The sequence below is a fragment of the Atractosteus spatula genome, unplaced genomic scaffold (assembly GCF_055471065.1).
Source record: "Atractosteus spatula isolate fAtrSpa1 unplaced genomic scaffold, fAtrSpa1.hap1 Scaffold_87, whole genome shotgun sequence".
NCBI classification, from domain to species: domain Eukaryota; kingdom Metazoa; phylum Chordata; class Actinopteri; order Semionotiformes; family Lepisosteidae; genus Atractosteus; species Atractosteus spatula.
The window spans coordinates 26,076-170,254 of NW_028296920.1; the positions used below are offsets into that span (position 1 = coordinate 26,076).

Below are 144,179 nucleotides of genomic sequence, written 5' to 3' on the forward strand. Positions count from 1 at the left end.
TACCCTTGGTACCCTTCATTGGTGAATCATTTAGAAACAGCCAATGGATAGCTTTGGTAGCCATACCCATCTCAAGATTTGGAACCAAATTCAATCTTGGATTGCTTTCTGGGTGAGCTATGAGCGATGGGGTGGTTAATGTCACATACTCTTCTACTGAGAAGAGTGGAATCAAGTGGGTTGGGATTTGTGCCATGGCTAGACTGGCTACAGTGGCACTGAACTCCCTTAACAGATCTTGTGTCAACATTCTGGCCTGTTGCACACAAGCATAAATTCACTGTATAACACCGGCAATCATGTCCACTGGTTGGGGGATAAGGTTTAACCCTGTTGCATAGGAAATTGCCTGTAGGGTTTTCCCTAGGCTTTCCAACTTTTGCTGCTGTTGATACAGTCTGTCACTACCCTCCGGCATCTCTGACACCTGCCTTCTTGGGGCAGTCAGGGTAAGAGTGCCAGAAGCAAACAAACCTACTATAGCAAATGCACAACAGTGGCGGCAGCAATCAGTCCTCCCAAAAGTCTTTTAGGGTGGCTGATCCCAGTCATCTCCTTCTGAGTGACTGTTGCCTTTCTAAGCTGGCGCAGCGTGTACATGGTGTCTTTCTCAGTATGCCATGTGGCATCTTGGGCACCAACATCCTGGAAATCTGGGGAGATCTGATGCAGCTGCTGATGCTGCTCCTCCATTTCCAGGGCATCTGATTTTTCGATTTGTTCATGTCTGTGCTCTAGGAACCCTGCAGGGGGTGGTGCAGCGGTGGAGCATGCCTGACCCCCGGTTGAGTGGTCATCTGGAGCACCTGAGTTATCTGGAATTGTTACCCCATTCTCACTGTTCAGGTCCACCCTGCACACTTCCTGATTGAGGAATCCCTCTATCGGCATGTTTACAGTCGTTTGCTGGGGGCCGGTGTAGGACACCTGCTTGCTCCCCCCTTCCCTCGCTAGGGGTTCAGGGAGCTGCCCCAGCACTGGGATAGCCAGTTCACAGTCTTCGAACTCGCTATCACCCACCAGGCCCATGTCAGTGCAGGCGGGGATTCTGACACCCCACTTTTCTGTGTTCTGCACTGGCAGGCGGGTGGCTTGACCATCCAGCTCCAGTCTGGCTGAACCACTGTTGGTCAGCCTCAGACTGACAGACTGAGCTGGTGGCTGTAGGAAAACTGGCTTGGCTTTCATTCCTTGTCCCTTCTTGGGGACTGGGTGTGTTGGAAACCCTGCCGTTGAGGCAGGAAAATCAGGTCGGTCTCACTCACTACCTGGTAGTTGTGAGAAATAATGTTACCTGACTGCAGGTTCCCTGGGTCACAGCAGAGGGAATCGGCATCTGGGATCAGGTGTGTCCACAGCGCAGTAGTCTCAGCGTCCAGCTGGACCTCCTGTCTAACCTGTGAATGTTGCACCAGGGGCACCTGGTGGTGGCCCTGTGACAGCTGCTCAAGCAGATCCTCACTGATAGAGGACCTCTCAGGGCTAAGGGTGAGGGCTACATCACCAACCTGCTCTCCTGCCATCTGGATCCCTTTCACCACTGCAGGGTGGTGGTCCTGACCCCTCTTGGGTGCCAGGGTGCACAGGTAAAGCTCCTTTTCATCGCCAGGTGGGGAGATCTGCTCCTCTTTAGGGATGTAAAAGGGGTGTGCTTTACCTGGTGGATCAGGCGGCTGCCTGGAGCACCGCTCCTGTGGCATGGAGGCTGTTGTGACCTCAGCCGGGACATGACTTCCCTATATTTCCGGGAACAAGAAAATATTTTTATTTCTTGTCCAGAGGGAACAGAAGGAATCTCCACATAGGCTTCTGTGTTCGGTGGGCACTGTGTGAGCACATTCTGCCTCTTGGCCCCCCTTTCCCTCTGTACAGAAGGCTTAGGAGCCTTGACCTGTTTCCACACCTTGCCTTTCTGGTGATCCACCAAAGGTTCATCTCTGAGTCGCATGCCCTTTTCTTTTTCTACCCGTTTGAGCTTGCTGTATGACATCAAACACCTTTCAACCTCAGTGTCAATCAATGTCTCACTGTGTAAGACATCTCCCATGGCAGCCTTGAGGTAAAAGCTTCCTGCTTTTCCTCTCTGTTTTACTGCCTGCTCTGTGACTTCAGGGGTGGAGTCAGCACTCGCTTGCGAGTAGCTGACCTCATCCAGGCAGGAACCCTTCCACTCAATCAGATAGACTGAGGGAGGGAGAGGGGGCGGGTCTCCGCCTCCTCCAGTGGAGAGTATCAGCTCATTCACGCTTCCGGCAGCCTTGGGGAGCGGTTGTCTCTGTCCTAATAAAACTTGTTCAAGCCTGGCCAGGCGGGCGGCTACTGAATCCTTTTGTTCAGCTTTATCTAGCCCTTTCCCTTCCCCGGTGTTCTCATGGCACTTAGGACGCTGGGTGCGGTCCTGTGTGCCTGCTTTGGAACGGGGCTTAGCCAGCTCAGGAGCCTGTGCTCCTTCGAGCAGGGGGGAATTAACCCTGCTGGCTCTGACGGCGAACACAGTCGCATAAACAGCTTTTCGCTCAGAGCGACTTTGGACATCATACTCCCAGGCTTTCTGCACGAATCTCTTAATATCAGTCATTTTCATGGTCTGTGCATCTGTATGCATTAAGATCATCTTTCTGACTGACGGGTGGAGATTCGCAATGAATAAACCCTTGAAATGTGTGTTCTCTTCGCAACCCTCATCATTTCACCCTGCAAAATAAGTTCGTCTAAGTCTCTCGTAATATTCGCGAGGGGACTCGGCTCTCTCGTGCTTAATGTTAAGGGCGGCGGCTATCGCGGCAGTCGGGTCAATAAACGCACTGTATTCTCGGATAAGTGCTTGACACAGCTCTTCAAAGTCATCACAGACTTTCTTCATCTGCCTAGCCATCCACTCATGTACAGCTCTGCTGCTAGTTTTCCTGACCAGAAACACTTTCTCCTGTTCTGTGGCGTTTGGCAGGTACTGCAGGGTATACCTGAGGTCTTGAATATAACTCTCGATATTATTCTCTGACACTGCAGGGTCAAATCTCTCCATCTCCTTCACTAGCTCTCTCAGAGGATGGAGGTTTATTCTCCTAGCTTCTCCGCTGACGGAGATATGACGGAGATCGTGGTCAGACCTGTCGCTGCTAGAGAGAGTGCTTAATAGCGACTCGAATTCAGACCTTTTAGCAACCATCGTGAAAATTAAAGAGTATTACTTTTAAGTACGAAATCACAGTTATACCACAGAAAACCACAAGATCAAGTATGCAATCAACCCGGTAGATCGCAAAAGATCACAAAACAATCAAGCACTGCTTAAAGACCAAGGGGAACTTTTTTCCTTTCGGCTTTCAGCACACTGTATTGTCGCGTATGAAACCCGCGGCGTTTTATATTGAATTATTCCGCTTGGTTGACTCATTTCAGTCTTACCATTGCCCAGGTATGACTGAAATGAGTCCAGGGACGCCAATAAATGTAGTGTGCTCTCTGAAGGCACCAGTTCTGTAGGGTTTGGGCATTTACGGGGACATTTATTAATTGTAGCCGTAAATCACAAAATGATTCTTTTGATGGCCTTAGAATCCAACCATGCGATATAACTCAAACAACGCACACACACACGGGTACTAATACACGAAGATACATTTATTAATACATAAAATATGCATATAAACCTAACAGATCTTATTGAGAGGGTTATCAGAATACAAAAGGTATATATACAATCAGTTACAAAGAGTTACATATATCAAGAGGACATACGTTCAGTATATCATTCATTTAGACCGTTTCATAAAGTGAACTTGGTTACAACTTCTACATTAGAAACTAAAAAACAAGTACATAACTCTTAGGAATAAAATTGATATCAACTGGTTGGGATAACAATTGAATTCTCAAGCTGTAATACATTGAAGTTGAATACTCATCCAATCTCTGGGGATTCAGATCTCCTGCGGGCTCTTTGGCTCCGTGCCAGGCTGTGCTGTGCTGCAGATGCTCACTGACCGGCTAGTTAGTGTTGGCTTTAACTAGCAAAGTTTGTGCACAGGAGAAAAGATGACTGTGGGTCCCAGCAAGTCAGGAAGAGGACCGGTTCATTCCTGATGAAGCGCTAGTTCTGAATAGTGATTCAGCTGTCCACAGTTCCGACCTGTTCACGAGGCTTGCTGCTGGTGCTTACCTCAGGGGGATCCTCTGGTTACTCTGTGGCAACCTCCGCTCTAGACTCTTAGAACAAAGGAAAGTTCTGGCACTCGGACACACTGGCCGTTCCGTGGTTGTCCGGGCTGAGTCTTAGGATGGTCAGGAGGCGCGCTGCGAGAATGTCCTGCCCTTGGGAGCCTATTGCTCCTGGGCCGTCCTGCCCTGGAATTCTCCTTTGAATTCCCTTTAGAAAAGTCCAGGAAATAGTCTCTCAGGCCCTCTGTGTTGCCTGTTTTTACCTGGAGGAACTTCAGCTCGTTCATTGGCTGAAAGTTCCATGGGCATCAGAGTCCCACGTGGGTTACTCGGCCCTACCAGTCCCTGATTGGTTGATCAAGGTGAGATGTGAGTCACTTACTCCTGACACTTAGGAATGCAGTCCAGATGTCCATCTGGCACACCCCAGACAGATAGGCGCCAATGGATGACCACTGATCATGATAGCTAAGCTTAGCTAAGTGCATCCCCATTTGGGAGCTGTCCCTTATCAAAAGAAAACATCTTTAAATCAGCCTGCATGAATAGTTTCTCTGTGGCTGCACCACAGAGATGAACAGAGAGATGGGGCCTCATTTGAAAAAGCACAGCAACACTTAATTCTGTCTTATTAACAACCATTGCCGCGACAAGTGAAAGGCTGAAGTGAAATAGAGCGGGGACGAAGGCAGTGAAGAGAGAGAACATGGGAAGAAGAGAAAAACGCAAGGGAAAAAAAGCAGCGTCGTAAAAGAGGTGACGGAGCTGTCCTCTCTAATAGAAGGGTGCCAGTGAGCCCTGCTGTCCCTTATGGCCACACCCCCTTGAGCACGCCTGATCTCGTCTGATTGTGGAAGATAAGCAGGAAGGGGCCTGGTTAGTACTTGGATGGGAGACCGCCTGGGAATACCAGGTGTTGTAAGCTTCTAAGCGCAGGAGGCGCTCGCTCACTCATTCCCCTGTTCACACGTGCGGTGCAGCTTTTCCGTCTGTTTATTTGTCACAGCGCTTCGGCTGTGGAGACTTTTTCGGCTGGCGTTCGGGGAGTCGCGTTTTTCAGAATTGTATTGAGATCGTTTTCCACAGAGCTCAGATGTCAAAGCACAGCAGCAGCTCTCCACAGCGATCCTCTATAGCGCCCTTTCTCCCGCAGCTCCGTCCTCATTGGAAGGAAGCAAGAGTGAAAGGCTGAAGTGAAATAGAGCGGGACGAAGGCAGTGAAGAGAGAGAACGTGGGAAGAAGAGAAAAACGCAAGGGAAAAAAAGCAGCGTCGTAAAAGAGGTGACGGAGCTGTCCTCTCTATAAGAAGGGTGCCAGCGAGCCTTGCTCTTGCTTACAGCCACACCCCCTTGAGCACGCCTGATCTTGTCTGATCTCGGAAGCTAAACAGGGATGGGCCTGGTTAGTACTTGGATGGGAGACCGCCTGGGAATACCAGGTGCTGTAAGCCTTTAATTGCAGGAGGCACCCTATCTTTGTTCACTCGCTCATTCTCATGTTAACACGTGCAGTGTGGCTTTTTGGCTTTTTATTTGTCAGCTTTGGTGAGACACAGGTGCTTGTGTATTAGCATGAGCGTTTTTTATTCTCATCATGAACCTTATATACTGTATCTCTACATCCCATAACCTTTAACGGCAGGTGCCTGGGTGTGGACATGTTCTGATGTAATATTTAATTTTTAATTTATTTAATAAGTAAACATTTTAGTAAAGTCTGTTATATTGTTAAAATCTATAAGCGTTATAAATATCAATTTTTGCTCGTGCTTATAATTTATCGCTGCTAAATGTGTCTTATTCAATTATTTTAACACTTTTATGACCTATCCACTAAAATATAAAAACCTGCCCTACAACGCTCTTCTCAAAAGATAAAATAAGTTTTACATTTTTTGATTCAATGTAATTTCTTTTCTAGAGAAACACATCATTTGAGGCTTGGGTTGCATGTTAATATTTTTAAGGTTTAAAGACTTTACGTTCACGGTACGTGGAAAATCATTTCAAACTTTTGAAAAGTTGTTGAGAATTTGTCATTGAAATAAGCTTACATATTTTAATTCAAAGTGATTACTTTTCACTCTCGATAAAACACGTGTGATTTTGGGGCGGAGGGATATGGTGGGGCGTTCTAAAACATCACAACCATTTGAAAAATGTCTTGAGCTGTGTAGGCATGGTTACAAATTTGGAGTTTATGCTTAAATTAGCCGACTTGCCGGTTTTGAAGTGTGACACCTGAGCTGTCAGGCCCCGATATTGACTGCTGCAAAGATGGTTTCTTTGAGTAGTGAATCATCGGATTCCTCTGCTATGCAAACTGAAGAAGTAGGTTGCTAAAATATTTTTTCTGATAGTGGAATTGTCGTTTCAATCTGCGTTTAGCGTATTTCGTTTTCAACACTTTGTCTTCTTTTTAGCAAAAGCTGACCCAGCACTCAGTGGTGTGTGACAGTGGCTGTCATGTGAACTCTGACGGTGATTCAGGTGTTGGGGGTCCGTCAACGACTGATGAAGAGTTGCTACAAATGGTAAATATTAAACCACAGCAAGTTCGAAGCAAACGAAAAACTCTAACACAAAAGAGGCATTACAATTGTAAATATTTTAGGTAAAAAGCATGCCTATTTATTTTGTTAAGCCTTCCTTTTCTTTTTTCCTTTAATAGAATAACGAAGAGGTCGACGCATCAATCTTCAAACTACCATCAAGCTTGAATGTTTCGTGTCTGTTCATGTGTGTTCGCCAAAATGTGATTAATGATGATGTTCAACCTAGTTTAGCTATCGATGGCTCTAATGAGCCCGATGCTATGGATCAGATTGTAAAGTCGGTGGTATGTTGCACCTTCAACCATTGTTTAAAGGGGGTTGTGGTTGATGAATGCGCGGCCCGTTTGATTAATCATCCAGGTCAACGGGGTCACACATGCCTAGTTGTCGGGTGCGCGGATGGGTACTGTGGTGTCTCCGGGGGAAAGTTTATGTAAATGAAAGTAGTACTCACACCACACTTTTCTTTCCTGAGTTTCGTGGCTTTTCTTCCTCCAACTATCTTCCAAATACAGTCCGTAATCCGTTCCCTTAATCCTGATCCGATCCGAGTTCCATAAATCCGTAATAAAGCCAATCCGCGATGTATCCTTATCCAGTGTCCGTAATCCAAAAACCATAAACCTTTTCTCCTTTCAGTAGTCCGTTATTCTTTAGCCCGATCTTTAACATACACCTCTTTCCTCTCTTTTCCTCCAAACCGCATTCACCTTATCGGCTTCCGCCCTGTTCACTGCCTCCGGGGCACTTATATTTCGGTTCCTGATGCGACTCAGCTGTGTCTCATTGTTTCTCAGGGTAGACCCTTTCCATGTACCGGTCAGCTGATTCTTTTTGGCAGCCATTTTGCTAAGGTCCATATCTAGTATTTTAAGTAGGTCATTCCGAAAATACCTGTTATGAATGACCCTTCCCCTGGTCATGTTACAGTACAAAGATATGTTGTTTGCCGCATTAGAAATTTATAAGTGTCTCAGTTTAGCCCGAATTTTATCGGCTGTTCTGTACATCGCCAGTGGCCTGGGTGCCTATACTTTTACAGATGATACTGAGCGGAGTATAAAGCACTTGCTGAGAAAAATAATTGACGACCGCTCGCCATATGAGTATGTACGCTCCTTACTTGTAAAGGTAGATGGAAAAATACTACACGTGACTTTTGGTGCGTTGCAAAACTTATTTTATACTTATTTATACATATTTTTACAGAAAAGAAAAAAGATCTATGTAAAACCAGGGCTGTGAAATACTCGCAATGTGAATAGAGCTTTCACTCTGTTTTACAGACACAGGTGTGCCATCGTGAGAAGAATGAAAAATTTCGAATGTATATGTAAGAATTCTTACAAAAAGTGCTTTACACTCTTCTTTCTGCAAAGCTTGAAATGAAAATCAATTAACTGAATGCTAATGTCCTTGAATTTTTTAAAGAGATAGATGTGCATGTAAAGAACATGAGTGAAATTACTGCGATTCTGATGTTTTCAGATCAGAAACTGAAGCCTGGCGGATTCAGCGGTGTGTATTCCAAAATACAACGTATTTTACATAGAACCTGTGGTAACACCGTCCCTCTGATCACTCAGGCTAATTTATTTGCTCTGTTAGGGTCGCCCAGTTCGGTGTTCACGGCTATAGAAATGGCGAGAGAAAGGGCGTTATGAATGCTTTTTCAGATGCTGCTGAGTTTCTGAACAATGTTGGGGCGATAGCTACAACTAATTTTCTGCACCAACATTTAATTGGTGATTGCAAGCAGTAGTCTGTAATGTGTGTGAAAAGTTTAAAAGTGTATACTGGGATGTTTCTGTAATTTAAAACCTACTGATGAAATAAAGTGGTTCACATTTCACATGCTATTTGTCCTGCGAGTTCTTTCTGTGACACTTTACTCAGTCAGTCAGTCAGTCAGTCAGTCAGTGTGTGTGTGTGTGTGTGTGTGTGTGTGTGTGTGTGTGTGTGTGTGTGTGCGCGCTCACATCCCGGAAACTCGCGGCCCTCACCAGACTTCCCACACCGCCGATTCCCTAGGGTTATAATAGATTGCATTCAAACCTGCAGCAGACATGATCACCTTCCATCCCTCATCGCTAATACGCGCTTTCACACACTTATTTATAAATCGAAGGGGATGCGGTGGTGGACATTTGGACCCTGAGGCCTGGGGCTGCTCGGGGTGGAAGGTGGGACAACAACACTCATTATGACACACCATTGGCTCTGGAGGGGGCGGGACATCCACCCATAACATTGCACCATTGGCCGATAAGGGGGCAGGACATCTGCCCATGGCGGCCTCCCATTGGCTGAAAAAGGGGGGGTGGTACCTGTCAAAAAGTTTGATGAAAGGTGTCGCTTTATTCTACTCCCGGGCCAAAAACAGCCCTCGGATCATCAACTCAATCAGGAACTCCCAGTCTCACAACTGCATTCCCTCGGTGCTTCCCTACCACCCTAACCCAATTTCTATCCCCAGGACCATCATTAACAATGACTACATTTTACAGGACGATCCCTCCATTGGTACTCTTTTTTCCGACCGCCCAATCATCTCTTATCGCTGACCACCACATAAGCTTCTTGTTCACAGCTCCCTCACACTCAGCACCTTCCCCTGCAATAGCACTCGCTGCATCACTGGCAAATACATATCTAACGACATTCAGGGCATCACAGGACAATTCCAGATAACCCTGACAACATCCTGTATCTCATTTACTGTATCTCTTGCAAAAAATGCCCAGCTATCTACATTTGGGAAACCGAAAGGAGACTAGGAGAATGCTTCAGAGAACATATTAGGGCTGGGAAGGTTAAAGATTTCTCCAAGCCCATAGTTTTTCTTTTTACCTCAAATAGCCAGGATCTCTCAATGACTGACTTATTTTAATGTAATCTTCTCTATTCTCTTGCAGGTTTTGACTTCACACCTTTCTTCACCTCTCTCCATTTTGCACTTCCTTTCTGGCCTCTCTGCTGCTCCTGCCTCCTCCCCTCTCCCAGCTTTTGTTCTTCTGTGCTATTTAATCTTTGTAATCTGCCTTGTCTTTCTCACACTTGAAGAAGGCTTCACAGCCGAAACATTGAGTTTTCTCTCTTCTCTTTTCAGTATGGAATAAACCTATTACTTGTTCCTTTGCAGACTACACATGCTGACATAGTTTAGTTCAGGTGGGTAGCTGCTTCAATATACATTTGTAAATGTCAATTTAAAACTGTAAAAATAGTAAGATTGTAACTCCACTTTAAAACGTGGCAAGAAATAGACACATGGGAGGCTACACCCTGGAAAGGACATCAGTCCATCCCAGGGCAAAGATATAAAAAATAAACATATAGGCAGCACATATCAAGCCTTACAAGAAATCATTAACAGCCTCAACACACACCACAGGTCCATTAAACTCAAATACACCAAGCATGGTAGCCTGATAGACTTCCTAGACACCACCACATACAAGGTTTCTTCCTTCAACAACACAGACAAACTGGACATCAAGGTATTTTTCAAAGACACATTCACACGGCTTACTGCACAAGGATAGCTTCCACCCAAAACATACTTTAAAAGGACTGGTAAAATCACAACTCCTACACTTCCACAAAATCTGTACACAACAACAAGACTTTGAGGAAGCCAAATACACACTCTTCCCAGCTTTATGCCAGAGAAGATACACACAAAGTTTCCTCAAAAATGTGGCACAAACATTTCTAAATAGAAAAACTCCAGATGACAGAAAAATACTCCTCAACACATCATATTCTCAACTCAGCATAAAAAACAACCAAAAACCATGATATTAGAAAACACAAACATACTAAGGGAGCACAAAATCATATCTGCACACAGAAAAAAACAAAAACCTTCAGCATTAATTAGTCCAAAGCAAGCTAAAACCTGTACAAAACAGATCATATACACCAAGAGCCAAACATTTCATAACAGAAAACAATGATCCAAAACAAAGAAACTAAAGAAATCTTCCAGTTGCAAAGGGCACTCTCAGAAAACATCAATAACGCCATCTACAGCATCCAGTGCAAAAAGTGCGGGGTGACCTATGTGGGGGGAACGGGTAACTCCATCCGAACCCAGCTGACACAACACAGGTACATCAGGAACCACGGGACTGGAAAGCAACCCCAACTGGACAGAGATAGAAACAAAGAAAAAGGAAAGGGAGTGGATCAAAAGACTTAATACTATCTTTACACAAGACCTGAACATCAGAAAAACCGGGAGGGTTTTAGTCGTTGGAAGGAGAGTGCTCTCCTTGTCCCAGATGGTCCCCTCTCGGATAAAATCTGGGAGAAGGAGCTTTGTTCCCCTCTCCTAACTAGCCAGATCCTACAGGGACTGGAACTCTTCACCATACTAACACGCAACAAACAGAAGAATAACTGAAACCAATCAGCTATGGAAACTCGCACAGCTTGCACAGTCCTACTAGGGAGGAAAACAAAAGACCCTGATTGCCTATTGAGATGTTAATGGTCCATGCATAATCCCCACCAGGGAAAGCAGAAACCCATTCACCAACTGAAACTGCACCTACTCATACAGAAACGTACAGAAGGAACACAGACCATAGGATACAAACTAGCCCCCTAGGAGGAACTACAACACACTGCCCCTTACAAAACAGGATAAAAACAGGCCAGCATGGACACAGTGTTCCAGAACAATGCCTGAAGAAGACCCAGGCAAAAACATAGCGACACACAGAAAGGCAAGATTGTCTTCCTATGGAGCCACAGATTCTACAGAGGTAAAGCTGCCTAACAGTGGAAACCTAACGGTGTCAACGAAGCTTTAGGCATTTAAATGGTAAGTATGGATCAATCCAGAGTTGACAACGCACGCAACCGTACGGTCACCCTCCACACTGCCTACACAACAAACATGTCAAACAGACATGATACCTTCCAACAAGGAACCAGGATCATCTACAAAATGATCCAAACAGTCCACCATTTACAAAACACAGCAGTTTTATTGGACGGGAGAACCGAGCACCCGCCAGCCTACGACGGAAGACCGAGGAACTCATAAAACCTGCCAAGCCACCCAAACTCACATATTTGAAGCTGGTAAGCAATGCCAAAAATTGGCTTCACACCACACTGCAGATCCTCGAAGAGCAAAATCTGTCATACAACTAGAGGATCTTGAGCTTCCCCACTGGGAGGAAGCTTTCACACTTGCTTCCAACTGATCAAAGAAACATTATGGGAGGAAATTGCAGAACACCACCTTTGGACCCTACAGTACACAAGCTATCAATACTGGGTTAGGGAAGGACACTCGGGCAGATCAAATTATCACAGCAGTTTTTAAATTCTACAACGACTTCTACTGGAAAGACTACGAACAAGACCAAGTAAGAGTTGAGTTGTTTTATAAAGTCATTAATTTAGAGCAAGGTATAATTCTGATAAAAATACAATAAACAATATGGTGAAGCTTTTGGAGAGAAAATTAAGGCTCGGTTAAGAAACTGAAACAGTCTTGACTTGTTCCTTTACACAAAAGTTATTTATTTTCAAAAGAGACCCATGAGGATACATCTGGTGTGCAAGACCTGCCTGAAGACATTTGACCAGTTTCCTCTTCACCTAAAGAGGGTGTGTATGAAATGAGCCTCAGCAGAGGAGATCAGCAAGGTCCTTCTCCAGGCCAGGAAGGACTTGTTGAATCACCTGAGGAATGGGCAGGTCGGGGATTACAAGAGCATAGGGCTCATGTGTGAGGGAGAATGTGAGACTGGCGGAGTCCATGGACTGTTTTATGTGGAATCCTGAAGACACATCAGCAAGGTAAGATATTTATAATTTATAAGGGTTCTTCTGTTTCATTTCTAACCTTTACCTTTATGTAAGGGTATGTGAAAATGATATACCAGTGGTCCAGATGCCCTGAGCAAGAGGCTGCTGTCCAGGAGGAAGAGATGCCAGAGACTGAAGTGGAAGAGGAAGGGGAAGATGTGAGTTCTGGAGAACTTTCTATTTTTTCCAAATGTATCTTTTGTTTTATACTTGTATTCTAGTTTGTCTTAGAAGTAAAAATGTTAAATGTGTATTTTGTATTCCTACTGTCCCCCAGTTCTTAAAAGCCATCAGCAGGCTCTCAGGAAGACGGTGACCCAGGCTGGACTGGACAGAACGCACTCCCTGGATGCTCCTCACCTGGCTGGGTTTAAACAGGACCTTACCAAGGATCTTGAAGTGGCAGATTGCTCTCAGGAGGTATTTATTTTTTAAAGGCATTTAAAATTGAGCAGTGATCTTTCCATAGCACATGTTTTTACTCCTTAGCTTAAAATTCACCCATGTGAAATCTCAGCCATAAACATAGTGACTCTACATTTGTCAGGTAGAAAATGTTTCCAGATTCCTGTTTTTATGGATCCATCTGCATCTTCCTTAAACTTTGTAAAGGGCCTATCCAAAACAACAATTATTGTAACCAAATGAAGACCACTGGACTGTCTCACCAAATCATTGCTAATTATATTAAGAACATAAACCATTTTCCGGGCTACATCCTAAATGATATCAGTGTGAAAGTAGAGGATCCCAGCCTGGCTAACCTCATCATCAACTTCCAAAGTATCCTAAAGGATATTCAGAAGAAGAACAGTAAGAATGTTGCCAAGAGATTACTAAAAATAGGTCATTTTCATTTTAAAACTTCTTTCAGTTGTACTTTTAATTTGAATACAAAAAAAGTTGATGAGTATTAATTTCTCCCACAGATATAGACAGTTGCAGAGTCCAGAACCAAGTACGAAGGATTGCTGGAAGGTGTTGATGGTTGCAAAGAGAGATGTGTTGCACAGACTGGGCAAGACATCACCTTGCCTGAGCAGCTTCTTGTACTGTATTACCTGCAGGCCTTTCTCCAGCTGAAGCACCTGTAGCATCCCAGGGTGGTAAAGAACATGACAGTAAGAATACTTTCATACAACAAAAGTAAGAAATTACATATATGGGATTTTTACAGTTTGGTGTATTCATTTTTATTTTCTCACTATTACAGGTTGAGGAATGGGTGCAAAGAAAGTGTTGTTTCAACAAGTGGGCACAAAAATGGTCATAATTCCTGTTAAAGAGCACAAAACCTCAAACAACAGCTGGCTTCCTTTGCATTGAGTGAAGAAGAGGAACATGCAAGTTGATGGCTACATTGATATACCCATCCACTCAATTCAGGGTTGTGGTAGAACTGGAACCATCCTGGCAAGCAGTGGATGCAAAGTACTGTATCACCCATAATGTGACACCAGTCCATCACAGGACTCACTCACACCATGGCCAATTTTCATAGAAGCCAATTAAAATCCATGTTAATACCGAACAAAAGACCTCCACCTGCATAGCTCCAATCATGTACGGTATTTAAGAAAATCTGGAATGTACCTTAATTGCATTTTATTTGTGTTTTATCAGCCGTTTCATCTTTACTTCACTAAACTGCGCTGTACTGCCCAGGTCAGCAGCTGTGAAAGGAGACGGAGAAGATGGACTGGTCAGCCAATGTATCAACAGTGTCTGAAGTGCTTGAGGAGTGGAAGCCCAACACAGGACTGCCACCAAATGGCATGCAAATTAAAAAGTTGATAAAGTATCAAATCTGGGAAGGCCTGAGCATCACTGACGATCCTGTGAAGGGGAAGAAGTTTGTGACTTCCAGGTGTTTCCAGAAGGGAGAGGTGGTGTGTGATTACAACGGCAAGGTCATCACAAAGACAACTGCTGAAGCTCACAGATGACAGAGGGAGATATGAGATGTCTTTTCTTTTCAGATGAACCTGCACAAAAACTGTGCATTGATGCTCGTGAAAAGCACTGAGCCTGCCTCCCGGATAAGGAGGCAAATCAGAAGATGGATAAATCCATCAAAGAGAAAAGACAATGTAAGGGCTGTAAGAAAGTCATTTATAATCAACGAACAGCCTGTCATAATTCTGTCTGTGACAAAAAGGGACATTGTTGAGGGGAGAAGAGCTCCTCTGTGATTACAGCATTTCCAGGAAATAATTTCAAGGTTGAAGGACAAGCTCTGGAGTGGTTGGTTCACTGACCATTTCCAAAAAAGAAACTAAGTAAGTATATTAAAGTGCATATTTTGAAGATATTCATTTTCTTGTACCTTGGAATTAATGTAAAAATTATATTCGTGTTAATGTCTTGAAAATAGCATTTCTCATTCTCATCAGCAAGGATATAAGGAAGGGATATGGGACTGCTAAAAAGATACATGATTTTCAGAAGAGTATAGAAGGCAGATAACTATCCCACTCAATTGTTACTGCAAAGAAATGCCACAGTGTAAACAAAAAGGTGAACCATTCTTGAAATTTATTGATAGAATCTGAATAGCACGGCATTCCCAAACCAGGCACTGGAGTTTCCTGCAGCGTTAGATGGGTAGTCTCTTGGTAAGAGAGAGATCGACAGAGTACTGGACTTCATGAACGACACCTTTCCAATTCATCGAGAACAGAGCCCACAAGATCTAGAGCCTAGAGAACAATTTCTTACAATATTAGTGGTAGTTTCTGAATAGGTTAAGGACAGCATAGTTGTAGAGCTATCTTGCAACTTCTTAAAAGTTGTAAAAGTGATTACCATATTGCCAGTGGTTTATATTTAAAACCTAAAGATTTTAAATTGAATCTTTCTTAAACAAAGGACATTTTTCACAGGAACAGCAGCCTAAATCAGTTGATGACTGTAAATATGACAAGCTTGTGATAAATTGTAAAGTGCAAAACAAAGTTGTATTGTTTTGGTTTTGTCTTCAACATCATACTAATAGGCATGTTATTTTTAGAGCAGCTGCCTGCCATTCACCACCAGCCAAGATGCCACGAGGTACATGAAATGACCCAGAAGTACTTAATGATACAGAGAAGAGCATATGGGGGGAAAAAAAAGAAGACAAGAAATATCCATTAACACGTGCATCTAGAAGCCAGAAGACGGGTGATGATCAGCATTTCAAAAGCAGACACTGGAGGTTGAATTCAAGTTTTAACAGTGATTGTCTATGTTTGGCTTCAACACAAATCATATTAATATGCTCACGTTATTAATTTGTACAAAGTCCCCAATATTCATTACAGGCGACGTTCCCAGGAGTACACACGACCCAGCCAGAACGTGGCTAGCTGACGTGCAGTGGACCTCAGGGAAAGAACTCTTGCCCACACGGATGTCTCTGCTCTGAAAACCACTGGATAAAGTTATATGGCGGTCTGTTCTCAGCTGTTGATTTTGTGAAAAATATTGAATATGAAAGATTGAAGTGTCACTATTCAATGAAGTTCAGACATAAGTATTATGTTGAGAAGCTAGATCTGTTCTACTAATAGCTTTAGTACCTTAATATTGTACTGTTTGCTCTGGTTTTCAGACATCAGTCCAAGATCATTGGTGTGTTAATTGATTTCTGGTAAGATTGGCCCCACGTTTGAGTGTGTGTTTACATTTCTATCTGGCATCCTCAAAAGATGGTTTTGTTTCCTTTTCTTAATTCCTCTTGATTACTAGAGTTTATTTGGCATGATACATTTGTGATAAATGCTTTTTCTTTGTGAATAGTCTTATTTTAATCTACATAATGTCAATGAGTTAGTACCTTAAAGAACAAGCAGTAAAAGAAATGACATTTCAGGTTTATTAGCTAAAGTTACTAAGATTCCTTTACAGTGCAGAGACCCATCTTTAATATGCTGTGTGTGCTCATAATGGACTTGAAATTTGTTTTTGTCACAATGTACAGATGCAGCCATTCAAAATGCGCGGGCGATACCGCATTATTTTCCGGTATGCTGTACGCAGTCTACCGCAAGTTACCGGTAAATACCGCAAGTTACCGGTAAATACCGCTAGCAAAATAATAGTATTCGGAATTTCCGCAAGGTGGAGCTAATAAAGCTCAACCTCTCATGTTTGAGCTGTAGCCATCAAAGTCTTTAACGAAGATATTAATAATAGTATTAATAATAAATGACCTTGGACAAGCTGTAAACTCAAAGTATTGCCCTGGTCCACATTCTTTTTTTCATTGACCGTCTTTGTAAAAGTAACACCACAGCATTTCGCAATCACGCATTTTTTTCCAATCATGCAAAGTACAGTAATTTTTGAGAATCGATTCACCATGCCTTACACATGCTCATAAAAGAGATTGATTTAGGAACATAAGCATATTACCGTATGCAAACTGTACTGTATACCGTATGTATATGTATATTAAATGTCTTGATTTTGATTCGTGTTTTGATTTAAATCGCAAACCTTACAGCGTACACAGATTTCTAAACTGATCAGGATCGTTATCTTTGTCTTATGCATAATAATGTTCACCGCTCTGTCCAGCAAATTAATAATAAACTTTATTTTATATAGCGTTTTAAACGAATAAGTAATTAGATTGCTCACAAACCTAATCACTTGCTTTTTCTTTTTATTTAGGCTCAGATTTCAACTATAGATCGTATTATTAATAACCATAATAACAACCAACCAACAAAAACAACCATATAAACATAATACCAACCAAAAACATAGATAACGACCACAATACAAAATCAAATATATCAAACCATTATACTCTCGCAAATTCCTACAATTATCATAATCCCGCCCCTTATGCAAAACCAAACCCTCCTCCCATCCCAGTTTCTCCTCTTTATCATAAACAAAATCCACTTCAATTTTCAACATAAAGCCTTACTGCTTGCTGGGTTTTTGAGGGGGGGTTGTCTTTCGCTGGAAATCTCACCTGCTTCTACTTTACGAGTACAACCCCCTCTCTGCAGGAGTGCTGGCTGTGACGAATTAAACCGGTTTCACAAGTATTGTAGGAAGTACAGTGTTAACTGGTAGATGGGCACCTCAATTAAGTCGCTTTAACATGCTAATGCATTGGTGTAACAGTCCGGGAGTGGCAAGCTTCTAATGTCAACTCGACTCGATTGGAAGACAATGAACGTATTTTAGCCCAAAATGAATTAATAGCAAACATGGTTTACATAAAAGACATTTTTCCAAGAAAGTTTATAATAATGCGATCTATAGTTGAAATCTGAGCCTAAATATAAAGGAAAAGCATTTTCAGAGAGCAATCACGCTGTGTTTATGTAGAAAAAGCGATTAGGTTTATGAGCAATCTAATTACCTATTCGCCTAAAACGCTATATAAAATAAAGTTTATTTAGAGATGAGTGATCCGTGTCGCAGTTTAAATAATTTTCGTAGGAGGGCTTGGACAGATTCCAAGTGCATTTTTGCAATTTACGTTGTAATACAGTTTAGAATACAGTTAGTCTAAGCTTTATCAGCTTTATTTATGGGTTGCAATTTAGAAAAAGTCAAAAACCGCACTCAAAATGCAATTTAGAGCTTTCTGGCAAGGGGAGACACCCAAATTATAATGTAACATGCCACTGTTTGTGCATTAACAAAGTTATACTGCAATTTTCCTTAGATACACGATTAAAAAAAATAAATTTTTTGAATCCCCGGCGGAACACACTCCATAAGAATCAGCGCTTTTATACAGTATATCGCCTTTAAACACATATATTTAAACACGAGTTTACGATTTAAATCAAAACGCAATTCAAATCAATATAAATGTTTATTTTGTAACGCATATGTGACTGTTCATTGTTATTAAAAAGACTTAAATTCGATCATGTTGTGATATTTAGAAATATAAATTTGTTTGGTGCGAGTGAGGTTTTATTTAATCTCTGACCAAGGGAAACGTTTCATTTTTTCAAAGAAATGTTTGTTAAAAAATAAAGTGATACACCAATGCATTAGCATGTTAAAGCGACTTAATTGAGGTGCCCAGCTACCAGTTAACACTGTACTTCCTACAATACTTGTGAAACCGGTTTAATTCGTCACAGCCAGCACTCCTGCAGAGAGGGGGTTGTACTCGTAAAGTAGAAGCAGGTGAGATTTCCAGCGAAAGACACCCCCCCTCAAAAACCCAGCAAGCAGTAAGGCTTTATGTTGAAAATTGAAGTGGATTTTGTTTATGATAAAGAGGAGAAACTGAGATGGGAGGAGGGTTTGGTTTTGCATAAGGGGCGGGATTATGATAATTGTAGGAATTGCGAGAGTATATTGGTTTGATATATTTGATTTTGTATTGTGGTCGTTATCTATGTTTTTGGTTGGTATTGTTTATATGGTTGTTTTTGTTGGTTGGTTGTTATTATGGTTATTAATAATACGATCTATAGTTGAAATCTGAGCCTAAATAAAAAGAAAAAGCAAGTGATTAGGTTTATGAGCAATCTAATTACTTATTCGTTTAAAACGCTATATAAAATAAAGTTTATTATTAATTTGCTGGACAGAGCGGTGAACATTATTATGCATAAGACAAAGATAACGATCCTGATCAGTTTAGAAATCTGTGTACGCTGTAAGGTTTTTACTTCTTAAACTTTTAAAATACACGTTTCGAATAGAAAGAAATCCTCTTCCTGGTACAGTTGCATGAAGTGAGAGGCGAAACAGCCCTACACAACCCTGTCGCAGTACACGGATATAATCACACCGTTATTAAATTCTTTAGATACGCGATTCCATATTATATTCCCTTTTAATCAAATTCTAAAAGTATGCTTGTTGACTTCGGTATCACGTTAGTTAAAGACTTCGAAGCTTAAAATGTTTAGGGAGAAATGGAATACTGGTGTGTATTTTTTTCTTTAAAGTACCAAGACCAGCTACTGTATATACTGTATGTTTATGTTCCAAAATTAATATAGTTTATTGCCTTCACACGCGTTACAGTATGCTCCTATTCTTTTTATGCTCAGCTACTAAGATTTCCCTTCAGTGGTAAAATTCAATATCTACAACGGGCACAGCAAAGACGTTTACTGTACAGTAAGTCTTTCTACGACAGACCAACGGACCACGAGTGCCCCTGTTGGTCAACCAATCACGTACTGCGGTGCCACGCGTCATCTTGCGTCACGCTGCGCGACGCCACCTGCGGTACGTGTCTGTAACGCGCACTTTGAATGGCTGCATCTGTAAAGGTATAATAAATAGATAATATACTCTATTTATCAAGACTCGACTATTTTAATTCCATACTTCCATTGACTGCTTTGGAATGCATTCCTTACAATTTTCCTAAATAATCATTGTCTCACAGTGTTGACCTGGGTGACATAACAGGGGTCAGGGCTGTGTTGACTGGAGGTTTGTGTAGACTGGCCATTGTCTATGTGAGACTGTGGGATCACTAGGGGTTCCCCCCCCCAACACCTGTAACATTGTCAAGTGGTATAATTACCTACAAAAGCTAAAGTTTCCTCCATTAAGGGGTCACTATTTGTTACATTCTGGCGGAACAAGAGACAAGATAAACCTCTCACTGTCACTGACGGAGCAGTCCGGGACACTCTATGCTAGATTGGACTGTTGTCTTTGGAAGATGGGGTCACAGGTGATGAAATAGACCACAGTGGAAGTCCTGCCTAGCTGTTATATCACTGAGAGACTCACCCACACATTGAGAAGAGAGCACTGGTTTCTGTGCAGAAAGCAGAACAACTCACTTTAACTGGTCAATTAGGTCTAATGAGTTTTATTGCCCTTGACATCTAACTTACTCCAGCCCCCCTTGTGGAAACAACCCCTAATTACTGCTCATGAGCTCCTGGCCACACTTGTTCCCAGTGGAACCAACCTGGAGCAGCAGAACACAGGTTTTCTTTTTCTTTAAGTTGTCTGCTGTTGTAAAACAAGTCATCCCTTGGGAATAAAAACTCTCCCTCTAGTCTGGTTGGTATCTCCTTTATTTGCCCCATATTCCCAGGGCAAAGCAGCTGAGTGATCAAAAGCTGAACTGCAATTTCACTGAATTTCACACTGGGTTACAACAGACCCTGGTGGGAGAATGGGCAGGAGAGGGCCGGTTGTGCTCCTGAACTAGTCCCCTCCTCTCCTACTCTCGTATTTGCATCACAGTCTATAAACTCCAGCCCTATTGCTTTTCTTCCAGTTCATTTTTTTTAATACAGCTCGTGAATTATGTATACTCTTGTGAAGTATCAAGAAAGCACTCTTATCTTTATTCCCGACGGTCTAGCACAGTAACCACAACTCCAATAACTTTAACTAGAGGAAGAAACCCAGCTTCTGCTCAAAAGGAAAAAAAACCATTGAAATCATAAATCTCCAGCACTGGCTGGAGACTCTGTGTGTCCGTGCTCAGCGGTTATATAGGACAGGACTCAGCGCGCAGCAGGTGCGTCTCATTGCTCTACGCTCCCCGTGCGGAATGCGCGTCTCCTCCTTCCAGACTCATAACACCGCTGCATACATCCCTCTTAAATCCCAGAAACACAGAAACTCCGGGGTGTTTCTGTGAGTCAGTACTGGGTTTCTCTGTTCGAGGTTACAAGCAGAAACCAAAAAAGCGCTGAAAGCAGGAAGTTATTTCTGCTTGTAGGCACAAACGTGTAAAAATAAATTTTCTGATTACTAAACCCCTAATAAAATCCATCTAAGTCTCCCTTTCGTTCCCAATGCACATAACTGAATATAAACCAGTCAAGTTCAGGTACTTTTCTGATGTACAGTATCTGAATAGTTCTGGCGCGGCTGTTGTAACAAAGATACTTACGAACTTTTTTTTCATACGAGCTCTTGCCGTTTTTAAAATGAATATTTTTTTGAATTCGCTAAATCACACGAAACACCAGCATCACTTATCGTAAGCATCTGACCAATTACATTCCTGAATGTTAAACCCATTTAGCATTTATTTTTAACTTGTTTTTTTTTAAATTACACACCTGTTAACTTAGTCCGGATCGCGGTCACCGAGGACCACTCCTGTCTCCCCAGATGACACTTATTATTTTTAAGATAAACGCGAGATAAACAACGTTTGTTTGAAACCGCTCCACAAATTTTCTCACATGCACGTATTCTCAAATATCACCACAACAAAATCATAAAGTTTGTTTCCACAGACATGACACTATTATGCAATAAACCAATAAATTAATGAACTAGCAGAATCCCAATAAAAACACCCGATCACCTGGCCAGCCCAGCATGTCAATATCATACATTTTTACCAACAAAACCGCAAAAGCAAAAACCAGCATATATATATCCCATGTTTTTACCTTATTCTGGAGCATGATATATATCCAAAATAACCCAGACTAGTTTATCTCAAGAGCTAGAGACTAGTAAACGTTACTGATTACGTAGTAAATGTTTGAAGAACGAGCGCCAGAAATAAGGCGATTTGATTGGTAAAAGCCGCTGTCATTCTTTGTATTTTCAGCCATTCAGAGCCCTTAGGGGGTGAGACTTCCTCTAGAAGCTTCAGGCTGCATTTTTAGCTGTCAATCATTGACTCAGAAGGGATAATCAATCAGTTTTTTATCAGTTTCTTATCAGTGCTCCTTTTTTTCACACCAGAAGGCAACTCTGAGGTTTTTTTTCATTGCATAACAGCAGGTAAAGGCTCTCTAGCAGTGTCTTAAGGTTTTTATAGCAATTGCAATGGTTTTTATTCTTATTATTTTCAATATTTTTACGATTTTTTATTATACTGTAGGTGTGAAATTTCATTCCAGGTCCAGTCTTCACAAAACATGATGTAGAATTTTTTCTAATTGATCAATTTGTCCCAAATTTTTATCCAAGCTAGTAACCACATAGAACAAGGTTTTCAAATCATTCCCAGGCCCTTGACATGCATATAGTTGAAAACTCTGACCTCTGAAGACCGAAAAAAAATGTTCGCCAGCTGTTTTTTTTGTTTTTTTTCATATGTTTGTCTGCTGAGTGGACACATTAAGAAATATAAGAAATTTGACTATTCACACTCAAAGCCAAGGGGGTTAGCTTCAATTTAAGACCTGAACCAGGCTCCTGCTATGTTCTGCTGCAGAGATATAACAAATGTTTAAGGGGGAGGAAATTCCAGGCGGACATTGGCTAAATATGTCACTGGTAGTAAAAAGTTAAGTATTCTTGCCATTTTTAGCATATTGTAAGTGGATTTTTTGCAAACATTTTATTTTTTAAATCACATGAAACACAAGCAACCCATTGTAACTTCACATTGATAATTTCTGAGCTTTATAACTGTGTATTATTTCTTTGTACCTTGTTTTAATATTTTTTTATTATTTTTGAATTTTACAGAGCTTTTTAATATATTGTGAGCATTTTAGTGTCATTTTAAAATAGGACTATCAATGCTCCTGACTTTTAAACCTGTATTTATTCTGACATTATTATCTCCACCTGCAGATGAGGGAGGTATTTGATCTTAAATTTGTTGATTTGGGGGGAAAATATACATTCATTTCCTTGTATGTATCACCAGTGGGAAAATTGGCATTTTTGGATGAATTGCAATCTTTACTGCAAGGCCTTCAGACTGATATAGAAATGACTGGAGATTTAAATGACACATTTGATAAATCAGACAGGAACAGCATAACATCTAAAATGGCAGAACCCTCTAAAGTACTGAAAAAATTCCGGCACATTCATAATAAATACAATTTATTTAATTTAAAGCATAAAATTTGCTTTAAAAAGAAAACCACAATTTGTACGATATCATATTTCAATATCGACGTTCAGATGAAGAATTTGAGAATTTGAATATCAATGGAGAGTACATTGATTTTGGGACAATGTTTGCATCTGAATAATCCTTCCTCTTGGAAAGAAGGAAAAAAAAGTTTTGAGTCTCAGTCTTCAGGATCCCCCCCCAAAAACGTGCAAATTTGTTTCCGATGTATTTTGGATAAAGATATAACTCTCATAGAAGATACATTTTATCAGTTGAATGCAGTCGATACTTTCGACTTTTTATATGATGATAGGACCTACATTTAGGGCTCAGTACTGATAACACTGCTGCTATTGATGGAGTAGAAATAAGTGATGTACTGGCAGTTTCTTTTTTCTGAGGCAAGAGGTCCTAGAACACCTCCTATAAAAATGTTAAGATTCAGAGCAAGAAATATTTTTCCACCTCACCTAATGCTATTGCATTAACGAGGCTGAAGTTCGCTTCTTATTCGCCAGCTGCTGCTTTGCGTTTTTCGTTCCATCTTAAATGCTGCTGCTGTGATGTTTTGTCGTCTTTCGCCTGTAGATGGCTCTCTACAGTCATTTTTAAAAATACTTATCCGGATGTATTACTGTACATTTCCTCAGTAAAGGGGAATATGTAAGTAGAGACTGTCCAAATTGCATTTTTGTATGAAACACATTTCAGAAACACAACTCACAATAAAACAAACTGGCATGTTATACCACGAGTAAATAAGACAAAGGCAAAACGTAAATTCACTGGCACTTTCTGCATATTTTCCAAGACCTTGCCTTCTGATCATAAAAAGTCTCAAACTCTTGCATTTTACAAGAAATTTTAATATAGCAGTTTTAAATGGGACATTTAGAACATGGCATATGAGACTATATGGTTAACTGAGGATGAGCAGAGGGTGATCGAACCTACCTTCTGGTTATAAAAATGTCTAAAAATGCTGACACAGATGTGTGAGAGACAATGGAAAAGACTATCAAAATCCTGAACTTCAGGACATTGTACTGTACCGTTTTTTAAATACGACCCTCTGAACATGGCATGAGAGAATACATTGTCAAATGGTAAATGCAATGTTTGCTATATTGCTAGGGCCCTCCCTCCTGATTTTAAAATTGTCTCATATTTCTGACATCAAGGTGTGAGACACAATATAACAGACTGTCAAAATCCTGAACTTCAGGACATTTTATGATACCATTTGAAAAATATGACCCTCTGAGCATGGCATGTGAGAAAATGGCATGTGAGAATGCATTGGGAAAAGGTGAATGCGATTTCTGCTGAATTGCTATGGCCCTCCCTCCTGATTACAAACTCGTCTCACAATTCTGACACTGAGGTGTGAGACACAATGTAACAGACACTATTAAATTGTGAAGTACAAGAGATTATACTGTTACGGTTTTTTTTAAAATTGACCCTCTGGCATGTGAGGACTTGTAGTCAACAAAATAGCACACATTCTGCCAATTTGCTTTGTCCCTCCTTCCTCGTTACCAAAACATCTTAGTATACCGACACTAAGGTAAATGTCTCTAAATCCAGAAGTTCAGTTGTCAAAGTATATCGGAGTCAACCGATATTGATCAGCTTCTGCTGATGCCGAGCCCGCAGCCTTCACCATAAGGTCCAATTCCCCAAGCCTACTGACCTTATATGTCCATCCCTTCTCGTCAAAATTCGTATTTTCACAGGTTACCCTTTAGAAATTGCAGTATAGAATGAAAAAACTCCAATAGATCTCTGCCGCTGTTGGCGATTTTCCTTTAAAAACAAATGATTCTCCAGAAATTTTACGGAGTGTATCACTTACACCGAGACCGAGAAGTGTTAAGCTGTACATGAGTCTTTGTGGCTCGGTTGTTAACCAAAAGGGTGGTGGTTTGAGACCATCCAGGGATGCTATGAGCCTTTTAATGAACACACCCTCTTCACTTCATTTCTCCACGGCCAGTCTTGTACCGCAATCAAATACAGAGCCCGTAGGGGGCAGTAAGCCCGCATATATAGATCACTGTGTATATAATGAAGAAGCAGAGGTTAGTTTCTCATATGCATGTTGCAGAGCCTTACGCAACTCGTACCAACAGCTGGGGTTTGATCCCTGCACAGGCTATTAGTTGAAAGACCATTGTAAATGACGTGTAACAGCTTTATCCAGTTGGCTTTTATGTTACATACTAAATTGCTATCTTGAAACCAAAATAATTAGAAATATGGAACACAACCGTTGTTCCCCAAGAAGGAAAGCTGTTTTACACTGACGTCACTCATTTTTATTTAATCCAGATTTTAAAGACAACTCCACCCTCAAAGGAAATCAAAGGAAAATGTTGTATTAGCACGAGCTGCACAGGCTCTGAATCAGACCATTTCAATTAGTCTGATCAATGCAGGACAATTTAATGTAGAATTATTGCTTTGTCTATCTCTTGTTTGTATATAAATGAATGTCTCTGAAAACTTAATGTTAGTTTTTAATTTAGTTTTAGTTTTACGATGTAGGTCATGCGTTGACATATGCACAAACACACGAAATGTCTCATTCCTGATTCAGCTCATGCTCCATAGGAGAGAAAAGATTCCTCCTATTTCTCGTACAATTCACTTCACTGATAAGCAAGATTTGTGTTTCATCTTTCGCAAGCTGTATAGATTTCTTTCAAAACAAGTTGTTCCAGAAAGGAAACGAACACTTGCATTCACCTGAATTAAAAGGCATGGGATTTGCCCGTAAGGATAAATTCTGTACAGTAAGACAGGAAGAAAGGCACCGCTGGGAATCGGACCCAGGATCTCCTGTTTACTAGACAGGCGCTTTAGCCAACTAAGCCACGGCGCCGGAAAGTGCCGTTCTTTGACAGCCACTTGGACACGTCTCAACTGCTCTGAGACATCTGCGTTCAGTGTGCACCGAGCCCGCTCGCCTTGCAAGTTGTCTCATTTACATGCGATAGCTCCACCACTAAGAGAAAGGATGAGAAATGGCTTTTATCTGGCACTTTTCATGTCAGAGGATCTCAATCTGCTTTCCGTGTACAAGAGGATGTCCAACTCATGTAGCTAAAGACGTAGACGACAGTGCTCCGCTGAAATCTTGATCTCACAACCCTCGGCATGACTCCGCTGTGTTCTGCTTTTGACAAAGGGGGGAAAAGACTTCTTTCATCACACGTTTTGCACTGTTTACGGTGTTTCCAGTGCTCTTTCTTAAATGAAAACCAGGAATCGGCACCATATGAGGTGTGACTAGATAATATTGGAACAAGTAGCCTCGCCACTCCATGCGTGACGTGAGCAAAGTGTAATTCCTGTCTTTATTGTGTGCTTGTTAGAGACTTAGCTGGCACCCAGAGCGCTTTAAATCCGGGAGTCAGCAGCCCAAGACAAGAGAGCTTCCTTCGTCTATGTTTTTTGCGTGAAGGTGGGAAACCATGCGTGTGCTGCAAACGATCTTAGTATCGAAGTGCCGTCCCACATAACCGATCCGAACAATCTGCTTTACAGAGGAGCACTGCCGGAGCTTATCGTTGGCAAACTGAAGACCAGGCCGACCTCTTCTGTGACTCTTGAACACTGAATCTCAAGGTTGTGAATTCAAGCTCCACGCTGGCGGGAAATTCCATAGGTAATGATCACATTTTCTTGCATGCTAATCAAAAGAAATATAAAGAAACTTTTCCCGATACCAGTTTTTTACAAAAGTAAAGGCACACGGCACATGTGTGCCACATCACGTCCGAGTTTAGTGACAACTACCTCAGAGATTGTAAGCTGGGTAGTTTCAGATCAGATCACTTTTTTTATCAAAGGTTCAAGCAAACCCGAATACTTTTGCAAGAGACATTTCAGAATCCCAGTCAAATCCAGTACGATTGCTGGATCCTTCGAATTCGACTGAACTATAGCACAGATCTGCAGTCCACCATTAGAATACTGTGGGTGTGTTGTATAAGCCACACGGCCGAAATAGTTCTAAAACAGGAGATGCATCCTCGTTTAGGAATGTGGTATAAAGTGAAATGGTCTGGGAAGAGTCCTACGTTTGAACAGTTCAAAATAGACGTAAAGGGGTATTTACGGACTCTTTCGAAATGTAAGAACAAGCTGTGCGGACCTTATCAATATTTACCTTGTGTAATCGTTTTTCATAAAGTGTAATTGTATTATAGCATGTGCCCCTGATGATTTTCTTGATACGTTATATGTGCTCTTGTTTGTATTGTATGTAGTTTTGTTGTTCAAATAAAACGTAAAAGACACAACTTTCCGGATGCGGCTGCTGTAAAAATAAAATGACATCAAGGGTGCTGTACGCAGAGGTCTGAAACCTGCTCCACAGAAGATCTTTATCCAGAGGTGTTAAAGAAGTCGAGATCTCGCCATGAGAGGGGAAGCATCTCAGAAAAAGCAGGTGCAGTCAGTTCCACGGTCATAACGCCACTAAGTCGGGCGACAAAAGCAAAACCCACCAGGCTTCCTCCGAGCAGGTAATGAGACAAAGAGACAGGGTACAGTGGGTAGTGTGGCCGAGCGGTCTAAGGCGCTGGATTAAGACTCCAGTCTCTTTGGGGGTGTGGGTTCGAATCCCACCGCTGCCAGGTGCTTCTGTTGCGACCCCCTTTCAACTGGCTTCAGACGAAAGGGAGGGAACTGCTTTTTGGCAGTCTCTCGAGAAACTTAGCAAAGTGTTTAAAGATGCTTTCTCAGCTTGACATCAAGGCACAAAACAAAAACCTTCTTGCGTCCTCTCTACCCAAAAGCGCTTTGCCACTTTTTGCGTTATGCAGGGAACGACGTCTGCCCAGATCACTTTTGTGTCAATGCAAATCGTAGTGTGCCCTCCGTTTTAATGTTGGCTGTGCTGGCGTGCCGCTTCTGTCTGTGAAACTTGAATGTTCTGCTTCTTCACACCGAATCGTTGGCGGGGGTTGAGCTTGTTAAATCTTTGCGCATAGTGCTCCTTTGGAAGTACTTTGTCCAAGTTCAAAAGCGATCGTGGGATTTACTTCATGCGTTCAAGAAGCATGCCTCGCACAACAGATTTAAATGGGGAATGGAGCCTGCTTCTTGCTGTTTTTCCTGTGGTTGCAGTTACAAAGTTGATCGTGCTTTCACATTCTGTTAACAGTATTCACTGGCTGAGCTTTATTAGTTGGTTCGTAAAGGAATCTCTGCTTCGGTTCCAGAAAAGTCATCTGTAGTGTGTTTTTTTCCATGCCCATGGCAGTCTTTTAAAGCTGGTAGTAATGGCGGCGAAGTTAATTTTTTATCCTCTTTAAAAGAATAAGGACGGGCTGGGGCGAGCTCCATTTACCACTCTTTCAGCTAACCGCCGAACTCGCGAACTGATTACACTGCAGAGCCACAGGCGCCTCGCTTTTCTCCATTCTCTGGGTTAGGGTGAAAAAAAAAAACTTTGCTGGTATTAGCTGGCCTGCTGGGAGTACCTCTTCTTCACTGATAAGCAAGATTTGTGTTTCATCTTTCGCAAGCTGTATAGATTTCTTTCAAAACAAGTTGTTCCAGAAAGGAAACGAACACTTGCATTCACCTGAATTAAAAGGCGTGGGATTTGCCTGTAAAGATAAATTCTGTACAGTAAGACAGGAAGAAAGGCACCGCTGGGAATCGGACCAAGGATTTCCTGTTTACTAGACAGGCGCTTTAGCCAACTAAGCCACGGCGGCGGCAAAGTGCTGTGCTTTGACAGCCACTTGGACACGTCTCAACTGCTCTGAGACATCTGCGTTCGGGGTGCACCGAGCCTGCTCGCCTTGCAAGTTGCCTCATTTACGTGCGATAGCTCCAGCACGAAGAGAAAGGATGAGAAATGGCTTTTATCTGGCACTTTTCATGTCAGAGGATCTCAATCTGCTTTCCGTGTACAAGAGGATGTCCAACTCATGTAGCTAAAGACGTAGACGACAGTGCTCCGCTGAAATCTTGATCTCACAACCCTCGGCATGACTCCGCTGTGTTCTGCTTTAGACAAAGGGGGGAAAAGACTTCTTTCATCACACGTTTTGCACTGTTTACGGTGTTTGCAGTGCTCTTTCTTAAATGAAAACCAGGAATCGGCGCCATATGAGGTGAGACTAGATAATATTGGAACAAGTAGCCTCGCCATTCCATGCGTGACGTGAGCAAAGTGTAATTCCTGTCTTTATAGTGTGCTTGTTAGAGACTTAGCTGGCACCCAGAGCGCTTTAAATCCGGAATTCAGCAGCCCAAGACAAGAGAGCTTCCTTCGTCTATGTTTTTTGCGTGAAGGGGGGAAACCATGCGTGTGCTGCAAACGATCTTAGTATCGAAGTGCCGTCCCACATAACCGATCCGAACAATCTGCTTTACAGAGGAGCACTGCCGGAGCTTATCGTTGGCAAACTGAAGACCAGGCCGACCTCTTCTGTGACTCTTGAACACTGAATCTCAAGGTTGTGAATTCAAGCTCCACGCTGGCGGGAAATTCCATAGGTAATGATCACATTTTCTTGCATGCTAATCAAAAGAAATATAAAGAAACTTTTCCCGATACCAGTTTTTTACAAAAGTAAAGGCACACGGCACATGTGTGCCACATCACGTCCGAGTTTAGTGACAACTACCTCAGAGATTGTAAGCTGGGTAGTTTCAGATCAGATCACTTTTTTTATCAAAGGTTTAAGCAAACCCGTGTAGCGGTAATGCTTGTTAATAAGACAGAATTAAGTGTTGCGGTGCTTTCCCAAATGAGGCCTCATCTCTCTGTTCATCTCTGTGGTGCAGCCACAGAGAAACTATTCATGTAGGCTGATTTAAAGATATTTTCTGTTGATAAGGGACAGCTCCCAAAGGGGGATGCACTTAGCTAAGCCTGGCTATCATGATCAATGGTCAACCATTGGTGCCTATCTGTCTAGGGAGTGCCAGATGGACATCTGGACTGCATTCCTAAGTGTCAGGAGTAAGTGACTCATATCTCACCTTGATCAACCAATCAGGGACTGGTAGGGCCGAGTAACGCACGTGGGACTCTGATGCCCATGGAACTTTCAGCCAATCAACGAGCTGAAGTTCCTCCAGGTAACAACAGGCAACACAGAGGGCCTGAGAGAATTCTGTGAACTTTTTCGGACAATTCAAAGGAGAATTCCAGGGCAGGACGACCCAGGAGCAGAAGGCTCCCAAGGGAAGGACATTCTCGCAGCGCGCCTCCTGACCATCCTGAGACTCAGCCCGGACAACCACGGAACGGCCAGTGGGTTCGAGTGCCAGAACTTTCCTTTGTTCTAAGAGTCTAGAGCGGAGGTTGCCAGAGAGTAACCAGAGGATCCACCCGAGGTTAGCATCAGCAGTAAGCCTCGTGAACAGGTCGGAACTGTGGACAGCTGAATCACTATTCAGAACTAGCGCTTCATCAGGAACGAACCGGTCCTCTTCCTGACTTGCTGGGACCCACAGTCATCTTTTCTCCTGTGCACAAACTTTGGTAGTTAAAGCCAACACTAACTAGCCGGTCAGTGAGCGTCAGCAGCGCACCATCGCAAGCCGCACAGCACAGCCTGGCACGGAGCCAGAGAGCCCGCAGGAGATCTGAATCCCCAGAGATTGGATGAGAATTCAACTTCAATGCATTACAGCTCGAGAATTCAATTGTTATCCCAACCAATTGATATCAATTTAATTCCTAAGAGTTATGTACTTGTTTTGAGTATCCAATGTAGAAGTTATAACCAAGTTCATTTACGAAACGGTCTAATTGAATGATATACTGAACGTATTTCCTCTTGATATATGTAACTCTTCGTAACTGATTGAATATATACCTTTTGTATTCTGTTAACCCTCTCGATAAGATCTGTTTGGTTTACATGCATATTCTATGTATTAATAAATGTATCCTCGTGTATTAGTACCTGTGTGTGTGTGTTGTTTGAGTTATAGCGCATGGTTGGATTCTAAAGCCATTAAAAGAATCATTTTGTGATTTACTGCTACAATTAATAATTGTCCCAGTAAATGCCAAAACCCTACAGAACTGGTGCCTTCAGAGAGCACACTAAATTTAATTTGGCGTCCCTGGGTGGGCGTGGCAAGACTTAAATGAGTCAACCAAGCGGAATAATTCATATAAAACACTGTGGGTTTCATACACGACAATACAGAGTGCTGAAAGCCGAAGACAAAAAGTTCCCCTTGCTCTTTAAGCAGTGCTTGAGTGTTTTGTGATCTTTTGCGATCTACCGGGTTGATTGCATACTTGATCTTGTGGTTTTCTGTGGTAAAACTGTGATTTCGTACTAGTTTAACGATGGTTGCTAAAACACACATTTCAAGGGTTTATTCATTGCGAATCTCCACCCGTCAGTCAGAAAGATGATCTTAATGCATACAGATGCACAGACCATGAAAATGACTGATATTAGGAGATTCGCGCAGAAAGCCTGGGAGTATGATGTCCAACGTCGCTCTGAGCAAAAAGCTGTTAAAGCGACTGTATTCGCCATCAGAGCCAGCAGGGTTAACTCCCTCCTGCTCGAAGGAGCACAGGCTCCTGAGCTGGCTAAGCCCCGTTACAAAGCAGGCACACAGGACCGCACCCAGCGTCCTAAGTGCCATGAGAACACCGGGGGAGGGAAAGGGCTAGATAAAGCTGAACAGAAGGATTCAGTAGCCGCCCGCCTGGCCAGGCTTGAACAAGTTTTATTAGGACAGAGACAACAGCTCCCCAAGGCTGCCGGAAGCGTGAATGAGCTGATACTCTCCACTGGAGGAGGCGGAGACCCGCCCCCTCTCCCTCCCTCAGTCTATCTGATTGAATGGAAGGGTTCCTGCCTGGATGAGGTCAGCCACTCCCAAGCGAGTGCTGACTCCACCCCTGAAGTCACAGAGCAGGCAGTAAAACAGAGAGGAAAAGCAGGAAGCTTTTACCTCAAGGCTGCCATGGGAGATGTCTTACACAGTGAGACATTGATTGACACTGAGGTTGAAAGGTGTTTGATGTCATACAGCAAGCTCAAACGGGTAGAAAAAGAAAAGGGCATGCGACTCAGAGTGGAACCTTTGGTGGATCACTAGAAAGGCAAAGTGTGGAAACAGGTCAAGGCTCCTAAGCCTTCTGTACAGAAGGAAAGGGAGGCCAAGAGGGAGACTGTACTCACACAGTGCCCACCAAACACAGAAGCCCATGTGAAGATTCCTTCTGTTCACTCTGGACAAGAAATAAAAATATTTTATAATAGACCTCTAAAGTTATCCGTATAATAGACCTCTAACCATATACGTATAATAGACCTCTAAAGTTATACGGAACTCCAACCATATATGTATAATAGTCCTCTAAATTTATCCGTATAATAGAACTCCAACCATTTATGTTTTATGAACATCTAATAATAGACATATAACTGACGTATTACAATAGACGTATATTAGAATTTCATTCTAGACGAATTGCGGACCACATTTAGACGTCTAAGGTATGCGTTTAATAGACGTATACTATACGTCTTTTGTTCACTGGGAATGGCAAGATCGTATTTGGAGTCCAGCATTTCTCATTTCTTATGCAGAGCCATCGACTCGGAAAGCACTGCCGAGCGCAATAAGGAATTGTGGCTTCAGATCGCTGTAACTTAGAGCTGCCTTGGTCTGTTCATGCTGCCTACAAGCTTTGAATTGCTGCCATTTTCTGCAAGCGTTCCATTCTGAGGTTTCATGAAATTCCTTACATTTGAGACAACACTAAAATATTTCATTTGGGTTACCTAATAAATAGTGCAAACTGTATCTGCATGGGAATCCTTTGGCTCATGAAGCCGTTTGTTATTCTGTTGTGAGGTGTGAGGGGCAGAATGCAAATCGAGTTGGTGAATAGAAAATGAAACAGGAGTCACTTCTTGAGCTACGAATTCCAAAAAGTATGAAAACCCATGGATTTTAATAGTGCAGAATACTCACAAATTGCACTGAGTTGCTTGCTTACTTCTGCTGCTTTTACAGTCATTCACTGTCAGCTAGCACTGGAACAATTCAAGAGAGGTAAAAATGGAAGCTGTTAGGAGTGGGATTTGAGCCCACCCCTCCATTTGGAGACCAGAACACCCAAGCTAGCTTGAAAGACACACATTCTTGAGTTTGGCACCTTAGACCACTCAGCCATCCTGACAAGCAAGAGCAAAAGCTGTGCTGAATGCACCAGTAGTTGACTAAACTGAATTTCTTCCCTGAAATGATTTGCTTGTGACGAGCCAAGTTGCCTTGAACGGATCTTGGAAATCAAATATACGGATGGATTCAGAGTGTGCTTTCCAAAGTTTGTGTAACATTTTCCTTTGCTAGGGCGCAGTTGTCTTCCCAATCTTGATTACCTAAAACCGGGTCCCATCAGTGTAAAACAGCTTTTCTTCCTGGGGAACAAAGGTTGTTTTCAATATTTCTAATTTTGGTTTCAAGATCGCAATTTAGTGTGATTTTAAGAAATTATTTAACATCATATGCGATCTAATTTTCTGGAGCAAATGCGTTTTTCTATTGTAATCTCTTGTGAATGTGTGCATAGGTTTCATGGTTTCAATATAAGACTATAAAATGTCTTCTTTGTATTATTCTGTATTAATTTGTGAAAAGACAATAAAGTTCTTAACAAATCCCATATATTTGATTTCTGCATTCTGTTAAGGCTTTAACAGATAACTTTGCACTACAATTTTGAGACAGAGTAACAAGTAGAGACGTTTTGCAAGTTACTTGATGAGCTAGATAAAATAACATGGCGGTGAATAAGGAAGGCACAGTAGGTTTAGAAGACCGACAACTTAGCTCTTGGCCACCATCCCATTGCATTCAAAGTCTCAGCCTACTATACTATGTTGAATCAACGCTAGTAATATTACTGTTGTAATAGAGGAGACCTGGCGACCCTTAAGTTCAAGATTGTGGATTCAAGGGTTTTTTGTGTCCTTTCTGATCCCTCTAAGCTTTTAGTTGGACAGTGCAAGCAGGACGTGATAGTGTTCAGTGATCCCGAGTGCCTTATGACCTTTGCCTGATTCAGCTTTCTTTCCATTTTGAGCCTCGTTTCAGATATTGCTCTGAAAGCATCGGGTGAGCAGGAGTGTGTCTGAATCGAGGAAGATCTGCTCACAAGTAAGTATTAAATACTTCAGTGTTTACTGTTCGAATACCACACTTTGTTAAAACACGGCTGCTTTTTAAGCTAATGTGTAGCGGTTTTTGAGCACGCATTGTATAGTTAATTCTGTTATTAATAAAACCTTAAATTCACATAATGGAATTTGGACGGCGCAAAGTAGTCTAGCCCCTGTACAACTGTACATGCCCGCTGATTAGAGCTTAAAACTACAGTAGCAGGAGTAGCAATAATGGCAACAACGAATTCGGCATTTCTCATGTCTTCTGCAGAGCCATCTTATTGGAATGCACTGCCCGAGATAAAAGAGGACTTGTGGCTTCATTTTTACAGACTGCTGCGTTGCTCTGTTCATGCAGACTACACGCTTTAAATTTATGATATTTACTGCAAGAGTTGATTTTCCAAGTTTTTTTTTTAATTCCTCGGATTTGAGCAGGCACTAAAATATTTCATTCAGGTTCGCCAAATACATTGTGGAACCCGTATTTCCAACGGAATGCTGTCTTACATGAAACCTTTTTGTTATTCGGTTCTGAAGTTTGAAAATGAAAATGGAAAGGGGTGACTCCCTTCGTAGGCTTGAAAGAAGTCCAAGCAACATAAAATCCCACGAATTCTCACAAATTGCATTGTGCTGCACCTTTCTTCTGCTGCTTTTATAATTCGGGCTTCAACATTTGAATGCATACCTTACTTCTGCTAATCACATTCAAGCATTCACTAAGCTTTTTCCTGTCCATTATGTTCTTGCTAAGCAGTTTCTCTGTTTGCCTCCTATTGTGATTGCCAGCGAGCACAAGAGGACTGGAACAGTGTAAGACAGGGTAAAATTGTCAGGAGTGGGATTTGAACCCAAGCCTCTATTTGGAGAGCGGAACACAAAGCTTAAAAGACACGAACCTATGAATTCATAATTTTAAACCATACGACTATCCTGAAGAAATGTATGCTGAATGCACCAGTTGCATCCGATTTTCCGTAACTTTAGGACGATTGACACGACTGGACGAAAACAATTTGTGGCGTTAAGCATGACATAGTCTTGCAGGCAGACAATGTTTTGTCCCACTACTTATATAATTTTATCGTTTTCTTGTTTAAAAAAAAAACACGGTCTTCTCGTTCCTAAGTCAGATTTTAAGTGCTTTCGAACCTTACTTCCAACCTAGACTGACAGCTCACTCGATCTGTTTGTGATCAGACTGTGGAGTGGATCTATACCAAATGCACGTTCCTTCCCAATGCTGAGGCGATCATTCGGAAGATGGGTGTGAAGAGAGACAGGCTTTGTAGAATAAAAAACAGGGCAGAATATGCAAGAACCCTAATTACTGGCGACAGTTATGTTCTTCTTACTACAGAGACTCCTACATTGCGAGTTTTTTTAAGACTTTGAAACTAAAGGAAAGTGGTGACAAATGAAGCAGACACAGGCGGGGCTTGAACCCACAAACTTGGGTTTATAAAACCAATGCCTTACCACTTGGCCACCGCACCTTAAAAGAGTTTTAACAAGGAGATACATAGCAGCGGTGTGACTCCAACAGATGCTCATGAAGAGACTGGAGCTTTAATCCAGCTCCTTAGAGAGCTCGGCCGCGTTACTCTCGACAGCGGCTCTTCAGCTCTTGTTGTTTGACCTAGTGGTGTTATGACGCATGGAAGCAACTGCAACTTCGTTTTCTGAGATGCTTTCTCTCACGAGGTGAAACCTCGACTTATTTGGCACCTCTGGATATAGTTCTTCTGTAGAGCAGGCTTTCACACCTCTGCTTATAGCGCCCTTCAAATCATTTTATTTTTATAGAAAGATGCATTCCAAAACAATATCTCCTGTTTTAAAAATGCTTTATGCGGTGTGTTTGATTAAACGGACAGTTTTCTTATTGTAGAATGCAGATCTGTGCAGCAATTGTACTGGATTTGACTGGGATTCTGAAATATTTATTGCAAAGGTATAACTTTCATGAACCTATAACAGACCTGAAACTCCCTAGCTTCCAATCACTGATGTTACTGTCCTGAAACTCGGACGTGATGTTCTGCAGACGTGCAGTGTCCCTTTACTCTCGTTGTTTTCAAAACGACCTCCGTTGTCGGGCGCAGTTGAAGTGGAATTGGCCTGACTGCACAGGAAAGTACAGAATGATAAAATGTTTCTACGGCTCAAAATGTCCCTTTAGACCCTCGTCACGTCTCTGTTAAGAGCGGGCAGGTAGAGAGCTTTTACAGATGCTCATGATTTTTCACACGGGGTGTTACCTGTTGTAGTGTCTCCCCAGTGGGCAAAAGATGTACTGTAGAATATACAGTACGTTGATTAAACGCATACCTTAGACATATAAATGTGGTCCGTAATGGGTCTAGAATGAAATTCTAATATACGTATATCATTATACGTCAATTAGACATCTCTGATTATACAGTATGTCCATTATACATAAATGGTTGGAGTTCTATTATACGGATACATTTAGAGGACTGTTATACCTATGTAGTTAAAGGTCTATTATACATCAAAGATAGGTCTTACAGGTGTAGAAACTAGTAAATCAAGCCAATGATTTGGTTTAGAAATTTATTCTGAAAATATACAATTATTCACACCTGAAAAATATGTAGTTCAAATTATGCATTTTATACAATATTGTAATAAACATGATAATCATCATAAAAAACACAACTAGTAAACTTCAGCTTCAAATTATAGTAACATGGGAATATATATAGTAATGACAAACACAAACTAATTACATTAACATGCTAATATTTAACTCAAAACCACATTTCGATTCAAATATAAGTTTTAAAAATTACAACTTCTATATTTCCACGAAAATAGTATTAATGTAGCACAAACACTACTTTCTAATAAAGACAGAATGAAACTGTTCTGTGTCTCATGGTGATCCTCCTCTCGATACTAATGAAATGTTTAATATGATCCCTCGAGAAAAAAAGGTGTCAATATCCGCCTGGAACGATTGATGCCCCATCAAACATTTTGTAATATCCCCGGAAGTTCATACTGCAGAAACCTGATTCGTGGCTTAAATTCAAGATAAACAGTCTTCCTAACTTCCCTTCGATAGCTCAGTTGGTAGCGCGGAGGACTGTAGTGGAAATGGTGAGGCATCCTTAGGTCGCTGGTTCGACTGCGGCTTGAAGAAAGGTGCTTTTTGTGAACTTTAATCAAAGAGTTAAAATAGCAAATCTTTTTCACTCAGACGTTGATCAAAAGCTCAATAAACCACGAAGCAGAGGCTCTTGTTCCGAATTAAACTCCCGTCTGAATGTCTTGTTTTGGCCAAAATCTGATCTTTGAATTTAGGGACTACTCTGTCGGCTTTGTAATTCAAAAGTATACACAAATGTCACGTTTTTTTTTTGTAGATATAAAGGTGTTCTCTGTTTTCAAAGGAAAGGATATGTACTTAATTGGCTTTATGATTTGGAATTGATTTTGTATCGTTATATTATTGAGTTTGTGTTTTTTGTGTTTTTAACGTATTGTGGACTTATTTTTGAAACAAATGCTTACAAAGGCAAACAAGGCACACATCTGTTTATACCAGCGGTGAATTGTACATTTTTATTTACAAGCTACTCTGCACTTTTGGGAGTATAACAGGTTCGATATAAAGTGGGAAAAATATAAAAGGGGAAAATACCCCGGACTGCGTGTAAAGCCCTCGTTGTGACTGTTGTTTTATTGTTAAATACGGCGTACTGTGCACGAAATGTTGCAGAAACACAATCTGATATTTTAATAATTATTATTTTAATAATTTGATAAGTATGAGGCCCCGGATCCAAATCTTCAGTTCTGTTTTTTTTTTAAAGTGATATCTTCCCTTCCTCTCGTGGAAATCACACGATGTGAGCAATTGTTTTTTGTTCTTTTTTTTTCACGTTGCGATCCAAAGAGCCTCAGACGCCCAGTCTGACAGTAACCAAACCAGAATGGATTCTGCTGGGAGCCGGACTGAGCTCATTCTCACTCCCTGTGCTGAAAATTCGCATACTGTTATTTAGACATCGCAAACCAGTCCGACCTCATACAACATTCTGTACCCGCTGAGTAGATCTTATAGCAGCTACAGCCAGAGTAGCAGTAATGGCAACACAGTGCTTGGAGTTCAGCTTTTCTTATTTCTTCTGCAGAACCAGTGGTATCGGAAAATACTGATCCGCATAAGAAGCGCTACCGGTTTCAGATAGTTTTTATTGAGCGCTGCTCTAAACTTTACATTTGCTCAGGCTTGTTTTCCCCATGAAAAAAGACATTTCCCTAAATACATTTTACTTTTTTTTCATCAAGTAGAAATAAATAAAACATATCATTCCATTTAAGCGCCACAGGCAGGATGGCTGATGGTCCAAGGCGTTGCGTTCAGGTTGTGGTTTCCCCTAGAGATGTTTGTTCAAATCCCACTTCTGACAACGAAGTTAGAGTAGAAACGATAACATCCCTAAGTAAAAAAACATCTCACATTTCATGTGTTTAATGTTAAGTGTCTTAGTGGTTGCCTCGGTGGTTGATGGCTCTTCTCTCTTGCAGGGTGATGGCAAAATTCTGGAGAGAGGGAGTCTCCTACGTTAGGCTGCTCTTCGTCAAGAGCGGAGACAACAGGAACAGACTTCAAACCGACATTAATTACTGAGAGCAGGCGAAAACGTCTTTGGAAATGAGGAAATGTCTGCTGACAGTAAACAGAGCTCACGCTGAGCTGCGGACAAGCGCTCCTCGTTAGTACAGTGCTGAGTACCCCTGCTTGTTGCGCGGGAGACCGGGGTACGTTTCTGTGACAGGGCGCTGGTTTATTTTTTTTAATTGTTGAATCATATGTAAATGTTAAACAACTGAGCAGCATATTGCTATAGACCAGGATGGCCGAGTGGTTAAGGTGTTGGACTTAAGATCCAATAGACGAAAGTCCACATGGGTTCGATCCCCACTCCTGGTAGTGTTGTAATACGTTTTAAGTGACAGAACACTTTGATGATTTACACTCTATTTAAATATGAATTTACTCAATTTCAGTTCAGTTCTCTTCACTCCCACTCCCTGGCATAACTGAACTCTCACTATCGCATACTGAAGGCTTTACATCCATTAGCTGTGATACAGCTCCCAATAAAGACGGAATCAAACAGTTTGTTCTGTCTCTCATGATGATCCTCTTCTCGATCCAAATGAAATGTTTAATATGATGCCTCGAGAAAAAAAAGGAGTGAATTTCCGCCTGTAATGATTGATGCCCCATCAAACATTTTGTAACATCCCCGGAAGTTTATACAGTAGAATCCTGGTTTGTGGCTTAAATTCAAGGTAAACAAGACTAAGGAAACGAGTTGGAAACTTGATGTCGAATTAATCACCCGGAATATTTCACTACATTGGGCAATATGTGCCAGAGAGGAGTACTTTAGATCCCTTCGATAGCTCAGTTGGTAGCGTGGCGGACTATATTAGAAACAGTTAGGAATCCTTAAGTCGCTGTTTTCACTCCAGCTCGAAGGAAGGTGCTTTTGTGAACTTTAATCAAAGAGTTAAAATAGCGAATCTTTTTCACTCAGACGTTGATCAAAAGCTCAATAAACGATGAAGCAGAGGCTCTTGTTCCGAATTCAACTAACATCTAATTGTCTTGTTTTGGCCAAGATCTGATCTTTGAATTAAGAGACTACTCTGTCTGATTTGTAATTCAAAAGTAGATACAAATGTCACTGTTTTCAAAGGATAGGTACTTAATTGGCTTTATGATTTGGTATTGATTTTGTATCGTTATATTATTAAGTTTGTGCTTTCTGTGTTTTTTATCATATTGTGAACTTCTTTTTTAAACAAATGCTTACAAAGGCAAACACAGCACACATCTGTTATACCAGCGATGAATTGTACATTTTTATTAAGTACAATCTACTGTATTTTTAGAAAAAAATGGCGTACTGTGCACGATATTGTGATATCTTCTCTTCCTCTCGTGGAAATCACAAGATGTGAGCAAATGTTTTTTGTTCTTTTTTTTTCATGTTGCGATCCAAAGAGCCTCAGACGCACAGTCTGACAGTAACCAAACCAGAATGGATTCTGCTGGGAGCCGGACTGAGCTCATTCTCACTCCCTGTGCTGAAAACAGAATTATCTCTTCCCCGAACATCGTCTACAGCTGCTAGATATTGCTCTGCGTCCTACTGCTCCAGCAATTCCTTTGACCAAAGACAGATCACTTGTGCGCTTTTAACCTTCTTGCAGCTACAGGCTCTTTGATGGTTCATGCTGATCATCCTGTGGATCCAAAAGAACATTTTAAAGCTGATACATTTTCGATTGTAATTTGCATCTAGCTACAAGGTCCCTGGAAAAGAGATTTTATTAGTTGCGTGCAATCGGTATCTTTTACTTGACGTATGGTAGTAGAAATAGTTTGAAAAATGTTTTCTTAAGAAGATTGTATTACCAGGACCTGCCTTTAGCGCTCAGTAGCGATTTCGCTGTTGATATAGATGGAGAAGAAATGTAAGATGAATGGATGATCTAAGCTAAAATAGCCCTAACACCCCTCCTGTAACAGTGTTTGTATTCATAGCAAGTAATATTCTTTTTCAAACCCGACCGTTGCTTTTGCATTAGGTGTTATGTAACCATTAGCGGTTTCGGTAGCTTCTGAAGAGCGCACTTTTCCAAACTGAAGCCTATAAGAACATTATTCAAGATGCACCATGGCCCAGAATCGTGCATCGGGACAAGGATTAACATCAATTGAAAGTACTCCCAAATAAAAGATTTGACCGAAAAATTAAAAGAGTAGGCAAGTATTAAAACAACACCATAACTTCTTGACATAACTTCCAAACTCTTTCCTGGTTCAGGCCATGTAAAATGACACCATTAGTGGTCATGCCGAGGTTGTGAGTTTAAGCCTCACCTGGAGCAGCCTGGTTTTCTGTCTTGACATGTAAACAGTGTTTTGTGTTATTTGCTAAATGGAGAGAGGATTCTGTGTTAATTGTGCTCCTCCTTGAAGAGGTCAAGATGAGATGTTCACGAGGCTGGTGGTAAATATCCTATCCAGGAATATTTTTTGTTCTTTATTGGGGAATATCGAATATCCGGGCTGTATATCGGGGCTGTAGGGGGTCAGATATATAGATGTAGTAAACACATTAGTGGAGACGGTGTGTCTGCTCTCTGTGAGAGAGACTGGCGGGAAGAATAATCTGTGGTCTGGGAAGAAGAGACCCTCGTTGGAAGAGCGGCGCTCCTCACAGGAGAGAATGAAAAAAATCTTTTTCAGGGACGCTGATTTTTCTCTTTGGGGGAGTTAAAAGCACTTGTGGCGAGTGACCTAGTGGTGCAACGGTAGCGTGTCTGACTCCAGATCAGAAAGTTGTGTGTTCAACTCACGTCGAGATCAGCTGATGTGTTTGCAGGTGCTGTGTTGCATGTGTTTGCCGAACCCGGAAATTACACCACGCAGTTGGGTTTTATCTGTACACCACTTAAGTAATCTGAATGAAATAACAGAGCAGTACAAAACACCCAGTCAGGAGCTTATGCAGCGAATCATCTTGAACACGACAAGAGAAAAGGCACACTGCACAAAAAGCCTGATTTAAATCACAAAACCCCGGGAGAAGTCGAATCGACAATCTTATAAAACGAAATCAGACGCGTTATCCATTAAACCACTAGCCCGTCACGTAAATGAATTGCACCATGGTGAGTTCTGCGCCGCTACTAGTAATACCCCACCCCCATCTTAAATTCTAAGTGAGAAACGTGTTTTCTACATTTTTGTCAGTTTTAAAACTAGGAGTATACGGCACTCTGCACAGTGTACGAAGTAAATTATTTTCGCAGTAATTAATTTATTTATTATATTTATTAATAAAATAATAAAATAAATTTACTTCGAAGTACGAAGTACGAAGTAAATTATTTTCACAGTAATTAATTTATTTATTATATTTATTAATAAAATAATAAAATAAATTTACTTCGTACACTATGCAGAGTGCCGTATACTCCTAGTTGCGGCACACACGATATATACAGTAAAAAGCCTCAGGCACTGTGTTAGATGTGTTTTCGACGTTATATATGCGTTTATTAATGTCGTCAATTTTACGGTTGCAATTCGACGTTGATTATACGTCGCAACGACGTTTATATACGTATAGCCGTATTTTCGCTGTGAATATACGTATATTCGACGAATCACCGCCCACTGGGAATAGGTTTATTCCATGCTGAAAAGAGAAGAGAGAAAACATAACGTTTCAGCTGTGAAACCTTCTTCAGGTTTGTTTTCTCTCTTCTATTTTCAGCATGGAATAAACCTACAGTATTACTTGTTCCTTTGCAGATTCGAATGCTGACGTAGCTACCCACCTGAATATATTAAACGTTTCATCTATATGATTAACATAATGTTCTCCTGAATAACTACTCGAAAGAAGCCGCAGCTCAGGTGTTAGAGATATTTGAAATTGGATCAGTGGATTTAGAGTCCAGACTGTGAACTGACAGCTGACACAGGTCTTTTATAGAACCGTTTTGATTTTCTCTACTTTGTCCCCGTAACGTCATTGTCCTGCTCGCAGCCGAGCCCGACACACGGTACCGTCTGGTTTCTGTCGCTGGGCGGGTCTGTGTGGGTTCTAATGCCCCAGTATTATGACGGGGACACTGGACTGTAAACAGGTGCCGTCCTTTGGCTGAGACGTAAAACCGAGGTCCTGACTCTGTGGTCATTAAAAATCCCAGGTCGTCTCTCGAAAGAGTAGGGGTGTAACCCCGGCATCCTGGCCCAATTTCCCATTGACCCTTACCAGTCATGGCCTCCTAATAATCCCCATCTCTGAACTGGCTTCATCACTCTGCTCTCCTCCCCACTAATAGCTGATGTGTGGTGAGTGTTCTGGCGCACTAGGGGAGTCCCCATTACCTCTAAAGCGCTTTGAGTGGAGTGTCCAGAAAAGCGCTATATATGTTTAAACAAATGTAATAAAAATATCATGTTTGATTAATGTAAAAACTGATAAAGCTAATGCTTTTTTCAGGGCTATATCTACTTTTTTAAAAAAAGAGAAGTCTGTCGCGATTGTGAAATTTGGAGAACATGCACCAGCGGGTGCCTTCACATCTCCAGCTTCAGTCTCGCCTGTAGCTGCAAGAAGGTTAAAAGCGCACAAGTGATCTGTCTTTGGTCAAAGGAATTGCTGGAGCAGTAGGACGCAGAGCAATATCTAGCAGCTGTAGACGATGTTCGGGGAAGAGATAATTCTGTTTTCAGCACAGGGAGTGAGAATGAGCTCAGTCCGGCTCCCAGCAGAATCCATCCTGGTTTGGTTACTGTTGACTGTGCGTCTGAGGCTCTTTGGATCGCAACGTGAAAAAAAAAACAATTGTTCACATCGCGTGACTTCCACGAGAGGAAGGGAAGATATCATTTTTAAAAATATCAGGACTGAAGATTTGGATCCGGGGCCTCATACTTGTCAAATTATTAAAATAATAGTTATTAAAATATCAGATTGTGTTTCTGCAACATTTTGTGCACAGTACGCCATCTTTATCTAAAAATAAAACAGTCACAACGAGGCCTTTACACGCAGTCTGGGGTATTTTTCCCTTTTATATTTTTGCCACTTTATATCGAACCTGTTATACTCCCAAAAGTGCACAGTAGATTGTACTTAATAAAAATGTACAATTCACCGCTGGTATAAACAGATGTGTGCCTTGTCTGCCTTTGTAAGCATTTGTTTAAAAAATAAGTTCACAATACGATAAAAACACAGAAAGCACAAACTTAATAATACAACGATACAAAATCAATACCAAATCATAAAGCCAATTAAGTAGCTATCCTTTGAAAACAGAGAAAACCTTTATATCTACAAAAAACTTGACATTTGTATGTATTTTTGAATTACAAAGCAGACAGAGTAGTCCCTTAATTGAAAGATCAGATCTTGGCCAAAACAAGACAATCAGACGTGAGCTGAATTCAGAACAGGAGCCTCTGCTTCTTCATTTATTGAGCTTTTGATCAACGTCTGAATGAAACAGATTCGCTATTTTAACTATTTGATTAAAGTACCTTCCTTCGAGCCGGAGTCAAACTAGCAATTTAAGGATTCCCAGCTGTTCCCACTACAGTCCTTCACTCTACCAGCTGAGCTATCGAAGGAATGTCAGGTGCTGCTCTCTGTCACATACTGCCCAATGTTGTGCAATGTTCCGGATGATTTAAATCACAGATCGACATCGTTTCCAACTCGTTTATTAGTCTTTTTTACCTTGAATTTAACCCACGAACCAAGATTCTACTGTATAAACGTCCGGGGATATTACAAAATGTTTGATGAGGCATCAATCATTCCAGGCGGAAATGGACTCATTTTTTGTCTCGGGGGATCATATTAAACATTTCATTTGGATCGAGAAGAGGATCACCATGAAGAACAAAACTAAGTTTCATTATGTGTTTATTAGAAGCTTTATCACAGCTAATGCATGTAAAGCCTTTAGTATGCGACAGTGAGAGTTCAGTTATGCCGGGGAGTGAAGAGAACTGAAATTTAGTAAATTCATATTTAAATAGATTGCACATCTTCTAAGTGTTCTGTCACTGCAAAATTACAGGAGTCTACCAGCTGCCAGACGTGCTTGTTTTGGGACTATTTCCAATAAGTATCACATTAGTAGTTGTGTGTCCTTACTGGTATCTTTTAAACTGTGAGGGACATTCGGTTATATACAAACGAGACAGAGACACAGTAATAATCCTATTTTACAGTGTCCTGCATTTTAATTTACTGATCAGATAAATTGAAATGTTCTGATTCAGAACCCCTGCAGTTCGTACTAATTAGAACTCAACAATGCTCCTGAGTCCTGAGCACTACACTGAGCACACGTTCAGCTGGGCTCTGACTTTGTTCAGTATGACTTTTTGTTGCATTTGATTTCGGAGCTGGAGATGATCTCCATATTCTACTGCACTAACAAGTCTGAAACACAGTACACACAGTACACACTTTTTAAGTGAAGTCAGGTTGTTAAAAAATTAAACCAGCGCCCTGTCACAGAAACGTACCCCGGTCTCCCGCGCAACAAGCGGGGGTACTCAGCACTGTACTAATGAGGAGCGCTTGTCCGCAGCTCAGCGTGAGCTCTGTTTACTGTCAGCAGACATTTCCTCATTTCAAAAGACGTTTTCACTTGCTCTCAGCTTTTTATAGACGGTCATAAACGCTCATGAAGTAATTCATTTCAGTTTGAAGCCTGTTTCTGTTGTTTCCGCTCTTGATGAAGAAAAGCCGTGCGTGTGAGACTCCCTCTCTGAAGAAGATTGCCGTCACCCTGCAAGAGAGAAGATCCATCAATCACCGAGGCAACCACTGAGACAATTAACATTAAACACGTGAAATGAGAGATGTTTTCTACCTAGGGATTTTATCGTTTCTACTCTAACTTCTTTGTCAGAAGTGGAATTTCAACAAACGCCTCAAGGAGAAACTGCAACCTGAATGCAACGCCTTAGACCACCAACCATCCTGCCTGGGGCTTTTATATGGAATTATATTTTATTTATTTCTACTTGTTGAAAAGAAAAAAGTGAAATCATGTAATTAGGGAAATGTGTTTTGTTCATAGGGAAAACTAGTACGAGCAAATGTAAAGTTTAGAGCAGCGCTCAATAAAAACGATCAGAAACCGAAAGCGCTTCTTATGCGGATCAATATATTCCGATACCGCTGGTTCTGCAGAAGAATAGCCGAACTCCAAGCACTGTGTTGCCATTACGGCTACTCTGGCTGCAGCTGCTGTAAGACCTAGTCAGCCGGCACAGAAAGTTGCAGGAGGTCAGACTGGTTGGCACTGTCTAAATAACAGTGTGCGAATTTAAGCTTATGTATTACTATTTACAATGTAATACATGCTCTAAAAGCGTTAATCCTGCACTGGCTGCTATTTGAAACGCCTTCATCAAAGACGCGAATTAGAGATTTATGCAGCTGGCTTTTATGCTTCACAATACATTGCAATCAGGAAAATAAACCAATTAGAATAATGCAAAACAACGTCTGTTCTTAAAAATGATAGCTGTTTTACACTGACGTCGCTCTTTATGAGATAATCCAGATTGTGAAGACGACTGCACCCTAGCAGATCAAAATATTACACAAAGGCTGTAAAGCACACTCTGAATCGATCCGAAAATTTGATTTCCGCGAACCGTTTAGGCTCCAACAGGGAACTTGGCGCGTCTCCTGCAAAGCATTTACTTTACTGGTGCTTTTAACAGACCGTTTTATCTAGCTCGTCAGGATGGCCGAGTGGTCTAAGGCGCCACACTCAAGAACTCTTGTCTTTCCTTGCTTGGGTGTCCCGGTCCTCTGAATAGACGGGTGGTTTCATATCCCACTCCTTACAGCTACTATCTTACATGTTTCCCGACTGTTGTGCTCGCTAACACGGAAAAATGGAGAAACCAGTTTGCGGGCACATGATAGGCAGGGAAATGCTTCGTGAACTCTTCAATGTGATCAGCAGAAAGTCAAATAGGCTTCGAATTCTGCCTTAAGAACTGTTTGGGCTGCCTGTAATCTGGAAAGATTTACTGCAAGGTATGCATTCAAATGTGAAAGACCGCAATAAAAAAAAAACAGAAGAAGATTTATTAAAACATTGTTTTCCTTGCGGTTTCTCCTGTATTTCACTAAATGTGGCATTGTGAAATCAACCTGTAGCCCTACAGAATGCAGTCACTCTCCCAGTGACAGCGGCAGGAGCCGAGACGATTACAGTATATCACAGCTCGAACAGAGTTCGAAAATCTAGGCAAAGTGATTCATAGAACATGTGTATTAAACTTTCCTATGTGCCTGGCCTTACTGAAGTATTTGTAGCTGTATTTCAGCTTCTGTCTATTTCTATACTTTACAGTAGATAGTGTTTAGCCAGAGAGATACAAGCGCTATACCCCCACAGTAACCGTCCAATAACCTTAACTAAAGCAGGAAGATCAGTTTCTGCTCGACACAGCTGTTTTCTGAACTGCAAATCTCCAACACAGGCTGGAGGCGCTGTGTGTCCAGGCTGAGCGGTTATATGAGAAAAGACTCAGCGAGCTGCAGGTGCGGCTCATTACTCTGCGCTCCCCATGCGGAATGCACGCGTCCTCCCTGCTTTATTACCTTCATACACTCCTCTCAAACCACAGCAAACTCCGTGAACATTTACTGGGTCTTTCTTTCCGAGATCACAGGCAGAAACAATAAACACGCTGAAAACAGGAAGGTATTCCTGATCGTAGGCGAAGATGCGCAAAAATAAATTTCCTAAAATCCAATAAAGTCCTGTCACGTTCAGTTACTATTCTGATGTATCTGAATAGTTATGGCAATGTTGTTAAAAAAAAGAGATAAATGAACTTTTTTATTTCATTCGAGCTGTAAATTTGAAAATGTTTTATTTTCAATTATCTAAATAATACAAAACACAATCACTCATCGTAAGCGTCTGACCATTGATATTCCGGAATTATAAGCCCGTACACAGGCATTGCGAAATCACACGCTGACAAGCAATTCAACGAATATGATGCCTTTCAGGGGCTGAATATTAGACACGAGTCATCGTGCGGAGTTTTTTCCTCCACTACCGCAGTCTTTGCTTCGGACCACCCCTCTTGCCACATTTGCGCTTTATTTTCGATTTTCTGTATAGAACACCGAATATCTTGAGGAAGTCTGGCAAGCGAAGACTGCTGGATTATTGACGTGCAAACATTGGTTCAAAATCAACATCCTCTGCTATGTTGCTTCTTTGATAGTTTCTTCAAATTCCTCATCTGACTTTTAATATCGAGGGATATTGAGCATAATACCATACTATTTGTAGCTTTCTTTTGATCGCCTGTTTTATTAAAATGCCAGCCTCTTTTACAGTTATTTTAGATGTTTGGCAAGGTGTAATATCCTCCCTCGCATCCTCAGCTAAAATATTTTAAAAGTACAACAAAATTACATTATATTGAACAGCACTAGGTTAACATTTAGAATTCAAATTAAGGTAAATATACGAAAATATTAAAATATAACTCCGGCGATCTGTCGTTTTTGCTTGTCAAGTTCTCAGATAATTTTGCACTGTATTTTTAATTATTTTAGCTGAGGATGCAACAGGAGTATAAGTGAATTCTCCCGCCACACATTGGAACATAAATTTCCATGGGTGAATACTATCTGCTTGGAAGTTGCCCTTGTCGGTAATTATTGGAAATTCCCGGTAATGTTGACTCTATCGCAGTCTTTACCTCTGACCAACCCTCAATTGTTTACTACTACAAATATCAAAATAGTTAAGGTTTTGCGGACAAATTAAATATCTGTGGTGATGATGTTTACTATGGGAGGAAGTGCGTCCCTGGGTGGGCTCAAAACACCCAACGTTGGGTTAAGAGCCGAACACGCCAACCAAATGCACCACAGAAACGTTTACCCGCCCCTTTTTGGCATTTACATACTTTTGGTGAACACAAAATTCGCTCACATTTCATCTTTCGTAAGATATATGATTTAAAAAAATTCCACAAAGGAAATGAATACATGCATTAAACCAAATCAAGCCCTCTGTGAGTGTCCCAAATGATCTGTTCTGTAAAACAAGACAGGAAGAAAGGCTTCGCTAGAATTTGAACGCAGGATTTTCTCTTTATTAAACAGGTGCTTTAACCAGCTAAACCACGGCACCGGCAGAGCACTATGCTTACAGCCACGTGGACATACCGCTCTGAGACATCTGCGTTCGGTGTGCGCTGAGCCTGCTCGCCGAGCAAGTTGCCTCCTTTTCATGCACTAGCAGCCCCGATACTAAGAGACAGGATGAGAAATGGCTTTTATCTGGCACTTTTCATATCCAAGGAGATCGATGTGCTTTCCGTGTACAACAGGGTGTCCTCTATACTCGCCACTGAAGCACAGGACACGCCTGGTGGATTGACATCACTCAAGCAAAATAGTGAAATGGCAGGTGGAAGAGGAAAATGACCCTCAAGAATGAAGAAAGATGATCTTGAGCGCGCCAACTCATGTCCGAAGGGGCTGACTTTCTTGACGAGGTGGCCGAGTGGTTAAGGCGATGGACTGCTAATCCATTGTGCTCTGCACGTGTGGGTTCGAATCCCATCCTCGTCGTCTTGAGCTTCTGACTTGTGATCCATTTCTAAGTCGGGTTTGTGCACTTTTGCTACTGTAGTAGAGCAGTAATATTTCTAGCGTTGGCTGAACATGGCTTACAACAGTAGCTGACAGACAATAGTCTCTTAATATTTAGGTTACACTTATGTTTTGTACTGCTTTCACCTGATATTAATAGTAGTCCTGATGAACGGTTTTGGGACATGGTGCATCTTGAAAAATGTTCTTGTTAATTTCAATTAGGAAAAACTGCTCTCCCCAGAAGCTGAAACAGGTCGTGTTTAAATAATATGCAATGCAATAGCAACGTTTGGAGTTGAATCTAGATATGAGTCCTTACCTGTTACAGGAGGCGTTTTAGGACTTTTTTTTTACCGCATATAAAGCTATCAATTCATCTTACATTTCTACTACATCAGTATTAGCAACGTTATCTTTACCTAGCACTAAATGTAGCTTTAAATAAGAGTAAATTTTAAAATATAAGTAAAAGTAAATGCTATTCCATATATTGTAGCTTTGTGGTATTTAGAATGTTTATCTGAGGATGCAAGGGAAAGTATTATACCTTGCGAAACATCCAAGACAAAGGTAAAAGAGGCTCATATTTTAATAAAATTTTCGATCAAAAGAAAACCACTCTGTATATCATCGTTAATATCCCAAGATATCGACGTTCAGTTGAAAGATTTGAAGAAACTCTCCAAGAAGCAACTGCAGTAGCGGAGTTTTGATTTGAACCGATGTTTGCACCTCAATAATCCATTAGTCCTCGAAAGAAACAAAGGCAAGGATGTTTTGAGTGTCACCATGATCCTCTTCTCAATTCAAAAGAAAGGTTTTGTATGATCCTGATTCCACTAGAAAAAGAGTCAATTTCTGCCTGCACTGATATCCCTTCAAACGATTTGTAAGATCTCTGGTAGAATATACAGTAGAATCCTGGTCTATTTCTTCTACTAAAAGAGACTATGGGACTGAGTATTTTGATGTCGAACTGGGATTTAAATAAACAGAAACAGTACACTACATTGGGCTACGCGTATGACAAAACGTGGGCGTTTCAAGTCGACCTTTCCATAGCTCAGTTGCTAGAGCGTACAACTGTTTAAAAAAAGCAGCGGGCGATTATGTCGCTGTTTTGAATCCGGCTCGAAGGATGGTGTTTTCTTGCTCCTTAATTAAAAAGTGAAAACAGCGAATTTGTCTTTCACTTTTACGTTCACCAAACGCTCAGCAAACAGAGAAGCAGAGGCTCCTGTTCTGATCTATCCTCACGTCTGATTGTCTTGCTTTGACCTTTAAAATGTGCACTGTTGACGGTTCACTCTTCCTAACACAATTAAAGACCTGCGGAAAAAACTCGGTATCGGGAGTTTAGTTCAGTGGTAGCGCGCACGTACTCTATGAAGCTTCGTTTTCAATCGCTGGTGTCTCCACTCCCGATTCTTTTTAAACGCGATATCTTTCCTTCCTCGTGTGACTTCCCTCGTGTGTGAATTTCAGGGAGACACATAAACCCTTTGTCTGTTTTAAAGATACATTTTTTTTTAAAACCAGACAAAACGAAAGACGTAGTAATTAGACACACGTAAAAAACACGTGAATCTAATTGAGAAAATGTGGACAGGGGCAATGCATTACTAGTAGCGGCTCTGAGCTCACTGTAGTGCAGTTGACTAAAGTGACAGTAGGGTTAGTGGCGCAATGGATAACGCGTCAGACTTCGAATCAGAAGATTGCAGATTCGATTCCTGTCTGGCTCGTGAAGCTTTTAAACCACGCTACTCAACACTGTCCCCTAGTGTGTGCGGTCCTACACAACCTTACTATTGACTGGATGAGTCTCCTGTTCCATCTCCAGTTCTTTCCACACATTCTGCCTGTTTCACCACCGTTGTTGTAGGACAACAGCCACAGATATGAGAAGAGATACTGTTCCGAACAACTGTCTTAAATAATCACGTTGATAAAGGTGACAATAAGTTTTTTTTCTTTAACGTAACCTTACATTTGCCTATAAAGTTCACACTATTTTCTGTAGCCACAGATCGCCAATATTTCTGCTGTCTCCTGAGAAACACAAGTATAGAGTTCAAACACAATAAATAATACCACAAATCTATTCAGTTAACACCCAGATGTGACAGAACGGATGTAAGACTTACACCCCCTTTAAATATGTATTTCCTTAATTTCAGTTCTCTTCCCTCCCCAGTATACCTGCAAATTCACTATCACATAATAAAGGCTGTACATGCATTACCTCTAATACAGCTACTAATAAAGATATACATTAAAGTTAATTATTAATAAATAATACTATTATTCATAAAGATGTGTATTCATAAGATTCATCGTGAATAGTTGTGGTGTCTGGAAAGCAACGCCAGTGGGCAGTGATTCGTCAAATATACGTATTGTAACGCCCTCTCCCGGTTGTGAAGAGGAAGCGCCCCTAGGCGCTCATAGTACCGCTGGGCAGGCTGGGAGTTGTAGCCGGGGAGAGTCTGAGGGTCAGCACGATGACCAGCAGCTGACCCTACCTGTGTAAATAATGTCATAGTAGTTCTAGTGTCCTGTGTAGTCTTATAAGTGTATAGCTTGTTGTTAAGTAATTACCACCCTAAAGATGTTTACATGCTCCGTCAGTCTCCTCATGTGTGTGTATATTCTGTGTTTGGTTTTGTGTGGTTGATAAAGAATAAAGCTATCGTTTGGTTCATTTATCTCATCTCCATTGGTCCTTTGTCCTGAGAAGAACCTGTAAATGCTACATTGGTGTCAGAAGCGGGCAGGATGGACAAACCGTGGCAGACATTAACCGATTCTGTCAAGCGCTGGCTGACTCTAAAAGAGACAGAACCCACCGGCAGCGCACATATGGAGCCTGAGCAACTCCTGGGTGCGACAGGTGGCCACAGCCCACAGTACCAGGGCTACTTAGTAGTGGTTCTGCCGGTAGAATTGGGGCAACTGGCTGCTACTCCTGGCCAGCAGATACCCCAGAGAGAAGATACCCTCCCTTCCGGAGCCGACCAGCGATTCCCACACTCATCGGCGCGGGTGCGACCTCTACGACTGGGAAGCGCCTTGGGAAACCTATGAGGCGCAGTTCCAGCTCGCGGCCCGAACGAATGGCTGGAACCGGGCAGAGATGGCCAGCCACCTGGCTGTGGCGCTGGAAGGAGCAGCCTGCCTGGTGCTCCTGGATTTCCCGGAGAAGGACTGAGGAGAATATGCGGCACTGGCAGCAGCTCTTCGGCTGCGCTTAGGCGTGGAGGAGGTGCCGGACCTGATGCGGGAGAGGCTGGCCCTGCGGCGGCGCCGACCAGGAGAGCGACTGGGCCCGGTTGCCGCTGATGTCATGTTCCTCGCCCGCCGAGGATACCCAGCTTTTCCCCGGGAGGCGCAGCGGGAGATGGCTCTCCAGGCCTTTCTCAAGGCCCTCTCACCCGAGGAGCTGCAGCGCCATGTACAGCTGGCAGCGCTGGCATCGCTGGAGCAGGCCTTGGCCCTTGCTACACGGACTGAGGCCGTGTTCGGGGTGGCTGGAAGTGCCAGCAGATGCAGTGCGCCCTGCCGGCTGACCGAGGCGGCGACGGAGGAGTCCAGCGAGGGGGAAGAGGAGCCAGCCCATGCAGCAACCACCGCGGAACAGCCCCGCACGCTGTTTTGCGACCGCTGCGGGAAGAGGGGACACCGAGCCCGGTACTGCCGGGCACCCGAACCTCGCACTCCTCGATCGGCATCGGGAAACGGGAACAGGGCGGCACAGCGCGGGAATGGCTGCCCGCCCTTGAACACCTCAACCCCCACTCCGGAGAGCGCTGTTAAGACCGGCGCCCCTCACGCCACCGTGGGGCGAGTCGGCTGTAGCCGGGGCCTGTACCTCCACTGCCAAATCGAGGACCAACCCTGCCTGGCCCTGCTCGACACCGGTTCATCGGTAACCCTACCCTACTTTTCAAAAACCTGTCTGTGTGTTTGATTATTTTTATTTAAAAAAAGTTCAATATTGATCATAACTAAAGAAATTAATGATCACGAACAAAAAAAAGGGCTGAAGATGCGAGTCGCTCTTGAATCAGAGCTGGGTGACACAGGCTTCTGTTCTGATATGGTTGTACGAGAAGCAAGAGGAATCGCTTCTCTCCTATGGAGCATGAGCTGAATCAGGAGTGAGACATTTCGCGTGTTCGTGCATATGTCAATGCATGACCTACATTGTAAAACTAAAACTAAATTAAAAACTAACATTAAGTTATCAGAGACATTAAATTATATACAAACAAGAGACAGGCAAAGTAATAATTCTACATTAAGTGTCTTACACTGACCAAACTAATTGAAATGGTCTTATTCAGAGCCTGTGCAGTTCGTGCTAATTAGAACAACACCAGTACTGAACCCTCAGCACCGTACTGAGCACAAGTTGAGCTGCTCTCCAACTTTGCTACCCACGGGTTTTCGTTGCAATGGAGCTCAGAGAAGGAGCTGATCTCCAGACAGTAGTGTTAAGTTGTCTGCAGCCTCATGCGAATTTCGACAATTTACCCAAAGTGTTTTCTATAGCTTTCAGGTGCAGTTAATTTATATAAAGGAAGGTAAATCGTTTTAACGCAACAAAAGCCAGGCAGGAGTCAAACATACAATTTCCTGATCTGAAGTCAGACGCGTTATGCATTATGCCATTGGTCTTACATCGCTCAATTGCACCATAGTGACCTCAGTGCCACTCATAGTAATACATACTGTATTTCTGATTGAGCGCTGAGTGCAAAGGTTGAATAAGCTTTGCTCCTGCCAACGATTCGGCGTGAAAAAGCACAGCATTAAAGTTTCACAGACAAATGCAGCATGCCGACAAAACTAATTTTAAAAACAACTACGGCACACTACGATTCGCACCGACTCAAAAGTGATCACGGCAGATGTTGTTCCCTGCATAACGCTGAAGGGACCAAAGAGCATTGCTGTTGGGAAGACAAAATGAGGCTTTTTTCTGCCTTGATGTTAAGCTGACAAATACTATCTTGAAACACCTAGTTCAGTTTCTCGACAGACTGTCAAGCAAAGTTTTTACCCATTGAACTCGCAATAGAAGGACGGTCTTAACCCACAAACACTTAGCAGCAGCGAAATTCAAACCTACCCCTGCGAAGAAATTTTTGTACAAACCCAGCAACTTAGACCACCCAGCCACACTCCCAACACCTTACTTTTTTCAGAGAACGCCGGGTTCAGCTCTTGGTGTGCGACGCGTGAAAACGACTGCACCTTCATTTTCCGAGATGTTTCCTATCACTTCTTTGTCAGCTCTGAATATAGCTCTTTTTTGGAGCAGGCTTCAGACCTTTTATTTAATGTATAAAGGAGGGCGCATTCCTAAACGTGTAATTCCTGTTTTAGAAATGTTTTGGGCGGTGTGTTTTATATAACACACAAACAGTGTTCTGTTTGTATTCTGTAGACCTCTGTAGCAATCGTACTGGATGTGACACGGATTCTGAAATGTTTCTTGAAAAGGTATTTAGGGTTGCTTGAATCTATAATAAAAAAGTTACCTGAAACTTCCTACCTTCCAATCACTGATGTCGCTCTCCCTATACCTGTACGTGATGTTTTGCAGATGTGCAGTGTGCCTTTACTCCTGTATTAAAAACGACCTCCGTTGTCGGTCGGAGTTGAAGGAGAACTAACTGCACAGAAAAGTACGTAACGATAAAATGTTTCTACACTTCAGAATGTCCCTATAAATCCCTGCTCACACACGTCGGTGTGGGGAGCGGGCAGGTAGAGAGCTTTTACAGATGCTCATGATGTTTCTCACGGGGTGTTACCTGCGGTAGTATCTTTCTCTGCGCCTTTGGAAAGAAAAGAGCGGCTCCAGTGCAAGGTAAGGTCAGAACAGCCGGTCTTCTTGTCTTACAAAACAAGAAATTTATATCAACAGGGAAATTGAACAATACAGAAATCAGCGCAGTATAAAATAGGAAGCAATCAAACAAAATGCTCAGAAAAAATCGTAGTTGAGTAAATTGGTGTAAAAAAAATATTTGTAAGCAAAGGAGAGCCCGCGCTGCGCGTGAAACACATCAATCGTTCAGCATTTCTGAAATGTTTAATTGAATTGACAAAGAAATCCTCTCCTTAAACTTCGAAAAGGATTATCTGTTGAGCCAGCAGGCATAACACTGCAGTTGCCCGTTTCTCACAGGTGTTTGAAGTTGTGGATAACTTTTAGCAGGTTTGGTGCCCTGGCTTAGCTGGTTAAGACGCCTCACTAAAAACCAGAAGACCCTGGGTATGAATCCCAGCGGTATCTATTTGTAGACAACAGGCCACTCATTGTCAATATTTATGGAGCTCAATTTAGAGACAACGGGAGAAGCATGAGTTACAGCTTTCTGCAGCTGTTTTATGTAACTTTGTATCTGTTGGCTCTGTGACGCAATGGCGAGCATGTTGGACTTTTATTCCTTGGTAGAATTAAGTCATTCAAAGGTTGTGGGTTTGAGTCCCACCAGAGTCACATACCATTTTGATTCAACCTTTCGAAATCCTCTAGGGATTGGTGTTGATCAAGTCAAATAAAAGACTTCTTAAGAGTCCACAGTTGGAAATGAACCAGCAGCCACAAGAAAGAAATTAGCACTGGACTGTGATCACATTACTCCTGTGCTGGAGTCTTTTCTAAACTCCTTCAAATCCAGACTCAAAACCCTCTTCTTTAGAAGAGCCTTTAATGAACTATTATTTACCCCTCTGTTCCTACTGTATTTAATACCACCATCTATTGTCTCCTCTAACTGTGTATTCTCATCCTGTTTATCTTGTGCTTTTTGTTAACTTTATTGTTGTCATTCTGTAAAGCACTTTTGAAAAGCCACCTTTAAAGGCACTATATAATGTAAAGATTATTATTATTATTAATAATGAACAGTGCATTTAACACTGAGAACATGCAGTCCTTCTTTGCAAAGGATTGCAAAAGTTGGGAATTAGCTTTTCACTCGTTTTGTTAAAGACCGTATCCTGGCTTTGTTGCAGGAAATGTCTGGATGCCATCACTGGATCAAGTCTTTTTGATGCCTGACACTGTGTGTTGTAACGGCTGTCACTCTTGACCTAAACAACAGAGAACACTGTTGAAATCGCTGGACTGCCTAGCGGACACTTTGTTGCCTTCTTCTGACCTGTATTTAATGCGATTCTCTGAAAATGTGGCACGTTATATCTGTGCTACCTTTATGGAGGGTGAGCACACTCATAAGAATCATAGATTCGATCACAAGCATCTAAAAATGAGCATGAGAAAATGACATCACGCTATAAGGCTGAATGGCACAAATTCTCCTGTTCCTTCTGCAGCAAATGTGTGTTTTTTTTGCTTCTTAACACTGAGATAGTTGGAGATAGTTGGCAGCAGTGGGATTCCAACTCACACCCCCAAAGAGACTGGAGCTTTAATCCAGCTTTAAACTAAAAACTGGGTGACTTGTAAGGGCTGGTAGGAGAGGAAAGTAATAAATGCTTCTTTTTTGGACAAAGTCTTTATCTACTAAAAGAAGGAAAGAAATATTTGATTATTAATTTTTCACCAGTTGTTTTGATCAAATTATTGTAACGTGGTGCCATATTAAGGTATAATATGTACATGAATGTCATGTCTGAGTCGGTGATGGCAGCTGACTATCGCTGAAGGACTGTTCATCATGAGCGTGTAATCCGGCATAATGAGGGAGAAGAGATTGGCCTCTGTGTCGCAGTGTTCTAGGCAAATGTAAGGTTTCTTTCTTGTAAAATATTTGTGCATCTTGAGTGCATTTTTGTTGCTGAAAATTGATCTTGTGCATTTGAATTAATTCTGATATTGTCACCTAATTCTATACATTTTATCAGCCTACATTTAAAGGAGCTTAATTGCATCAATTAATTGCATAGTGATAGTATTTCTTGCCTTTTAAATACTTCAGTGTTAATGATGTTAAGTGACATCATTGCAAAGGCGATATTTTCTGATGGCTGTTCCGGTAATAATGATTCGCGTTGGAATTACTACTGTCATTACTACTAATAGTGATAAAAAAAGAGCATTCACAGATCTCTGGATGTTGGTCTGGACTCTAGAAAGTGTTTAAATTCATAGGCGACTCTGGACCTCAACACCTGTTGATGGGTCACTTCTGTCAGACACACCAGTGGAGCCCAAGCCCACTTACACACACATTCACACACACTGATAGATATACACCTACACTCTCACATACATTTACACCCACAGACACAACACACAATATACACAAAATCAGACACTCACAGATACACACCCACACACTTACTCACACACATTCACAGACACACAAATAGACACTATATACACACATAGACACCGCATCCACTCTTAGGTACAGATACACTATAACTAACACTAATGCAGATACTGCCAATATTACAACACTAACACTATCATCAAACCCTATCATTGTTACTAACACTGACAAAAACAACTACTAGACTAATAATATGTATAATAACAGTAATACTGTCATGAAACCTAACATGATGATGAGTGTTAATACTCTGACACTAACAGTATAATTATCACTAAATTTAACATGAAAACTAGCATTAAAACTAAATTTAAAAGTATCTATCATCACAAAGTCACATGTATACTTGTATTATTAGTAAAACTACCAGATATACTCTCACTAATATTAACATGAATACTAGCATTAATACTGAAACTATCAGTAATGCCATGATCATTAATACTCACATAGACACTACACACAGTCTATTTCCCTGCACTATTTCACTCTTGCTTCCTTCCAATAAGGACGGAGCTGCTGGAGAAAGGGCGCTATAGAGGATCGCTGTGGAGAGCTGCTGCTGTGCTTTGACATCTGAGCTCTGTGGAAAACGATCTCAATACAATTCTGAAAAACGCGACTCCCAGAACGCCACCCGAACAAGTCTCCACAGCTGAAGCTGTATCTGCTGGGCGGCGCAGTCGTCGTGCACAAAGAAGGCTTTGAAAAGCATCAAAAGCATGTCATTCCGAGTTGGTCGTTTGTGTTTTCCGTTCAGACGTGAAATACCGGGAGACAGAGAGAGCGATGTCTTCCTCGTTAGAGACCGTGGTTTGATTCCCCGACAGCGAGTTGCTCTCCTTCTACCTCCTTAGAGAAAGGACTGCCTTTCACTTCTCTGCATTTTCTTTCACAGCGTCATGCACCTTTTCATTGCTCTCACTTTCAGAGCCTGTGCACAGCACACGACTCGACATCAGGATGCGCATTGAAGTGACAGCAGGAAGCTTTGCGACATGCACTGTGCAGATCCCGTAGATCCCCACACTAGGAATCCCCAAACAGTGAGCGTGGCCACTGTGTTTCCACCCGGTTTTGAACCAGGGACCTTTCGCGTGTGAGGCAAATGTGAGAACCACTACACAACGGAAACGATGGGAAACCATGCACAGTGACCCAGTGCTGAACTTCGCCAATGCTATTCAGCTGCTTCCAGTGCCTTCGTTGGAGTGCGCTGATTGACCGTGCTCACCAGAGACCAGCACGCCTGTCATGGACGGAGCAGGAAAGGCGGCGCCACATTCTACAGCCCTCTCCACGCAATCGACGCAATCGGGCTACTGAAGTGGAGAAAATCTCCTCTCCAGAAAGTGCAAATATCATCTTGGAGAGTATAAATTCTATTGCCGAAGGTCAACACTATCTACCAGAGTCACCCCACCCACCTCCTGCAGGTTTCCGAGCTGCAGTGATGATCACTTCGGCTCACAAGCGAGAGGTCCTCGGTTGGAAACAGGCGCCCCTTCTTCTTGTACGTTTTGCACATGATCGAGTGGTTTTAGTGTGGCTCCTTCGTACACGGTGCTGATCTTTTGGAAAGCAGGAGGCAAAACTGACACGTTCCCATACCGGGAAATGAACCTGGCCCACCTGGGTGAAAACCAGGAATCCTAACCACTAGCCCATATGGGAGCACGCAGCCTTCTTCCGTGTGTCATGCAAGCAAACTGTAATTGCCGTTTGCACTTAGAGTGTCGAAGGGTCGATGTATACTGGGGCTCAGTTGAAATGCAACATCAGGACTTTTCCGACTCCTGTCACACGAAGAGGGCACAGACTTTTCTGCCCCACCGCGTGTGTCTCGGTATCTCGCCGTGATTGTATAGTGGTCAGTACTTTGCGTTGTGGCCTTAACAACCCCGGTTTGAATCCAGGTCACGGCAGAATAGGGGTGTCTGCTTTTACTACTTGCATGCAGAAGGCAATAAAAAAGCCAATCGATGTGAACTAACGAAGTTTTACAGAGGAGTACTGCCTGACTGGATCGTTGATGAACGACAGAGGCCACTCCGACCTCTTCTCGGTTTTCTTCAATGACTTACTAAGGATCTTCTTCACATTCGCCCATGCAGGGGAAGCCAGTTACACCAAAGCAAATGCAGGAAAGTGCATTTCAAGCAGAGACCAGTGCATTTCAAGGAGGGACCTGTTTACACCGAGAGTGGTCGGAGTATGGAACAATGCGCCGAACGCTGTTGCTGGATACAATTCTTGATGAGATCTTGGGCTCACTAAGCAGGTAATGGCAGGTACCGCTCGCTCCCGATGCTCGCTCGAAGACGGCCTTTTCCATCGGCCAGGGCCTCTGGCAGTTTACTGTCATTCCCTTTGGCCTGTGCAATGCCCCGGCGACGTTCGAGAGGCTGATGGAGAGGGTGCTGGCATCGGTCCTGCGGAACCAGTGTGTGCTGTATCTGGACGATCTGCTGGTTCATGCCCAGGGTTTCGACCAGGCCTTGACGAACCTCCAGGCAGTACTGGCCTGCATCCGCCGTGCTGGCCTGAGGCTCAACCACAACAATTGAGAGCTCCTGCGGCGGGAGGGGACCTTCCTCGGACATGTTGTTGGACCGCGAGGGGTGGCTACAGACCCAGGTAAGGTTGCTGCAGTGAGGGGATGGCCAACTCCCCGCACCGTCGCAGAGCTGTGCAGCTTTCTGGGGTTGGCTTTGTATTATCTGAGGTTCGTCCGGGACTTTGCCAGCATCTCTCCCCCGCTGCACTGCCTCACCGACAAGGGCCGCCGTTTTGACTTGGACTCGGGCTGCGAGACGGCTTTCGGTCGGTTACGTGAAGCTCTGGTGGGGGCCTCCGTGCTAGCCTATCCCGATCCGTGGTTACTGTATATCCTGGATACCGACGCAAGTGACTTGGGGGTGGGCGTGGTGCTGGCACAGGAGGGGCCAGATGGGAGCGGGTAGTTGCCTACTACAGTCGGGCTTTGAATAAGGCTGAACGGAACTACTGCGTGACCCGTCGCGAGCTTCAGGCCATACCTATTCGGGACCCGATTCCTGTTGAGGACCGACCATGCGTCCCTCACCTGGCTGCTCCACTTTAAGGAGCCGGAGGGGCAGATGGTGCGATGGATAGAGGTCCTGCAGGAGTATGACTTCACTGTTGTGCACCGTGCTGGATCTCGCCATCTCAATGCCGGCATTCTCTCGCGGCACCCCTGTGAGGTTGCGGACTGCCACTACTGCGCCCGGTGGGAGCAGTGTGAGGGAGCCGTCTGCACAGTGACGGAGGCAAGCACCTCGGCCACAGCCCTGGAGGGGCCGCTGGGGGTGGGCATGTCAGACCTGGCACAGCAACAGGCAGCTGATCCTGACGTGGGGCCGGTGCTCCGCTGGAAGGCAGCAGGAGCGCGGCCTGCGCGAGAGGAGCACCCCCAGCACCCAAAGTCCGTCAAGGCCCTCTGCGTCCTGTAGGAGGCCTTGGAGGTAAAGGACGGGGTGCTGCGCCGGGGGTGGCAGGTACCCTCCAGTGGCGAGATACGGTGGCAGCAGGTGGTGCCACAGTCGCTCCGCGCGGCTGTGCTCAGAGTGGTGCATGGCCAGCCGGGCGTGGGGCATTTCGGCTGTAAAAAAACCCTGCAGCGTCTCCGAGGCCATTTTTATTGGGGTCTTTGCCACCGGGACGTGGAGCGGTATTGCCGAACATGTGCAGTGTGCGTGGCGCAGAAAGGTCCCCTCGAGTGCTCTCGGGCCCCCCTCCAACAACACCAGGTGGGGGCTCCTATGGAGCGGGTGGGGGTAGATGTTTTGGACCCGTTTCCGCGCACCGAGGCCAGAAACCACTATATCCTGGTAGCAATGGACTATTTCACGAAGTGGCCGGAGGCCTATGCCCTCCCGGACCAGAGTGCCCCCACGGTGGCCAATGCACTACTGGAGGGGATGTTTGCCAGGCTGGGGGTGCCGGAGGAGTTACACAGTGACCAGGGGCGTAACTTCAAGTCCCAGGTCTTCGCCAGAGTGTGCCAGCGCCTGGGGATCTCTATGACTCAGACCACCCCGCTGCATCCCCAGAGCGACGGGACTGTGGAGCGGTTTAATCGGATGCTCCCCACCCAGCTGGCCTCCCTGGTGTCCTGTCACCAACGGGACTGGGACCGCCACCTCCCCCTCGAGCTCTGGGCTTATCGGACCGCAGTCCAGGAATCTACCGGGTGTACCCTGGCCTCACTCATGCTGGGCCGGGAAATGCAAACCCTGGTGGACCTGGTCTTCGGCCTGCCGCCCGGAGACGAGTCGGCACCACCAGCTGGACCGGACTACGAATAGGACCTGTAGCAGTGGATGTGGCGGGTGCACAGCTTTACCCGGACCCATCTGACTCAGGCGGGAGTCTGGCAGAAGCGGTACTACGACCTGCGCTGCAGGGGGCCTGCCTTCCTGCCCTGGGACTTGGTTTGGGTGTACAGCCCGCACCGCCGCAAAGGCCTCAGCCCTAAGCTGGCGCCTTTGTGGGAGGGGGCCGCTGAGGTCCTCGGGGTGGTAGGCAAGGTCTGCCACCGGGGGAGAGTGGTGGTTCTGCACCGAGACCGCCGGGCCCCCTATTGGGACCGGGAGGAGGAGCCTCGCGGGGAGGCTCCGAAGGAGCAGCCAGGGCCAGAGCCGGCCTACAATGGGGTGACCGTGGGCCGCCGGCCACCACCGCTTCGTAACAGCTGCTCACGCAGAGTTCCACAGCCTTTAGCCTAGTATGAGTAGAGCCTGAGGGGGTGTTCGATGTCAGCGGGACGCCAGACGCTTCAGGTGGGGACAGTGTAACCCCCCTGGCCCGGTGGTGAGGAGGAAGCGCACCTAGGCACTCATGGTACCGCGGAGCAGGCTGGGAGTTGTAGCCGGGGAGAGTCTGAGGGTCAGCTCGATGACCAGCAACTGACCCTGCATATGTAAATAGTGTTATAGTAGTTTTAGTGTCCTGTGTAGCCTTATAAGTGTATAGCCTGTTGTTAAGTAATTACCACCGAGATGTGAATGTGTTCCATCAGTCTCCTCATGTGTGTGTATGTCCTGTGTTTGGTTTTGTGTGGCTTCGATAAAAGAATAAAGCTGTCGCTTGGTTTACTATCACGTCGCCACTTGTCCTTTCCTGAGGGAACCTGAAAACAGTACAGTATTATAGCATGAACCCCTGACGATTTTCTTGATACGTTTTATGTGCTCTTTTGTATTGTATGTATTTTTGTTGTTCAAATAAAAAGTAAAAAACACAACTTTCCGGATGCGGCTGCTGTAAAAATAAAATGACATCAAGGGTGCTGTACGCAGAGGTCTGAAACCTGCTCTACAGAAGAACTGTATCCAGAGGTGTTAAAGAAGTCGAGATCTCGCCATGAGAGGGGAAGCATCTCAGAAAAGCAGGTGCAGTCGGTTCCACGGTCATAACGCCACTAAGTCGGGCGACAAGAGCAAAACCCACCCGGCTTCCTCCGGGCAAGTAATGTTTCAAAATTACAGTTCGGATTTATTGGAAAACTTCACAAGAATTATTAGGTTAGGACTGTAAAATTGTTTTTTAATGTCTTGGTATATTTACCTTCATTTTAATATAGATACAGTATAACCATAAATGATGTTAAGCATATTGAACTTTTGTCGTACTTTTTAAAACATTTTAGCTGAGGACACACGGCGACTATTATACCTTGTGATACATGCAAGACATCTGTAAACGAAGATGTAATTACAATAAAATTGGCAATTAACAGAAAACCACAATTTGTATAATATTATTCCTCGAAATGAATGATCAATTGAAGGATTTGAAGAAACTATCAAAGAAACAGCAGCAATAGCAGATGATTTTGGTTTTGAACCCATCTTTACACTTCAATAATCCATTTGTCCTTGAAAAAAGAAAAGACAGGCATATTTTGAGTCTCATAATTATCCTCTTCTCGATCCAAAAGAAACGTTGATTGCTTCTGTACTTTTTTGGATTTTCTTACGAAGATCTCACGAAGTATTGCCAGGATCTATATTTAGCGTTCGGTAGCGATAACACTGCTGATATTGATTGAGTAAAAATCTATGATGTATTGACAGCTTTATCTGAAGCAAGAAATCCTCGAACGCCGCTTATGAAGTGTTGGGATTCATACCAAAAAATGCCTTTTGTTTTCCCACCCAAAATGCTACTATTACATTACACATTATGCAAACATTACCAGTTTTAGTAGCTTCTGGGCGTGATTTTCCAAAACTGAAACTAATTACAAATTATTTAAGATGAACCATGTCCAAAAATTGTAAATCAGGATTAATATAATACCAAATGAAATTACTACAGAAGAAAATGTTTAACTGAAATATGAATAAGACTATGCAAGCCTACAAAATAGAACAATTCAATATTTATAACTTATTTTTTTATTTTTTGAGAAATGGGCTCACACGCCGGAAGACACTAACGTTTCTCTTCGTTAGAGTATGTGAATAACAGTTTAACCCCAAATGTCTGTAATTGTGGTTCTGTTAAAATTCAAAAAAGCATCTATCAATAGTACGAAATTATTAAGAAAGGAAGAAATTGTGTTATTTCATAAACTGTAAGACATGAAGACATTGACAGGTTATATCCTTTGCTTTGTCTTTTAACGCAAGCGTTCAGGATCCAAGCCCATGTTCGGACGGTTGTGTTTCTTTTGTAATCATCAAATGGCATTGTTTTGTCCGTCAGTTCTTTCTCGAGTTGTACCATGGATATTTTATACCATCAATACTTTTCATGCTCTTTTGCATTTTCCTTCACATACGGAAAAAAACTCAAGGCGTTCTTGTCACTGTGCTACACAGTACAGGACACGCAGTGAGGAATTCATGCAGCTTTCAGCTCAGTGCGGAATCCAGGGGGAGGACTCGCTTGGTGAATGATCTCTCAGGAAATCCCGGGTGAGATTCAACATCCCGGGTGAGGTTTTTCTGCAACAGCCACGACAAGTGTGAAGACGTTCTCTAAATTTCCAGAAAGTGACTTTAAATTAGTTCACATTCTTTGGTAGTTAACAGAACTAAATGCTTTGGAGGTACATTTAAAACTGCAGAGAGCACTGTAGCACTTCAAGTTTAATTGTGTAAACCTGGCTCTCTATGAATACGAGCAAAGAGTACCTCATACATGCAAAGCATGCACTCTACCACTGAGCTACATCCCCGACATAGAAGGTTGTGGAAGTGACTTAGAGATGTGCAGATGCTCACAGAACACAATCCATCTTTTGCATCTTTTAAGTGCTCTTGATTAAACTATGCATAGAAAAACAGCAGTACTGATGATTTTCATGGACTGATGCACACTTGTTCTGTACAACTCCAGTGATAAAACCTTGTCTGTAAATATTGTAGAACGTAAAAGGGTGAAACAACGCTCCAACCACAGGAATGGTAACAGAAAGGATCATTTTCTTATTTAATACGTCCTTTTGAGATGCATTGTCAATGCATCTCAATATTAGAATATTAGAATATTAGAATTCCTGTCTTCTTGATGGATTCAGACTCCTTCTCAGAAGTCCTTGCTTACCAAATAACTTTACAGCTAAGGAAGAGTAGCTCGGAAAATACCCAACTCAACAAGCGAGCGCGTTGGTTGCTCTTGCTCTGAATGCAAGGAGCTGTTTTTTTTCGCATTAATCATTATTAACCAGAAACAGCTGCACAACTGGTCGCATTTGTGATTATGTCACTTCTCTGCTTCAGCAAGGTCAATAAAAGACTCTAAAAGTAGTAGAGAAAAACCGAATTAAAATCCTATTAGCAATTCTGAGCGATATCTGCATACAGGCAATCCAATAAGAACGTTGAAATGTTTGAATATCATCTCTCTATATATTGCGCTGCTTTTTACTTGGAGTAAAACTATTGGATTGGAGGAATACTAACCACTGGGTTAAAATGTATTGTTTTTATTTGGAGAAATCAATGAACTCTTGATTTTATATGTTTTAAAAGACGGTCATGTGCACAGAAAAAAGACAGTGCTGAGTATTTTTCTGGAGACGGAGCATGAAGTATTGCCAGGATCGATATTTAGCATTCGGTAGTGATAACACTGCTGATATTGATTGAGTACAAATCTATGATGTATTGACAGCTTCATCTGAAGCGAGAAGTCCTAGAACGCCATCTATGAAATTTTAGGATTCATACCAAGAAATGCCTTTTTTTTCCCACCCCAACTGCTGCTATTGCATTACACATTATGTGAACATTACCAGTTTTGGTAGCTTCTGGGCACGATTTTCCTAAACTGAAACTTATTACAAAATTCTTTAAGATGAACCATGTCCAAAAATTGTAAATCAGGACTAATTTTAATATTAAATGAAATTACTACAGAAGAAAAGGTTTAACTGAAATATGAATAAGACTATGCAAGCCTAAAAAATAGAAAAATTCAATTTATATAACTTATTTTTTTATTTTTTGAGAAATGGGCTCACACACCGGAAGACAATAACGTTTCTCTTCGTTAGAGTATGTGAATAACAGTTTAACCCCAAATGTTTGTAATTGTGATTCTGTTAAAATTATATAAATCGTAAGAAATTATTAAGAAAGTAAGAAATTGTTTTGTTTCACAAACTATAAGACAATGAAGAGAGTTTACTTCGCTTTTGTTCTTTTAACTTAAGAGTTCAGGGTCCAAATCCATCTGCGGATGGTTGTGTTTCTTGAATTTCTTGTAATCATCAAAAGTCGTTGTTTTGGGCTTCAGTTTTTTCTCGAGTTATACCATGGATATTTTATACAATCAATACTTTTCATACTCTTTTGCATTTTCCTTCACATACAGAAAAAGTTGAAGGTGTTCATGTCACTGTGCTGCACATTTATGCAGGACACACAGTGAGGAATTCGTGCAGCTTTCAGCTCAGTGCCGAGTCCACTGTGCGAGATCGCTCGCTGAATGATCTCTCAGGAAATCCCGGGTGAGATTCAAAAGGTAAACCTGGCTCTCTATGAACACGAGCAAAGAGTTCTCACTCAACAGAAGATTGCGATGTGAGTACAGTAATATAAAACACCTGAAGATGCCAGGGATTGAACCCCGGACCTGTGGAGCAGTAAGTGACTTGTAGCGCTGACATAAGAGATACTTACATAAAGTGCTTTTACTGACCACATTACAAATCACAGGAAGTAAGGTCTTAAAACATTGGGCAGTAGTGGGATTTAAACCCACGCCCCTGAGAGAGTGGAGCCTAAAATCCAGCATATTAGACCATTCAGCCACACTACCTCTGGCCCCTTCTCCTTTCCTCTCGTTGCTGAGTATAGGTGCCTTCATGCAATTGAGCCAGGTTTGAATCCCAGCCAATGCATCTCCAAATCTTTTCAAATGAATCTGTGATCTTGTAGCACATCCTCTGAAACCAGCAATCGAAATTGGAAACGTCTTCTTCAACACTGAAAAGCTCAATTAGGAAGAAGCAGTTGTACACAGGACAGCAGTACCGTATGTGTTCTTGATTGATTCAGACTCGTTCTCAGTGGTTCTTGCTCACCAAATAACTTAAAAGCTGAGGAAGAATGCTACGAAAAATACTAATCAAAATACAAAATAATAATCATTATTAACCAGAAACAGCAGAAACACTGGTCACATTTGTGATTATGTCGCTTCTCTGCTTCAGCAAGGTCAATAAAGGACTCTCTGAAAGTAGTTAAACACTAAAGAACTGCAAAACTGAATTCAAAATCATATTAGGAATTCTGAGTGATGCCTGCTGACATGCAATCCAATACGGATGTTGTCTTTAAATAAGAATTCTCTATGTTTCCCTGCCTTTTCCCTGGAGTGAAACCATTGGATTGAAGGAATTCTTATCACAGGTTTACAAGGTGCCGTTGATATTTGGATAAATCTATGAACTCGTGATTTTTATATACTTTAAATATCGGCCATATGCACAGAATAAAATGACAGTACTAATGATTTTTCCTGAGACGAAGCACAGCTTATCTTTCCAAGACAGCTGATAAAGGCAAGCCAGTGGATACTCTAGCAGAACATGGAAAAACGTTCAGCTTTGTAACCAACAAATTCCCCATTTAGATCTGACATGTGAGGTATGCTTTGTGATTGCTTGAAGTGAAACCCACAATCTCTTTGGAACTTAGACAAGTTATTTCTGATGGAGCGCTATGCGGAAAGACTTAATCAGCTCTACCCCTGAGGATGACTCGACTTGAAAATGCAGAACATTAACGTTTCACAGATAAAAGGAGCACAACCGACATTAAAATTGAGGGCGCACTGTGATTTGCACTGACTCAAAAGTGATCTTGGTAGACAATCTTCCCTGCTGAAGGTGGAAACAAGAATTTGTGTTGAGAAGAAGAAACACTTTTTTCTCCCTGCTTTGATGTTAAGCTGATAAAGTAGCTTTTAACACATTGCTCCACTTGGTGGTTGTAACACAGAAACTCCTAGCAGCAGTGGAATTCAAACCCACACCTCCAACGAGACTGGAGCCTTAATCCAGCACCTTAGACCACTCAGCCACACTACCCACTATGCCCTGTCTCTTTGTCTCATTACTTTCCCGGAGGAAGCCGGGTGGCTTTTGCTCTTGTCCGACAGTGGCGTTATGACTATGGAACCGACTGCACCTGCTTTTTCTGAGATGCTTCCCCTCTCATGGTGAGATCTCGACTTCTTTAACACCTCTGGATACAGTTCTTCTGTGGATCGGTTATGTGGGAGACGGCACTTCGATACTAAGATCGAAAGTGATCTGAAACTACCCAGCTTTCAATCTCTGAGGTAGTTGTCACTAAACTCGGACGTGATGTGCCGTGTGCCATTACTTTTGTTGCGTTCAAGAGTATTCGTTGCGTGAGCTCCTCACTGCATGTCCTGTACTGTACTGTGATTTCATTTAGAGTACAGCGACTAGAACGCCTTGAATGTCTATCAGTATGTATATATAAAAACGCTAAAGAACATGTAAAGTGATTAACATTTCCTTGATATCGATTTTCTGATTATGTCTTGGCTTCATTTAATGAATTTCCTTAGTGACAGATAATTTCTTTCCGGTATTTTTTTCTGGTGCTGTTATTGATCGCATACGAAACATTATTCTCATAAAGAACATGTCACCTACAAAGTCACTATGAAACTGGTATCAGGAAAAGTTTCTTAATATTTCTTTTGATTAGCATGCAAGTGAATTTGATCATTAACTATGGAATTTCCCACTAGCGTGGAGCTCAAACTCACAATCTTGAGATTCAGAGTTTGATGAAACACGGATCATGGAACGCAGATGTCTCAGAGCAGTTGAGACGTGTCCAAGTGGCTGTCAAAGGACAGCACTTTGGCGGCACCGTGGCTTAGTTGGCTAAAGCGCCTGTCTAGTAAACAGGAGATCCTGGGTCCGATTCCCAGCGGTGCCTGTCTTACTGTCTTACTGTACAGAATTTATCCTTACGGGCAAATCCCAAGCGCTTTTGGGTTGAGAGGACGTAAGAAGGTTTTTGTTTTGTGCCTTGATGTCAAGCTGAGAAAGCATCTTTAAACACTTTGCTTAGTTTCTCGAGAGACTGCCAAAAAGCAGCTCCCTCCCTTTTGTCTGAAGTCAGCTGAAAGGGGGTCTCGACAGAAGCACCTGGCAGCAGTGGGATGCGAACCCACACCCCCAAAGAGACTGGAGCCTTAATCCAGCGCTTTAGACCGCTCGGCCACGCTACCCGCTGTGCGCTGTCTCTTTGTCTCATTACTTGCTCGGAGGAAGCCGGGTGGGTTTTGCTCTTGTCGCCTGACTTAGTGGCGTTATGACCGTGGAACCGACTGCACCTGCTTTTTCTGAGATGCTTCCCCTCTCATGGCGAGATCTCAACTTCTTTAACATCTCTGGATAAAGATCTTCTGTGGAGCAGGTTTCAGACCTCTGCGTACAGCACCCTTGATGTCATTTTATTTTTACAGCAGCCGCATCCGGAAAGTTATGTCTTTTACGTTTTATTTGAACAACAAAATTACATACAATACAAACAAGAGCACATATAACGTATCAAGAAAATCGTCAGGGGCACATGCTATAATACAATTACACTTTATGAAAAACGATTACACAAGGTAAATAAAGATAAGGTCCGCACAGCTTGTTCTTACATTTCGAAAGAGTCCATAAATACCCCTTTACGTCTATTTTGAACTGTTCAAACGTAGGACTCTTCCCAGACCATTTCACTTTATACCACATTCCTAAACGAGGATGCATCTCCTGTTTTAGAACTATTTTGGGCGGTATGGCTTATACAACACACCCACAGTATTCTAATGGTGGACTGCAGATCTGTGCTATAGTTCAGTCGAATACGAAGGATCCAGCAATCGTACTGGATTTGACTGGGATTCTGAAATGTCTCTTGCAAAAGTATTCGGGTTTGCTTGAACCTTTGATAAAAAAGTGATCTGATCTGAAACTTTGTTTTGTGCCATCTTGCAATCTCTGAGGTAGTTGTCACTAAACTCGGACGTGATGTGGCACACATGTGCCGTGTGCCTTTACTTTTGTAAAAAACTGGTATCGGGAAAAGTTTCTTAATATTTCTTTTGATTAGCATGCAAGAAAATGTGATCATTACCTATGGAATTTCCCGCCAGCGTGGAGCTTGAATTCACAACCTTGAGATTCAGTGTTCAAGAGTCACAGAAGAGGTCGGCCTGGTCTTCAGTTTGCCAACGATAAGCTCCGGCAGTGCTCCTCTGTAAAGCAGATTGTTCGGATCGGTTATGTGGGACGGCACTTCGATACTAAGATCGTTTGCAGCACACGCATGGTTTCCCCCCTTCACACAAAAAACAGATGCAGCCATTCAAAGTACGCGGTACAGACACGTACCGCAGGTAATTGGCTACGGCGTCGTGCATCGTGACGCGCGATGACGCAAAATACCGCGGTGCGTGTTTGGTTGACCGACAGGGGCACTCGTGGTCCGTTGGTCTGTCGTAGAAAGACTTACTGTAAACGTCTTTACTGTGCCCGTTGTAGATATTGAATTTTACCACTGAAGGGAAATCTTAGTAGCTGAGCATAAAAAGAATAGGAGCATACTGTAACGCGTGTGAAGGCCATAAACGATATTAATTTTGGAACATAAACATACAGTATATAGCTGGTCTTGGTACTTTAAAGAAAAAAATACACACCAGTATTCCATTTCTCCCTAAACATTGTAAGCTTCGAAGTCTTTAACTAACGTGATACCGGAGTCAACAAGCATACTTTTAGAATTTGATTAAAAGGGAATATAATATGGAATTGCGTATCTAAAGAATCTAAAGAATATCTAAAGATTTCTTAAGAATTTAAGAACTTAAAAGTTAAAGGAGATGCTTCATATTGCTTGACTAATTTTAAAAACTAAGTTATAAATGCAGACGCTCCCTCGGTGCCGCGCCGGGTGTAAATATCAAAGTACTGTATACATTCCCAACAAGAATTGTACCCATCTGTCATGCAAATAAAACACCTTGAATTGAATTGAATTGAGGGAGAGAGGGGGTACGGGGACAAATATACTGTAGACAGGACTCAAGGCAAATAAGATACTTACGGGTACGCAGGCATTCACGACAGCAACATACAAAACGTTTGCACGTACTGAGTTAAGTTATTACTTGGTTTTCAAAGTGCAATGAAATACAATATTGTTGTTGCTGCTGTTCTGGTTGTTTTTATCCCGTAAAGCGTTTTGAGAAGCCACCTTTAAAGGCGATATATATTGTAGAACCGCTGATTCTTATGGAATGTGTTCCACAGGAGATTCAAATTTTTATTTATTTTTTAATCGCGTATCTAAGGAAATCTCAGTATAACTTTGTTCATGAACAAACAGTGGCATGTTACATTATCATTAGTTTTTTTAACAAGGCTCGCCAGCTAATGTGAATCGAAACCTGTCTTGCTAGCTTTTAAAGTCGTGCATGTGTAAACGACAATTGAAATAGAGAAAAAAAGACCTGACTGACAAGATTTAATTAATGCAGATCAGTAAATCAAGGGACAAAACAACTATTGCGCCCAGGTCCTCAATGCGCTTTGACGTGCTAATGCGTTGGTTTAACAGTCCGGGTGTGGCAAGCCTCCAATGTCTCCCGACTTCGGCAAAAGGCACCCGCCTTTCATTGGAAGACAATGAACACACTCTAGCCGTACATGTGAATATAGTATAAAGACACCAAGGGATTGGGTGAGCTCCCATCACAAAAAAAAAAACTGCGAACCTGCACTACAGCGACCATAGTATAGTATGGAGACCAAGACCTTTTACGGGAAGAGACGGGGTGCTTCTGCCGCCCCAGCTTCCAAAGAGCGAAGGGTAAGCAAATACAGCAGACTTCATCTGAAATACGCGATTACAGCGCATATTACAAGGTATTATTGCCGTTTTGAATTTTAAATTCAATTATAATTATTTCTTCGTAGCCTGTTCTTCAAGAAAACACCGCACGGGCGAAACGATCTACCACCAGGACAGTAAAAAAGAAAGCGGTAAGACGGAAAAAAAGAAAAGTTTATTTTGACGTCTGTTCCGCGACTGATGAATACTACTGTGTGACTTTATTTCTTACATGAATTATGTTATTTTGCCACAGGCCGTGGGTCTCTGCTCTCGGCCACTGGCCAGGGTGCCAACCTGTAGAAGCAGCACCTGTATGGAGACATTTCGGCAGCAGCGGGAGCAGTACGATGCATTACTGGGGAGGATTGGGAGCCTAGAGACACTCCTGAAAATGCAGAGGAAGGAGACAGTATGTTCCAGCAGTCAAACAGTTGAGCAGCTGTCTCCCGAAAAGTGCCTCTCCCCGCCGCGCAGGTTGCAATGCCTGGCGGAAGCTCTGCCCCCCGCAGAGCACACACCGCCTCAGGACACTCCATCCCGGCCTCTCAGTTCACCACCACGCAGGAATCTGTTGATGCTGTCCCCGCCGCCTATCTCCCCCCAGGAAGCACAGCGGAATTCACAGACGCCAGTGGGACGAATAATTCTCCCAGATGTCCAACTGCTACCCATCACTCAGGAGATGGAGGGGGGGTTGTACTTGCAGTGCATCGGCATAGACGGGAAAGCAAGAGCCGACCGCTACGCCGCCCTCGTGTTTCGAAATCTTGTGACTTTTGAAATTTACTGGGGGTGGACCACGTCTGTAAATTTCGATGGGTCCAGAGGCAAAAGTGCCTTGCCTTGCAATCTCCAGGAAACCATTAGTACGATGGTGAATCGGAGATTCTCAACCCTTGCTGCGTACGACTGGAAAAGAATTCGTGATCGGATCAACGAAATGCTTCGTAGCAGGAGGCGGTCTTTTCCTCTTGTCTAACAGTCTGTCCACAAACAAAACATTCCTGTTAGACAAGAGGAATTGAAAAAAAACAATTTTGTCAATGAAAACCGGTGTGTGTGTCTCTCCCTGCTGGATGTCCCTCTCACAAACTGCTGAATGAATAAAATAATTTTATTGAAAATGCGTTTGCGATTGTCTGGTCTTTAAATTCTTGAGATACGCGATTCCATATTATATTCCCTTTTAATCAAATTCTAAAAGTATGCTTGTTGACTCCGGTATCGCATTAGTTAAAGACTTCGATGCTTAAAATGTTTAGGGAGAAATGGAATACTGGTGTGTATGTTTTCTTTAAAGTACCGAGACCAGCCATATACTGTATGTTTAAGTTCCAAAATTAATATTGTTTATGGACTTCACACGCGTTGCAGTATGCTCCTATTCTTTTTATGCTCAGGCACTAAGTAAAAGGAGATGCTTCATATTGCTTGACTAATTTTAAAAACTAAGTTATAAATGCAGACGCTCCCTCGGTGCGCTGCTCTGGTGCGCCGGCTCTTACACAGTGCCTGTCTGCCGTAAGCGTTACAATATACATACCCAACACTGCTTGTACCCATCTGTCATGCAAATAAAACACCTTGAATTGAATTGAATTGAGGGGAGAGGGGGGGAATACTAAAGCCAATACTGCCGACGTGCTAATGCGTTGGTTTAACAGTCCGGGTGTGGCAGGCTTCCAATGTCAACTCGACTCGATTGGAAGACACTGAACGTATTTTAGCCCTAAATGAATTAATAGCAAACATGGTTTACATAAAATACATTTTTCCAAGAAAGTTTATAATAATACGATCTATAGTTGAAATCTGAGCCTACTTTAAAAATAAAGGAAAAGCATTTTCAGAGAGCAATCACGCTGTGTTTATGTAGAAAAAGTGATTAGGTTTATGAGCAATCTAATTACCTATTCGCTTAAAACGCTATATAAAATAAAGTTTATTTAGAGATGAATGATCAGTGTCGCAGTTTAAATAATGGGAGTCAGGAAACTAACACACAGCGCCACCGGATTTAATAACGCAATAAAAACGCTATAAAATAATGTGACTAGGCACAGAAAAAGTTTACAGCACAGTACAATAATAAATGCTGACCATGACTTTAGAAGCAAAAATTACCTTACACTCAATTTAAACACAAGCTGTCTTTCTGTATGAACCTCTAAGCTGGTTCATACAGAAAATGTAGAAATGCATTAGCCTGATTATGATTAAAAAACACATAATTAAACATGCGTTGGCGATTTAAATCAGAACACGATTTAAATCAATATAAATGTTTATATTGTAACGCATACTGTCCAGCCTCCATTTCTCTATAAAAATTTACTCTGTTGCACACACACACACAATAGAAGCAGGAACCGCTGTCAGAAGGGAAGATATGTTCAAAATATCGCAAATATCGATCATGTTGCGATATTTTGAAATATAAAAGTCAATTGATTGTCCATAATATCGCTATTCTATTTTTTCGAAGAAATGTTTGTTAACAGAAAAGCCCGGCACCAGCTGAATTCGAACACACAACCTGCCAGTTGGTAGTCACGCACCTAGACCAGTCGGCTACAAGACAGCTCACATGAACAGGCAGGCGAAACAGCCCTACACAGCCCTGTCGCAGCACACGAATACCGTTATTAAATTCTTTAGATACGCGATTCCATATTATATTAGCAGAAAAGCTTAAAACTACCACTTTTTCACACGCTATTTCACATGCTAGTTAAATACTTCGATGCTTAAAATCATTAGGGAGAAATGGAATACCGGTGTGTATTTTTCCTTTAAAGTGCCAATTCCTGGAATCTGACTGGCTGACACCCCTCTGAAGTGGTTCCATAAAATCTGGTATACGGAAAAGAAAGCGTTGATAAATACAAGTGTCTTTTAATACACTCTTTGCTGTGCTCTTGAGGATCCTTGTGATATTTTAAGCTCTAGTTGAATGATAGGTGTCGCATTTTAAATCATTTTCGTAGTTAGAAATTATGAAACGCCCTGTTAAAAGCAAGGAAGTTTTTATGCCCGTTGAAGTAAAACAAAATGCCTGACAAAGTATGACTTGGACAGATTCCAAGTGCTTGTACAAATGTGCTAAAGAAATTATACTTTGAGTATACAGCTTGTCCAAAGTCATCCATTATTAATACTATTAGTAATATCTTCAGTAAAGGCTTTGATGCATAAATATTTCTGATAAAGGTAGGTTGTGTACTTTTGTCCAACTGAGCAATCTTGCTTTCATAAACTATACCAACATTTTAATGACTGATGATTAACATGCTGTAATACACAGTTCAAAATTAAAGGCTCAAATGCTGTACATGAGAGGTTAAGCTCCCCCTGGCGGTTTTACAAGGCGACGCCGGATAGTTAACCACGTGACACCACGTAAACTGCGTCATACCGCGTGAAAATGCGACACGCCCACCGGGGTATGCCGCGAAATACCTCACGCATTTTGAATGGCTGCATCTGTAGACGAAGGAAGCTCTCTTATCTTGGGCTGCTGACTCCTGGATTTAAAGCGCTCTGGGTGCCAGCTAAGTCTCTAACAAGCACACTATAAAGACAGGAATTACACTTTGCTCACGTCACGCATGGAATGGCGAGGCTACTTGTTCCAATATTATCTAGTCACACCTCATATGGTGCCGATTCCTGGTTTTCATTTAAGAAAGAGCACGGCAAACACCGTAAACTGTGCAAAACGTGTGATGAAAGAAGTCTTTTCCCCCCTTTGTCTAAAGCAGAACACAGCGGAGTCATGCCGAGGGTTGTGAGATCAAGATTTCAGCGGAGCACTGTCGTCTACGTCTTTAGCTACATGAGTTGGACATCCTCTTGTACACGGAAAGCAGATTGAGATCCTCTGACATGAAAAGTGCCAGATAAAAGCCATTTCTCATCCTTTCTCTTAGTGCTGGAGCTATCGCACGTAAATGAGGCAACTTGCAAGGCGAGCAGGCTCGGTGCACCCCGAACGCAGATGTCTCAGAGCAGTTGAGAGGTGTCCAAGTGGCTGTCAAAGGACGGCACTTTGCTGGCGCCGTGGCTTAGTTGGCTAAAGCGCCTGGCTAATAAACAGGAGATCCTGGGTCCGATTCCCAGCGGTGCCTTTCTTCCTGTCTTACTGTACAGAATTTATCCTTATGGGCAAATCCCATGCCTTTTAATTCAGGTGAATGCAAGTGTTCGTTTCCTTTCTGGAACAACTTGTTTTGAAAGAAATCTATACAGCTTGCGAAAGATGAAACACAAATCTTGCTTATCAGTGAAGAAGAGGTACTCCCAGCAGGCCAGCTAATACCAGCAGTGTTTTTTTTCACCCTAACCCAGAGAATGGAGAAAAGCGAAGCGCCTGTGGCTCTGCAGTGTAATCAGTTCGCGAGTTCGGCGTTTAGCTGAAAGAGTGGTAAATGCAGCTCGCCCCAGCCCGTCCTTATTCTTTTAAAGAGGATAAAAAATTAACTTCGCCGCCATTACTACCAGCTCTAAAAGACTGCCATGGGCACGGAAAAAAACACACTACAGATGACTTTTCTGGAACCGAAGCAGAGATTCCTTTACGAACCAACTGATAAAGCTCAGCCAGTGAATACTGTTAACAGAATGTGAAAGCACGATCAACTTTGTAACTGCAACCACAGGAAAAACAGCAAGAAGCAGGCTCCATTCCCCATTTAAATCTGTCGTGCGAGGCATGCTTCTTGAACGCATGAAGTAAATCCCACGATTGCTTTTGAACTTGGATAAAGTACTTCCAAAGGAGCGCTATGCGCAAAGATTTAACAAGCTCAACCCCCGCCAACGATTCGGTGTGAAGAAGCAGAACATTCAAGTTTCACAGACAGAAGCGGCACGCCAGCACAGCCAACATTAAAACGGAGGGCACACTACGATTTGCATTGACACAAAAGTGATCTGGGCAGACGTCGTTCCCTGCATAACGCAAAAAGTGGCAAAGCGCTTTTGGGTGGAGAGGACGCAAGAAGGTTTTTGTTTTGTGCCTTGATGTCAAGCTGAGAAAGTATCTTTAAACACTTTGCTTAGTTTCTCGAGAGACTGCCAAAAAGCAGTTCCCTCCCTTTCGTCTGAAGTCAGCTGAAAGGAGGTGGCGACAGAAGCACCTGGCAGCGGTGGGATTCGAACCCACGCCCCCGAAGAGACTGGAGCCTTAATCCAGCGCCTTAGACCGCTCGGCCACACTACCCGCTGTGCGCTGTCTCTTTGTCTCATTACTTGCTCGGAGGAGGTCGGGTGGGTTTTGCTCTTGTCGCCCGACTTAGTGGCGTTATGACCGTGGAACCGACTGCACCTGCTTTTTCTGAGATGCTTCCCCTCTCATGGCGAGATCTCGACTTCTTTAACACCTCTGGATAAAGATCTTCTGTGGAGCAGGTTTCAGACCTCTGCGTAAAGCACCCTTGATGTCATTTTATTTTTACAGCAGCCGCATCCGGAAAGTTGTGTCTTTTACGTTTTATTTGAACAACAAAACTACATACAATACAAACAAGAACACATATAACGTATCAAGAAAATCATCAGGGGCACATGCTATAATACAATTACACTTTATGAAAAACGATTACAAAAGGTAAATAAAGATAAGGTCCGCACAGCTTGTTCTTACATTTCGAAAGAGTCCGTAAATACCCCTTTACGTCTATTTTGAACTGTTCAAACGTAGGACTCTTCCCAGACCATTTCACTTTATACCACATTCCTAAACGAGGATGCATCTCCTGTTTTAGAACTATTTTGGCCGTGTGGCTTATACAACACACCCACAGTATTCTAATGGTGGACTGCAGATCTGTGCTATAGTTCAGTCGAATTCGAAGGATCCAGCAATCGTACTGGATTTGACTGGGATTCTGAAATGTCTCTTGCAAAAGTATTCGGGTTTGCTTGAACCTTTGATAAAAAAAGTGACCTGATCTGAAACTACCCAGCTTACAATCTCTGAGGTAGTTGTCACTAAACTCGGACGTGATGTGGCACACGTGCCGTGTGCCTTTACTTTTGTAAAAAACTGGTATCGGGAAAAGTTTCTTAATATTTCTTTTGATTAGCATGCAAGAAAATGTGATCATTACCTATGGAATTTCCCGCCAGCGTGGAGCTTGAATTCACAACCTTGAGATTCAGTGTTCTAGAGTCACAGAAGAGGTCGGCCTGGTCTTCAGTTTGCCAACGATAAGCTCCGGCAGTGCTCCTCTGTAAAGCAGATTGTTTGGATCGGTTATGTGGGACGGCACTTCGATACTAAGATCGTTTGCAGCACACGCACGGTTTCCCCCCTTCACGCAAAAAACAGAGACGAAGGAAGCTCTCTTGTCTTGTGCTGCTGACTCCCGGATTTAAAGCGCTCTGGGTGCCAGATAAGTCTCTAACAAGCACACTATAAAGACAGGAATTACACTTTGCTCACGTCACGCATGGAATGGCGCGGCTACTTGTTCCAATATTATCTAGTCTCACCTCATATGGTGCCGATTCCTGGTTTTCATTTAAGAAAGAGCACTGCAAACACCGTAAACAGTGCAACACGTGTGATGAAAGAAGTCTTTTCCCCCCTTTTTCGAAAGCAGAACACAGCGGAGTCATGCCGAGGGTTGTGAGATCAAGATTTCAGCGGAGCACTGTCGTCTACGTCTTTAGCTACATGAGTTGGACATCCTCTTGTACACGGAAAGCAGATTGAGATCCTCTGACATGAAAAGTGCCAGATAAAAGCCATTTCTCATCCTTTCTCTTAGTGCTGGAGCTATCGCACGTAAATGAGGCAACTTGCAAGGCGAGCAGGCTCGGTGCACCCCGAACGCAGATGTCTCAGAGCAGTTGAGAGGTGTCCAAGTGGCTGTCAAAGGACGGCACTTTGCTGGCGCCGTGGCTTAGTTGGCTAAAGCGCCTGGCTAGTAAACAGGAGATCCTGGGTCCGATTCCCAGCGGTGCCTTTCTTCCTGTCTTACTGTACAGAATTTATCCTTATGGGCAAATCCCATGCCTTTTAATTCAGGTGAATGCAAGTGTTCGTTTCCTTTCTGGAACAACTTGTTTTGAAAGAAATCTATACAGCTTGCGAAAGATGAAACACAAATCTTGCTTATCAGTGAAGAAGAGGTACTCCCAGCAGGCCAGCTAATACCAGCAGTGTTTTTTTTCACCCTAACCCAGAGAATGGAGAAAAGCGAAGCGCCTGTGGCTCTGTAGTGTAATCAGTTCGCGAGTTCGGCGTTTAGCTGAAAGAGTGGTAAATGCAGCTCTCCCCAGCCCGTCCTTATTCTTTTAAAGAGGATAAAAAATTAACTTCGCCGCCATTACTACCAGCTCTAAAAGACTGCCATGGGCACGGAAAAAAACACACTACAGATGACTTTTCTGGAACCGAAGCAGAGATTCCTTTACGAACCAACTGATAAAGCTCAGCCAGTGAATACTGTTAACAGAATGTGAAAGCACGATCAACTTTGTAACTGCAACCACAGGAAAAACAGCAAGAAGCAGGCTCCATTCCCCATTTAAATCTGTCGTGCGAGGCATGCTTCTTGAACGCATGAAGTAAATCCCACGATCGCTTTTGAACTTGGATAAAGTACTTCCAAAGGAGCGCTATGCGCAAAGATTTAACAAGCTCAACCCCCGCCAACGATTCGGTGTGAAGAAGCAGAACATTCAAGTTTCACAGACAGAAGCGGCACGCCAGCACAGCCAACATTAAAACGGAGGGCACACTACGATTTGCATTGACACAAAAGTGATCTGGGCAGACGTCGTTCCCTGCATAACGCAAAAAGTAGCAAAGCGCTTTTGGGTGGAGAGGACGCAAGAAGGTTTTTGTTTTGTGCCTTGATGTCAAGCTGAGAAAGTATCTTTAAACACTTTGCTTAGTTTCTCGAGAGACTGCCAAAAAGCAGTTCCCTCCCTTTCGTCTGAAGTCAGCTGAAAGGAGGTGGCGACAGAAGCACCTGGCAGCGGTGGGATTCGAACCCACGCCCCCGAAGAGGCTGGAGCCTTAATCCAGCGCCTTAGACCGCTCGGCCACGCTACCCGCTGTGTGCTGTCTCTTTGTCTCATTACTTGCTCGGAGGAGGTCGGGTGGGTTTTGCTCTTGTCGCCCGACTTAGTGGCGTTATGACCGTGGAACCGACTGCACCTGCTTTTTCTGAGATGCTTCCCCTCTCATGGCGAGATCTCGACTTCTTTAACACCTCTGGATAAAGATCTTCTGTGGAGCAGGTTTCAGACCTCTGCGTAAAGCACCCTTGATGTCATTTTATTTTTACAGCAGCCGCATCCGGAAAGTTGTGTCTTTTACGTTTTATTTGAACAACAAAACTACATACAATACAAACAAGAACACATATAACGTATCAAGAAAATCATCAGGGGCACATGCTATAATACAATTACACTTTATGAAAAACGATTACACAAGGTAAATAAAGATAAGGTCCGCACAGCTTGTTCTTACATTTCGAAAGAGTCCGTAAATACCCCTTTACGTCTATTTTGAACTGTTCAAACGTAGGACTCTTCCCAGACCATTTCACTTTATACCACATTCCTAAACGAGGATGCATCTCCTGTTTTAGAACTATTTTGGCCGTGTGGCTTATACAACACACCCACAGTATTCTAATGGTGGACTGCAGATCTGTGCTATAGTTCAGTCGAATTCGAAGGATCCAGCAATCGTACTGGATTTGACTGGGATTCTGAAATGTCTCTTGCAAAAGTATTCGGGTTTGCTTGAACCTTTGATAAAAAAAGTGACCTGATCTGAAACTACCCAGCTTACAATCTCTGAGGTAGTTGTCACTAAACTCGGACGTGATGTGGCACACGTGCTGTGTGCCTTTACTTTTGTAAAAAACTGGTATCGGGAAAAGTTTCTTAATATTTCTTTTGATTAGCATGCAAGAAAATGTGATCATTACCTATGGAATTTCCCGCCAGCGTGGAGCTTGAATTCACAACCTTGAGATTCAGTGTTCTAGAGTCACAGAAGAGGTCGGCCTGGTCTTCAGTTTGCCAACGATAAGCTCCGGCAGTGCTCCTCTGTAAAGCAGATTGTTTGGATCGGTTATGTGGGACGGCACTTCGATACTAAGATCGTTTGCAGCACACGCACGGTTTCCCCCCTTCACGCAAAAAACAGAGACGAAGGAAGCTCTCTTGTCTTGGGCTGCTGACTCCCGGATTTAAAGCGCTCTGGGTGCCAGATAAGTCTCTAACAAGCACACTATAAAGACAGGAATTACACTTTGCTCACGTCACGCATGGAATGGCGCGGCTACTTGTTCCAATATTATCTAGTCTCACCTCATATGGTGCCGATTCCTGGTTTTCATTTAAGAAAGAGCACTGCACACACCGTAAACAGTGCAACACGTGTGATGAAAGAAGTCTTTTCCCCCCTTTTTCTAAAGCAGAACACAGCGGAGTCATGCCGAGGGTTGTGAGATCAAGATTTCAGTGGAGCACTGTCGTCTACGTCTTTAGCTACATGAGTTGGACATCCTCTTGTACACGGAAAGCAGATTGAGATCCTCTGACATGAAAAGTGCCAGATAAAAGCCATTTCTCATCCTTTCTCTTAGTGGTGGAGCTATCGCATGTAAATGAGGCAACTTGCAAGGCGAGCAGGCTCGGTGCACACCGAACGCAGATGTCTCAGAGCAGTTGAGACGTGTCCAAGTGGCTGTCAAAGGACGGCCCTTTGCCGGTGCCGTGGCTTAGTTGGCTAAAGCGCCTGTCTAGTAAACAGGAGATCCTGGGTCCGATTCCCAGCGGTGCCTGTCTTACTGTACAGAATTTATCCTTACGGGCAAATCCCATGCCTTTTAATTCAGGTGAATGCAAGTGTTCGTTTCCTTTCTGGAACAACTTGTTTTGAAAGAAATCTATACAGCTTGCGAAAGATGAAACACAAATCTTGCTTATCAGTGAAGAAGAGGTACTCCCAGCAGGCCAGCTAATACCAGCAGTGTTTTTTTTTTCATCCTAACCCAGAGAATGAAGAAAAGCGAGGCACCTGTGGCTCTGCAGTGTAATCAGTTCGCGAGTTCGGCGTTTAGCTGAAAGAGTGGTAAATGCAGCTCGCCCCAGCCCGTCCTTATTCTTTTAAAGAGGATAAAAAATTAACTTCGCCGCCATTACTACCAGCTCTAAAAGACTGCCATGGGCACGGAAAAAAACACACTACAGATGACTTTTCTGGAACCGAAGCAGAGATTCCTTTACGAACCAACTGATAAAGCTCAGCCAGTGAATACTGTTAACAGAATGTGAAAGCACGATCAACTTTGTAACTGCAACCACAGGAAAAACAGCAAGAAGCAGGCTCCATTCCCCATTTAAATCTGTCGTGCGAGGCATGCTTCTTGAACGCATGAAGTAAATCCCACGATCGCTTTTGAACTTGGACAAAGTACTTCCAAAGGAGCGCTATGCGCAAAGATTTAACAAGCTCAACCCCCGCCAACGATTCGGTGTGAAGAAGCAGAACATTCAAGTTTCACAGACAGAAGCGGCACGCCAGCACAGCCAACATTAAAACGGAGGGCACACTACGATTTGCATTGACACAAAAGTGATCTGGGCAGACGTCGTTCCCTGCATAACGCAAAAAGTGGCAAAGCGCTTTTGGGTTGAGAGGACGCAAGTCAGCTGAAAGGGGGGTCGCGACAGAAGCACCTGGCAGCGGTGGGATTCGAACCCACGCCCGCAAAGAGAGTGGAGCCTTAATCCAGCGCCTTAGACCGCTCGGCCACGCTACCCGCTGTGCACTAGCTCTTTGTCTCATTACTTGCTCGGAGGAGGTCGGGTGGGTTTTGCTCTTGTCGCCCGACTTAGTGGCGTTATGACCGTGGAACCGACTGCACCTGCTTTTTCTGAGATGCTTCCCCTCTCATGGCGAGATCTCGACTTCTTTAACACCTCTGGATAAAGATCTGTGGAGCAGGTTTCAGACCTCTGCGTACAGCACCCTTGATGTCATTTTATTTTTACAGCAGCCGCATCCGGAAAGTTGTGTCTTTTACGTTTTATTTGAACAACAAAACTACATACAATACAAACAAGAGCACATATAACGTATCAAGAAAATCATCAGGGGCACATGCTATAATACAATTACACTTTATGAAAAACGATTACAAAAGGTAAATAAAGATAAGGTCCGCACAGCTTGTTCTTACATTTCGAAAGAGTCCATAAATACCCCTTTACGTCTATTTTGAACTGTTCAAACGTAGGACTCTTCCCAGACCATTTCAGTTTATACCACATTCCTAAACGAGGATGCATCTCCTGTTTTAGAACTATTTTGGCCATGTGGCTTATACAACACACCCACAGTATTCTAATGGTGGACTGCAGATCTGTGCTATAGTTCAGTCGAATTCGAAGGATCCAGCAATCGTACTGGATTTGACTGCGATTCTGAAATGTCTCTTGCAAAGGTATTCGGGTTTGCTTGAACCTTTAAAAAAATCTGAAACTACCCAGCTTACAATCTCTGAGGTAGTTGTCACTAAACTCGGACGTGATGTGCCACACATGTGCCGTGTGCCTTTACTTTTGTAAAAAACTGGTATAGGGAAAATTAAAGTCGAAACCCAAAACAGTTATATACTTAAGAGTAAATGCCTCCTAATAGCTAGCAAGCGCTCCTAGTTAGTAAAGTTGTTTGTGTCCCTGCCTGTCACGCGGGAAACTGGGGTTTGATTACCGACGGGGAGACAGCTAGTTTTTTATGATCAGATTCCAATCTTTAATGCTGTGTGTGAGAGTTTACGTAACTTTCCTTTTCTCACATTTTCTGACGACTATTCCGAAGGAGCGCCCTGTCAACTCCTAATACTTTTAAAAAATTCTACCTGCATGTTTGATTATTTTTGTTTTATTTAGAAAAAGTTCAATATTGATCATAACTAAAGAAAATAATGATCAGAAACAAAAACAAAATGTTGAAGATGCGACTCAATCTTGAATCAGAGCTGGGTGACACGGGCTTCTGTTCTGATATGGTTGTACGAGAAACAGGAGAAATCTTTTCTCTCCTATGGAGCATGAGCTAAATCGGGAATGAGACATTTCATGTGTTTGTGCATATGTCAACGCATGACCTACATCGTAAAACTAAAACTAAATTAAAAACTAACATTAGATTTCAGAGACATTCATTTATATACAAACAAGAGATAGACAAAGCAATAATTCTACATTAACTTGTCCTGCACTGATCAGACTAATTGAAATGGTCTGATTCAGAGCCTGTGCAGCTCGTGCTAATACAATATTTTCCTTTGATTTCCTTTGAGGGCGGAGTTGTCTTTAAAATCTGGATTAAATAAAAAGGAGTGACGTCAGTGTAAAACAGCTTTCCTTCTTGGGGAACAACGGTTGTGTTCCATATTTCTAATTATTTTGGTTTCAAGATAGCAATTTAGTATGAAACATAAAAGCCAGCTGGATAAAGCTGTTACACGTCATTTACAATGGTCTTTCAACTAATAGCCCGTGCAGGGATCAAACCCCAGCTGTTGGTACGAGTTGCGTAAGGCTCTGCAACATGCAGATGAGAAACTAACCTCTGCTTCTTCATTATATACACAGTGAGCTATATATGCGGGTTTACTGCCCCCTACGGGCACTGTATTTGATTGCGGTACAAGACTGGCCGTGGAGAAATGAAGTGAAGAGGGTGTGTTCATTAAAAGGCTCATTGCATCCCTGGATGGTCTCAAACCACCACCCTTTTGGTTAACAACCGAGCCACAAAGACTCATGTACAGCTTAACACTTCTCGCTCTCGGTGTAAGTGATACACTCCGTAAAATTTCTGGAGAATCATTTGTTTTTAAAGGAAAATCGCCAACAGTGGCCGAGATCTATTGGAGTTTTTTCATTCTATACTGCAATTTCTGAAGGGTACCCTGTGAAAATACGAATTTTGACGAGAAGGGACGGACATATAAGGTCAGTAGGCTTGGGGAATTGGACCTTATGGTGAAGGCTGCGGGCTCGGCATCAGCAGAACCTGATCAATATCGGTTGACTCCGATATACTTTGACAACTTAACTTCTGGATTTAGAGACATTTACCTTAGTGTCGGTATACTAAGATGTTTTGGTAACGAGGAAGGAGGGACAAAGCAAATTGGCAGAATGTGTGCTATTTTGTTGACTACAAGTCCTCACATGCCGGAGGGTCAATATTAAAAAAAAACGTAACAGTATAATCTCTTGTACTTCACAATTTAATAGTGTCTGTTACATTGTGTCTCACACCTCAGTGTCAGAATTGTGAGACGAGTTTGTAATCAGGAGGGAGGGCCATAGCAATTCAGCAGAAATTGCATTCACCTTTTCCCAATGCATTCTCACATGCCATTTTCTCACATGCCATGCTCAGAGGGTCATATTTTTAAAATGGTATCATAAAATGTCCTGAAGTTCAGGATTTTGACAGTCTGTTATATTGTGTCTCACACCTTGATGTCAGAAATATGAGACGATTTTAAAATCAGGAGGGAGGGCCCTAGCAATATAGCAAACATTGCATTTACCATTTGACAATGTATTCTCTCATGCCATGTTCAGAGGGTCGTATTTAAAAAACGGTACAGTACAATGTCCTGAAGTTCAGGATTTTGATAGTCTTTTCCATTGTCTCTCACACATCTGTGTCAGAATTTTTAGACATTTTTATAACCAGGAGGTAGGTTCGATCACCCTCTGCTCATCCTCAGTTAACCATATAGTCTCATATGCCATGTTCTAAATGTCCCATTTAAAACTGCTATATTAAAATTTCTTGTAAAATGCAAGAGTTTGAGACTTTTTATGATCAGAAGGCAAAGTCGTGGAAAATATGCAGAAAGTGCCAGTGAATTTATGTTTTGCCTTTGTCTTATTTACTCGTGGTATAACATGCCAGTTTGTTTTATTGTGAGTTGTGTTTCTGAAATGTGTTTCATACAAAAATGCAATTTGGACAGTCTCTACTTACATATTCCCCTTTACTGAGGAAATGTACAGTAAGACATCCGGATAAGTATTTTTAAAAATGACTGTAGAGAGCCATCTACAGGCGAAAGACGACATAACATCACAGCAGCAGCATTTAAGATGGAACGAAAAACGCAAAGCAGCAGCTGGCGAATAAGAAGCCAACTTCAGCCTCGTTAATGCAATAGCATTAGGTGAGGTGGAAAAATATTTCTTGCTCTGAATCTTAACATTTTTATAGGAGGTGTTCTAGGACTTCTTGCCTCAGAAAAAAAAAACTGCCAGTACATCAGTTATTTCTACTCCATCAATAGCAGCAGTGTTATCAGTACTGAGCCCTAAATGTAGGTCCTATCATCATATAAAAAGTTGAAAGTATCGACTGCATTCAACTGATAAAATGTATCTTCTATGAGAGTTATATCTTTATCCAAAATACATCGGAAACAAATTTGCACGTTTTTTGGGGGGGATCCTGAAGACTGAGACTCAAAACTTTTTTTTCCTTCTTTCCAGGAGGAAGGATTATTCAGATGCAAACATTGTCCCAAAATCAATGTACTCTCCATTGATATTCAAATCCTCAAATTCTTCATCTGAACGTCGATATTGAAATATGATATCGTACAAATTGTGGTTTTCTTTTTAAAGCAAATTTTGTGCTTTAAATTAAATAAATTGTATTTATTATGAATGTGCCGGAAATTTTTCAGTACTTTAGAGGGTTCTGCCATTTTAGATGTTATGCTGTTCCTGTCTGATTTATCAAATGTGTCATTTAAATCACCAGTCATTTCTATATCAGTCTGAAGGCCTTGCAGTAAAGATTGCAATTCATCCAAAAATGCCAAGTTTCCCACTGGTGATACATACAAGGAAATGAATGTATATTTTCCCCCCAACTCAACAAATTTAAGATCAAATACCTCCCTCATCTGCAGGTGGAGATAATAATGTCAGAATAAATACAGGTTTAAAAGTCAGGAGCATTGATAGTCCTATTTTAAAATGACACTAAAATGCTCACAATATATTAAAAAGCTCTGTAAAATGCAAAAATAATAAAAAAAATATTAAAACAAGGTAAAAAGAAATAATACACAGTTATAAAGCTCAGGAATTATCAATGTGAAGTTACAATGGGTTGATTGTGTTTCATGTGATTTAAAAAATAAAATGTTTGCAAAAAATCCACTTACAATATGCTAAAAATGGCAAGAATACTTAACTTTTTACTACCAGTGACATATTTAGCCAATGTCCGCCTGGAATTTCCTTCCCCTTAAACATTTGTTATATCTCTGCAGCAGAACATAGCAGGAGCCTGGTTCAGGTCTTAAATTGAAGCTAACCCCCTTGGCTTTGAGTGTGAAAAGTCAAATTTCTTATATTTCTTAATGTGTCCACTCAGCAGACAAACATATGAAAAAAAACAAAAAAAACAGCTGGCGAACATTTTTTTTTTGATCTTCAGAGGTCAGATTTTTCAACTATATGCATGTCAAGGGCCTGGGAATGATTTGAAAACCTTGTTCTAGGTGGCTACAAGCTTGGATAAAAATTTGGGACAAATTGATCAATTAGAAAAAATTCTACATCATGTTTTGTGAAGACTGGACCTGGAATGAAATTTCACGCCTATAATAAAAAATCATAAAAATATTGAAAATAATAAGAATAAAAACCATTGCAATTGCTATAAAAACCTTAAGACACTGCTAGAGAGCCTTTACCTGCTGTTATGCAATGAAAAAAAACCTCAGAGTTGCCTTCTGGTGTGAAAAAAAGGAGCACAGATAAGAAACTGATAAAAAACTGATTGATTATCTCTTCTGAGTCAATGATTGACAGCTAAAAATGCAGCCTGAAGCTTCTAGAGGAAGTCTCACCCCCTAAGGGTGGCTGAAAATACAAAGAATGACAGCGGTTTTTACCAATCAAATCGCCTTATTTCTGGCGCTCGTTCTTCAAACATTTACTACGTAATCAGTAACGTTTACTAGTCTCTAGCTCTTGAGATAAACTAGTCTGGGTTATTTTGGATATATATCATGCTCCAGAATAAGGTAAAAACATGGGATATATATATATATATGCTGGTTTTTGCTTTTGCGGTTTTGTTGGTAAAAATGTATGATATTGACATGCTGGGCTGGCCAGGTGATCTGGTGTTTTTATTGGGATTCTGCTAGTTCATTAATTTATTGGTTTATTGCATAATAGTGTCATGTCTGTGGAAACAAACTTTATGATTTTGTTGTGGTGATATTTGAGAATACGTGCATGTGAGAAAATTTGTGGAGCGGTTTCAAACAAACGTTGTTTATCTCGCGTTTATCTTAAAAATAAAAAGTGTTATCTGGGGAGACAGGAGTGGTCCTCGGTGACCGCGATCCGGACTAAGTTAACAGGTGTGTAATTTAAAAAAAAAACAAGTTAAAAATAATTGCTAAATGGGTTTAACATTCAGGAATGTAATTGGTCAGATGCTTACGATAAGTGATGCTGGTGTTTCGTGTGATTTAGCGAATTCAAAAAAATATTCATTTTAAAAACGGCAAGAGCTCGTATGAAAAAAAAGTTCGTAAGTATCTTTGTTACAACAGCCGCGCCAGAACTATTCAGATACTGTACATCAGAAAAGTACCTGAACTTGACTGGTTTATATTCAGTTATGTGCATTAGGAACGAAAGGGAGACTTAGATGGATTTTATTAGGGGTTTAGTAATCAGAAAATTTATTTTTACACGTTTATGCCTACGAGCAGAAATAACTTCCTGCTTTCAGCGCTTTTTTTGTTTCTGCTTGTAACCTCGAACAGAGAAACCCAGTACTGACTCACAGAAACACCCCGGAGTTTCTGTGTTTCTGGGATTTAAGAGGGATGTATGCAGCGGTGTTACGAGTCTGGAAGGAGGAGACGCGCATTCCGCACGGGGAGCGTAGAGCAATGAGCCGCACCTGCTGCGCGCTGAGTCCTGTCCTACAGTATATAACCGCTGAGCACGGACACACAGAGTCTCCAGCCAGTTTTGGAGATTTATGATTTCAATGTTTTTTTTCCTTTTGAGCAGAAGCTGGGTTTCTTCCTCTAGTTAAAGTTATTGGAGTTGTGGTTACTGTGCTAGACCGTCGGGAATAGCGCTTTTATTTATTTTTTTTTGTCAAGCAGTCTGCTGTATACTGTACGTGAAATAAAGATAAGAGTGCTTTCTTGATACTTCACAAGAGTATATATAATTCACGAGCTGTATTAAAAAAAATGAACTGGAAGAAAAGCAATAGGGCTGGAGTTTATAGACTGTGATGCAAATACGAGAGTAGGAGAGGAGGGGACTAGTTCAGGAGCACAACCGGCCCTCTCCTGCCCATTCTCCCACCAGGGTCTGTTGTAACCCAGTGTGAAATTCAGCTCCTTGCAGTTCAGCTTTTGATCACTCAGCTGCTTTGCCCTGGGAATATGGGGCAAATAAAGGAGATAGCAACCAGACTAGAGGGAGAGTTTTTATTCCCAAGGGATGACTTGTTTTACAACAGCAGGCAACTTAAAGAAAAAGAAAACCTGTGTTCTGCTGCTCCAGGTTGGTTCCACTGGGAACAAGTGTGGCCAGGAGCTCATGAACAGTAATTAGGGGTTGTTTCCACAAGGGGGGCTGGAGTAAGTTAGATGTCAAGGGCAATAAAACTCATTAGACCTAATTGACCAGTTAAAGTGAGTTGTTCTGCTTTCCGCACAGAAACCAGTGCTCTCTTCTCAATGTGTGGGTGAGTCTGTCAGTGATATAACAGCTAGGCAGGACTGCCACTGTGGTCATCACCTTTCATCACCTGTGACCCCATCTTCCAAAGACAACAGTCCAATCTAGCATAGAGTGTCCCGGACTGCTCCGTCAGTGACAGTGAGAGGTTTATCTTGTCTCTTGTTCTGCCAGAATGTAACAAAAAGTGACCCCTTAATGGAGGAAACTTTAGCTTTTGTAGGTAATTATACCACTTGACAATGTTACAGGTGTTGGGGGGGGGGGGGGGGGGAAACCCCTAGTGATTCCACAGTCTCACATAGACAATGGCCAGTCTACACAAACCTCCAGTCAACACAGCCCTGACCCCTGTTATGTCACCCAGGTCTACACTGTGAGACAATGATTATTTAGGAAAATTGTAAGGAATGCATTCCAAAGCAGTCAATGGAAGTATGGAATTAAAATAGTCAAGTCTTGTAAAATAGAGTATATTATCTATTTATTATACCTTAACATTGTGACAAAAACAAATTTCAAGTCCATTATGAGCACACACAGCATATTAAAGATGGGTCTCTGCACTGTAAAGGAATCTCAGTAACTTTAGCTAATAAACCTGAAATGTCATTTCTTTTACTGCTTGTTCTTTAAGGTACTAACTCATTGACATTATGTAGATTAAAATAAGACTATTCACAAAGAAAAAGCATTTATCACAAATGTATCATGCCAAATAAACTCTAGTAATCAAGAGGAATTAAGAAAAGGAAACAAAACCATCTTTTGAGGATGCCAGATAGAAATGTAAACACACACTCAAACGTGGGGCCAATCTTACCAGAAATCAATTAACACACCAATGATCTTGGACTGATGTCTGAAAACCAGAGCAAACAGTACAATATTAAGGTACTAAAGCTATTAGTAGAACAGATCTAGCTTCTCAACATAATACTTATGTCTGAACTTCATTGAATAGTGACACTTCAATCTTTCATATTCAATATTTTTCACAAAATCAACAGCTGAGAACAGACCGCCATATACAGTGCCTTGCGAAAGTATTCGGCCCCCTTGAACTTTTCAACCTTTTGCCACATTTCAGGCTTCAAACATAAAGATATAAATTTTTTATTTTATGTGAAGAATCACCAACAAGTGGGACACAATTGTGAAGTGGAACGAAATCTATTGGATTTTTGAAACTTTTTTAACTAAAAAAAAATGAAAAGTGGGGCGTGCAAAATTATTCGGCCCCCTTGCGTTAATACTTTGTAGAGCCACCTTTTGCTGCGATTACAGCTGCAAGTCGCTTGGGGTATGTCTCTATCAGTTTTGCACATCGAGAGACTGAAATTCTTGCCCATTCTTCCTTGCAAAACAGCTCGAGCTCAGTGAGGTTGGATGGAGAGCGTTTGTGAACAGCAGTTTTCAGCTCTTTCCACAGATTCTCGATTGGATTCAGGTCTGGACTTTGACTTGGCCATTCAAACACCTGGATACGTTTATTTGTGAACCATTCCTTTGTAGATTTTGCTGTATGTTTGGGATCATTGTCTTGTTGGAAGATAAATCTCCGTCCCAGTTTCAGGTCTTTTGCAGACTCCAACAGGTTTTCATCCAGAATGGTCCTGTATTTGGCTGCATCCATCTTCCCCTCAATTTTAACCATCTTCCCTGTCCCTGCTGAAGAAAAGCAGGCCCAAACCATGATGCTGCCACCACCATGTTTGACAGTGGGGATGGTGTGTTGAGGGTGATGAGCTGTGTTGCTTTTACGCCAAACATATTGTTTTGCATTGTGGCCAAAAAGTTCGATTTTGGTTTCATCTGACCAGAGCACCTTCTTCCACATGTTTGGGGTGTCTCCCAGGTGGCTTGTGGCAAACTTTAGACGAGACTTTTTATGGATATCTTTGAGAAATGGCTTTCTTCTTGCCACTCTTCCATAAAGGCCAGATTTGTGCAGTGTAAGACTGATTGTTGTCCTATGGACAGACTCTCCCACCTCAGCTGTAGTTCTCTGCAGTTCATCCAGAGTGATCATGGGCCTCTTGGCTGCATCTCTGATCAGTCTTCTCCTTGTCTGAGCTGAAAGTTTAGAGGGACGGCCAGGTCTTGGTAGATTTGCAGTGGTCTGATACTCCTTCCATTTCAAGATGATCGCTTGCACAGTGCTCCTTGGGATGTTTGAAGCTTGGGAAATCTTTTTGTATCCAAATCCGGCTTTAAACTTCTCCACAACAGTATTACGGACCTGCCTGGTGTGTTCCTTGGTCTTCATGATGCTCTCTGCGCTTTCAACAGAACCTTGAGACTATCACAGAGCAGGTGCATTTATACAGAGACTTGATTACACACAGGTGGATTCTATTTATCACCATCAGTCATTTAGGACAACATTGGATCATTCAGAGATCCTCGCTGAACTTCTGGAGTGAGTTTGCTGCACTGAAAGTAAAGGGGCCGAATAATTTTGCACGCCCCACTTTTCATTTTTTTATTAGTTAAAAAAGTTTCAAAAATCCAATAGATTTCGTTCCACTTCACAATTGTGTCCCACTTGTTGGTGATTCTTCACATAAAATAAAAAAATTATATCTTTATGTTTGAAGCCTGAAATGTGGCAAAAGGTTGAAAAGTTCAAGGGGGCCGAATACTTTCGCAAGGCACTGTACCTTTATCCAGTGGTTTTCAGAGCAGAGACATCCGTGTGGGCAAGAGTTCTTTCCCTGAGGTCCACTGCACGTCAGATAGCCACGTTCTGGCTGGGTCGTGTGTACTCCTGGGAACGTCGCCTGTAATGAATATTGGGGACTTTGTACAAATTAATAATGTGAGTATATTAATATGATTTGTGTTGAAGCCAAACATAGACAATCACTGTTAAAACTTGAATTCAACCTCCAGTGTCTGCTTTTGAAATGCTGATCATCACCCGTCTTCTGGCTTCTAGATGCACGTGTTAATGGATATTTCTTGTCTTCTTTTTTTTCCCCCCATATGCTCTTCTCTGTATCATTAAGTACTTCTGGGTCATTTCATGTACCTCGTGGCATCTTGGCTGGTGGTGAATGGCAGGCAGCTGCTCTAAAAATAACATGCCTATTAATATGATGTTGAAGACAAAACCAAAACAATACAACTTTGTTTTGCACTTTAAAATTTATCACAAGCTTGTCATATTTACAGTCATCAACTGATTTAGGCTGCTGTTCCTGTGAAAAATGTCCTTTGTTTAAGAAAGATTCAATTTAAAATCTTTAGGTTTTAAATATAAACCACTGGCAATATGGTAATCACTTTTACAACTTTTAAGAAGTTGCAAGATAGCTCTACAACTATGTTGTCCTTAACCTATTCAGAAACTACCACAAATATTGTAAGAAATTGTTCTCTAGACTCTAGATCTTGTGGGCTCTGTTCTCGATGAATTGGAAAGGTGTCGTTCATGAAGTCCAGTACTCTGTTGATCTCTCTCTTACCAAGAGACTACCCATCTAATGCTGCAGGAAACTCCAGTGCCTGGTCTGGGAATGCTGTGCTATTCAGATTCTGTCAATAAATTTCAATAATGGTTCACCTTTTTGTTTACACTGTGGCATTTCTTTGCAGTAACAATTGAGAGGGATAGTTATCTGCCTTCTATACTCTTCTAAAAATCATGTATCTTTTTAGCAGTCCCATATCCCTTCCTTATATCCTTGCTGATGAGAATGAGAAATGCTATTTTCAAGACATTAACACGAATATAATTTTTACATTAATTCCAAGGTACAAGAAAATGAATATCTTCAAAATATGCACTTTAATATACTTACTTAGTTTCTTTTTTGGAAATGGTCAGTGAACCAACCACTCCAGAGCTTGTCCTTCACCTTGAAATTATTTCCTGGAAATGCTGAAATCACAGAGGAGCTCTTCTCCCCTCAACAATGTCCCTTTTTGTCACAGACAGAATTATGACAGACTGTTCGTTGATTATAAATGACTTTCTTACAGCCCTTACATTGTCTTTTCTCTTTGATGGATTTATCCATCTTCCGATTTGCCTCCTTATCCGGGAGGCAGGCTCAGTGTTTTTCACGAGCATCAATGCACAGTTTTTGTGCAGGTTCATCTGAAAAGAAAAGACATCTCATGTCTCCCTCTGTCATCTGTGAGCTTCAGCAGTTGTCTTTGTGGTGACATTGCCATTGTAATCACACACCACCTCTCCCTTCTGGAAACACTTGGAAGTCACAAACTTCTTCCCCTTCACAGTGTAGTGTGCTCTCACGAGGCACCAGTTCTGTAGGGTTTGGGCATTTACGGGGACAATTATTAATTGTAGCCGTAAATCACAAAATTGATTCTTTTGATGGCTTTAGAATCCAACCATGCGATATAACTCAAACAACGCGCACACACACAGGTACTAATACACGAGGATACATTTATTAATACATAGAATATGCATGTAAACCTAACAGATCTTATCGAGAGGGTTATCAGAATACAAAAGGTATATATTCAGTCAGTTACGAAGAGTTACATATATCAAGAGGACATAAGTTCAGTATATCATTCATTTAGACCGTTTCGTAAATGAACTTGGTTATAACTTCTACATTAGATACTCAAAACAAGTACATAACTCTTAGGAATTAAATTGATATCAACTGGTTGGGATAACAATTGAATTCTCAAGCTGTAATGCATTGAAGTTGAATACTCATCCAATCTCTGGGGATTCAGATCTCCTGCGGGCTCTCTGGCTCCGTGCCAGGCTGTGCTGTGCTGCAGATGATCACTGACCGGCTAGTTAGTGTTGGCTTTAACTAGCAGAGTTTGTGCACAGGAGAAAAGATGAATGTGGGTCCCAGCAAGTCATGAAGCGCTAGTTCTGTATAGTGATTCAGCTGTCCACAGTTCCGACCTGTTCACGAGGCTTGCTGCTGATGCTAACCTCGGGTGAATCCTTTGGTTACTCTCTGTCAACCTCCGCTCTCGACTCTTACAACAGAGGAAAGTTCTGGCACTTGGACACACTGGCCGTTCCGTGGTTGTCCAGGCTCAGGATGGTCAGGAGGCGCGCTGCGAGAATGTCCTGCCCTTGGGAGCCTTCTGCTCCTGGGCCGTCCTGCCCTGGAATTCTCCTTTAGAATTCTCCTTAGAAAAGTCTTTAGAATAGTCTTGGAGCTCTGTGTTGCCTGTTTTTACCTGGAGGAACTTCAGCTCATTCATTGGCTGAAAGTTCCATGGGCATCAGAATCCCACGTGGGTTACTCGGCCCTACCAGTCCCTGATTGGTTGATCAAGGTGAGATATGAGTCACTTACTCCTGACACTTAGGAATGTAGTCCAGATGTCCATCTGGCACTCCCTAGACAGATAGGCGCCAATGGATGACCATTGATCATGATAGCCAGGCTTAGCTAAGTGCATCCCCATATGGGAGCTGTCCCTTATCAAAAGAAAACATCTTTAAATCAGCCTGCATGAATAGCTTCTCTGTGGCTGCACCACAGATTTGAAGAGAGAGATGGGGCCTCATTTGGGAAAGCACAGCAACACTTAATTCTGTCTTATTAATAAGCATTGCCGCTACATATCCCCCCTTTTTGAAGGTCACGAGGTCCTGAGGCGTTGTTGCCTTCAAAACAAAAGAGAGTTAAGTGATGTCCCTTGTCATTAGACCATTAACCTTAAATGTCCACATTACTCCTCGAGAATTCATACCGGAACCAGCATTGGGAACAAACAGGATGAATAAAATCTGGAGTATGTATAAACACGGTAGGAGACAACATCTCAGTCTAGGCATTACACATCAGGAAGTTCACTGTCAATATCTGATACCTCTGTAGGCAGATATTTGGGAAGAAGTAACTTCCTTTCTTTTGACATGCTACCTTTGACTCATTCATGCTACCCGGAGTACATCTTGATGTAAGAGTACAGCATTCAGAGTACACTGTCAGTCATGACCCAGCTACCCGGCAGTAGTGTTACAATAACAACAGTTCCTGTTCCCAGCCCCCCTGATAAACCACGACACCTGTGTTGGGCACCTGCCAGGGTGGGTTGGAGGTTTGTTCCATTAAAGCAAACGAACTACCTGTACCTCTTCAGGGCGTAGCGTTTCTTGGATTTCTATCCAATTCAATAGTGTGGCACCTGAAGGCATCCACGACCTCCAGCTTGGTCTTATGTTGTCTGGTTCCAGACCGTACAGTGTTAAGTTACCATGCTGTACTATGGCCTCCTTGGGAACTTGCAGGAAACTGTTGGTTAGGTAGCTGCATTGTGGTAGCTGTATCATGCCTGTCACAAGTCATAGTGACAGTTAAGTGTGGTGTGCTGACCAGCCATTTACTTCCCACCTGCTCTTCATGGGGTTCATTAACCTCCCTCTGCTCGTTAGTAGCTTTACACCCTTCATTGGTGAATAATTTAGACACAGCCAATGGATAGCTTTGGTAGCCATACCCATCTCAAGATTTGGAACCAAATTCAATCTTGGATTGCCTTCTGGGTGAGCTATGAGCGATGGGGTGGTTAATGTCACATACTCCTCTACTGAGAAGAGTGGAATCAAGTGGGTTGGGAATTGTGCCATGGCTAGACTGGCTACAGTGGCACTGAACTCCCTTAACAGGTCTTGTGTCAACATTCTGGCCTGTTGCACACAAGCATAAACCCACTGTATAACACCGGCAATCATGTCCACTGGTTGGGGGATAAGGTTTAACCCTGTTGCATAGGAAATTGCCTGTAGGGTTTTCCCTAGGCTTTCCAACTTTTGCTGCTGTTGATACAGTCTGTCACTACCCTCTGGCATCTCTGACACCTGCCTTCTTGGGGCAGTCAGGGTGAGAGTGCCAGTAGCAAACAAACCTACCAGAAATAGCAAATGCACAACATTGGGTGGCTGATCCCAGTCATCTCCTTCTGAGTGACTGTTGCCTTTCTAAGCTGGCGCAGCGTGTACATGGTGTCTTTCTCATTATGCCATGTGGCATTTTGGGCACCGACATCCTGGAAATCTGGGGAGATCTGACGCAGCTGCTGATGTTGCTCCTCCATTTCCAGGGCATCTAGTTTTTCGATTTGTTCATGCCTGTGCTCTAGGAACCCTGCAGGGGGCGGTGCAGCGGTGGAGCATGCCTGACCCCCGGCTGAGTGGTCATCTGGAGCACCTGAGTGATCTAGAATTGTTACCCCATTCTCTCTGTTCAGGTCCACCCTGCACACTTCCTGATTGAGGAATCCCTCAATCGGCATGTTTACAGTCGTTCGCTAGGGGCCGGTGTAGGACACCTGCTCGCTCCCCCCTTCCCTCGCTAGGGGTTCAGGGAGCTGCCCCAGCACTGGGATAGCCAGTTCACAGTCTTCGAACTCGCTATCACCCACCAGGCCCATGTCAGTGCAGGCGGGGATTCTGACACCCCACTTTTCCGTGTTCTGCACTGGCAGGCGGGTGGCTTGATAATCCAGCTCCAGTCTGGCTGAACCACTGTTGGTCAGACTCAGACTGACAGACTGAGCTGGTGGCTGTAGGAAAACCGGCTTGGCTTTCATTCCCTGTCCCTTCTGGGGGACTGGGTGTGTTGGAAACCCTGCTGTTGAGGCAGGAAAATCAGGTCGGTCTCACTCACTACCTGGTAGTTGTGAGAAATAATGTTACCTGTCTGCAGGTTCCCTGGGTCACAGCAGAGGGAATCGGCATCTGGGATCATGTGTGTCCACAGCGCAGTAGTCTCAGCGTCCAGCTGGACCTCCTGTCTAACCTGTGAATGTTGCACCAGGGGCACCTGGCGGTGGCCCTGTGACAGCTGCTCAAGCAGATCCTCACTAATATAGGACCTCTCAGGGCTAAGGGTGAGGGCTACATAACCTACCTGCTCTCCTGCCATCTGGATCCCTTCCACCACTGCAGGTTGGTGGTCCTGACCCCTCTTGGGTGCCAGGGTGCACAGGGAAAGCTCCTTTTCATCGCCAGGTGGGGAGATCTGCTCCTCTTTAGGGATGTAAAAGGCGTGTGCTTTACCTGGTGGATCAGGCGGCTGCTTGGAGCACCGCTCCTGTGGCATGGAGGCTGTTGTGACCTCAGCCGGGACATGACTTCCCTGTATATCCGGGGAACAAGAAAATATTTTTATTTCTTGTCCAGAGGGAACAGAAGGAATCTCCACATAGGCTTCTGTGTTCGGTGGGCACTGTGTGAGCACAGTCTGCCTCTTGGCCCCCCTTTCCTTCTGTACAGAAGGCTTAGGAGACTTGACCTGTTTCCACACCTTGCCTTTCTGGTGATCCACCAAAGGTTCATCTCTGAGTCGCATGCCCTTTTCTTTTTCTACCCGTTTGAGTTTGCTGTATGACATCAAACACCTTTCAACCTCAGTGTCAATCAGTGTCTCACTGTGTAAGACATCTCCCATGGCAGCCTTGAGGTAAAAGCTTCCTGCTTTTCCTCTCTGTTTTACTGCCTGCTCTGTGACTTCAGGGGTGGAGTCAGCACTCGCTTGGGAGTGGCTGATCTCATCCAGGCAGGAACCCTTCCGCTCAATCAGATAGACTGAGGGAGGGAGAGGGGGCGGGTCTCCGCCTCCTCCAGTGGAGAGTATCAGCTCATTCACACTTCCGGCAGCCTTGGGGAGCTGTTGTCTCTGTCCTAATAAAACTTGTTCAAGCCTGGCCAGGCGGGCGGCTACTGAATACTTTTGTTCAGCTTTATCTAGCTCTTTCCCTTCCCCAGTGTTCTCATGGCACTTAGGACGCTGGGTGCGGTCCTGTGTGCCTGCTTTGGAACGGGGCTTAGCCAGCTCAGGAGCCTGTGCTCCTTCGAGCAGGGGGGAATTAACCCTGCTGGCTCTGACGGCGAACACAGTCGCTTTAACAGCTTTTTGCTCAGAGTGACTTTGGACATCATACTCCCAGGCTTTCTGCACGAATCTCTTAATATCAGTCATTTTCATGGTCTGTGCATCTGTATGCATTAAGATCATCTTTCTGACTGACGGGTGGAGATTCGCAATGAATAAACCCTTGAAATGTGTGTTCTCTTCGCAACCCTCATCATTTCCCCTGCAAAATAAGTTCGTCTAAGTCTCTCGTACTATTCGCGAGGGGACTCTGCTCTCTCATGCTTAATGTTAAGGGCGGCGGCTATCGCGGCAGTCGTGTCAATAAACGCACTGTATTCTCGGATAAGTGCTTGACACAGCTCTTCAAAGTCATCACAGACTTTCTTCATCTGCCTAGCCATCCACTCATGTACAGCTCTGCTGCTAGTTTTCCTGACCAGAAACACTTTCTCCTGTTCTGTGGCGTTTGGCAGGTACTGCAGGGTATACCTGAGGTCTTGAATATAACTCTCGATATTATTCTCTGACACTGCAGAGTCAAATCTCTCCATCTCCTTCACTTGTCACTAGTCCTTCACTCTCAGAGAATGGAGGTTTATTCTCCTAGCTTCTCCGCTGACGGAGATATGACGGAGATCATGGTCAGACCTGTCGCTGCTAGAGAGAGTCCTTAATAGCGACTCGAATTCAGACCTTTTAGCAACCATCGTTAAACTTAAAGAGTATTACTTTTAAGTACGAAATCACAGTTCTACCACAGAAAACCACAAGATCAAGTATGCAATCAACCCAGTAGATCGCAAAAGATCACAAAACAATCAAGCACTGCTTAAAGAGCAAGGGGAACTTTTTTCCTTTCGGCTTTCAGCACACTGTATTGTCGAGTATGAAACCCGTGGTGTTTTATATTGAATTATTCCGCTTGGTTGACTCATTTCAGTCTTACCATAGCCCGTCCAGGGACGCCAATAAATGTAGTGTGCTCTCTGAAGGCACCAGCTCTGTAGGGTTTGGGCATGTACGGGGACATTTATTAATTGTAGCCGTAAATCACAAAATGATTGTTTTGATGGCCTTAGAATCCAACCATGCAATATAACTCAAACAACACACACACACGGGTACTAATACACGAGGATACATTAATTAATACATAAAATATGCATATAAACCTAACAGATCTTAACGAGAGGGTTATCAGAATACAAAAGGTATATATACAATCAGTTACAAAATGTTACATATATCAGGAGAACATACGTTCAGTATATCATTCATTTAGACCGTTTCATAAAGTGAACTTGGTTACAACTTCTACATTAGATTCTGAAAACAAGTACATAACTCTTAGGAATAAAATTGATATCAACTGGTTGGGATAACAATTGAATTCTCAAGCTGTAATGCATTGAAGTTGAATACTCATCCAGTCTCTGGGGATTCAGATCTCCTGCGGGCTCTCTGGCTCCGTGCCAGGCTGTGCTGTGCTGCAGATGCTCACTGACCGGCTAGTTAGTGTTGGCTTTAACTGGCAAAGTTTGTGCACAGGAGAAAAGATGACTGTGGGTCCCAGCAAGTCAGGAAGAGGACCAGTTCATTCCTGATGAAGCGCTAGTTCTGAATAGTGATTCAGCTGTCCACAGTTCCGACCTGTTCACAAGGCTTGCTGCTGGTGCTTACCTCAAGTGGATCCTCTGGTTACTTTCTGGCAAGCTCCGCTCTAGACTCTTAGAACAAAGGAAAGTTCTGGCACTCGGACACAGTGGTTGTCCGGGCTGAGTCTTAGGATGGTCAGGAGGCGCGCTGCGAGAATGTCCTGCCCTTGGGAGCCTTTTGCTCCTGGGCCGTCCTGCCCTGGAATTCTCCTTTGAATTCCCTTTAGTAAAGTCCAGGAAATAGTCTCTCAGGCCCTCTGTGTTGCCTGTTTTTACCTGGAGGAACTTCAGCTCGTTCATTGGCTGAAAGTTCCATGGGCATCAGAGTCCCACGTGGGTTACTCGGCCCTACCAGTCCCTGATTGGTTGATCAAGGTGAGATGTGAGTCACTTACTCCTGACACTTAGGAATGCAGTCCAGATGTCCATCTGGCACACCCTAGACAGATAGGCGCCAATGGATGACCATTGATCATGATAGCTAGGCTTAGCTAAGTGCATCCCCATTTGGGAGCTGCCCCTTATCAAAAGAAAACATCTTTAAATCATCTGCATGAATAGTTTCTCTGTGGCTGCACCACAGAGATGAACAGAGAGATGGGGCCTCATTTGAAAAAGCACAGCAACACTTAATTCTGTCTTATTAACAACCATTGCCGCTACAAGTGAAAGGCTGAAGTGAAATAGAGCGGGGACGAAGGCAGTGAAGAGAGAGAACGTGGGAAGAAGAGAAAAACGCAAGGGAAAAAAAGCAGCGTCGTAAAAGAGGTGACGGAGCTGTCCTCTCTATAAGAAGGGTGCCAGCGAACCTTGTTTTTGCTTATGGCCACACCCCCTTGAGCACGCCTGATCTTATCTGATCTCGGAAGCTAAACAGGGATGGGCCTGGTTAGTACTTGGATGGGAGACCGCCTGGGAATACCAGGTGCTGTAAGCTTTTAAGCGCAAGAGGCGCCCTATCCCCGCTCGCTCGCTCATTCCCCTGTTCACACGTGCAGTGCGGCTTTTCCGTCTGTTTATTTGTCAGCTTTGGCGAGACACGGGTGCTTGTGTATTGGCGTGAGCGTTTTTTATTCTGATTATGAACAGTTTTACAAGTCCGCAAAGGATCGAGGAAAGGTTTATCGCCAGCTGAAAAGAGACACAGCGCTTCGGCTGTGGAGACTTGTTCGGCTGGCGTTCGGGGAGTCGCGTTTTTCAGAATTGTATTGAGATCGTTTTCCACAGAGCTCAGATGTCAAAGCACAGCAGCAGCTCTCCACAGCGATCCTCTATAGCGCCCTTTCTCTCGCAGCTCCGTCCTCATTGGAAGGAAGCAAGAGTGAAAGGCCGAAGTGAAACAGAGCGGGGACGAAGGCAGTGAAGAGAGAGAACGTGCGAAGAAGAGAAAAACGCAAGGGAAAAAAAGCAGTGTCGTAAAAGAGGTGACGGAGCTGTCCTCTCTATAAGAAGGGTGCCAGCGATCCTTACTCTCGCTTATGGCCACACCCCCTTGAGCACACCTGATCTCGTCTGATCTCGGAAGCTAAACAGGGATGGGCCTGGTTAGTATTTGGATGGGAGGCTGCCTGGGAATACCAGGTGCTGTAAGCTTTTAAGTGCAGGAGGCGCCCTATCCCCGCTCGCTCGCTCATTCCCCTGTTCACACGTGCAGTGCGGCTTGTCCGTCTGTTTATTTGTCAGCTTTGGCGAGACACGGGTGCTTGTGTATTAGCGTGAGCGTTTTTTATTCTGATCATGAACAGTTTTTCAAGTCCGCAAAGGATCGAGGAAAGGTTTATCGCCAGCTGAAAAGAGACACAGCGCTTCGGCTGTGGAGACTTGTTCGGCTGGCGTTCGGGGAGTCGCGTTTTTCAGAATTGTATTGAGATCGTTTTCCACAGAGCTCAGATGTCAAAGCACAGCAGCAGCTCTCCACAGCGATCCTCTATAGCGCCCTTTCTCCCGCAGCTCTGTCCTCATTGGAAGGAAGCAAGAGTGAAAGGCTAAAGTGAAATAGAGCGGGGACGAAGGCAGTGAAGAGAGAGAACGTGGGAAGAAGAGAAAAACACAAGGGAAAAAAAGCAGCGTCGTAAAAGAGGTGACGGAGCTGTCCTCTCTATAAGAAGGGTGCCAGCGAGCCTTGCTCTCGCTTATGGCCACACCCCCTTGAGCACGCCTGATCTCATCTGATCTCGGAAGCTAAACAGGTATGGGCCTGGTTAGTACTTGGATGGGAGACCGCCTGGGAATTTCAGCTGCTGTAAGCTTTTAAGCGCAGGAGGCGCCCTATCCCCGCTCGCTCGCTCATTCCCCTGTTCACACGTGCAGTGCGGCTTGTCCGTCTGTTTATTTGTCAGCTACAGATGCAGCCATTCAAAGTGCGCGTTACAGACACGTACCGCAGGTGGCGTCGCTCAGTGCGACGCAAGATGACGCGTGGCACCGCAGTACGTGATTGGTTGACCAACAGGGGCACTCGTGGTCCGTTGGTCTGTCGTAGAAAGACTTACAGTAAACGTCTTTGCTGTGCCCGTTGTAGATATTGAATTTTACCACTGAAGGGAAATCTTAGTAGCTGAGCATAAAAAGAATAGGAGCATACTGCAACGGGTGTGAAGTCCATAAACGATATTAATTTTGGAACTTAAACATACAGTATATGGCTGGTCTCGGTACTTTAAAGAAAACATACACACCAGTATTCCATTTCTCCCTAAACATTTTAAGCATCGAAGTCTTTTACTAACGCGATACCGTAGTCAACAAGCATACTTTTAGAATTTGATTAAAAGGGAATATAATATGGAATCGCGTATCTCAAGAAATTAATAACGATATAATTATATTCATGTTGCAAAAGAACTGCAACGGACATAAAAACTCCCTTGCTTTTAACAGAGCGTTCCATAATTTCTAACTACGAAAATGCCAGGTGAAAGGATTTGTAAACATATTTTGTTAAAGCGAGTCAGTTTTTTCCGCAACACATAAAAGACATTTTTCCAAGAAAGTTTAGCCTTTGTCACTAATGAAACCACTAAATAAAGACATAAATATAGAAATCTTAAGATTTGTTTTATTTAATGTTGGTAGCAGGATGAACTGTCAGAGTGTATATTTTGTCGCAGAGTTGCTGCAAGATGTTAACAGTGAAAAAGGTATTTAGAAATGAGTTATTTCAAGATGAAAATTTTCAGAATAATTGCAAATCTAGCAGGATAGAGAAAGCACAGAAAACTGGCAGTTAGATTGATCAGATTAGTATGAAAAGTCATTTAGCAAAGGGAATGAGAAGAGTGACAAACTAGTATACTTTAGATTTTTTTAAATCTGATCATGTTTCCCTATAACAATAATAAAAAACTTTATTTGATATATCACCATTAAAGGTGGCATCTCAAAGCAATACAGTAGATGTAAAAACAGATAAAAGGACCACAGATTACAAAGTAAATGCATGTAAGAAAGACAAGCAGTTAGAGGTGCTACCAAAATTAGAAAATGAAGCAGATACAGACACTAAGTCTTCTGAAAAGAAAGGTTCTGAGGTTAGATTTTAACTGGCCCTGGTGTGTGTGTGTTTGTGTCTGTCTGTCCTGTGATGGACTGGCGCTATGTCCAGGGTGTATTCTGCCTTGTGTCCGTCGCTTACTGGGATAGGCTCCAAATCCTCTGTACTGGATAAAGAGATTAGAAATGGATGGAAGTAAAGGCACTGTGTGGATGGAACTATACACAGTGTTAGAAACCCACTATGAAATGGCAGCATCTCACTGAGAATAAAACATTTTATAGTGCTGGCTTAAGGAAACAGCCTTTCCACCTCTCTTGCACATCAGTATCCATACCTAGTTATTTAAACAAATTGCCTCTAATTATAAACATCTTAATATGCTGGCTCTGTGGATCCGCATCAGCTATGTTTGCCCATTCCTTCAATTCATGTGCATCCAACACAGAGTTCAACGCTAGCAACTACACAAAATCTAAAATATGAGCTCTACTTGCCACTTACAATACCAACAGTACCAGCTAACTTTAGTAGTGACATTTTCATGGATCTTTTTAACAATAAAATTTACAACATCAGACTTCAGACACAATTAAACAGGCCTCAAAAAAGTCTGGTACAAACATTTTCAGCATGGAATAAACCTTTACTTTAATGGTATAAACCTTAAATGGATTCATATTCTCAATAAGATTTGGTGCTCAGTAACATGACTTAGAAAATGACAGAAGACATACGTATCATGCTTATCCTTCTATTTTTCATAATCGTAAACTCCTTAAGGCAGTTACATTTTCTCTGTTCTGACCTGGAGTTACAGAGAAATTTAAATTCTAATAAGAGATTTGTAATGAGGAAAGTCATACCAATCACTCATACCAGGATTTGCAATTACAATACAAATACTTTCTTTCTGTATGTGTTTATTTTGCAGTTTGAGTCTATGGCATTCCTTTGGGGGTCTATACTCCAAGGCATGACTTTTTTATGGGAACATGACATTTTTTTAAAGTCTTTTAATGCAAGCTTCATATAAACCCTTAGCAGTGGTTACTGTCTGGAGCAGGTACTTGAATGGCACAGATTAATTGAAATGATTCAATTTCTTTTGAAAATATTTGGGATAATACATATTCCAGAAATCACAGCCGTTGAATTATCCAGAAATTAATTTCTCTCAGGGTGTATTTAACCCCTCATGGATGGCATTGTATGAAATGAGTTTGTAGTTCCCCATTTGCCTCTATTATGAGATGCTGTGGACACTATTTTATACATTTTAGGAGTGTCCATAGGAAGGTATGTTCTAGAAAGAGTGAACTTCTGTTTTGCCATTATTTTTAATAGGGGCATTACATGTTTACACTTGGTGCTCCTACTAGAGGAGAGGATATGATTAATCTAGGCTTATCACAGAAACTGAAACACATCTGGTTGGTGAGTCTACTGTGGGTAAAATGTTACTGGTACCGCATGTTGTAAAGCTCGGTATTTTCTCTCTTGGCCTGACTTTTTTTAATGTCTGAGTGTTAGAATCCATGTTGTTGCTGGTAAGGGAATGGTAGGTGCTGTGATTGACACAGTCAAAGCCTTGTACAGAGATACCATTGTAGCTGTTTGACAGTATTTTAGATGCCCTTAGTTAAAAGCATGGGAGGAAGTACTGCCAAGGGAAGGGGGGGGAGTAAGGATTTTTTCTTTGAGTTTGTGAGGTTATTTTTTGTTATATTGTGTTTCAGAAAGCAAGAAAATAAAATCTACTGTATGATAAAAAGAGAAAGAGCTGGAGTAGATCCTCAGATCAGTTTGCTACCAGCAATCAAACAAAAAAAATGGAAAGAATTGTCTCCTCCTGATTGGAACCTTTCTTACTGTCTTATTATAATTTATCAGGCTACCTTTTAATTTCCACTGAGAGAAGGAAGTCACTTGTCATGCAGCTATTTTATTCTTCATTGCACAATATGCTCTAAGTTAGCAAATGAAACATGAACACTTATTGAAATGAATCAAGAATACGATTAACATGAATGTATAAACATCCAAACTATACTTTATCACATTAAATTATTGGGTTAGCTTTTTATTGAGCCAAAATGTTATAAATGTGTGAACGTCTGTAAAATGGAAATATTTATATTTTTCTCTTTTCTGTTACCTGCCTGACAGCATTTTGTATCCCATTCTGTATATTACTGGAAAATATTAGACCCAACCTAAAGAATTCATGGGGGTAGTGGGACACAGTACTGCAAAGAGTCTCCTAAAGGGACAGAGCTATTAGTACTTATGTGTTTGAGTCTGGAGAATATAGTAAACTCTAAACATTAAGGGAATGCATGGAATCGGAAAATATAAATTGCATAGTACACAAGACTTAACTGGTTTTATTCTAGGAAAGCAGACAAGACTGAGTCATGGGACTCAGAGGATCCAAGGCTAGACTGAGTATAATAGGCTTCGGGCTTCTATTGTGACATCTACTGTAAATTACAGAAATGTTAAAAGTAAACAAAATAAAGTAACTAAAATGTAGTCTGAAATCACCCCTTTAGACACCCCTTTTACTTCACTGGTGTCAGATATGAAAGGCAATAGTCTCCCGTTCTGTCTGCTGTGTGTTGCAGCAGAGGGACTCCCTGCAGCTGAAAGGGGCAGAGTAACTTGCATGCCCTCTAGTACAGTTTACACATGCACGACTTTAAAAGCTAGCAAGACAGGTTTCGATTCATATTAGCTGGCGAGCCTTGTTAAAAAAACCAATGATAATGTAACATGCCACTGTTCATGAACAAAGTTATACTGAGATTTCCTAAGATACGCGATTAAAAAATAAATAAATAAAAATTTGAATCTCCTGCGGAACACATTCCATAAGAATCAGCGGTTTTACAGTATATATCGCCTTTAAAGGTGGCTTCTCAAAACGCTTTACGGGATAAAAACAACCAGAACAGCAGCAACAACAATATTGTATTTCGTTGCACTTTGAAAACCAAGTAATAACTTAACTATACAGTACGTGCAAACGTTTCGTATGTTGCTGTCGTGAATGCCTGCGTACCCATAAGTATCTTATTTGCCTTGAGTCTGTCTACAGTATCTCTGTCCCACTACCCCCCTCTCTCCCTCAATTCAATTCAATTCAAGGTGTTTTATTTGCATGACAGATGGGTACAATTCTTGTTGGGAATGTATACTTTGATATTTACACCCGGCGCGGCACCGAGGGAGCGTCTGCATTTATAACTTGGTTTTTAAAATTAGTCAAGCAGTATGAAGCATCTCCTTTTACTTTTAAGTCCCTTAAATACATTGAGCACAGCTTTCTCACCATCCTTACACAAAGCAGAAACTGTCCGATGACTCACAGTACAAGTGGAAGGATTACAGATTTTAATCGTCTTTAATTTTGTCTTTAATTTTGCCTGTGGAGTGTATCTTATTAAGCTCTAAATTGCATTTTGAGCGCGGTTTTTGACTTTTTTTTAATTGCATTTTGGGCGCGGACAGCACATACAAGGGTTAATGAACTGCGCCAAGAAATTTAAAATAGTATTCTTTAGGTGTGAGGGTAGGAGTGGACCGCAGCAGGCATAATCAGCAAACCAGGAAAACAAAGAACAGGACAGGTGAGATGTGTATCCAGAAAGCGAGTGATCAGAAAAAGGAAATGGAAAACGCAGAAAAAGGAAATGCTTTACAGGATAAAAACAATAACAACAGTAGTGGCTGGGCAAACGATTTTTTTTATCAAAATACAAATTGAGATACTGTACTGTATAATGATGTGCATGAACAAAGGTATACTGCAATTTTCCTTAGATACGCGATTAATGCTTCGTAGGAGGAGGCGGTCTTTTCCTCTTGTCTAACAGTCTGTCCACAAACAAAACATTCCTGTTAGACAAGAGGAATTGGAAAAAAAACAATTTTGTCAATGAAAACCGGTGTGTGTGTCTCTCCCTGCTGGATGTCCCTCTCACAAACTGCTGAATGAATAAAATAATTTTATTGAAAACGCGTTTGCGATTGTCTGGTATTTAATTTGGTCCCTTTTAACTGTTTTTCGATCTACTGTATTGCTTTGAGATGCCACTTTTAAAGGCGATATGTAAAATAAAGTTTTTTATTATTGTTATAGAGAAACATGATCAGATTTTCCCTGGTTCAGAAAAAAGATCTAAAGTGCTACACATAACTTTCTTAATTCGATGTATTTAAAGCAGTGAACTAATGTAGGTGTCACATAACATTCAGAAATACAATCACGTATTTGACAAATAAAAACGATTATAATCTAATCCTTCCACGTTTGTTCCCAAAATCCCAAGAAATATAAATCTTGATGGGTAGAAAGCTATGCTGAAAGTTTATTAAGATACTTAGAAGACAAAGATACTGTATCAATTTATGTTGCATTAGCCTGATTATGATTAAAATATATAAAACACATATAATTAAACACGCGTTTGCGATTTAAATCAGAACACGATTTAAATCAATATAAATGTTTATATTGTAACGCATACTGTCCAGCCTCCATTTCTCTATAAAAATTTACTCTGTTGCACACACACACACAATAGAAGCAGGAACCGCTGTCAGAAGGGAAGATATGTTCAAAATATCGCAAATATCGATCATGTTGCGATATTTTGAAATATAAAAGTCAATTGATTGTCCATAATATCGCTATTCTATTTTTTCGAAGAAATGTTTGTTAAATGAAAAGTCCAGCACCAGCTGGATTCAAACACACAACCTGCCAGCTGGTAGTCACGCACCTAGACCAGTCGGCTACAAGACAGCTCGCATGGACAGGCAGGCAAAACAGCCCTACACAGCCCTGTCGCAGCACACGAATACCGTTATTAAATTCTTTAGATACGCGATTCCATATTATATTAGCAGAAAAGCTTAAAACTACCACTTTTTCACACGCTATTTCACATGCTAGTTAAATACTTCGATGCTTAAAATCGTTAGGGAGAAATGGAATACCGGTGTGTATTTTTCCTTTAAAGTGCCGATTCCTGGAATCTGACTGGCTGACACCCCTCTGAAGTGGTTCCATAAAATCTGGTATACGGAAAAGAAAGCGTTGATAAATACAAGTGTCTTTTAATACACTCTTTGCTGTGCTCTTGAGGATCCTTGTGATATTTTAAGCTCTAGTTGAATGATAGGTGTCGCATTTTAAATCATTTTCGTAGTTAGAAATTATGAAACGCCCTGTTAAAAGCAAGGAAGTTTTTATGCCCGTTGAAGTAAAACAAAATGCCTGACAAAGTATGGCTTGGACAGATTCCAAGTGCTTGTACAAATGTGCTAAAGAAATTATACTTTGAGTATACAGCTTGTCCAAAGTCATCCATTATTAATACTATTAGTAATATCTTCAGTAAAGGCTTTGATGCATAAATATTTCTGATAAAGGTAGGTTGTGTACTTTTGTCCAACTGAGCAATCTTGCTTTCATAAAATATACCAACATTTTAATGACTGATGATTAACATGCTGTAATACACAGCTCAAATGCTGTACATGAGAGGTTAAGCTCCCCCTGGCGGTTTTACAAGGCGACGCCGGATAGTTAACCACGTGACACCACGTTAACTGCGTCATACCGCGTGATACTGCGACACGCCCACCGGGGTATGCCGCGAAATACCTCACCCATTTTGAATGGCTGCATCTGTATAGCGAGACACGGGAGCTTGTGTATTAGCGTGAGTGTTTTTTATTCTGATCATGAACAGTTTTACAAGTCTGCATAGATCCTCTATAGCGCCCTTTCTCCCGCAGCTCCGTCCTCATTGGAAGGAAGCAAGAGTGAAAGGCTGAAGTGAAAAAGAGCGGGGACGAAGGCAGTGAAGAGAGAGAACGTGGGAAGAAGAGAAAAACGCAAGGGAAAAAAAGCAGCGTCGTAAAAGGTCCTCTCTATAAGAAGGGTGCCAGCGAGCTTTGCTCTCGCTTATGGCCACACCCCCTTGAGCACACCTGATCTCGTCTGATCTCTGAAGCTAAACAGGGATGGGCTTGGTTAGTACTTGGATGGGAGACCGCCTGGGAATACCGGGTGCTGTAAGCTCTTAAGCGCAGGAGGTGCCCTATCCCCGCTCGCTCGCTCATTCCCCTGTTCACACGTGCAGTGCGGCTTTTCCGTCTGTTTATTTGTCAGGTTTGGCGAGACACGGGTGCTTGTGTATTAGCGTGAGCGTTTTTTATTCTGATCATGAACAGTTTTACAAGTCCGCAAAGGATCGAGGAAAGGTTTATCGCCAGCCATTTATTCTTATCATGAACCTTATATACTGTATCTCTACATCCCATAACCTTTAACGGCAGGTGCCTGGGTGTGGACATGTTGTGATGTAATATTTATTTTAAAAGTAAACATTTTAGTAAAGTCTGTTATATTGTTAAAATCTATAAGCGTTATAAAGATCAATTTTTGCTCGTGCTTATAAGTTATCGCTGCTAAATGTCTTATTCAATTATTTTAACACTTTTATGACCTATCCACTAAAATATAAAGACCCGCCCTACAATGCTCTTCTCAAAAGATAAAATAAGTTTTACATTTTTTGATTCAATGTAATTTCTTTTCTAGAGAAACACACATCATTTGAGGCTTGGGTTGCATGTTAATATTTTTAAGGTTTAAAGACTTTACGTTCACGGTACGTGGAAAATCATTTCAAACTTTTGAAAAGTTGTTGAGAATTTGTCATTGAAATAAGCTTACATATTTTAATTCAACGTGATTACCTTTCACTCTCGATAAAACACGTGTGATTTTGGGGCGGGGGGATATGGTGGGGAGTTCTAAAACATCACAACCATTTGAAAAATGTCTTGAGCATGGTTACAAATTTGGAGTTTATGCTTAAATTAGCCGACTTGCCAGTTTTGAAGTGTGACACCTGAGCTGTGAGGCCCCGATATTGACTGCTGCGAAGATGGCTTCTTTGAGTAGTGAATCATCGGATTCCTCTGCTATGCAAACTGAAGAAGTAGGTTGCTAAAATATTTTTTCTGATAGTGGAATTGTTGTTTCAATCTGCGTTTAGCGTATTTCGTTTTCAACACTTTGTCTTCTTTTTAGCAAAAGCTGACCCAGTACTCAGTGGTGTGTGACAGTGGCTGTCATGTGAACTCTGATGGTGATTCAGGTGTTGGGGGTCCGTCAACGACTGATGAAGAGTTGCTACAAATGGTAAATATTAAACCACAGCAAGTTCGAAGCAAACAAAGAACTCTAACACAAAAGAGGCATTACAATTTAAATATTTTAGGTAAAAAGCATGCCTATTTATTTTGTTAAGCCTTCCTTTTCTTTTTTCCTTTAATAGAATAACGAAGAGGTCGACGCATCAATCTTCAAACTACCATCAAGCTTGAATGTTTCTTGTCTGTTCATGTGTGTTCGCCAAAATGTGATTAATGATGATGTTCAACCTAGTTTAGCTAACGATGGCTCTAATGAGCCCGATGCTATGGATCAGATTTTAAAGTCGGTGGTATGTTGCACCTTCAACCATTGTTTAAAGGGGGTTGTGGTTGATGAATGTGCGGCCTGTTTGATTAATCATCCAGGTCAACGGGGTCACACATGCCTGGTTGTCGGGTGCGCGGATGGGTACTGTGGTGTCTCCGGGGGAAAGTTTATGTAAATGAAAGTAGTACTCACACCACACTTTTCTTTCCTGAGTTTCGTGGCTTTTCTTCCTCCAACTATCTTCCAAATACAGTCCGTAATCCGTTCCCTTAATCCTGATCCGATCCGAGTTCCAAAAGTCCGTAATAAAGCCAATCCGCGATGTATCCTTATCCAGTGTCCGTAATCCAAAAACCATAAACCTTTTCTCCTTTCAGTAGTCCGTTATTCTTTAGCCCGATCTTTAACATACACCTCTTTCCTCTCTTTTCCTCCAAACCGCATTCACCTTATCGGCTTCCGCCCTGTTCACTGCCTCCGGGGCACTTATATTTCGGTTCCTGATGCGGCTCAGCTGTGTCTCATTGTTTCTCAGGGTAGACCCTTTCCATGTACCGGTCAGCTGATTCTTTTTGGCAGCCATTTTGCTAAGGTCCATATCTAGTATTTTAAGTAGGTCATTCCGAAAATACCTGTTATGAATGACCCTTCCCCTGGTCATGTTACAGTACAAAGATGTGTTGTTTGCCGCATTAGAAATATTTAAGTGTCTCAGTTTAGCCCGAATTTTATCGGCTGTTCTGTACATCGCCAGTGGCCTGGGTGCCTATACTTTTACAGATGATACTGAGCGGAGTATAAAGCACTTGCTGAGAAAAATAATTGACGACCGCTCGCCATATGAGTATGTACGCTCCTTACTTGTAAAGGTAGATGGAAAAATACTACACGTGACTTTTGGTGCGTTGCAAAACTTGTATTTTATTTTATACTTATTTATACTTATTTATACTTATTTTTACAGAAAAGAAAAAAGATCTCTGTAAAACCAGGGCTGTGAAATACTCGCAATGTGAATAGAGCTTTCACTCTGTTTTATAGACACAGGTGTGCCATCGTGAGAAGAATGAAAAATTTCGAATGTATACGTAAGAATTCTTACAAAAAGTGCTTTACACTCTTCTTTCTGCAAAGCTTGAAATGAAAATCAATTAACTGAATGCTAATGTCCTTGAATTTGTTAAAGAGATAGATGTGCATGTAAAGAACATGAGTGAAATTACTGCGATTCTGATGTTTTCAGATCAGAAACTGAAGCCTGGCGGATTCAGCGGTGTGTATTCCAAAACTACAACGTATTTTACATAGAACCTGTGGTAACACCGTCCCTCTGATCACTCAGGCTAATTTATTTGCTCTGTTAGGGTCGCCCAGTTCGGTGTTCACGGCTATAGAAATGGCGAGAGAAAGGGCGTTATGAATGCTTTTTCAGATGCTGCTGAGTTTCTGAACAATGTTGGGGCGATAGCTACAACTAATTTTCTGCACCAACATTTAATTGGCGATTGCAAGCAGTAGTCTGTAATGTGTGTGAAAAGTTTAAAAGTGTATACTGGGATGTTTCTGTAATTTAAAACCTACTGATGAAATAAAGTGGTTCACATTTCACATGCTATTTGTCCTGCGAGTTCTTTCTGTGACACTTTACTCAGTCAGTCAGTCAGTCAGTGTGCGTGTGTGCGTGCGTGCATGCGTGCGCTCACATCCCAGAAACTCGCGGCACTCACCAGACTTCCCACACCGCCGATTCCCTAGGGTTATAATAGATTGCATTCAAACCTGCAGCAGACATGATCACCTTCCATCCCTCGTTGCTAATACGCTCTTTCACACACTTATTTATAAATCGAAGGGGATGTGGTGGTGGGCATTTGGACCCTGAGGCCTGGGGCTGCTAGGGGTGGAAGGCGGGACAACAACACTCATTATGACACACCATTGGCTCTCGAGGGGGCGGGACATCCGCCCATAACATTGCACCATTGGCCGATAAGGGGGCAGGACATCTGCCCATGGCGGCCTCCCATTGGCTGAAAAAGGGGGCGTGGTACCTGTCAAAATGTTTGATGAAAGGTGTCGCTTTATTCTACTCCCGGGCCAAAAACAGCCCTCGGATCATCAACTCAATCAGGAACTCCCAGTCTCACAACTGCATTCCCTCGGTGCTTCCCTACCACCCTAACCCAATTTCTATCCCCAGGACCATCATTAACAATGACTACATTTTACAGGACGATCCCTCCATTGGTACTCTTTTTTCCGACCGCCCAATCATCTCTTATCGCTGACCACCACATAAGCTTCTTGTTCACAGCTCCCTCACACTCAGCACCTTCCCCTGCAATAGCACTCGCTGCATCACTGGCAAATACATATCTAACGACATTCAGGGCATCACAGGACAATTCCAGATAACCCTGACAACATCCTGTATCTCATTTACTGTATCTCTTGCAAAAAATGCCCAGCTATCTACATTTGGGAAACCGAAAGGAGACTAGGAGAATGCTTCAGAGAACATATTAGGGCTGGGAAGGTTAAAGATTTCTCCAAGCCCATAGTTTTTCTTTTCACCTCAAATAGCCAGGATCTCTCAATGACTGACTTATTTTAATGTAATCTTCTCTATTCTCTTGCAGGTTTTGACTTCACACCTTTCTTCACCTCTCTCCATTTTGCACTTCCTGTGTGGCCTCTCTGCTGCTCCTGCCTCCTCCCCTCTCCCAGCTTTTGTTCTTCTGTGCTATTTAATCTTTGTAATCTGCCTTGTCTTTCTCACACCTGAAGAAGGCTTCACAGCCGAAACATTGAGTTTTCTCTCTTCTCTTTTCAGTATGGAATAAACCTATTACTTGTTCCTTTGCAGACTACACATGCTGACATAGTTTAGTTCAGGTGGGTAGCTGCTTCAATATACATTTGTAAATGTCAATTTAAAACTGTAAAAATAGTAAGATTGTAACTCCACTTTAAAACGTGGCAAGAAATAGACACATGGGAGGCTACACCCTGGAAAGGACATCAGTCCATCCCAGGGCAAAGATATAAAAAATAAACATATAGGCAGCACATATCAAGCCTTACAAGAAATCATTAACAGCCTCAACACACACCACAGGTCCATTAAACTCAAATACACCAAGCATGGTAGCCTGATAGACTTCCTAGACACCACCACATACAAGGTTTCTTCCTTCAACAACACAGACAAACTGGACATCAAGGTATTTTTCAAAGACACATTCACACGGCTTACTGCACAAGGATAGCTTCCACCCAAAACATACTTTAAAAGGACTGGTAAAATCACAACTCCTACACTTCCACAAAATCTGTACACAACAACAAGACTTTGAGGAAGCCAAATACACACTCTTCCCAGCTTTATGCCAGAGAAGATACACACAAAGTTTCCTCAAAAATGTGGCACAAACATTTCTAAATAGAAAAACTCCAGATGACAGAAAAATACCCCTCAACACATCATATTCTCAACTCAGCATAAAAACCAACCAAAAACCATGATATTAGAAAACACAAACATACTAAGGGAGCACAAAATCATATCTGCACACAGAAAAAAACAAAAACCTTCAGCATTAATTAGTCCAAAGCAAGCTAAAACCTGTACAAAACAGATCATATACACCAAGAGCCAAACATTTCATAACAGAAAACAATGATCCAAAACAAAGAAACTAAAGAAATCTTCCAGTTGCAAAGGGCACTCTCAGAAAACATCAATAACGCCATCTACAGCATCCAGTGCAAAAAGTGCGGGGTGACCTATGTGGGGGGAACGGGTAACTCCATCCGAACCCAGCTGACACAACACAGGTACATCAGGAACCACGGGACTGGAAAGCAACCCCAACTGGACAGAGATAGAAACAAAGAAAAAGGAAAGGGAGTGGATCAAAAGACTTAATACTATCTTTACACAAGACCTGAACATCAGAAAAACCGGGAGGGTTTTAGTCGTTGGAAGGAGAGTGCTCTCCTTGTCCCAGATGGTCCCCTCTCGGATAAAATCTGGGAGAAGGAGCTTTGTTCCCCTCTCCTAACTAGCCAGATCCTACAGGGACTGGAACTCTTCACCATACTAACACGCAACAAACAGAAGAATAACTGAAACCAATCAGCTATGGAAACTCGCACAGCTTGCACAGTCCTACTAGGGAGGAAAACAAAAGACCCTGATTGCCTATTGAGATGTTAATGGTCCATGCATAATCCCCACCAGGGAAAGCAGAAACCCATTCACCAACTGAAACTGCACCTACTCATACAGAAACGTACAGAAGGAACACAGACCATAGGATACAAACTAGCCCCCTAGGAGGAACTACAACACACTGCCCCTTACAAAACAGGATAAAAACAGGCCAGCATGGACACAGTGTTCCAGAACAATGCCTGAAGAAGACCCAGGCAAAAACATAGCGACACACAGAAAGGCAAGATTGTCTTCCTATGGAGCCACAGATTCTACAGAGGTAAAGCTGCCTAACAGTGGAAACCTAACGGTGTCAACGAAGCTTTAGGCATTTAAATGGTAAGTATGGATCAATCCAGAGTTGACAACGCACGCAACCGTACGGTCACCCTCCACACTGCCTACACAACAAACATGTCAAACAGACAGGATACCTTCCAACAAGGAACCAGGATCATCTACAAAATGATCCAAACAGTCCACCATTTACAAAACACAGCAGTTTTATTGGACGGGAGAACCGAGCACCCGCCAGCCTACGACGGAAGACCGAGGAACTCATAAAACCTGCCAAGCCACCCAAACTCACATATTTGAAGCTGGTAAGCAATGCCAAAAATTGGCTTCACACCACACTGCAGATCCTCGAAGAGCAAAATCTGTCATACAACTAGAGGATCTTGAGCTTCCCCACTGGGAGGAAGCTTTCACACTTGCTTCCAACTGATCAAAGAAACATTATGGGAGGAAATTGCAGAACACCACCTTTGGACCCTACAGTACACAAGCTATCAATACTGGGTTAGGGAAGGACACTCGGGCAGACCAAATTATCACAGCAGTTTTTAAATTCTACAACGACTTCTACTGGAAAGACTGCGAACAAGACCAAGTAAGAGTTAAGTTGTTTTATAAAGTCATTAATTTAGAGCAAGGTATAATTCTGATAAAAATACAATAAACAATATGGTGAAGCTATTGGAGAGAAAATTAAGGCTCGGTTAAGAAACTGAAACAGTCTTGACTTGTTCCTTTACACAAAAGTTATTTATTTTCAAAAGAGACCCATGAGGATTCCTCTGGTGTGCAAGACCTGCCTGAAGACATTTGACCAGTTTCCTCTTCACCTAAAGAGGGTGTGTATGAAATGAGCCTCAGCAGAGGAGATCAGCAAGTTCCTTCTCCAGGCCAGGAAGGACTTGTTGAATCACCTGAGGAATGGGCAGGTCGGGGATTGCAAGAGCATAGGGCTCATGTGTGGTGAGAATGTGAGACTGGCGGAATCCATGGACTGTTTTATGTGGAATCCTGAAGACACATCAGCAAGGTAAGATATTTATAATTTATAAGGCTTCTTCTGTTTCATTTCTAACCTTTACCTTTATGTAAGGGTATGTTAAAATGATATACCAGTGGTCCAGATGCCCGGAGCAAGAGGCTGCTGTCCAGGAGGAAGAGATGCCAGAGACTGAAGTGGAAGAGGAAGGGGAAGATGTGAGTTCTGGAGAACTTTCTATTTTTTCCAAATGTATCTTTTGTTTTATACTTGTATTCTAGTTTGTCTTAGAAGTAAAAATGTTTAAATGTGTATTTTGTATTCCTACTGTCCCCCCAGTTCTTAAAAGCCATCAGCAGGCTCTCAGGAAGACGGTGACCCAGGCTGGACTGGACAGAACGCACTCCCTGGATGCTCCTCACCTGGCTGGGTTTAAACAGGACCTTACCAAGGATCTTGGAGTGGCAGATTGCTCTCAGGAGGTATTTATTTTTAAAGGCATTTAAAATTGAGCAGTGATATTTCCATAGCACATGTTTTTACTCCTTAGCTTAAAATTCACCCATGTGAAATCTCAGCCATAAACATAGTGACTCTACATTTGTCAGGTAGAAAATGTTTCCAGATTCCTGTTTTTATGGATCCATCTGCATCTTCCTTAAACTTTGTAAAGGGCCTATCCAAAACAACAATTATTGTAACCAAATGAAGACCACTGGACTGTCTCACCAAATCATTGCTAATTATATTAAGAACATAAACCATTTTCCAGGCTACATCCTAAATGATATCAGTGTGAAAGTAGAGGATCCCAGCCTGGCTAACCTCATCATCAACTTCCAAAGTATCCTAAAGGATATTCAGAAGAAGAACAGTAAGAATGTTGCCAAGAGATTACTAAAAATAGGTCATTTTCATTTTAAAACTTCTTTCAGTTGTACTTTTAATCTGAATACAAAAAAAGTTGATGAGTATTAATTTCTCCCACAGATATAGACAGTTGCAGAGTCCAGAACCAAGTACGAAGGATTGCTGGAAGGTGTTGCAAAGTGTTGCAAAGAGAGATGTGTTGCACAGACTGGGCAAGACATCACCTTGCCTGAGCAGCTTCTTGTACTGTATTACCTGCAGGCCTTTCTCCAGCTGAAGCACCTGTAGCACCCAGGGGTGGTAAAGAACATGACAGTAAGAATACTTTCATACAACAAAAGTAAGAAATTCCATATATGGGATTTTTACAGTTTGGTGTATTCATTTTTATTTTCTCGCTATTACAGGTTGAGGAATGGGTGCAAAGAAAGTGTTGTTTCAACAAGTGGGCACAAAAATGGTCATAATTCCTATTAAAGAGCACAAAACCTCAAACAACAGCTGGCTTGAGTGAAGAAGAGGAACATGCAAGTTGATGGCTACATTGATATACCCATCCACTCAATTCAGGGTTGTGGTAGAACTGGAACCATCCTGGCAAGCAGTGGATGCAAAGTACTGTATCACCCATAATGTGACACCAGTCCATCACAGGACTCACTCACACCATGGCCAATTTTCATAGAAGCCAATTAAAATCCATGTTAATACCGAACAAAAGACCTCCACCTGCATAGCTCCAATCATGTACGGTATTTAAGAAAATCTGGAATGTACCTTAATTGCATTTTATTTGTGTTTTATCAGCCGTTTCATCTTTACTTCACTAAACTGCGCTGTACTGCCCAGGTCAGCAGCTGTGAAAGGAGACGGAGAAGATGGACTGGTCAGCCAATGTATCAACAGTGTCTGAAGTGCTTGAGAAGTGGAAGCCCAACACAGGACTGCCACCAAATGGCATGCAAATTAAAAAGTTGATAAAGTATCAAATCTGGGAAGGCCTGAGCATCACTGACGATCCTGTGAAGGGGAAGAAGTTTGTGACTTCCAGGTGTTTCCAGAAGGGAGAGGTGGTGTGTGATTACAACGGCAAGGTCATCACAAAGACAACTGCTGAAGCTCACAGATGACAGAGGGAGACATGAGATGTCTTTTCTTTTCAGATGAACCTGCACAAAAACTGTGCATTGATGCTCGTGAAAAACACTGAGCCTGCCTCCCGGATAAGGAGGCAAATCAGAAGATGGATAAATCCATCAAAGAGAAAAGACAATGTAAGGGCTGTAAGAAAGTCATTTATAATCAACGAACAGCCTGTCATAATTCTGTCTGTGACAAAAAGGGACATTGTTGAGGGGAGAAGAGCTCCTCTGTGATTACAGCATTTCCAGGAAATAATTTCAAGGTTGAAGGACAAGCTCTGGAGTGGTTGGTTCACTGACCATTTCCAAAAAAGAAACTAAGTAAGTATATTAAAGTGCATATTTTGAAGATATTCATTTTCTTGTACCTTGGAATTAATGTAAAAATTATATTCGTGTTAATGTCTTGAAAATAGCATTTCTCATTCTCATCAGCAAGGATATAAGGAAGGGATATGGGACTGCTAAAAAGATACATGATTTTCAGAAGAGTATAGAAGGCAGATAACTATCCCACTCAATTGTTACTGCAAAGAAATGCCACAGTGTAAACAAAAAGGTGAACCATTCTTGAAATTTATTGATAGAATCTGAATAGCACGGCATTCCCAAACCAGGCACTGGAGTTTCCAGCAGCGTTAGATGGGTAGTCTCTTGGTAAGAGAGAGATCGACAGAGTACTGGACTTCATGAACGACACCTTTCCAATTCATCGAGAACAGAGCCCACAAGATCTAGAGTCTAGAGAACAATTTCTTACAATATTAGTGGTAGTTTCTGAATAGGTTAAGGACAACATAGTTGTAGAGCTATCTTGCGACTTCTTAAAAGTTGTAAAAGTGATTACCATATTGCCAGTGGTTTATATTTAAAACCTAAAGATTTTAAATTGAATCTTTCTTAAACAAAGGACATTTTTCACAGGAACAGCAGCCTAAATCAGTTGATGACTGTAAATATGACAAGCTTGTGATAAATTGTAAAGTGCAAAACAAAGTTGTATTGTTTTGGTTTTGTCTTCAACATCATATTAATAGGCATGTTATTTTTAGAGCAGCTGCCTGCCATTCACCACCAGCCAAGATGCCACGAGGTACATGAAATGACCCAGAAGTACTTAATGATACAGAGAAGAGCATATGGGGGAAAAAAAGAAGACAAGAAATATCCATTAACACGTGCATCTAGAAGCCAGAAGACGGGTGATGATCAGCATTTCAAAAGCAGACACTGGAGGTTGAATTCAAGTTTTAACAGTGATTGTCTATGTTTGGCTTCAACACAAATCATATTAATATGCTCACGTTATTAATTTGCACAAAGTCCCCAATATTCATTACAGGCGACGTTCCCAGGAGTACACACGACCCAGCCAGAACGTGGCTAGCTGACGTGCAGTGGACCTCAGGGAAAGAACTCTTGCCCACACGGATGTCTCTGCTCTGAAAACCACTGGATAAAGTTATAGGGCGGTCTGTTCTCAGCTGTTGATTTTGTGAAAAATATTGAATATGAAAGATTGAAGTGTCACTATTCAATGAAGTTCAGACATAGGTATTATGTTGAGAAGCTAGATCTGTTCTACTAATAGCTTTAGTACCTTAATATTGTACTGTTTGCTCTGGTTTTCAGACATCAGTCCAAGATCATTGGTGTGTTAATTGATTTCTGGTAAGATTGGCCCCACGTTTGAGTGTGTGTTTACATTTCTATCTGGCATCCTCAAAAGATGGTTTTGTTTCCTTTTCTTAATTCCTCTTGATTACTAGAGTTTATTTGGCATGATACATTTGTGATAAATGCTTTTTCTTTGTGAATAGTCTTATTTTAATCTACATAATGTCAATGAGTTAGTACCTTAAAGAACAAGCAGTAAAAGAAATGACATTTCAGGTTTATTAGCTAAAGTTACTGAGATTCCTTTACAGTGCACAGACCCATCTTTAATATGCTGTGTGTGCTCATAATGGACTTGAAATTTGTTTTTGTCACAATGTACAGATGCAGCCATTCAAAATGCGCGGGCGATACCGCATTATTTTCCGGTATGCTGTACGCAGTCTACCGCAAGTTACCGGTAAATACCGCAAGTTACCGGTAAATACCGCTAGCAAAATAATAGTATCCGGAATTTCCGCAAGGTGGAGCTAATAAAGCTCAACCTCTCATGTTTGAGCTGTAGCCATCAAAGTCTTTAACGAAGATATTAATAATAGTATTAATAATAAATGACCTTGGACAAGCTGTAAACTCAAAGTATTGCCCTGGTCCACATTCTTTTTTTCATTGACCGTCTTTGTAAAAGTAACACCACAGCATTTCGCAATCACGCATTTGTTTCCAATCATGCAAAGTACAGTAATTTTTGAGAATCGATTCACCATGCCTTACACATGCTCATAAAAGAGATTGATTTAGGAACATAAGCATATTACCGTATGCAAACTGTACTGTATACCGTATGTATATGTATATTAAATGTCTTGATTTTGATTCGTGTTTTGATTTAAATCGCAAACCTTACAGCGTACACAGATTTCTAAACTGATCAGGATCGTTATCTTTGTCTTATGCATAATAATGTTCACCGCTCTGTCCAGCAAATTAATAATAAACTTTATTTTATATAGCGTTTTAAACGAATAAGTAATTAGATTGCTCACAAACCTAATCACTTGCTTTTTCTTTTTATTTAGGCTCAGATTTCAACTATAGATCGTATTATTAATAACCATAATAACAACCAACCAACAAAAACAACCATATAAACATAATACCAACCAAAAACATAGATAACGACCACAATACAAAATCAAATATATCAAACCATTATACTCTCGCAAATTCCTCCAATTATCATAATCCCGCCCCTTATGCAAAACCAAACCCTCCTCCCATCTCAGTTTCTCCTCTTTATCATAAACAAAATCCACTTCAATTTTCAACATAAAGCCTTACTGCTTGCTGGGTTTTTGAGGGGGGGTGTCTTTCGCTGGAAATCTCACCTGCTTCTACTTTACGAGTACAACCCCCTCTCTGCAGGAGTGCTGGCTGTGACGAATTAAACCGGTTTCACAAGTATTGTAGGAAGTACAGTGTTAACTGGTAGATGGGCACCTCAATTAAGTCGCTTTAACATGCTAATGCATTGGTGTAACAGTCCGGGAGTGGCAAGCTTCTAATGTCAACTCGACTCGATTGGAAGACAATGAACGTATTTTAGCCCTAAATGAATTAATAGCAAACATGGTTTACATAAAAGACATTTTTCCAAGAAAGTTTATAATAATGCGATCTATAGTTGAAATCTGAGCCTAAATATAAAGGAAAAGCATTTTCAGAGAGCAATCACGCTGTGTTTATGTAGAAAAAGCGATTAGGTTTATGAGCAATCTAATTACCTATTCGCCTAAAACGCTATATAAAATAAAGTTTATTTAGAGATGAGTGATCCGTGTCGCAGTTTAAATAATTTTCGTAGGAGGGCTTGGACAGATTCCAAGTGCATTTTTGCAATTTACGTTGTAATACAGTTTAGAATACAGTTAGTCTAAGCTTTATCAGCTTTATTTATGGGTTGCAATTTAGAAAAAGTCAAAAACCGCACTCAAAATGCAATTTAGAGCTTTCTGGCAAGGGGAGACACCCAAATTATAATGTAACATGCCACTGTTTGTGCATTAACAAAGTTATACTGCAATTTTCCTTAGATACACGATTAAAAAAAATAAATTTTTGAATCCCCGGCGGAACACACTCCATAAGAATCAGCGCTTTTATACAGTATATCGCCTTTAAACACATATATTTAAACACGAGTTTACGATTTAAATCAAAACGCAATTCAAATCAATATAAATGTTTATTTTGTAACGCATATGTGACTGTTCATTGTTATTAAAAAGACTTAAATTCGATCATGTTGTGATATTTAGAAATATAAATTTGTTTGGTGCGAGTGAGGTTTTATTTAATCTCTGACCAAGGGAAACGTTTAATTTTTTCAAAGAAATGTTTGTTAAAAAATAAAGTGATACACCAATGCATTAGCATGTTAAAGCGACTTAATTGAGGTGCCCATCTACCAGTTAACACTGTACTTCCTACAATACTTGTGAAACCGGTTTAATTCGTCACAGCCAGCACTCCTGCAGAGAGGGGGTTGTACTCGTAAAGTAGAAGCAGGCGAGATTTCCAGCAAAAGACACCCCCCCTCAAAAACCCAGCAAGCAGTAAGGCTTTATGTTGAAAATTGAAGTGGATTTTGTTTATGATAAAGAGGAGAAACTGGGATGGGAGGAGGGTTTGGTTTTGCATAAGGGGCGGGATTATGATAATTGTAGGAATTGCGAGAGTATATTGGTTTGATATATTTGATTTTGTATTGTGGTCGTTATCTATGTTTTTGGTTGGTATTATGTTTATATGGTTGTTTTTGTTGGTTGGTTGTTATTATGGTTATTAATAATACGATCTATAGTTGAAATCTGAGCCTAAATAAAAAGAAAAAGCAAGTGATTAGGTTTATGAGCAATCTAATTACTTATTCGTTTAAAACGCTATATAAAATAAAGTTTATTATTAATTTGCTGGACAGAGCGGTGAACATTATTATGCATAAGACAAAGATAACGATCCTGATCAGTTTAGAAATCTGTGTACGCTGTAAGGCTGTGTTGACTGGAGGTTTGTGTAGACTGGCCATTGTCTATGTGAGACTGTGGGATCACTAGGGGTTCCCCCCCCCCAACACCTGTAACATTGTCAAGTGGTATAATTACCTACAAAAGCTAAAGTTTCCTCCATTAAGGGGTCACTATTTGTCAGTCACTATCAGTCCGGGACACTCTATGCTAGATTGGACTGTTGTCTTTGGAAGATGGGGGCACAGGTGATGAAATAGACCACAGTGGAAGTCCTGCCTAGCTGTTATATCACTGACAGACTCACCCACACATTGAGAAGAGAGCACTGGTGTTTGTGCAGAAAGCAGAACAACTCACTTTAACTGGTCAATTAGGTCTAATGAGTTTTATTGCCCTTGACATCTAACTTACTCCAGCCCCCCTTGTGGAAACAACCCCTAATTACTGTTCATGAGCTCCTGGCCACACTTGTTCCCAGTGGAACCAACCTGGAGCAGCAGAACACAGGTTTTTTTTTTCTTTAAGTTGTCTGCTGTTGTAAAACAAGTCATCCCTTAGGAATAAAAACTCCCCCTCTAGTCTGGTTGCTATCTCCTTTATTTGCCCCATATTCCCAGGGCAAAGCAGCTGAGTGATCAAAAGCTGAACTGCAAGGAGCTGAATTTCACACTGGGTTACAACAGACCCTGGTGGGAGAATGGGCAGGAGAGGGCCGGTTGTGCTCCTGAACTAGTCCCCTCCTCTCCTACTCTCGTATTTGCATCACAGTCTATAAACTCCAGCCCTATTGCTTTTCTTCCAGTTCATTTTTTTTAATACAGCTCGTGAATTATGTATACTCTTGTGAAGTATCAAGAAAGCACTCTTATCTTTATTCCCGACGGTCTAGCACAGTAACCACAACTCCAATAACTTTAACTAGAGGAAGAAATCCATCTTCTGCTCAAAAGGAAAAAAAAACATTGAAATCATAAATCTCAAGCACTGGCTGGAGACTCTGTGTCCGTGCTCAGCGGTTATATAGGACAGGACCCAGCGCGCAGCAGGTGCGGCTCATTGCTCTACGCTCCCCGTGCGGAATGCGCATCTCCTCCTTCCAGACTCATAACACCGCTGCATACATCCCTCTTAAATCCCAGAAACACAGAAACTCCGGGGTGTTTCTGTGAGTCAGTACTGGGTTTCTCTGTTCGAGGTTACAAGCAGAAACAAAAAAAGCGCTGAAAGCAGGAAGTTATTTCTGCTTGTAGGCACAAACGTTTAAAAATAAATTTTCTGATTACTAAACCCCTAATAAAATCCATCTAAGTCTCCCTTTCGTTCCCAATGCACATAACTGAATATAAACCAGTCAAGTTCAGGTACTTTTCTGATGTACAGTATCTGAATAGTTCTGGCGCGGCTGTTGTAACAAAGATACTTACGAACTTTTTTTTCATACGAGCTCTTGCCGTTTTTAAAATGAATATTTTTTTGAATTCGCTAAATCACACGAAACACCAGCATCACTTATCGTAAGCATCTGACCAATTACATTCCTGAATGTTAAACCCATTTAGCATTTATTTTTACCTTGTTTTTTTTTAAATTACACACCTGTTAACTTAGTCCGGATCGCGGTCACCGAGGACCACTCCTGTCTCCCCAGATGACACTTATTATTTTTAAGATAAACGCGAGATAAACAACGTTTGTTTGAAACCGCTCCACAAATTTTCTCACATGCACGTATTCTCAAATATCACCACAACAAAATCATAAAGTTTGTTTCCACAGACATGACACTATTATGCAATAAACCAATAAATTAATGAACTAGCAGAATCCCAATAAAAACACCCGATCACCTGGCCAGCCCAGCATGTCAATATCATACATTTTTACCAACAATACCGCAAAAGCAAAAACCAGCATATATATATATATCCCATGTTTTTACCTTATTCTGGAGCATGATATATATCCAAAATAACCCAGACTAATTTATCTCAAGAGCTAGAGACAAGTAAACGTTACTGATTACGTAATAAATGTTTGAAGAACGAGCGCCAGAAATAAGGCGATTTGATTGGTAAAAACCGCTGTCATTCTTTGTATTTTCAGCCACCCTTAGGGGGTGAGACTTCCTCTAGAAGCTTCAGGCTGCATTTTTAGCTGTCAATCATTGACTCAGAAGGGATAATCAATCAGTTTTTTATCAGTTTCTTATCAGTGCTCCTTTTTTTCACACCAGAAGGCAACTCTGAGGTTTTTTTTTCATTGCATAACAGCAGATAAAGGCTCTCTAGCAGTGTCTTAAGGTTTTTATAGCAATTGCAATGGTTTTTAATCTTATTATTTTCAATATTTTTATGATTTTTTATTATAGGCGTGAAATTTCATTCCAGGTCCAGTCTTCACAAAACATGATGTAGATTTTTTTCTAATTGATCCATTTGTCCAAAATTTTTATCCAAGCTAGTAGCCACCTAGAACAAGGTTTTCAAATCATTCCCAGGTCCTTGACATGCATATAGTTGAAAAATCTGACCTCTGAAGACCAAAAAAAAAATGTTCGCCAGCTGTTTTTTTGGTTTTTTTCATATGTTTGTCTGCTGAGTGGACACATTAAGAAATATAAGAAATTTGACTTTTCACACTCAAAGCCAAGGGGGTTAGCTTCAATTTAAGACCTGAACCAGGCTCCTGCTATGTTCTGCTGCAGAGATATAACAAATGTTTAAGGGGAAGGAAATTCCAGGCGGACATTGGCTAAATATGTCACTGGTAGTAAAAGGTTAAGTATTCTTGCCATTTTTAGCATATTGTAAGTGGATTTTTTGCAAACATTTTATTTTTTAAATCACATGAAACACAATCAACCCATTGTAACTTCACATTGATAATTCCTGAGCTTTATAACTGTGTATTATTTCTTTTTACCTTGTTTTAATATTTTTTTATTATTTTTGCATTTTACAGAGCTTTTTAAAATATTGTGAGGATTTTAGTGTCATTTTAAAATAGGACTATCAATGCTCCTGACTTTTAAACCTGTATTTATTCTGACATTATTCTCTCCACCTGCAGATGAGGAAGGTATTTGATTTTAAATTTGTTGATTTGGGGGGAAAATATACATTCATTTCCTTGTATGTATCACCAGTGGGAAACTTGGCATTTTTGGATGAATTGCAATCTTTACTGCAAGGCCTTCAGACTGATATAGAAATGACTGGAGATTTAAATGACACATTTGATAAATCAGACAGGAACAGCATAACATCTAAAATGGCAGAACCCTCTAAAGTACTGAAAAATTTCCGGCACATTCATAATAAATAAAATGTATTTAATTTAAAGCATAAAATTTGCTTTAAAAAGAAACCACAATTTGTACGATATCATATTTCAATATCGATGTTCAGATGAGGATTTTGAGGATTTGAATATCAATGGAGAGTACATTGATTTTGGGACAATGTTTGCATCTGAATAATCCTTCCTCCTGGAAAGAAGGAAAAAAAAAAGTTTTGAGTCTCAGTCTTCAGGATCCCCCCCCCCCCAAAAACGTGCAAATTTGTTTCTGATGTATTTTGGATAAAGATATAACTCTCATAGAAGATACATTTTATCAGTTGAATGCAGTCGATACTTTCGACTTTTTATATGATGATAGGACCTACATTTAGGGCTCAGTACTGATAACACTGCTGCTATTGATGGAGTAGAAATAACTGATGTACTGGCAGTTTTTTTTTCTGAGGCAAGAGGTCCTAGAACACCTCCTATAAAAATGTTAAGATTCAGAGCAAGAAATATTTTTCCACCTCACCTAATGCTATTGCATTAACGAGGCTGAAGTTGGCTTCTTATTCGCCAGCTGCTGCTTTGCGTTTTTCGTTCCACCTTAAATGCTGCTGCTGTGATGTTATGTCGTCTTTCGCCTGTAGATGGCTCTCTACAGTCATTTTTAAAAGTACTTATCCGGATGTATTACTGTACATTTCCACAGTAAAGGTGAATATGTAAGTAGAGACTGTCCAAATTGCATTTTTGTATGAAACACATTTCAGAAACACAACTCACAATAAAACAAACTGGCATGTTATACCACGAGTAAATAAGACAAAGGCAAAACGTAAATTCACTGGCACTTTCTGCATATTTTCCACGACCTTGCCTTCTGATCATAAAAAGTCTCAAACTCTTGCATTTTACAAGAAATTTTAATATAGCAGTTTTAAATGGGACATTTAGAACATGGCATATGAGACTATATGGTTAACTGAGGATGAGCAGAGGGTGATCGAACCTACCTCCTGGTTATAAAAATGTCTAAAAATTCTGACACAGATGTGAGAGACACAATGGAAAATACTATCAAAATCCTGAACTTCAGGACATTGTACTGTACCGTTTTTTAAATACGACCCTCTGAACATGGCATGAGAGAATACATTGTCAAATGGTAAATGCAATGTTTGCTATATTGCTAGGGCCCTCCCTCCTGATTTTAAAATCGTCTCATATTTCTGACATCAAGGTGTGAGACACAATATAACAGACTGTCAAAATCCTGAACTTCAGGACATTTTATGGTACCATTTTAAAAATATGACCCTCTGAGCATGGCATGTGAGAAAATGGCATGTGAGAATGCATTGGGAAAAGGTGAATGCAATTTCTGCTGAATTGCTATGGCCCTCCCTCCTGATTACAAACTCGTCTCACAATTCTGACACTGAGGTGTGAGACAACGTGTAACAGACACTATTAAATTGTGAAGTACAAGAGATTATACTGTTACGTTTTTTTTTAATATTGACCCTCTGGCATGTGAGGACTTGTAGTCAACAAAATAGCACATATTCTGCCAATTTGCTTTGTCCCTCCTTCCGAGTTACCAAAACATCTTAGTATACCGACACTAAGGTAAATGTCTCTAAATCCAGAAGTTAAGTTGTCAAAGTATATCGGAGTCAACCGATACTGATCAGGTTCTGCTGATGCTGAGCCCGCAGCCTTCACCATAAGGTCCAATTCCCCAAGCCTACTGACCTTATATGTCCATCCCTTCTCGTCAAAATTTGTATTTTCACAGGGTACCCTTCAGAAATTGCAGTATAGAATGAAAAAAACTCCAATAGATATCAGCCACTGTTGGCGATTTTCCTTTAAGATAGATAGATAATACTTTATTAATCCCGTAGGGAAATTGACAAATGATTCTCCAGAAATTTTACGGAGTGTATCACTTTCACTGAGACCGAGAAGTGTTAAGCTGTACATGAGTCTTTGTGGCTCGGTTGTTAACCGAAAGGGTGGTGGTTTGAGACCTCCCAGGGACGCAATGAGCCTTTTAATGAACACACCCTCTTCACTTCATTTCTCCATGGCCGGTCTTGTACCGGAATCAAATACAGAGCCCGTAGGGGGCAGTAAGCCCGCATATATAGCTCACTGTGTATATAATGAAGAAGCGGAGGTTAGTTTCTCATCTGCATGTTGCAGAGCCTTATGCAACTCGTACCAACAGTTGGGGTTTGATCCCTACACTGCTATTAGTTGAAAGACCATTGTAAATGACGTGTAACAGATTTATCCAGCTGGCTTTTATGTTTCATACTAAATTGCTATCTTGAAACCAAAATAATTAGAAATATGGAACACAACTGTTGTTCCCCATGAAGGAAAGCTGTTTTACACTGACGTCACTCCTTTTTATTTCATCCAGATTTTAAAAACAACTCCGCCCTATCAAAGGAAAATGTTACACAAAAGTTGGAAAGCACACTCTGAATCCAGATGTATATTTGATTTCCGCAATCCGTTCAAGGCTGCCTATGTTAATCGTAAGTGTATAGAAGAAACATTTAATATATTGTTCAGTTTAAATCAAAATGCTTTACTACTACAAGAGAGAAGTATAGTATGGAGGATGCGACAAAAGTGTGATTTCTTGGAATAAAACTACTTTTCTTTGCGTTCGAAATTAATCGAAACAATTGACACACAAACCCTTTGTCTTTTTTAAAGAGATTATATCTTTAAGCAGACAAATGTATAAAATGTGTTTTTTTTACCTAGAGATTTTGGACAGGGGCGATGTATTACTAGTAGAGGCTGCTGACTAATTAACACTGTACTGTCTGGAGATCAGCTCCATTTGCAATAAAAAAACGTGCGTAACAAAGCTGGAGAGCAGCTGAACTTGTGCTCAGTAGTCAGTATGGTGCTGAGGGTTCAATACTGGCGTTGTTGTATTAGCACAAGCTGCACAGGCTCTGAATCAGACCATTTCAATTAGTCTGATCAGTGCAGGACAAGTTAATGTAGAATTATTGCTTTGTCTGTCTCTTGTTTGTATATAAATGAATGTCTCTGATAACTTAATGTTAGTTTTTAATTTAGTTTTAGTTTTACGATGTAGGTCATGCGTTGATATATGACATGTCTCATTCCTGATTCAGCTCATGCTCCATAGGAGAGAAGAGATTCCTCCTGTTTCTCGTACAACCATATCAGAACAAAAGCCCGTGTCACCCAGCTCTGATTCAAGATCGAGTTGCATCTTCAACATTTTGTTTTTGTTTCTGATCATAAATTTCTTTAGTTATGATCAATATTGAACTTTTTCTAAATAAAACAAAAATAATCAAACATGCAGGCAGATTTTTGAAAAGTATTAGGAGTTGACAGGGCGCTCCTTCGGAATAGTCGTCAGAAAATGTGAGAAAAGGAAAGTTACGTAAGTTCTCACAGCATTAAAGATTGGAATCTGATCATAAAAAAACTAGCTGTCTCCCCGTCGGTAATCAAACCCCGGTTTCCCACGTGACAGGCAGGGACACAAACAACTTTACTAACTAGGAGCGCTTGCTAGCTATTAGGAGGCATTTACTCTTAAATATGTTACTGTTTTGGGATTTGACTTTAATTTTCCCGATACCAGCTTTTAACAAAAGTAAAGGCACATGGCACATGTGTGCCACATCACGTCCGAGTTTAGTGACAACTACCTCAGAGATTGTAAGCTGGGTAGTTTCAGATCAGATCACTTTTTTTATCAAAGGTTCAAGCAAACCCGAATACTTTTGCAAGAGACATTTCAGAATCCCAGTCAAATCCAGTACGATTGCTGGATCCTTCGAATTCGACTGAACTATAGCACAGATCTGCAGTCCACCATTAGAATACTGTGGGTGTGTTGTATAAGCCACACGGCCAAAATAGTTCTAAAACAGGAGATGCATCCTCGTTTAGGAATGTGGTATAAAGTGAAATGGTCTGGGAAGAGTCCTACGTTTGAACAGTTCAAAATAGATGTAAAGGGGTATTTACGGACTCTCTCGAAATGTAAGAACAAGCTGTGTGGACCTTATCTTTATTTACCTTGTGTAATCGTTTTTCATAAAGTGTAATTGTATTATAGCATGTGCCCCTGATGATTTTCTTGATACGTTATATGTGCTCTTGTTTGTATTGTATGTAGATTTGTTGTTCAAATAAAACGTAAAAGACACAACTTTCCGGATGCGGCTGCTGTAAAGATAAAATGACATCAAGGGTGCTGTACGTAGAGGTCTGAAACCTGCTCCACAGAAGATCTTTATCCAGAGGTGTTAAAGAAGTCGAGATCTCGCCATGAGAGGGGAAGCATCTCAGAAAAAGCAGGTGCAGTCGGTTCCACGGTCATAACGCCACTAAGTCGGGCGACAAGAGCAAAACCCACCCGACCTCCTCCAAGCAAGTAACGAGACAAAGAGACAGCCCACAGCGGGTAGCGTGGCCGAGAGGTCTAAGTTGCTGGATTAAGGCTCCAGTCTCTTCGGGGGTGTGGGTTCGAATCCCACCGCTGCCAGGTGCTTCTGTCGCCACCTCCTTCAGCTGACTTCAGCCGAAAGGGAGGGAACTGCTTTTTGGCAGTCTCTTGAGAAACTAAGCAAAGTGTTTAAAGATACTTTCTCAGCTTGACATCAAGGCACAAAACAAAAACCTTCTTGCGTCCTCTCAACCCAAAAGCGCTTTGCCACTTTTTGCGTTATGCAGGGAACGACGTCTGCCCAGATCACTTTTGTGTCAATGCAAATTGTAGTGTGACCTCCGTTTTAATGTTGGCTGTGCTGGCGTGCCGCTTCTGTCTGTGAAACTTGAATGTTCTGCTTCTTCACACCGAATCGTTGGCGGGGGTTGAGCTTGTTAAATCTTTGCGCATAGCGCTCCTTTGGAAGTACTTTGTCCAAGTTCAAAAGCGATCGTGGGATTTACTTCATGCATTCAAGAAGCATTCCTCGCACGACAGATTTAAATGGGGAATGGAGCCTGCTTCTTGCTGTTTTTCCTGTGGTTGCAGTTACAAAGTTGATCGTGCTTTCACATTCTGTTAACAGTATTCACTGGCTGAGCTTTATCAGTTGGTTCGTAAAGGAATCTCTGCTTCGGTTCCAGAAAAGTCATCTGTAGTGTGTTTTTTTCCGTGCCCATGGCAGTCTTTTAAAGCTGGTAGTAATGGCGGCGAAGTTAATTTTTTATCCTCTTTAAAAGAATAAGGACGGGCTGGGGCGAGCTCCATTTGCCACTCTTTCAGCTAACCGCCGAACTCGCGAACTGATTACACTGCAGAGCCACAGGCGCCTTGCTTTTCTCCATTCTCTGGGTTAGGGTGAAAAAAAAACACTGCTGGTATTAGCTGGCCTGCTGGGAGTACCTCTTCTTCACTGATAAGCAAGATTTCATCTTTCGCAAGCTGTATAGATTTCTTTCAAAACAAGTTGTTCCAGAAAGGAAACGAACACTTGCATTCACCTGAATTAAAAGGCATGGGATTTGCCCGTAAGGATAAATTCTGTACAGTAAGACAGGAAGAAAGGCACCGCTGGGAATCGGACCCAGGATCTCCTGTTTACTAGACAGGCGCTTTAGCGAACTAAGCCACGGCGCCGGCAAAGGGCTGTCCTTTGACAGCCACTTGGACACGTCTCAACTGCTCTGAGACATCTGTGTTCGGTGTGCACCGAGCCTGCTCGCCTTGCAAGTTGCCTCATTTACATGCGATAGCTCCACCACTAAGAGAAAGGATGAGAAATGGCTTTTATCTGGCACTTTTCATGTCAGAGGATCTCAATCTGCTTTCCGTGTACAAGAGGATGTTCAGCTCATGTAGCTAAAGACGTAGACGACAGTGCTCCACTGAAATCTTGATCTCACAACCCTCGGCATGACTCCGCTGTGTTCTGCTTTAGACAAAGGGGGGAAAAGACTTCTTTCATCACACGTTTTGCACTGTTTACGGTGTTTGCAGTGCTCTTTCTTAAATAAAAAACCAGGAATCGGCACCATATGAGGTGAGACTAGATAATATTGGAACAAGTAGCCTCGCCATTCCATGCGTGACGTGAGCAAAGTGTAATTCCTGTCTTTATAGTGTGCTTGTTAGAGACTTAGCTGGCACCCAGAGCGCTTTAAATCCGGGAGTCAGCAGCCCAAGACAAGAGAGCTTCCTTCGTCTATTTTTTTTTGCGTGAGGGGGGAAACCATGCGTGTGCTGCAAACGATTTTAGAATCGAAGTGCCGTCCCACATAACCGATCCGAACAATTTGTTTTACAGAGGAGCACTGCCGGAGCTTATCGTTGGCAAATTGAAGACCAGGCTGACCTCTTCTGTGACTCTTGAACACTGAATCTCAAGGTTGTGAATTCAAGCTCCACGCTGGCGGGAAATTCCATAGGTAATGATCACATTTTCTTGCGTGCTAATCAAAAGAAATATTAAGAAACTTTTCCCGATACCAGTTTTTTACAAAAGTAAAGGCACATGGCACATGTGTGCCACATCACGTCCGATTTTAGTGACAACTACCTCAGAGATTGTAAGCTGGGTAGTTTCAGATCAGATCACTTTTTTTTTATAAAAGGTTCAAGCAAACCCGAATACTTTTGCAAGAGACATTTTAGAATCCCAGTCAAATCCAGTACGATTGCTGGATCCTTCGAATTCGACTGAACTATAGCACAGATCTGCAGTCCACCATTAGAATACTGTGGGTGCGTTGTATAAGCCACACGGCCAAAATAGTTCTAAAACAGGAGATGCATCCTCGTTTAGGAATGTGGTGTAGCGGCGAGGCTTAATAATAAGGCAGAATTAAGTGTTTCTGAGCTTCCCAAATGAGGCCCCATTTCTCTGTTCATCTCTGTGGTGCAGCCACAGAGAGACCATTAGTGCAGGGTGATTTAAGGTCCTAGGACAGCTCCCAAAGGGGGATGCACTTAGCTAAGCCTGGCTATCATGATCAATGGTCATCCATTGGCGCCTATCTGTCTAGGGAGTGCCAGATGGACATCTGGACTACATTCCTAAGTGTCAGGAGTAAGTGACTCATATCTCACCTTGATCAACCAATCAGGGACTGGTAGGGCTGAGTAACCCACGTGGGATTCTGATGCCCATGGAACTTTCAGGCAATGAATGAGCTGAAGTTCCTCCAGGTAAAAACAGGCAACACAGAGCTCCAAGACTATTCTAAAGACTTTTCTAAGGAGAATTCTAAAGGAGAATTCCAGGGCAGGACGGCCCAGGAGCAGAAGGCTCCCAAGGGCAGGACATTCTCGCAGCACGCCTCCTGACCATCCTGAGCCTGGACAAGCACAGAACGGCCAGTGTGTCCAAGTGCCAGAACTTTCCTCTGTTCTATGAGTCAAGAGCGGAGGTTGACAGAGAGTAACCAAAGGATCCACCCGAGGTTAGAATCAGCAGCAAGCCTCGTGAACAGGTCGGAACTGTGGACAGCTGAATCACTATTCAGAACTAGCGCTTCATGACTTGCTGGGACCCACATTCATCTTTTCTCCTGTGCACAAACTCTGCTAGTTAAAGCCAACACTAACTAGCCGGTCAGTGAGCATAAGCAGTGCATCGTCGCAAGCCGCACAGCACAGCCTGGCACGGAGCCAGAGAGCCCGCAGGAGATCTGAATCCCCAGAGATTGGATGAGTATTCAACTTCAATGCATTACTGCATTACCCAACCAGTTGATATCAATTTAATTCCTAAGAGTTATGTACTTGTTTTGAGTATCTAATGTAGAAGTTATAACCACGTTCATTTACAAAACGGTCTAAATGAATGATATACTGAACGTATGTCCTCTTGATATATGTAACTCTTCGTAACTGACTGAATATATACCTTTTGTATTCTGATAACCCTCTCGATAAGATCTGTTAGGTTTACATGCATATTCTATGTATTAATAAATGTATCCTCGTGTATTAGCACCTGTGTGTGTGCGTTGTTTGAGTTATATCACATGGTTGGATTCTAAAGCCATCAAAAGAATCAATTTTGTGATTTACAGCTACAATTAATAATTGTCCCCGTAAATGCCCAAACCCTACAGAACTGGTGCCTCGTGAGAGCACACTACACTGTGAAGGGGAAGAAGTTTGTGACTTCCAGGTGTTTCCAGAAGGGAGAGGTGGTGTGTGATTACAATGGCAAGGTCATCACAAAGACAACTGCTGAAGCACACAGATGACAGAGGGAGACATGATATGTCTTTTCTTTTCAGATGAACCTGCACAAAAACTGTGCATTGATGCTCGTGAAAAACACTGAGCCTGCCTCCCGGATGAGGCAAATCAGAAGATGGATAAATCAATCAGAGAAAAGACAATGTAAGGGCTGTAAGAAAGTCATTTATAATCAACGAACAGCCTGTCATAATTCTGTCTGTGACAAAAAGGGACATTGTTGAGGGGAGAAGAGCTCCTCTGTGATTACAGCATTTCCAGGAAATAATTTCAAGGTGAAGGACATGCTCTGGAGTGGTTGGTTCACTGACCATTTCCAAAAAAGAAACTAAGTAAGTATATTAAAGTGCATATTTTGAAGATATTCATTTTCTTGTACCTTGGAATTAATGTAAAAATTATATTCGTGTTAATGTCTTGAAAATAGCATTTCTCATTCTCATCAGCAAGGATATAAGAAAAGAAGGAAAGATGGCGATGGTTTACAGAAAGCTCTCTCGTTGTGTGTCTGTTTTAATGTTTATTTATACGTTAATACTCTTGTTTTGTGTTGGACGCTCAATGTCTGTCATTACTTATGATAGACAAACGCTTTTAAACCTGAGGACAGACTCCTTAATGTCATCAAACAACTTTTTTCACGTACCGGACCCCACCTGCTTGATCGGACAAAGATGCGGCAAACAACAACAACACGTGGGCAGACGCCGGGGGAGACGAGGCGGCGTACTAGCGCGACTACGAAGGCGTCCGCACAGACCACCGCTGCCGTCTATTTTGTTAGCTAATGTTCAGTCACTGGACAATAAGATAGATGAGCTACATTGTCGGATCAACGCGGAAAGGGACCTGAGGGACTGCTGTGTTTATGCCTTCACTGAAACCTGGCTGAATGCATGCGTCCCGGACACCGCCATCCAGCCAAAGGGGTTCACCGTTTACCGCATGGACAGAAACCACCAAGCAACCGGCAAAAACAAAGGAGGAGGTGTCTGCTTCCTGGTCAACAGCAAGTGGTGCACCGACGTGAAGGTAATCTCTAAATCCTGCTCGCCGAATCTAGAACACCTGACCATAAAATGTCGACCCTTTTATTTGCCGAGGGAGTTTTCCGCCACTATCATCACAACCGTTTACATTCAACCTCAAGCCTGCGTGGAAGCAGCACATAGCGAACTCCACGACATTATCAACAAGCACGAAAACTCCCACCCAGAAGCCGTCTCAATTGTAGTTCGCGACTTCAACCACTGCATTCTGAGGAAAGTACTGCAAAAATACATTCAGCATGTCACAGTACCGACAAGAGGAGGCAATATTTTGGATCACTGCTACACAACAATAAAAGGAGCATACAAAGCGCTTCCCAAACCGAGTTTCGGTAAGTCGGACCACATCGCTCTCCTGTTGCTTCCTGAGTACAAACAGAAGCTGAAGACCTCCCCCATTGCGAACAGGTCAGTGCGTTGTTGGTCTGAGGAGGCGGAAAGCAAGTTAATAGACTGCTTTGATAGTATAGACTGGGACGCATTCAGAGCTCCCGACACAGATTTTTATGAGTATACGGACGCGGTCACCAGCTATATTAAATACTGCACCGACATTTGTGTACCAGAAATGAAAATTAGGTCATTTCCCAATCAGAAACCGTGGTTCAACAACGACATTCGCAATAAAATAAAAGATAGATCCATCGCGTTCAAATCGGGGGACAAAGAGCTGTACAAGAAATCACAGTATGCATTAGAGGAAGCCATAAAAAACGCCAAACGGAGCTACAGAGTGCGGCTTGAAACGCAGTGCGCTGACACCCGGAGGCTGTGGCAGGGATTACAGTCAATCACAGGCTACAAGGGCTGCAGCCAGGAAATTGACACGAACAACGCATCCCTGCCTGACGAGCTGAACCATTTCTATGCCCGCTTTGATGCTCTGAACACGGGCAATGCTGAGAAGACCCCAAGTGTGCAGGGCGAGTTTGTTCTGAAACTCTCAGAGCAGGACGTGCAGAAGACTCTGAGCAGGGTGAAAATCCGTAAGGCTGCAGGGCCTGATGGGATACCACCTCGAGTCCTAAGGACATGTGCAGCCCAGCTGACCACAGTGCTTACGGACATCTTTAACTCCTCCCTGTCACAGTCCATGGTCCCCACCTGCTTCAAAAAAAACACTATTGTTCCAACCCCCAAAAAGGCAAAAGTGACATGCCTGAATGATTACCGCCCAGTAGCATTAACATCTGTGGTGATGAAATGCCTGGAGAAGCTGGTGTTGTCACACATCATCCATCACAGAGTCCCTGGACCCCTTGCAGTTCGCCTACCAGAACAACAGATCGGTGGATGATGCTGTCTCCCTGGCTCTGTATACAGCCTTGGAACACCTGGACACTAAGAACTCGTATGTGAGAATGCTGTTTGTGGACTACAGTTCAGCATTCAATTCCATCATACCCAGTCAACTGGTGACAAAGCTCAGGGGATTAGGTCTGTGCAACTCTGTCTGCAACTGGCTGCTGGACTTTCTTATCGAGAGACCACAGGTGGTGCGGATAGGCAATAAAACATCAACACCACTCACCCTGAGCACTGGAACCCCACAAGGCTGCTTGAGTCCAAGGTTGTACTCCCTATTTACTCACGACTGCACAGCAAGACACAGCAACAACCGCATCATTAAGTTTGCCGATGATAATCCACTATAATAGGACTGATCAGTGATGATAACGAGTCCACTTACATGGATGAAGTTGTACAGCTGCTTAGGTGGTGTCATAGCAATAACCTGGACTTGAACATAAAGAAAACGAAAGAGCTAATAGTGGACTTTCGGAGACACAAGCCATACACTCACAGCCCACTCAGTATTGATGGAATGGAAGTGGAAACAGTCACCAGCTTTAGGTTTTTCGGAATTCACTTCTCTAAAGATCTAACCTGGACTGTGAACACTGACTCTATCATGAAGAAGGCTCAGCAGCGCCTTTATTTCTTGAGGTGCCTCAAGCGATGGGGGATGCCAATACATGTGTTGGTGAACTTCTACCGCTGCACCATCGAGAGCGTCCTCACCAACGGGATCACCGTGTGGTATGGCAACACCTCTTCGCGAGAAAGAAAGGCACTGCAGAGAATGGTCAATATGGCCCAGAAGATCATCGGCTGCGGTCTCACCGAGATTAAACAGCTCTATGAGGACCGCTGCCGTGGTAGAATTCTGGCAATCACAGAGGACAGTCACCACCCCGGGTATGAGCTCTTCACCCCACTGCCCTCAGGCAAGAGATATAAGAGCATACGGACACTTACCACCAGATTCTTCAATAGCTTCTATCCACAAGCAGTGAGACTGGCGAACACATTTAGCCATCCCCCTCGGACCTCACCTACACCATCACCATCTACCTCTTTATGATTTCTTATCTATTGCACATCTCCAGTCATTGTTTACACGTCTGTATTGTTTACATTCAAACTGTCTACATGTTTACTTGCACATTGTCTATTGTTTGTTTGTACATTGTCTTGTTGCACTGTTTGCACTTTGTCTTGTTTTTTACACTTGTTTTACAATCGAGAGACTTTCTGTAAGTAAGAATTCCATTGTACCAGTACCGGTTACATATGGCAATAAAGTTCAAGTTCAAGTTCATAAGGAAGGGATATGGATCTTGCAACTTCTTAAAAGTTGTAAAAGTGATTACCATATTGCCAGTGGTTTATATTTAAAACCTAAAGATTTTAAATTGAATCTTTCTTAAACAAAGGACATTTTTCACAGGAACAGCAGCCTAAATCAGTCGATGACTGTAAATATGACAAGCTTGTGATAAATTTTAAAGTGCAAAACAAAGTTGTATTGTTTTGGTTTTGTCTTCAACATCATATTAATAGGCATGTTATTTTTAGAGCAGCTGCCTGCCATTCACCACCAGCCAAGATGCCACGAGGTACATGAAATGACCCAGAAGTACTTAATGATACAGAGAAGAGCATATGGGGGAAAAAAAGAAGACAAGAAATATCCATTAACACGTGCATCTAGAAGCCAGAAGACGGGTGATGATCAGCATTTCAAAAGCAGACACTGGAGGTTGAATTCAAGTTTTAACAGTGATTGTCTATGTTTGGCTTCAACACAAATCATATTAATATGCTCACATTATTAATTTGTACAAAGTCCCCAATATTCATTACAGGCGACGTTCCCAGGAGTACACATGACCCAGCCAGAACGTGGCTAGCTGACGTGCAGTGGACCTCAGGGAAAGAACTCTTGCCCACACGGATGTCTCTGCTCTGAAAACCACTGGATAAAGGTATATGGCGGTCTGTTCTCAGCTGTTGATTTTGTGAAAAATATTGAATATGAAAGATTGAAGTGTCACTATTCAATGAAGTTCAGACATAAGTATTATGTTGAGAAGCTAGATCTGTTCTACTAATAGCTTTAGTACCTTAATATTGTACTGTTTGCTCTGGTTTTCAGACATCAGTCCAAGATCATTGGTGGGTTAATTGATTTCTGGTAAGACTGGCCCCACGTGTGAGTGTGTGTTTACATTTCTATCTGGCATCCTCAAATGATGGTTTTGTTTCCTTTTCTTAATTGCTCTTGATTACTAGAGTTTATTTGGCATGATACATTTGTGATAAATGCTTTTTCTTTGTGAATAGTCTTATTTTAATCTACATAATGTCAATGAGTTAGTACATTAAAGAACAAGCAGTAAAAGAAATGACATTTCAGGTTTATTAGCTAAAGTTTTTATAAGTGAACTGAGATTCCTTTACAGTGCAGAGACCCATCTTTAATATGCTGTGTGTGCTCATAATGGACTTGAAATTTGTTTTTGTCACAATGTAAAGGTATAATAAATAGATAATATACTCTATTTATCAAGACTTGACTATTTTAATTCCATACTTCCATTGACTGCTTTGGAATGCATTCCTTACAATTTTCCTAAATAATCATTGTCTCACAGTGTAGACCTGGGTGACAGAACAGGGGTCAGGGCTGTGTTGACTGGAGGTTTGTGTAGACTGGCCATTGTCTATGTGAGACTGTGGGATCACTAGGGGTTCCCCCCCCCCCGCCCCAACACCTGTAACATTGTCAAGTGGTATAATTACCTACAAAAGCTAAAGTTTCCTCCATTAAGGGGTCACTATTTGTTACATTCTGGCGGAACAAGAGACAAGATAAACCTCTCACTGTCACTGACGGAGCAGTCCGGGACACTCTATGCTAGATTGGACTATTGTCTTTGGAAGATGGGGTCACAGGTGATGAAATAGACCACAGTGGCAGTCCTGCCTAGCTGTTATATCACTGACAGACTCACCCACACATTGAGAAGAGAGCACTGGTTTCTGTGCAGAAAGCAGAACAACTCACTTTAACTGGTCAATTAGGTCTAATGAGTTTTATTGCCCTTGACATCTAACTTACTCCAGCCCCCCTTGTGGAAACAACCCCTAATTACTGTTCATGAGCTCCTGGCCACACTTGTTCCCAGTGGAACCAACCTGGAGCAGCAGAACAGAGGTTTTTGTTTCTTTAAGTTGTCTGCTGTTGTAAAACAAGTCATCCCTTAGGAATAAAAACTCTCCCTCTAGTCTGGTTGCTATCTCCTTTATTTGCCCCATATTCCCAGGGCAAAGCAGCTGAGTGATCAAAAGCTGAACTGCAAGGAGCTGAATTTCACACTGGGTTACAACAGACCCTGGTGGGAGAATGGGCAGGAGAGGGCCGGTTGTGCTCCTGAACTAGTCCCCTCCTCTCCTACTCTCGTATTTGCATCACAGTCTATAAACTCCAGCCCTATTGCTTTTGTTCCAGTTCATTTTTTTAATACAGCTCGTGAATTATGTATACTCTTGTGAAGTATCAAGAAAACACTCATCTTTATTTCACGTACAGTATACAGCAGACTGCTTGATAAAAAAAAATAAATGAAAGCGCTATTCCCGACGGTCTAGCACAGTAACCACAACTCCAATAACTTTAACTAGAGGAAGAAATCCATCTTCTGCTCAAAAGAAAAAAAAAAAACATTGAAATAATAAATCTCCAACACTGGCTGGAGACTCTTGTGTGTCCGTGCTCAGCGGTTATATAGGACAGGACTCAGCGCGCAGCAGGTGCGGCTCATTGCTCTACGCTCCCCGTGCGGAATGCGCGTCTCCTCCTTCCAGACTAGTAACACCGCTGCATACATCCCTCTTAAGTCCCAGAAACTCCGGGGTGTTTCTGTGAGTCAGTACTGGGTTTCTCTGTTCGAGGTTACAAGCAGAAACAAAAAAAAGCGCTGAAAGCAGGAAGTTATTTCTGCTCGTAGGCATAAACGTGTCAAAATAAATTTTCTGATTCCTAAAACCCTAATAAAATCCATCTAAGTCTCCCTTTCGTTCCCAATGCACATAACTGAATATAAACCAGTCAAGTTCAGGTACTTTTCTGATGTACAGTATCTGAATAGTTTTGGCGCGGCTGTTGTAACAAAGATACTTACGAACTTTTTTTTTTCCATACGAGCTCTTGCCGTTTTTAAAATGAATATTTTTTGGAATTCGCTAAATCACACGAAACACCAGCATCACTTATCATAAGCATCTGACCAATTACATTCCTGAATGTTAAACCCATTTAGTATTTATTTTTAACTTGTTTAATTTTTTTTTAAATTACACACCTGTTAACTTAGTCCGGATCGCGGTCACCGAGGACCACTCCTGTCTCCCCAGATGACACTTTTTATTTTTAAGATAAACGCGAGATAAACAACGTTTGTTTGAAACCGCTCCACAAATTTTCTCACGTGCACGTATTCTCAAATATCACCACAACAAAACCATAAAGTTTGTTTCCACAGACATGACACTATTATGCAATAAACCAATAAATTAATGAACTAGCAGAATCCCAATAAAAACACACGGCAACCCGGCAAGCACAGCATGTCAATATCATACATTTTTACCAACAAAACCGCAAAAGCAAAAACCAGCTAACCTGCTATCACAGGGAAGGGCGGTGACGTCACCTGCTCTGGTACGCCGGCTCTTACACATTACCTGTCGGCCGTAAGCGTTACACTATATATATCCCATGTTTTTACCTTTTTCTGGAGCATGATATATATCCAAAATAACCCAGACTAGTTTATCTCAAGAGCTAGAGACTAGTAAACGTTATTGATTACATAGTAAATGTTTGAAGAACGAGCGCCACAAATAAGGCGATTTGATTGGTAAAAACCGCTGTCATTCTTTATTTTCAGCCATTCAGAGCCCTTAGGGGGTGAGACTTCCTCTAGAAGCTTCAGGCTGCATTTTTAGCTGTCAATCATTGACTCAGAAGGGATAACTAATCAGTTTTTCATCAGTTTCTTATCAGTGCTCCTTTTTTTCACACCAGAAGGCAACTCTGAGGTTTTTTTTTTATTGCATAACAGCAGATAAAGGCTCTCTAGCAGTGTCTTAAGGTTTTTATAGCAATTGCAATGGTTTTTATTCTTATTATTTTCAATATTTTTATGATTTTTTATTAATTTTTTAAAAAATAATATTTTTTTATTATAGGCTGGAAATTTCATTCCAGGTCCAGTCTTCACAAAACATGATGTAGATTTTTTTCTAATTGATCAATTTGTCCCAAATTTTTATCCAAGCTAGTAGCCACCTAGAACAAGCTTTACAAATCATTCCCAGGCCCTTGACATGCATATAGTTGAAAATCTGACCTCTGAAGACCAAAAGAAATGTTCGCCAAAAATTTTTTTTTGTTTTTTTTTCATATGTTTGTCTGCTGAGTGGACATATTAAGAAATATAAGAAATTTGACTATTCACACTCAAAGCCAAGGGGGTTAGCTTCAATTTAAGACCTGAACCAGGCTCCTGCTATGTTCTGCTGCAGAGATATAACAAATGTTTAAGGGGGAGGAAATTCCAGGTGGACTTTGGCTAAATATGTCACTGGTAGTAAAAGGTAAAGTATTCTTGCCATTTTTTGCATATTGTAAGTGGATTTTTTGCAAACATTTTATTTTTAAGATCACATGAAACACAATCAACCCATTGTAACTTCACATTGATAATTCCTGAGCTTTATAACTGTGTATTATTTCTTTGTACCTTGTTTTAATATTTTTTTTATTATTTTTGCATTTTACAGAGCTTTTTAATATATTGTGAGCATTTTAGTGTCATTTTAAAATAGGACTATCAATGCTCCTGACTTTTAAACCTGTATTTATTCTGACATTATTCTCTCCACCTGCAGATGAGGGAGGTATTTGATTTTAAATTTGTTGATTTGGGGGGAAAATATACATTCATTTCCTTGTATGTATCACCAGTGGGAAACTTGGCATTTTTGGATGAATTGCAATCTTTACTGCAAGGCCTTCAGACTGATATAGAAATGACTGGAGATTTAAATGACACATTTGATAAATCAGACAGGAACAGCATAACATCTAAAATGGCAGAACCCTCTAAAGTACTGAAAAATTTCCAGCACATTCATAATAAATAAAATTTATTGAATTTAAAGCATAAAATTTGCTTTAAAAAGAAAACCACAATTTGTACGATATCATATTTCAATATCGACGTTCAGATGAAGAATTTGAGGATTTGAATATCAATGGAGAGTACATTGATTTTGGGACAATGTTTGCATCCGAATAATCCTTCCTCCTGGAAAGAAGGAAAAAAAAAGTTTTGAGTCTCAGCCTTCAGGATCCCCCCCCAAAAAACGTGCAAATTT

General features: G+C 42.0%; 7 non-coding genes and 6 pseudogenes across 7 annotated transcripts; 10 read left to right on the forward strand and 3 right to left on the reverse strand.

The window, feature by feature from the left end:
* The first annotated feature begins 4,967 nt into the window (after positions 1-4,967).
* LOC148805090 (5S ribosomal RNA) lies at positions 4,968-5,086 on the forward strand (annotated as a pseudogene).
* Positions 5,087-5,493: 407 nt separating this feature from the next.
* On the forward strand, positions 5,494-5,612 carry LOC148805091 (5S ribosomal RNA; annotated as a pseudogene).
* A 22,265-nt stretch (positions 5,613-27,877) lies between these two features.
* trnal-aag (transfer RNA leucine (anticodon AAG)) lies at positions 27,878-27,959 on the forward strand. Its single transcript has one exon. It is a non-coding gene; the product is annotated as a tRNA-Leu (tRNA).
* A 7,961-nt stretch (positions 27,960-35,920) lies between these two features.
* On the reverse strand, positions 35,921-35,992 carry trnai-uau (transfer RNA isoleucine (anticodon UAU)). The gene has a single exon. It is a non-coding gene; the product is annotated as a tRNA-Ile (tRNA).
* Positions 35,993-39,379: 3,387 nt separating this feature from the next.
* Positions 39,380-39,462, forward strand: trnal-uaa (transfer RNA leucine (anticodon UAA)). The gene has a single exon. It is a non-coding gene; the product is annotated as a tRNA-Leu (tRNA).
* Positions 39,463-49,629: 10,167 nt separating this feature from the next.
* On the forward strand, positions 49,630-49,711 carry trnas-gcu (transfer RNA serine (anticodon GCU)). Its single transcript has one exon. It is a non-coding gene; the product is annotated as a tRNA-Ser (tRNA).
* Positions 49,712-69,432: 19,721 nt separating this feature from the next.
* On the forward strand, positions 69,433-69,506 carry trnat-agu (transfer RNA threonine (anticodon AGU)). The gene has a single exon. It is a non-coding gene; the product is annotated as a tRNA-Thr (tRNA).
* An 8,094-nt stretch (positions 69,507-77,600) lies between these two features.
* Positions 77,601-77,682, reverse strand: trnal-aag (transfer RNA leucine (anticodon AAG)). The gene has a single exon. It is a non-coding gene; the product is annotated as a tRNA-Leu (tRNA).
* A 2,762-nt stretch (positions 77,683-80,444) lies between these two features.
* Positions 80,445-80,526, reverse strand: trnal-aag (transfer RNA leucine (anticodon AAG)). The gene has a single exon. It is a non-coding gene; the product is annotated as a tRNA-Leu (tRNA).
* Positions 80,527-101,558: 21,032 nt separating this feature from the next.
* LOC148805099 (5S ribosomal RNA) lies at positions 101,559-101,677 on the forward strand (annotated as a pseudogene).
* A 537-nt stretch (positions 101,678-102,214) lies between these two features.
* LOC148805100 (5S ribosomal RNA) lies at positions 102,215-102,333 on the forward strand (annotated as a pseudogene).
* Positions 102,334-102,870: 537 nt separating this feature from the next.
* Positions 102,871-102,989, forward strand: LOC148805101 (5S ribosomal RNA; annotated as a pseudogene).
* A 7,219-nt stretch (positions 102,990-110,208) lies between these two features.
* LOC148805102 (5S ribosomal RNA) lies at positions 110,209-110,327 on the forward strand (annotated as a pseudogene).
* Positions 110,328-144,179: the final 33,852 nt, after the last annotated feature.